A 112,833-nucleotide genomic window follows, 5' to 3' on the forward strand; every position below is an offset into this window, starting at 1 on the left:
ATGACATGAATGCATGGATATTCCAATGCCAATATTTTCAATTAATTGTTCTAAATATGTGTAAGATATATTAGTACTAGTGTCAGTTCTACCGGCCACCTAAGTTTTGCCTAGATTGTCAAATCTTAGCTTGCTTCTCATTACGGTCTTAAATTTAAGAATGTATTTAAGTCCTACTTAAGCATGGTCTTAGACTTAAACACCCTTTATGCTACGATCCCAAGATCTCCAAAAGACTACTATATATAGTATTCATGAGGAACAATAGTTTTCATATTCTTAGAAATTCCGAGTTCTTAGAAGTTCCGAGAAAGTAGTAAGTCACTTTTGTAATCATAACGATAAAAAAGAAAATTTACATAATTATAACTTTTCACATTGACTCACTGAAACTTTTGAATGTTTTTTCTTTTATTATTATTATTTTTTCATTTCTTTTTTGTAAGAATATTTTTGAATAGAAAAGAATTCGAAGAAAAATATTTTTTAAGAAATTCTGAAGAAATCCAAATTCCCAATGCTTGGCTTTCAAAGAATTTTGGTTTGACACATTCTTTGCAAATATAATCAAGGATACTTTAATTTGATATAAAGAAAAATTTAAATCTTGCATAGAAAAAGAAATTAAGAATTGCAATTTTTATATCGATAAACCGAACAAGAAACCATATTTCTTATTCTAAAGGAGTTACTCCTCTTTTGATTATAATTGAGTAAATGTATTTACTTGAAATGACACCCTAGCTAACTTCTTACTCAAGGATTTATAAATTGATTTTTTGTTTTGGATTTCGTTTTTATGATATGCTTCCCCTAGATGTCAGACAATTTTTTTAAAGGTAGAAGGGCAGTTCTCGTGTTTGGAATACCTATACCTGTCTGTATAAAGTTTACAGATCAGAAGGGTAGTTCTCCTGTTTGGAATACCTATACCTGTCTGTATAAAGTTTACAGTTCAGAAGGGTAGTTCTCCTGTTTGGAATACCTATACCTGTCTGTATAAAGTTTACAGATCAGAAGGGTAGTTCTCCTGTTTGGAATACCTATACCTGTCTGTATAAAGTTTACAGGTCAGTATAATCATGTATTTCTGCAAGAGGTTTAAAAATAAGTAGCTAAAGAAAGACAAATACAGCATGGAGAGAACAAATACTGGGTTATTACTACCATTGAATCATCATAAATATCATATGTGTAATAAATATTTTTTTTTTTTTTTTGTGATATGAAGTGAAAGACTTTGATAAGCTCCCAGGAAAGAATAAAAACACTGAAATTTACATTTATGCAATGGATTTATTGTCCAGGTGCTAAATAAATAGTATAAAAGTACAAACAAGTGCGGAAAACATGTTAAATAAAATGTAAAACATGTGCAAAGTTCACTAATGAAAGTACAGAAAAAAAATAATGAATTTTAAACTGCTTCTTATATGCTTTGTGCATCTACCTTCTGCCATATTATTTCATTCAATTTCGTCAACTATTAAAATTATTTTTATAAAGAATTTGGCCAAATAAATTAGCTGCCCGCGTTTTTCAAGTGATCTAGTCTTCTTTTTTAATGTATACATTATGTGTTTGTTTTGACAAAGCTCATATCATTTACAGTGATGAAATATCAAAAAAAAATTCTCAGTAAAATTTTCATATCTCATATGTTTCTTTCTTTTAATGATGCTGCTGCTTTTCGTACTTCAACTTGCAGCTGTGACTTTGTTCGGTGTTTATTGGAAATACCATTACTTTTAGTTCTCTTCATTCAATGTAATGACTCCAAACAACGAATGAATTCATATACAGTCGAAGCCCCATTTAACAGTTTGCTGTGACGGAGGGGTCATCTTGCCAAGCACTGAAGTCTAAATCAGGAATCTCACTACATTCGGCTCTAGGATGGAACTCTCTGTGCATAAATATAACATATTTTAACATTAAAAATTTAACGTTTCATTTGTAGGCGCTTCAGTTGTTTTTCTTTTGTAAATATTCAAAAACAACAATACATGAATATATACAGTAAACCAACTGTTTTTCGCAAAAATTTTTATGTGCGATTCAACGGTTAGAAATATATCCGCAAGAAATTGAAATCTATCTGAAATCATTCTAAATATATGCACAGTCATAATGGCTTATTTATTTGCGAATAAAAGGGGGTTAGGTAAACTCGCATATATTTCTCGTACTTGAATTAAAGTTGGTTTAAATTTATTTAACTTACTCAGATGGAAGAAACATAACTCTTTGTTGAATTCTTTCGATATCCAAATTGTTACACATAATTTTGGCCAAGGACATTCTTCGGATTGCACTCAGTTGCTCTATAAGATAAAAAAAAAATCTTGTATATTTCATATCTTTCAACTTGCATGCATACATATTTGAAAAAGAATTTAAAATGTGGTTAAAGCATTTTAACATAGTTACATCTAGTAAATTAAAACCAGTACAGTAGTCTGCATTATATAACAAGATGTTTACTGAGATTTTACATTTTAAGTATAAATCCAATATAATATTTTAAAAAGCTTAAATTTTGCTTCATTATTATTAGACTTTTTCAATATATTCTCGCTACATTTTAAGTTCAGGATTTCATTCTGTCATTGTTTAAGTTATGTCCAATAAGGTTAATTTCATAGTTTCATTTACCCAAAAGCGAAAACAAATCTGCACAGAAATAAGTTGTGTGCAATTACAGAGGCAATGCCTCAGTATTATTCCAAGTACAACCAGAAAAAGTTTTTTTTTCTATATTTTGAATGATAATATAACATTTTCGTACTGATTGTGAACCCAGTTCGTGGATCTGGATTTTCAAACCAAAACCTGTCGCCCTTTTTCAGTTCGCTAAATTGTAGTCCCACTATGCAGGAAAAGGTTGGGCCGATCTCTGTTCCCATGCGCTTTCTCTCGGTCAATGCCCCTGTCAAAAGGTCTATGTCCATTGGGGATCTGTAAGCATCAAAATTACAACGTCGATACATTGTTTCCTCATGAATGAAATTTGTGAAAGCAATTTAAATGCAAAGTATATGCATTAATGCAAGCATTTGTGAAGTTCAGAATGGGATTCAGGGATGTTCAATATAATTTTGTAACATGATAAATGCTGTGGAAGGGAATAAAATAATTCAATGTTAGGTAAGAGGGACTTAAATAGCACCTTATATTGCAATATATACTTTACATCACCATTTATTCGCGAGAACTTTATTTTCGTGTAATTACGCCAGACAGTGTGCTCGCAAAAATTTCATTCTCGCGTATAATAGTAATCCTTAAGATTATATAGAGCAATAACCACAATTCGTGAAAATTTTGTCTCACTAATAAATAGACATTGACTATCTCGCAAAAATAAGTTGTTGCGAAAATTTAGTGATCTTCACTAGTTAGACTTGATCAATTGAAGCAGTCGAATTATGATTTCACTTTTAGAATTCTATTATCATTTTAAGTGATGGATTAAAAAAGTATAGTACATTGTGCAACATAATGCTTTACTTTCGAAAAACATTGCAAAACATAAAACAATAATTGTTAATTAAATTTCTGATCCTTTATAAAGCAAGGATGACAATCTATTTCTATGGTAGTACTCCATGAAGTATACATTACTTGTATATCTCCTTAAGCTTTTGTATCATTTCAGGTTCGTGGTCGAGGAGGTTTTCAAACTTGTCTGCGATTGGAAGAGAACAGAACCTCCGCCATGAGTTGTAAGCCGGAAGTCCATGGTCCCGCCCCCTTTGTATGTCAATGGCTGCCAGGTCTAAACTACTACCGTTAAACTCAAGGTAGGAATCTGTTAGTGCACGTACGTAGAATCTACGAAAAATATGACAGAATAAAACATTTAAAAACATTATGATATAAAAATAATTTTGGAACTAGTAAGCTTAATGTAGAAACATGGCGAAATAAGGTCTAATGTAGAAACGTGGTGGAATAAGAATAATTAGCATTGGAAGGGTTGATTGAAATAGAGTAAATGGAATATTTTAAGTTGTACATGCACTAATATTTAATGACGATTTGCGCTTCTATTCTCTTAAGGACTCTGATACCTGCACTTTGGATTCCTTTAGAAGGGTTATCAGCTATCATTCTCTTTTTTCAAAAGTTCAGATTCGGTAATTAAAAAAAATATCATGCAATCTCAGGAAGCATTTTGTGTTTGATTATGGGATATAGAAATTCATTTCGACTTAAGGCATACATGTATAAGCTCAAAAACCCTGGCATTTCTTTTTAGAAAATTGTAAGTCTTAATTTCGAATAATCTTAGTATATGGTAAAAAATATTAACTTATGGAACTTTCTCTATACTCAATTGGATCAAAAGGTCGTTAATCAAAACCAACTGCTCCCTCCAGCTGAAAAAGGTAATCGTAAAACCATTTGTGGTGGCATTGTGTAAAATAATTGAAGCTAATGATTTATTATACTTTAACAATGAACAAGGTTGTGGCGGAAACATTAGTAAAATGACGTCGCCTCCGAAATGTACTTTGATTATTTCAGAGGTAACATGACTAACTCGTTAATGTGTTTGGATATACAATCATACGATGTCAGGGAAAAATACTTTGGCTGGGTAGTCTAACAAGCCAGTGATTTACTACGAATGAATCCTGTCAGATTGTAGAATTATTGGTAGTTAGTCCTCCCCCATAGCTATTGTTTCTCGAGAGCATTATGAGTGGTAAACATGGATTTAAGGGATGTTTTTAATGGCAAGATAACAAAGGAAAATGACCTATTGGTTTCCGGTTGAGCATCATTAACCAGCCATTTCATTATCTCTTCCATGCCTCTGCCGCCATCTTGTTGCGCGTACCAGGGTCTGTGAAATGTTTTCTCTAAATCTACGTATTGCGTTTGGTTATCGTAAAAACCAAGCATATCTGGCATTTGGGTGTGGATAAATTTAATAGCTGCAGAAGCAAAACTGTTAGCGATTCCAGCATTCACGTTTGGATTATATGCAGAATAGTCATAACCGTCAATATTGATGGTCAAACCATATTTCCACATGCCCTCCTTTCCTAGAATAACTGGAAGATACTCTGTGTAGGTAATCTGTTGTATCAGGGCTACTATGATCTTCCTCGCCTCCTGGAAGACAAACTCTGGAAGCCAGTGAGGGTTTCTGCATTGTAATTTGTCGACAAGACGGTTGTGCTCCCTAACAAACAATGTATACATTGATGTGAGGGCTGGGCTTAGATTAATTCTATCGTCACCTGCAAAATATGAAATTCATCTATTCTCGCTTTATTTATAAAAACAAATCACACATTTTGGAGTTTTAATCTAATCTACATATCTTGTGATATGGAATGTTGTTTATAGTCCAGTCCATTTTTTATGTGATAAGAAATAAATATATAACATGGGAAGAAAATCCGGATATGAAACATTTTTCAATGGTTTTCGTTTTGATTCCTAGTGAATTAACAGCTAGGCAAGTAGCAACAGTTTCAAAGGTGGGGGGAGGAGGGTTTACCCCAAAAAATCTGACAAGCAAATAAAACAAAAACCAGTACTGATCAAACATACAAAATTAGAAGGGGGGAACAACTTCCCAAATCTATCTGAAGGCAAAAAAAAGAAGCGGATTTACTGTGCAAATCCTGGAATTTGCCAGTGCTCGACCCTACATCAAAATGTTGGGGGGGGGGGGGGGCAACCAGCATCTAAAAGAAAATTTACTATAGCAAAATACTATACTCAGAAAAAAGTTCCATGGGCCAGATTGATTGCAAATCAATGATGTCTTGCATGGAAAAAAAACCTTGGGAAAGAAAATATGTAAACAGGTCATATCTAAAAAAAGAAGTACAACTGATGCATAGTTCTGAATAAAAAAAAATAATATATAGAGTTTATTTTCTGTTTTAAATCACTCAGAGAATATCCATTTTTTAAAATAAAAACCGCATTTCTTGAGGATATAATTTTTTCCCATTTTTTCATTTACTTTCAATACAGGCATGTCGGTATTTTAATGGAAACAGTTGTCAACGGTTTTATGAAATCTCTATCTGATTCTGAAATTAATAAGGAGGGAAAAATATATAAAAAAACTATTTGGATAGTGATTGACAACATGAGACAAACGTGCATGTGTGTTGAATAGTAGAAGCGTTAAGCTTTATCTTTCAAAAAAAATGACGCATTTCAAAAACCATTTGAGATTGTGCAATGGTAGGTCAGGGTTTTTTCTGAACATTTACAGGAATTATCGCTTGATTTATCACATTTGTTCTTTTTCCCTTAAATATTGGTCATGACTCAGAAATAATGAGTCGATCATTATTTTAATTTTTTCTATGATATCAATTTTTTTTTATTTTGGCCATGAAACAAAAAATAACTTGATTCCCGACTTTGACGAAATATCTATGCACCTTGTGAATTAAATCATATACAATGTACTGGTATCACTGTAACAGGGTTGATGAACTCAGATTAAAATCCCTGAAATGAATTCTGAGCGATGCTTCTTCAAATATTTTGCATAAAGTTCTTAAAGTGTAGATATACGTTGAATTTAAAAACTTTATGCAGTTGAAATTCAATTTAATTTTTAAGTTTTTTGGTAATTGCTTTTCTTGTTCCTGTGGATTATATTAATTTATTTTTTGGCATAAGGGGCAAACAAATGGGATCAAATAGTTACATCCCCCCCCCCAAAAAAAAAGGGAAAAAGGAAATATTTCAACATTGACACTGTCACTTACGATTTTACCTAACAAAGCTGTAAACTCTGTTCGGCCATTTGCTCTCAAAATTATGCAAAGAAGTTTGTTTCCAATAAGATAAACATGTTTCTGCATCTGTAAACGATATACATGCATTTCTGCCAGTTTTTTAAACACTTTACCTAATTTCGGACAGTAGTCAAAACTCTTCTCCAGAATACAATTTTCTATGACAGGGTCGGCAGCTGGAATCATATTGTTACCATTTACTTTTAGTTTTCCTGTGGGAAAAAATATTCATTTAAATCACTTTCATCTTCATCATTTTACATCTTCCCCATCAAAAATATACTATAATTAACTATAGTTGACTATAGTTAACTATACTATCAAAGTTTTTACTATAGTAAATCAAACTTTTCACTAAAGTGAATCAAAGCATTTTTTCTATGGATTCTAGGTTTAAATTTTATGTTCTGTAATTCATACATGCATATTTTTTTTTTTATACCGTAAATGGAAATATTACTTGAATATTAGCATATTTTTCACAAATTTATCATTAGTATAGGATATAAGAGATTTTTAACTTTAAAATCTCAAACAAGATCTAAATCAAAGTTTCATAGTAAATCAAAGTTTCAAAGTATTTCCTATAGTTAACTATAGTTGACTATAGTAAATTTTAGTTAATTTTAATAAATTTTTGTCAGGGTTTCTCCAGTACTATGAAGAAAAAGAACGCTCTATAACGGAAATTACAGTAACTAAAAAAGAAATTAAGGAAAATTTATATCAGCAAATAAAGCCATTAGCTGAAAAAAAGTCATTTTAATTTAAAATCAAATCCCTGTATTTTAAATGTATGTAAACACTCCTTTCACGAACCATATTAATGAATATATTCAAAGAGGAAAGTGTGCTCCAACAAAAGAACATCCCTTCTAAAAGTTTATCAAACATTCAAAACAGAACATAACCATTAAGTATAATTATCTACTAAGCCTTTTGCCGAATCCCGTTCTGTTATTAAAATAGCAGTTATGGATTATGGAATTTTTTTTCACTCAGACATTAATTTGATAAAGCCTGATTAGAGTCTGCAATTGATATACGATTCTCATCACGATACCGTCAGAGTTTTGCCTTAATGGACATTTTAATTTCCTCTATCCTAATCCTAGGTTTCAGATACATGTATAACCTCCTACATTTCACATAGTCTTCTTTTCCTTCAATTTGTCTCTTTCGAGGAAAAAAAGGAACTCGAAAAATAAAAGTTTCATTTAACAATATTTCATTAGATTCGGAAATATTTCTCGTTTTACGAAATATTTCTCATACCACGTATTACATACTAGGGATCAATTTTACTTTTTTCCTCAGACGATGTTCATTTTTATACGATGCCCACCCATTTCTTCATGTAATTGTAAAGTAAAGCATTAAAATGAATGCATGTAACGTCTATGCTTTTAGTGTAGAGACAAATTTAAAGTGCAATTTTATCATTTATCATACTTTTTATCTCTAGTTAGAAATGTAATGCAAGGTGGTAAAATCAATCTTTCCATTTCAGAGGTGAGGATTGTAGAAATAATCTCTTACCAGTGTTGGCATCAACTATTTGTCTCAGTGTCTCGGTATTTGTACCATAAATGTGAGAACCGTCGATGAAAGCTGTAGCCAGGTTCAGTTGTTCTCTTTTTGCTGAAATGGTTTTTATTACAAAGTATACCAATAAAGATATAAGATGGTTTAATTCATAAAAAATTAATGATCAATATTTAAAAAAAACAAAAAAACAACTTAATTCAAATATATGAGGGAAATATAATGAAAGGATCCGTTGAAAATAAAGTAATAGTTCTAGAATGACGAGTTGATATTTACCTAATAGGCAACCTTTAGTGCAAGCATCTAATTATAATAGAGATTTTAAAAAAAAACGCATATTTTATAGAGCTAATATTAACGAGCAAATGACGGTGTATATATATATATATATATATATATATATATATATATATATATATATATATATATAGGATAAGAAGGAGCCGGGGAAAATGTCGTCCTTACATTTGAAAGATTGTACTCACTGGTGTAACACATTGGTCCAACTCCTGGTGCCGAACGTACCATCGGAATGCATCGGGTGTTGAAGAATGGGTCGTTTTGGGGAACGTTTATTGAGAAACATTCATGACTGAAATAATATAAATTAGAAATTTTAATTCTTTTATGAATAATGCTGATTTTAAATAAAGATTACAACAGCAATTCTGATAAACAAGATAACAAGACTTCGAACGATTATTCTTACTCGTTCTTATCTCTTCCACAGCAATCCAAAGCTTGGCCATGTTTGTCTAAAAATGTCAACCAAATACATGTAGCCTGCTAATAATACGTACTAAGTCATTCTGAATTTTTAGGAAAAAACTATGAATTTTTACATACATGTTTATCATATCACATTCCGTTAAATAAATAATTTTGGCTATATTTATTTAAGTTTTTTAAGAAAACATTAATTTATTGTCATATTTTAAAGGAATTTATGATCAATTCTTTAAAGCAGCAAATAATTTTCGAAAATAGCTGCTATGAGATATGATTTACCTCTGTAAGCAGGTACAGATAAAATATCATGCTCCAAAAATTGTCCCCACTGCATGACCATAGCAGATAGAACTATGTTCATGTCCATGACGTCACTTTGTCTATGTAATAATTTACTTATTTCCCTTGCACTGGGAAGTGGTTCTCCCGTGATGTCTAAGGATATTTGCATTTCAACCCCTTGATTCAAATACAAAGAAAGACTTCAAAATGTGGTCGAGATTATTAGTGAAAATATGAGTTCTATGACATTAAACATTTTTTGATAATTATGTGAAATTGCATTAATAAGCATTTTAACAAGACTGTGATTTTGTTCCACTTAAAGAGTTTTTGTTTTGTTTATAAACAATACTGAAAAAAAGTCTTTTAATTTGATATTTAGATGAATTTTTTTCATCTTGTTTGATATGTTTGTCATGATCATTGCTATCCAATCAGAAAAGATAACAAGTTTGTCCAATCAGAGAAGAGATACATGTAACACTGACTGACCATCATGATACCCTGGGGAAAGATAGCGTCGCAGAACCTGTCCAGACATGCCCCAAGTGGGGAACACCATATTATTACAGGAACCGTCCAATGATCGGTATTGGTCATCGCTACATTGTCCATGAGATGGACCCAGTTCACAATCCTTCTCTGTAAACTTTAAATGCAACGGTATTAGGAACTCGTCGTTTTCAAGCAAGGCTGATGATGTTGTGTTCACTCTAAAATTGAATAAAAATATAAATCACATTTTTGTTTGAAAATTGTTATCAATATTTATATTTTCTATCGTTGAATTCATAAATGCTATCATTTAAGTTGATATAATGCGATCGGCGTGCCATAAAGCACATATCTAAGAAATGTTTTGTTCGAACCCGAGGTCTGAATAAATTGTGTTATATTCATAATATTGATAAATGTCATATATGTCAAATTTTGTAATGACAGTGAAGGAAAACATTTATATTCAATTAAAAGTTGCTCATGTACTTGTAAATACTTGTTTGAAAAATTAATCTTTGCATAATGTTGAGACGTTTAGTCATCATTCCAATAGATCATGAAAGAATTTAAAGGACAACGAATAAAAAGATCATCTTAAGATGAAATGCATTGGATTGTAAATAAACATTGCACAATAGTCTGCATACATGGTGAGTGAATTTAACTTTAGAAACCATGTTTATCAAGCTCGTGTAATGGAGAACTATCAAGTCATGAATTGTAAAACTATAAAATGATAAATACTCGTAGGCAATCTCCTCAATGACGTCATGAATGAAGTTATACTTCCGGGTCTCGAACAAGGTAGGAAACATACTGCTTGGTAAAGGATTTTCATCATTGAAATCTGTGGATGTCTTCAATTCAAAAACAGCTAAAATTGAAACAATAAAGGAATGAAACTCTTTCTGTATTGATTCAATAATGAGTGGTCTAATTGGAAATCCAAATATGAAAGTATAGCCAAACCTATTAGCAGAGAACTTATATTATGCCCCGAAGATTCAGGGGTATATAGTTTTTGCCCTGGCAGTCCGTCTGTTTGTCCGCAAAAATTTTAACCTTGCCCGTTGATTCGTTGAAGCTATGGCTTTCATATTTCACATGTTTATTTCTTGTTACTAGACCCTTCCTTTGTGTACCAAGATATTTGACCTCTTGACCTTGAACTTAAAGTTTGACCCGTTTTGGAAAAAAAAAATTTAACCTTGGCCATAACTTGTAAAGAATTGGTGCCAGGGCTTTCATATTTCACATGTATATTCATTGTGAAAAGACCTTTCCATGGGAATAATTATTTTTGACCTTGTGACCTTGATCTTAGAGTTTAGAGTTTGACCCATGTTTTAAGAAAACCTTTAACCTTGGCCATAACATTTGAAAAGTTGGTGCTACATGTAGGGCTTTTAAATGTATATTTCGCTTGTGTATTTCTTATGACAAGGGATTCCGCTGCGTACTATTAATTTTGACCTTTTGGCCTTGACCTCGGATTTTGACCTACTTTTGAAAAACTTTAACCTTCGCCATAACTTTTGAACAGTTGGTGCTAGGGCTTTTAAATTTTGCATATGTATTTCTTACGAGGAAGGATTCCCCTGCGTATCATTAATTTTGACCTTGACCTTTCGGTTTGACTCACTTTTAGAAAACTCCAACCTTAACCATAACAAATTGCTTTTGTTTATTAGATAACACAGAGAAGATATTAAGGATCGTATGTCAACCTATGGATAATCTCCTAGGTATTACGTTAAAGACGTGAACTTTCAATATTTCAAGATCATTGCCATTGTGTACTGAGTCTGTTAACTAAATATCATGAAATAAAGATAGACTAGTGGAAAGTAAATTTCAGAATAGATGTAATTCAGTTCAGTCGTCGAACCTGAATTATGACCTCAGAGACATGTGTTATACTCTGGCTAAAGGGCTAACTGCTCATTATATTCATGTACACTGATTGCCTGCTGAATTTCAAAATTAAGACAAAGACTTTTTAATATCTGACCAACAAACCATATTAATGTGAGACCAAGGTGTCAAGACATATATATTTTATAGCATAATTATTCTCTCTAAAATCAATCATATGACTTGCCTGCTGACAATTCAAGGTTAAATGAACAAGATTTCCATTAAAAGAATTTATGCATTGAATAATACTTTTGGTACAAAATTTGTAATCGCTAATGTGATAAATATAGTTTTCCGTTATAAATATTCATTTTGAAATTAAAGTAATTCACTTACTTAAGTTTTCATATTCAGACTGGCTTTTAATGACGTTATATAGATCTTCTATGACGGATATATTAACACATTCCGATATCACAAAAAGCTGGAAACATAATGTAAGGAAAATCATCTTTCTTGGTCTGATGGTAACTCTACAACTGCAAATTGAGATGTTTTTTTAATTGTTGATGGTGATGTAAAGGTTACAGAAAATAAAATGCTAATTAATGTTTCAGCATTTTTTTTTTTTAATTTTTCTTCTATCTCTCTCTTAAAATAGTTTTGTATACACATGATTATGTTTGAAATATATGAAAATGATATTAATTCAGAAAAGTACTTTTTTGAGAAATGCTAGCTATTTGTAGAGCAATTTTTGAGTATAATTATATTATTACGAAATTGCCTTAAAAATTTAGTATAGTCCAACCCCAGAAACTGAAAGAAAGAAGAAATGATAAATTGGATGCAATTTTTGCTGCTTCAAACAAAAAAAATATTCAAAAAAAAGAGGATTGAAGAGGTCCGAAAAAAGAAATACTATTACCTCACGTATATGTGATTCGGATTTTATTTTCTGAAGGAAAAGTTGTTCTATATAAACTATTTAATTTGAATACATTATTTAAATTTGAATGAAACGCATTTATGCACAGAACAGATGCTTTTTACGTCTATTTGGCATTGATGATTAGACAACATAACATTATGGAATTCAATTATTATTCTGGCAAATTAGATGTTTAACATATTATTAGTAACTAGCATTATAGTAAAGAAACGTGACCTGACATAACTCAAACATTTTAAATTTCCGGGAATTGTAAGAAATATACATTTTTACATATTAATAAAAGCTATTTCGATAAAATTCTCGAGGTGAGTCAGAGGGTTTTTTCTGAATGACTAAAACAACAGGGAATAATAAGAAAGCTTATTAAGACTTATATATGATACAAATGTCTCTATAGGCATTATGAAAACTTTTTCCTTGTGAACTCGAAATAAAAGACACCACAAAGTCTGCCACATATGTTTCATATTTGCATGTTTTACTGACAATAGAAGACAAGGGCCAACTGTTAACTAAACTTCAGTTTTTCTACCGTCAACTTTCCCTATCTAAGTAGTACATGTATTTATGTAGTAACATTCCACTATCTCTTGTATATGGGATTTTACGTCTCCCAACTTATTTGATACGTAAGAGCATGCTCTGAATACGATCAATTTTGAAACCGAGGAAGGCTACTGACAGATAAGGTTAAATTACAGGAATTTCAACTTCCTCGTTTAAAGTCAGCATTTAAATTCTATGGTCGTTATAATGACCTTGTAAGCAAATGTAACTTACCATTGGGTCGTGTTTTTGACTGACGTTTTTCATATCAATTGTTAGGTCTTTGCTTTTATACTGAAATTCTGCCTACCTGATCAATACTTAGGGCTCATGGCAGGTATGACCGGGCGACAGGTTTTGCTTACACTCCTCCTGGGCATTTGATCCCACCTTTGGAATATCCGGGCTCCATGTTTTATGCCCTGTTTACATATATGTATGGTTTGTGGATTTTTAAGATCGATTACTGCTTGTTATCTCCACCCTTTTCATCCAGAAAGTCTACGATATATTTTTTGGAAGTCAAAATGTGCATGACCCAGTCCTAGTATAACCACAGTCAGTATATTTTTACAGTTTATCTATTTTTTTTTTTTTAATTCATTCTATACATATATTTAGCAATTGAACTCTGATTAAGAATTAAGAACAGAATGGTAAAAATTGTGAATGGAGTTGCCTTCATAAATTAAAAAAATCGCACTTTGAAATTTGATTGACACAATATCTTAAGTACCTTTCATGAAACTATATCTGAATGTTTGGTAAATACAATCTTATTAATACGAAGAACGCATACAAGTATAATGAACCATTTTTTCACTTGGACGTACATCTCCTATTCAAAATAATTTTAACATCCTTTTATGGTAAAACTGGTATGCCAGGTATTCTATGCATTGCATTAGAACATTACATTAGAAGTTTTTAAAATATATTATACACCCATATAACAAATATAAGCCCATATCAAAATGGTGTGCAAACGATGTATAACATGAAGAAGAACAAAGATTGCACGAGAAAATGAAGAGTTCAGGGTCAAATACTGTTCGTGTACATAAATTGGCGCATTCAAAATTATGCGCAATCACTGGGTATTGAGTTGCTGGCGTATTCATGAATTAGCACTACACACTTCCGAGCCGTATATTATATTTATTTATGATTTCTTAGAGGTATTTTATGAATTAGCGCATTAATTTCCGCGCCAAAACCGCTAAAATATAAAGCCCGCTTTTTTAAGTACACACACAGTAGTCCGTCTCATTTGTCGAAAGGATGATTTAAATTTGATAGACTGATTGAATTTTGTGAAATGTGAAAATAATGAACAGTAGTCCAATTAAACAATACAAATTATGGTCAGAGCAAACACGTACCTCTAAAACCAGAGGTGGGATCAGGTGTCATGGAGGACAGCGCATCCCCTGTCGACCGGTGACGACCACTGTGTGCCTCTTGTAATTGATCGGGTAAACGGAAAAATCTGCGGTGAATTCAGTGTTATGATAATGGCTTAAAAATCTGCATGAAAGACGACAGTCAACATTAGACCTAATGATATACTGTATTTGCAAGCAAGGTAATTAATTATATCAACAACAGAATTTGCGACAGGTTGTCTTTAACGAGATTGTTGATATCTTTGTATCATAAACTTTATTTGTCAGTAGCTGTCCTGATTTATAAATTGTTTAATTGTTTAATTCTTTAAACGAGTCAGATTGTTGATATCCATGTATTATCAACTTTATTTGGCTACAGCCTGTCTCATTTTAGATATTGTTTGTACTTAGAACATGTTCTTGCGTATCGAATCAACTGGAATACATAAACCCCATAGACTGGTGATAATTGTGTATTGCCGCATAAATAAGGGAAGTTCACGATTGAAAAAAAGGTTGAAGTCTTCACGTTTTTCAAAAAAATTAATTGTCAGAGATACTAACAGTATGAACTTGAAAAAAAAAAATAAATCTAAAAAACTTTAAATGTTAATTTGCGATATGTAAATAGTTTATAGGTGTACATGTATATTTTTATCTATCTTTATTGTAAAGTACACTTAAGTAGTACTGACGCCATGTAATATTAGTATGCAATACGTATGGAAATTATTCCAAGCAAGATTTTACATCCCAAAGATATGAACGGCATCCTTACTAAATTAAAATTAATACAATGTATATTAATAAATTATGAATGCACATTACATTAGCACGTTATATTCCAATCATTCTTTTATTATTGATTGCAAACACCTTGTTTTAATAATGGAAGTGTAGATTTCCATGTTGTCCCTTCAGTTTGCGGTCTACCAAACTTAGACAAACACAGATGATTTAATTAAAGAAACCACAATATGTCATATACCTTTGTCCAAATGCGTGGTTTTGTCTATCGTCAATTTCTAGCCTAGTCATCCAATAATTTTTTAAATACGCTTTTAATAGTATGCAAATCTTATTTTCATAACAGTACCCTAAAGCTAATTAAGATTTATTTTGAGTGGCAGTGCTGCAGATTTGTGTTTTTGGGGGGAGTTTTCTATTAAAAGTAGTCATTTGTCATAAGAAGAAAACAGTCATGCTAGATCCTGTAAATTTTCTGTACGTGAAACAATTCATTTAAATTAAAAAAATAATAATAAATTGTAATTTGTAAGCGAATTATATGATCCATGAAAAACAACTGTAGAATGAAATTACGAACTTAATTTTTTTTTAAATATTTCTAGATTGTGTACAAAAGACAGATAACTTTTTTGTGGTCATTTCGGTTGGTAGAAGGAAATAAATAACTACATGATTTAAAACAGTGAGGTACTTGGGCTCTTAATGTGGCATATAAATTAATGATGACACTGAAGTTTACATTATGATGTTTATCATGATAACTGTGTAATTTGTCTGCCTTGATTATTAATACATTGTATACATAATTAAACGCACAGTTTTTATTTGCTTTCCTTTAAGTTTCAGGAACTATCGAATGCAGTTGTTCTGACACTCTTCAAATCTTAGTGAATACATGTATATTTGATTTTTCGTCATGAATTATTTGGTATTCTGACAAAAATCAAACTCCCAAATATTATGAGAATTAAAAAACAAAGGTCGACATTGCATATTTGTATTGAGGGCCCTTTTCTCTTTTTGCTTCTTTGTTTTTATTTAAACAATCTATTAATTAAAAATTCCGAGTCAACCTAGATTGACCTAGATCTATATGTGAAAATAAATGGTATTGAACATACTTTTTGACGAAAAATACAAATTGTCTATAAATTCATCCATTTATTTGATTTTCATTTCAACTGTTTTAATTTTAGGAACAATCAATTTTTGATTAATTGACCTGTCTAGATAATAAACACTTTTAGGGCCAAGAAGAGTAAATTTGGCTCTGACATTCGATCTATTCATGTACAACCTATCAATTATCTGCAGAACACTTTTAGTTTTGATAAGAAATAAACTCTGAAAATTTTCTATTTGGCGTCAATATATTTAAATAAATAATAAGATGTGAATATTTTCAATCAAATTAGAATTGGTAAACACATATCTTGCAAATTTTCAAATGTACTTGCAAATACTATTCATGGAATTGTTCCATGTTGATATATTGCAAATTAATGAATGATTATGCAGGTTCTTTTTAACAATTTTCATTTATAATTATTTTTTAATAATGCTATAATGAAAAAAAAAACATCAAACAGACAAATGACATTCTTACGTCTGATCATAGGTTAAAAATGTCTTCATAGATGTCTACATATGTAAAACTAAAATAAAACATTCACCTTACTATTTTTGCTTTAAAAAAGAAAATATTGTGTTCCAAGAATTGTGCGTATTTTTTCAATGTAGAACATATTTCTCAACATACGAGGACATAAATGGGCATCATATCTACTGCACGGTCAATTTTATCCCTAAAATTACTTTCTATAACATTTAAGTAATTCAGAATGTTTTAGGGGAAAGGAACTTTGAAATAGCCATATATATTTTGTGATTGGCGTCTCCGATGTATGGCAAAAATACTGCAGACTTGCGTTCAAAAAAAAAAATCAATGTGCCATCTATACAAAATTGATGTACACACACTCTTGAAATTTATTTTAAAAAGATGCTTGACTTCCTCATTTATAATATCTATATATATAGTTTTTGGTCTTGTGAGAGCAGGTCTTTCAAGAATATGTTCGAATTCGTATGGGCACTTATTTTGCCCCTTTATTTAGTAGACCTGTTTTTGTATTTTTATGAAGCGAATTTTTATTCAAATCTTTCTATATGAAAAGGAGAAGCTATTGTCAACATCCTTTTTTATCATGCATAATACCATTACCTGCGTATGGTGCTTACGTTTTTCAGTCAATTCGATACCTAAGAGCATATTCTACGTAATTTTTCTTTACAAGGCTTTCTACACTTTGAGAATTTTAGATGGAGCTTACAACACCTACATCCGTACACATGACCATGAGAAATGATTTTACTGCTCCTTATACCATCTTTTCTGCATAATATGTGTAATTGGAATAAGTTGACAACATAAGCCAGTCACTTTTTACGTATTAAGTGTATGTTAACAAAAATAAAACGTGTTACACATAGTTAAGAAAACTTCAATTAAAGTATGCAAAAACAAAGTTACTGTGAAACAAGAAAACATTGACATCAATTGTAGGTACTACAAATCAAATAATACAAAAGATTAACAGGAATTTGAAAACTATAAATCAAATATTACAAAGAATAACAGGCATAGTTTTGTCAAATTTTCCTTTTTGCATGAAAATTAATACATAATTGTAAGCATCTTAACTTACTCAAAATTTGTCACCTCAAAAAGATTTAAATGTCTTCGAATATTAAAAAAAATATTATTCAGTTCTGTATAAATAGGAAATTGGAAACAACAAACGTTGTAACAAGAAATTATGACCAAATTATGAACAAATTTTATTTACTTACACTGAAATGAAAGAAATTCATTCCAATCTAGATCTAATGAAAAGAAGGAAAGGATAATGCAAATTTATGATTTGTACTATTTTTTTTAAATCTAGCTTGCAGTTTGTGAAGTTTACAATTTTAAAAGTTTCTTAAAACTTACATAGACATCCAGCAGATGATAAATCCGGTTACCACTGACGAACTACGTTAATTGTAATTAAACAAAACGGATACAATATACCATGCTAATTAAACAATCTATTTGGAGACAAAGAAACGATGTCAAATTATAAGGTTCGCTGCGCGTTATTTATCCTTTGTGGTAAGAAGTTCAAATGTTAAAAATAATGACATTAATCGGTTTGAGATGTATCAAACCCACGTTGCTTCGTGAAGGATCTAATTATATTAGTTAACACCTAGATGTCTATGTGCCACAGCGCTCACCTGAATAAATTATTCTTTAATTCCTCACAAGTGAATTTGTACATATAAATAGATCGAGCCCCAAATTAAAGCATGTGATTTTAACAGTTTTAATTTTCAGTATACTGAGGCTTTATGCATGTCAACTTTACAAAATTACATATTTTTTTTGGTTTGAGATTTCTGTATAATTCTGTAAAATTCTTTTTAACGAAATAGTTGCCTCAACCCACATACCCTAAGCCTATGCCTTTTTTTAATCCTTTTAATGTGGTCCCGTCCTTGCTCTGGGGGCCATAATTTTATTTTTCATTCAACAAATCTCGAATTGCACCACATGAAAATGCATTAGCTTTACTGTTTGTTCACTTATTATCCTCTTTTACTTTAGATAACCCTTTCAAAAAGATTTTTGCTATTCCAATACACATCTCTGACCGAATTGATTCCCAATCTTAGTCCCTGGGGGCATGGTTTGAGAAAACTTTGTTGTACACATTTGTAGAACCTTATTCGTACATTAATTTGATTATATGATCTTGATGTTCTGCCATATATATGCCTCCACCCTAGTCCGGAATAATGATTTGAATTATCGTTTATGTTACCAAGATTCTTATATATAATGATGAACAACTTAGTCCTGAAGTCCTTGATATGACATTTTAAAAAAAAAAATCACATTTATAAAGCCACAGGTGACATGCTTTGAAGGAAAAGAATTTCTACACTGTATTGAGATACTTGTAAAGTATTCTGACTATATATTTGAATCTTACTATTGCTGGGAAGATTTCTTCTTCAATTTTTTCCTGCTACATTTACTTTAAACCCATACTGTGGGTCCATTCAAGCCCCAGGAGTCATGAGATGAATAAACCTGAACTTACACCACATGAGGAATGCCTGTATTATCATATGATTTTTTTAGTTTCTGCTGTTCCTCAAAATGTTTTGTAAGATTCTATATATTCCTCACCTCAAGACAGGGGGCTATGATTTTTACAAATCTGGACTTACAATTAACAGGAAAATTTCTTTTCTAGGAAAGGGGGGGATTTTTAAGGGACCCAAACCTGTTCTTCCAGATTATGATCCCTTGAAAAAGGACGTAGTCCTCAATATTAACTCACTTTAATCCCTTTTTACCAAATAATACTTTGTGCCATGCAACCTTCAGCTCTGACACAGGTGAGCTAAAACACTAGTCATGGAATGTTTAATTCATTTTATTCAAATTATTTTAATTGCCATCCAAATTATAGATACATTTTTATAGAGGAAGAAAAATAAATATTTAAATTTAAAAAAATTACAAACTCTTTACAGTACCTTGAATTTTTGTTCAATTTTTCTCTAACAGATTCTTGTGCACTAGAGATATGTAGGTTACTGAGTATCAATATTAAGATATACATGTACAACATATTTCAAACTTTTTAAACGTCTTTTAATGAACTCCTTCCATACCTTTTAGGTAGATATCCAGGAACCTAACAGAAGTACATTATCTAAATATTTATCTCCATTATTCCTTTTTTGAATATAACCCTCAATCAATCTCAAGTAATTAACTATAATTTTATAGTATATATTACTAACAGCATACATAGGGTCCAAAATATTATTACATATCATTAAAATTAAAGCTAACTATCACTATATTTCTAATATTTCTATGAAAACTAGTAAACTTCTAGTATACTCAATATTTTTATCTTAAAAAAAAGGGGGTGTTTGTGAAACACTGATGCCCCAGTATGGCAACTTAGTATTATAGCAAAGGTTAAACTTTCTCAAATGCAAATCAAATATGTTGGTACGCAAAGTTAGGTCTTGCCTCAAGGAATAAACCTGTGAAATATGAAAGCCCTAGAAGCAACCATTGAATAGAGATGGAAAAGGTTAAAGTTTTTTTTTCAAAAATATGTCAAACATCAAGGTCAAATGGTCAAAATTAATGGTGCCCAAGGAAAGGCCTTCTCCCAAGAAATGCACAGGTGAAATATGAAAGCCGAAGCACCAATAGTTCAAAAGTTATGACGAAGGTTAAATTTTTCCAAAAGTAGGTCAAACTTAAAGGTCAAGGTCAAAGGTCAAAGGTATTGATATCCAAAGAAAGCTCTTGTCACAAGGATTACACATGTGAAATATAAAAGCCCTAGCATCAACTGTTCAAAAGTTATCGCCAAGGTTAAAGTTTTTCAAAAGTAGGTCAAACTCCTAGGTCAAGGTCAAAAGGTCAAAGATATTGGTATCCAAAGGAAGGTCTTGCCACAAGGATTACACATGTGAAGTATGAAAGCCCTAACACCAATTGTTCAAAAGTTATGGCCAAGGATAAAGTTTGGTAAAATTTTGCAAAACTGGGTCAAACTCCAAGGTCAAGGTCAAATATTGTGGTACCAAAAGAAAGGTCTTGTCACAAGGAATACACATGTGAAATATGAAAGCCATAGCTCCAACCACTTAAAAGTTATGGGCAAGGTTAAAGTTTTTGGGTACAAACAGACAGACAGACAGACAGACGGACGGACAGGGCAAAAACTATATACCCCCGAATCTTCGATACGGGGCATAAAAATATTAAGACCTTGATGGGCTGAAACTTCTCAGTTTATTGAATATTGAAGTATTATTTTTACTTCATTATATACATATCACGACAGGAAAAATATATGTGGTTAAAATAAAGGAAACATAATGATAAGGATGGTCAAATAGAAGTGCAATAATGCTTTTCTTGCTTTAATGTCCCTCTTGTGTATCACTTTGATCGACTGCGTTCGAATTCTGTGGTAATAGTACACAGAAACATCAACCAACATGTGCAAGAAATGGCAATTGTCTAGAGCAAAAAAAAAATTCTCATTTACAGTGTCTTTTTCAACTTTTATTATCTTGCATCTTATATAGGAATTAAATGGCTATTAAAGGCCTATGGTTTTTTTTTTCTTTTTTCAGATAGACAACACAAAGGCGTCACTGAATAAAGACTCCCGTGAGAAATAATAGAGTAAAACACACTTATAACGAAGACCAGGGACGGACAATTTTGCTTCGTTGTAAACGTAATTCGTTTTATCTGTTAAATTCACAATGTATTTTAAAGCCTCGGGGAATGAAAATCAATACGCTGTAAACGTCAATTTATCATAGGCGTATTTGCTATAAGCGTGTTTTACTGTAAGTTGTCAACTACCCCAATATTCTGTGTGTCAGCAGGCTGAATATTTCAGCCTATAAAACAGATTGTTACTTAGTACTTATAAAATATGCGTTACAAAGGTAATCTGAGTGAATGTTATTTCATAAATTCATACCGGTAACCTTAGGCAGAATATTCAATGTCATTCATTTATCATCAGTCGGAAAAACCTCGAACTAATCTAACTGGAAGGATTAGACATATATATTAAAATACAACATATCGATTTCATGAAAAGAAACGATGTACATTTGGTAAGATACATTACCTTATTTAAAAAATGGAAAGAAAGGATTAAAATTGTCATTTAACCATCTGTTATATATTTTTAGAAATGTACAAATACATAATGAAGAATGGCCATTAGAAAAAGAAATCCTGTATTTTATAATCAACATTATTTCTTGTATCTTTATACCTATTTTTCCCCAACGGATTGTCCATATTTCAAAATCACAAGATAGCCATATTATATCGTGGACATTAGAAATGAATATTAGATCTTTTCAACTTACATACGCACTGTTTCATTAATTTTGTAAGTATACAATGTATATAGATATAACAACAGTGTACTTTGAAAAAAAAACAACTTATGTTAAACTCTTTATTTTTGCTAAAAATATTTATACAAATAACTTGATAAAGAAATATGAGGCATTAATCATAAATGAGTCAGTAATATTAAATTTGCTTTATTAAGCCAGCAAATATATCTACCGATATCAGCGATCAAATTTATTTTATTTTGAATTCATTTTTTTTTTTAAATTCATCTAAAAGTTCTTAAATCAATGTTTAATTAGAATGCAAAGAAGAAATTAATCTTGAAAAGATTCTCTGTCAAATAATTGTTCAATATCCAGTTTTAAAAAAAATCAAGTATTTATTGTTGATAGCTTTCAATTTCGTATGCTTCTTCTTAATCCCTCTTGAAAAAAAAATATAAACGTTTGTTTGCTTTTTTCCCCAAAACTGTGTAGAATTTTGAATAATCTGTTGTTGAGTTTGATAAAGTGCATCATCTTAGAATAATATGTGAAAGTCATAAACATTAACAAATTAATATTAAATATATAGAATGAAGTCAAGGATCATGAGCGTCGAATAGTTTGTTTTCATGTTCATTGGTAACTCATCTAGACGAAAAATTTAAAAACTACCTAATTAGTAATATTTTATTTATTTCCAAAAAGAGTTTAAATTTTTTGGACTTAAAACATTTAGCAAAACGAAGGACTTTGATTTATCTTGATACATTGTCTCTTAAATATTTCAAATAACATTTAAATGATCCTAAATGTTATGTTACTATACTTTATGGGTACCTATTATTTCTAGTTTATGATTTTGTTTGAATCTTTAAAAGAAAAATTTCAAAAATTAAAATTGTTAAAGCTTATTACTTTTTTTAAAAAGGATAAAATTGTAAATTTTGAGAGTTAAAAGGAAAAATATTTCTTCATCTACATTGGATTAGGAAAATTCTCATTATTACTGCCTCTAATATATAGTTCAAATAAAATAAAAATATACATTAGGACTTTCCTGTACGGTTATATTATTAAATTAAAGATCATGCTTACTATCAAGTTTTACAGTACATTCTCTTTTTAAAAGATCCAAGAAAGTTAAAGCATGAATAGAACAAGTTTTATGCTATGTGATATTACTTTCCTGTGCACCATATGGAAGTTGATAGCAATGTTTAGATCAGTTTATAGATTTTCTCTTCGAATATGTTTCTTACTAATTAAAAGCATTGTCGAGACAAACAAGATGCTTTTAAGACGACAGGAAACTCGCTACAAATTTAGAACATCACATTATAAGTAAACAATATAGCAAACGATTCCGTATCATATCACAATTCAACTACTTTTTTTTAATTTAAGAAATACCAATTTAAGAGCCTTGTAGAAAATGCAACATTCGTCTTACAGTCGCCAATTTGTGTACTGTAAATTGAAAGATATTTTAGATACAAAAGGCAAGTAAAAGTTCAGATAAATAAATATAGCTGACGATGCAAAACTGCACAATTATTGAATTATACCCTTGCTGAATAAGTTAACTTTTTTCTTTAGTATATACATGTATTACAGGGTTTGAGTATTTTGAATATAGGAATGGTAAGCTGAAAAATCAAAAGTTTATGAGGCATACACTACTCCGTAAAAAGTCTGTTTTTTTCATTATCAAACCCTAACACATTATATGTGGCTAGAATAAGCAATTATCTGTCATATCAATGTTACTACATCTCCAAAAATAATACTGGAAACGTTAGAAATATAAATAATTTTATTTGGAAAAATAATCAAGTTAAAAGGTCAGTGTTCAGCCAGAAATTTTAAATCGGTAAAAGTGGATTGGGATGTCCTAATCTTTAAACATAAATTAATAATTAAGATTGGATTGGATCAGAGGAATATTCATTTATATTGTTTTTGTTTGTTTGTATGTTGTTTAACGTCCCTCTCGAGAATTTTTCACTCATATGGAGACGCCACCATTTGCCGGTGGAGAGCTGCAAATTTTGTCCTATACTCGACACTTACGGCCATTGAGCAGTGAGGGATCTTTTTCGTGCCAGCACCTACTGCGACACGGGACCTCGGTTTATACGGTCTCATCCGAAGGACCGGTCTCCACGTCCCACAGTGGGATTCGAACCCGCGACGTAAAGATCAACTCTTTACCTCGCGACTCTAACGCAGACGCTCTACCACTGCGCCACGCGGGCGACAATATTCATTTATAAGAGAACCAGGTAGAGGAGTATTATTCTATCTTCTTTAAATATTATAAAATTGAATGCATTTATAAATACCAGTTATCCTTCTAGTTTAAATGCATGTATATCGTTACCCAAATTTTACAGATTTTTATACATAGATACTGTACTATATTTTTAAGACTCTATGCTTAAATGATAACATTAGCAGTAAAAATTTATGAGAAAGTGTTGGGGAATACACACTAGGTATTTTGTATATTGTGTGTGAGTTATTTAAAATTGGAAATTGGTGAAGAAATAGAGAACAAAATTGAATTTTTAAATTAACAGAAGTTCTTTGGTCTTCAGTGATTTTGTCACAAAAAATTTCTCATCTGATTGTATCAGATACTGTGTATGAAATTCCAATATTTGTATATCTGTCTTTTCCAGAGCTTCAGAAAAATATGTTTAATACAATTCACTCATTGTGGTACATATCACTAGAAGGTTGAGGAGAAGGAAAATTAGCCGATCAAAAAAAACCCCAAAAAATCGTCTTTAAGTTGCGTAACAAATACACAGTGTCCACTAACGCGCATCAAAAATAATTTAGGAATTACGCTTCCCATTCTGTTTATATGCATGTAAACCGAGCACAATGCCAGGCAGTACACTATATAAAGATAGGCAGATGTAGTGTTAACCTCACATTTCTAAGTCAATTGAGATGGAATGGATGTTCTTGGTTGTTTGCTGCAAACTTATGAATGGGCCATGGCAGAGATTTTTCCCAAATTCAAATTATAACTTACAGTTGTACCATCATTCAGTTGTAGAATAGTGAGATGCAAAAGGAAAAAAAACAATCTGCAGTGTATGGATATTTGCAAATGTGAAATCCTGAACAAAGCAGAGAAAATTCGAATTAAGTGTAGAAACAACTAAGTTTTTCGAATTAAAGTAATAATGTTAGCATTCCTTTATCATTTTTATAGTTGCATTACACTCTGTGAGATATTCACACATTCTTTCTCCTATTTGAACGACATTAAAAGAAAATTAGAAAAATTGCATGTCCGCCATTTTGAATCGCCATTTTGACCTTTTTAACGCCATTTTCATGAAGGCCAGCATATTTTTTCGGATTCAGCATACTCGAAATAGGTTAAAAATCTATGCTGGACCAAATAATAATTATTTGCCGTTAGAAGTATTTTTTTCTATAAATCGGACAAGACTATAGGTAAATTGGAGATCTTCAAGACCACATTTCTCAAAGACGCTGAAAATTCACCTTTTTCATGCCTTAGTGAAATATTACCTGTGTGTGTGGGGGGGGGGGGGCGGGGGGGGGGGGGGTAAATGTTCGTGGGCAAGCAAACATTTACTGGTTCATGGGATGTAAATTCGTAGGTATAGATATTTATACGGTAGATTCAGTGAATCAATACGTTGACAAAATAATCGTGCATTTAGGGGTAAGGGTGACCAAGAACATTGGTCCCCAACGAACAATAATGATTCCACAGTATTGTAAAAGGTGATGATGACGAACAGTGATCAAGCTCATCCATACAGTAAAGAAAATGAATCATGAAAGGGCAAAAAACGGACAGCATTGATCAGGTAAATGCAGAAATCAGTAGTCAAAATGCTTTAAAAAAATGGCCTAACAATTTGGTGAGAAACAATTTGTGAGTCATAATACGGCCCAACGATAGGTTGTATTTGAAAACAAGGTCATTATAAAGACTATAGAATTTGTGAAATGCTGAATTTAAATGACAAAGTTGAAGACTGTAACATCAACTTATTTGTCAACAGCTTCTCTCAGTTTTTAAATTGATTGTACTCACTGCATGCTCTTGCGTACCGAATCAGTTGGCATACACATCATGTACATGTGATAGTGGAATTTTACTTCATAAATAGAGAAAGCTGACGATGGAAAAGCTGAAGTCATTCCTATCTGTGGTATAGTCCAGTTGATAGTTGACCATTTGTGTCTTAAGCCAGTAAAACATCCAAGTATGAAATAGATATGGCATTTTATGCTGTTATCTTTTATTTCGACTTCAATGGGATATATAGAGTTGATATATGAATGAAATAACTATTGTTAATTAAAAAACGTTGCCAACGAATATATCGAAATTTATTCATATATTTTAATAGTACGCCCTAGTACTTTATGTAGAAAAGTTTATAATACAGAGCATCATTTTAAATATTAATCTTGATTGGGATTATTCTCCAACATTGTTATGTTTTTTTTAAGATTTCATACATGTACATCTTGCCAATGGTGTTTAAATATGTATCATTTGAACATAAATTCACTTGAATATGAATCCTACTAACATATGAATCCCACTGAAATATAAATCCCATTGAAAATAAATCATTAAAGTACCAGTACATAGTCCACTAGGAATATGAATCCCACTGAAATAAGAATCTCATTCAAATATATAATTTCGAATAAAAAAAGGAACCCCCACTAAAAATATCACTAAAATATAAATTCTACTAAAATACGAACCCTACTAAAATATAAATCTCACTAAAAATATGAATCTCGCTAAAATATGAAACTCACATAAATATGAACCCCAAATTATACTCTAAAATATCAATCATACTTTAATGGGTACAAATATAGTACTTACTTATCTTTGGTATATATTATTTAAGGCCAATTGAAGTAATATTGAAAAGATCGATGAGAAAAGGGCAGAATAAATAATCAAGGTCACCAAAGCTTGGTAGTCTTCAGTGTTAACCCGTGATAATGGAGGTATCAATAAATTTTATTAAAAATCCCATTGTATTTTTCAGTTTCCTGTTCTGTAGAGCTATTAAGTACAATAGTGTTGTAAACTGTTTGGTCATACTATCTTATCAACATCTCTTCACAAACAGGGAGTATCATAATTGATTTTAACCTTTGCGCATTTCTCTCATTAAAGAAAAATTCGCATGTTTGCATTGATCAATGGGAAGTTTGGCAGAGATACGCTAAATAATAGGTTGTCGATTTCTCACATTTTCATTAATAAAATATCAATGCGTCTCTGTGAATATGATGAATTAAGTAAAAACAAGTGTGATCTGCGTTGGAGGAATTTGAAGTTAATAAGGACATCCACGCACCCTAAATTATCTAACAACTTTCTGAACTAAAAGCTATCATCAGATTTGAGATGCTGGTCAACTATGTAGAAGAAGTCTGTTTTATTTCAGATGTGTCTCTTTAAATTGTACTAATCTGGTGATTGGTTTCAAATTCTGAGAAGAATGTCTGAAGCATATACTCATCACTGTGTCTGTCGTGTTCTATACGTTAGCTAAGTGGCCAGTATTTTTTTAGTTTATCGATTCTGATTTTTTTCCCTACGCCTTTTTTCGTCTGGGAGTTATAAGTACTTGTGTATGTTTTATCGTTCTTTCACTTCAATTCACTTGTCATTCCAAAAAGGGCTTACGATAACTTAAGAGGTATGTAGCTTCTAGGTGCTTAAAGGATTGTGTTATAGTTATTCTTTAATGAATCAAGATTAAATTTTAATGTATTTGTGACTTAAATCTCTTTTATTTATTCCCTTGCAAATTACAAAGTTAAAAAGTGGATTTTGTTCTGTCTTGGACTTTTGTTTTGATTTCTTTTAACTCAAATATTAATAATTCTGAAAAAATAATGTCTTAGAAAAATATATACTTATCTGTGAATGAAGTTGAATTTAAGGATTTTGCAAATAATTCATAATCCAGAGTAAAGAAGTAATGTCCATACATCTTTTTTTTTCCTAATGTATACATATGTGTTAAGAATATTTTCCAATTTTCATCAAAATAAATATCCAAAAAGATTACTTTGATATCTAAAATTATGTTTTAAAATCTAATGACATAAATTTACGCTGGTAGAAAGGTCAAATTAATGAAAAAACATCTGCTTTAGATATATACATGTAGCTGTAATGGCAATATTGGTTGATGGTTCATTCATGATATTCTTTCATTCTTCGAAATTAGAGTTATACATAGAAGCATATATTAAAGACGTCAAAAAAATAATAAAAAAGAAGAAAAGAAATCATCAACCTGTCAATTTTATTGTCTGTTTACTAAATATAGTATTACAAATATATATTTCTTCAAGATTTTAGCAGGCTGTTGACAAACAAGCTAATGATACAAGGATATCAACAATCTCGTTTAAAGTCAACATTTCTATGGTCGATACAATAAACTTAATTGCAAGTACAATCTGTCATTGTAAAATTGTTGACTGACGTTTTTCGTACAAATTGTTAGGCCATTATTTTCACTCTGAATTGTCTACGGATTTTCCCCCTTCACCCAGTAATGACAAGGAGCACACGGAGGGTGTGATCGGTCGACAGGGGTCCTTACTCCCAAATGGCACCTGATCCCACCTCTGTTTTCAGAGGTCTGTGTTGGCTCTGCTTATAACTTGTATTGTTTAAATGGACTTTTGAGAATATCAGGCATCTCATAAAGATAAATTTATTTATGTTTAAAATATTTGAAATAGAAACACTTTCATAATATGCTCATTCTGAATAATTAAAATTAAGTTAAAAATTGTGTGATATTTCATTGTGAATAAGCAAGTTGATTTTGAAAATGCATAAGATCCGAAGCTTAAATTTACAACATATAAATATCGACAGATGCATTCTGCTGTTAATTCCTTTATTTTATGCAAAAACATATACAGCTTGAGATCTAAATAGATAAGTATGGCAATATCTAAATAGTCCTTTTTATTAATTATGTCTAAACTACATTTTATAAACATATCTATAGTACTATTCTTACATTAAGAAAGAGAAAATTGTGCTATTCTATATGGTAACGTTTAAATTCATTAAAGAGTTGATTGCATCACGTTTTATTTAGTACAAGATATAAATAGATAAGTACAATATACCCTAACAAAGCTTAATACACAATTCAAAAAAATTGGTAACCCTCGTCATTTTAATGCGATGTGCTTTTTTTTATTAATATGTCGTAATCCGTTTCAGAAAATAAGTACATGTAAATGATAGAATTACCACGTTTCACGAGCCGCGATGTTCTTTATCTACATTTATATATGGGATTTGCTTTAAATACTTAATGAAAGCGCAAGCCCGTAGAGCGCGAAGAAGAGGGGGGGGGGGGTTCCGGGTATAGTCTTTTGCTGTTGTTTTCATATGAAAATTTTCATTTAGATGCTGTTTGTCTCCCCGTGCTGTATGACTCCCCGGAATTTTTGCTGCTGTGAGGTTGTACACTAGCACATCCCAGCATTTGAAATAAAAATGTGCCAAAGATTTACAGAAAGCCCTAACGCCCCCTCCACCACTCCCCCTACCAAAATAGGATTTTTGATTGGGTAGTTAACTTTTCTTGGCTTGTCAAATTTTTGGGAGGTTCCCCCTACACGACCCTGAAGTGGTTCATTCCTACAACTAGTATTTATTGTACATTAAACTCAACTGATGACAAGAGGACAAGAATTTCATGGACAAATATTTTCATACCATATTCAAGCTTTATTGACTTTAATATCTTTAAAAACGTAACAGTTCCACGAATTTTTTCCAGACAATCCCCGTTACCCCTTTTTTATATGAATTAATTTTCAATCAAAATGTTTGCTTAGTGAGTGGAACAATTAAAATTAAATATCAGAATTTGGGGGGAGGGGTCCATTAAGTCTTAATTAATATTCATGTACTTATAAAGAACTATAAACGTCATAAATTTTGCAGCTGAGCCCACGCAATGTACATGTGACATGTACGGATACTTGTTAAACATTGAGCAATACATTTGGCGTATGGTTTTGTTAGAACTGCAAAATATACAGTATACCTATTTTAAGTTCTAATATTCGCCTATTCTCTTCAATGCACTCTCTAAAGATTTCGAAATTTCAGAGAGTCTGTCTTCCGCATGCTTGTTGATTCTTATGTTAATCCAAAGTATTCCCGATGTTGTGTATTATGTTTGTTTATTTAGCTAGTTTTGTCTGGTCGTACCTCTCTCTTGGACACGCACTTAATAACTTATTTTTATATAATTATTTTCTTAGAAAAAGTGTGCCTTGAAAAGCAAGAGGACTTGAAGTACATTTAGATAAACTTCAAACGCTTCATATATATCTATATTTTCAATTCAATTTACACAAGGCAGTTCGAAGTTCAAAACGTCAATGAAATGATTGCCTTGAAATAAATTTTTATCATTCCTTCCGATGTTATAGTCTGTTTAGATCTATAACATCAGAAAAAATGAGAAAATTCAAAAATCCTCTATTATTTTCATTTCCAAAGACCAAATACAAAAATCGTCCTTTGTATTTCGGGTATAAAGAAACACATTATAGAGACAAACATAAGAATTATTACAAGGGGTGAACAGGTTTTGGGATTTGGCAATATCAATGGAAAGTAAACAAAATAAAATAATTTAATGAAAAAAAAAATATTTTGCTTCATATTTTTTCATACTTTCATTGCCAAAGACCAAACACATTTTTTTTTTTTTTGGCAATCTCAAATACGTCAACATTGATGAAAATATAAAAAAAAATCTTTCTGTCTAAAAAAAAACATCTGTCAATCAACAGTTGACGTAAGAGACTTGAAATCTCTCTGCTCATTTATTGACTCGCGCATTCCGATAGCGACAAAATTTATTGAACAAAGAATATCTATTACTTTTTCATTTTCATGGGAAACGAAGCAAAAAACCTAACCATAAATTTCTTTAACAACAGGCATAACACAACTATCTCGAGCAGTAAGCTAAATTAATCCCCCCTTTCAGGTAAAATAATTGAGTCGTTATTTTAAACCTGTCAGCAGGTAACAATTACAAAAGATATTCTAAGCCTCGTTTACAGGTGTTAATTTTTATTACTCGGATTTACGCAAGGTTGTAGATTGTTAATAATGTTTTTCCAATAATTTATAGCATATCTTTTCACAGTATGACCACAAATACACCCGTTACCTTGAAGTTTAGATACAAGAATTGATTACATGCAAGTTTAATTTTGCTATCATGCAAGGCTTCAAACCTTTTTGGGGTATTTGGGTATTTTTGGGTGTTTGGGTACATTCATGAGTTCACGATTTTTTTTTTTTAAAAATAATGGTTATTTCATTTTATCTGCTCAAAATAAATATGAATGAACGTTTGTAGGAGTTACCCAATAGTCTGCGTGCATTTCAAAATTTCTTTAATATAATATTGCATTTAAGTAATCTTTGTATATCTTTAATGTATCATAAACACCCTCTAATAATAATAATCAGTATTACAAAATTGTATTGTATCATTGATAGTAATAGACATGTTTTGGCTATTTTGGCACGGCCTTTCGTGATTTTATCCACGAACACCGCAAATGGATAATATTTTTAAAGATATTTACGCTTAATCGTGATTTTCCCAATAAATGCAGGACCTATATTTGCACTCAATTTAGAATTCTCTAATTCTTGTATCTAAACATGAATATAGCAGCTATATCCGCGAATATAGTGAGTAAAATATTTGATAAAATTTGTAAGGTCATGAATGTACCCAAACATCCTTAAAGAAAAGGATTTAAATGCCTTAATAACAAAGTAAGGATGCCAGAACGTAACCTTGTATAAAAGATTGAGAAGCAATGTTAATTTCAGTATATGTAAGAAATTTTGAACAACAAAGCATGCAGATTCAAAAATATTCATAGAGTGTGGCGTATGTTTTACTAAATTATCCCAAAAAATTGGTATGGTTTGGGTTTATGATGCCCTTAAAATTCGATGTTTTCAAAATGTTTTAAAATTGGTTTTAAATATGTTGAGATGAATGCATAACTGTGATAAATCAGGAAAGAAAATGGTAAAAAGAAAGACTGTTTTGGAAATATGACGTCATAAGTTCTTACATTTCTACATTTTAAACAGAAAAAGCCTAAAATGACTCATTTTAAGGGTTATTTTCTTTATGAAAATAGTGTCCACAGCCGTCGCCAACTTCAATTTTCGGACATGTTTTGTAAAAAGTTTTGAGAAATCAAATTTCTTAAAATCTTTGTGGGCGGTGCATGTAGTCTAGATTGTCTGAAAGAAAATTATACTGAAAATTGATGTCTTCTGCTACTTTTTAAGAAAATACTTGAAAATGCACAAATTTATGACGTCACTATTGGCATTTAGGAGGTCATATACGCAAAACGATCTTCAGGACCTTATTGCAATGTCTTTGAATAATTTAGAAAGCATGAGTTCTAATTTCCCACAACGATTTCATATTTATATAAAAAAGAAATACAGGTTCAGATCTCTATTGAAACCGTACCTTCTTTACTTTTCATTTTTCATATCATTCGTTAATTTAAGATTCTTTTGACGTTTTAGGACGTTTGTTGAACCAGACCATGCTCTGTAAATTCTGGATTCAGGTATTGGTTGCCGTAAGCCTATTGACAGTTTCATTTGGTCAAGTCAGTTTCTCTACGAGCTGGGGTAGTGGGAAAAGGTCCTCTAATACAGCTCCATTGGTCGACGACATCTGTTTGACTAAGACAGATACGAAATTATTGTACGATTTAATGAGGGTTATACAGGTAAGTGATAATGTGTTTTTCCTCAATTCACTTCAATGTTTGCGAAAGGGAATATAATAGAAAATAAAAGTATTGATCCGATATTGTGCGGTATTGCTGATTAGTTTTACACATTATTATTCTGTCATTTCAAAAATAAAATTCTCTTTAAGTATTTTGTTTACCAATCTTCGTTCAATATATCGTTGCACATGTCTATGAAAACATATCATCAAACTAGTATACAATGGGTTTGGAGATCAAGTCTTCCAACAATCTATATTAGCAGACCTATTTTTGTATTTATTTTGAGGCAGAATTTATTCGGAGACTTCTACAAGAAAAGAAAGTATCTAGCTGTGGCCCTGAGTTCAACATTTATACATATCGACGACGTTTTATCAATTAACAATATTTATTTTCATTCCTACGTTGATTCGATATATCCCTTTGAACCCGAAAGAAAAGATAACAGTCTGACACATCTGTTTCATATAAGGATATTTTACAAGAAAAAGACATTAATGCTAACCTAACAACAAATCTTGACGATAAACGTGATGACTTCAACTTTTCTATCGTCAACTTCCATTATTTATGCAGCAATATACTTTTGTCAACTGCACAGAGGGTTTATGCCTCCCATATGATTCGATACGCAAGAACATGCTCTACGTACGAACAATTTCTAAAATGAGGCAAGCTTCTGACAAATAAGTAGATGAAATAAGAATATTAATAGTCTCGTTTTCAGTCAACATTTGGAAATATCTAAGGTCGATATAATGACCTTGTTAGCGAGTACAATCTATCATAGAGTCGAATGTTGACTTACGTTTTTTCACACAAATTGTTAGACCTTTATTTTCACACTGATTTTTTCGTTTGCACAATCATGACAAGGAGCATACGGAGGGTGTAACCAGTCGACACGGGATGCTTTCTGCTCTATGGCACCTGATCCCACTTCTGATGTTTTTAGAGATCCGTGTTGGCTCTGCTCCAAATTTGTATTGTTTCAATAGACTTTTGAGCTTGATTACTGTTCTTTATCTTCATATCTTCATATTTTCTTCTTACATTCAGAGGCAAGCAGAACGCATAATTGCCTGCAGTCGCAATTACGATGAATTGAAGCGGGTATGGTATGTAGTAAGCAATATCTGCATTTTAACACTCTGAACTATTTTATCTTAATATCTATGTGGTTAGTTTACAATTTTCATTTAACATTAAATAAAAGAAACGCATTATAAATCGAATATCTTTTTGGTTATTTGCAGACTCTCTCACATATCTGGAGGACAAACGTCATATCCTCTACGTCATATCCTCTATGCAATTTTAAACGAGAATACGAGAAAGAAGAGGAACAATCATTAATTTTGCGACAAATACTTCGAATTTTCTATCAAAAATTTTATTTCCAAAAACAAACTTTTTTAGAATATTTGCAAGCAGAGCAATCTGGAAGGTGGTTGTGTTATTTTTGGAAAAGTTCACAACTGTTATCAATATAATGAAGATGAGATATGAATTATCATGCAATTTCAAAATTAATTAATGATAAGACATGTAACATACATGTATGTAAATGATGGAACGTCTGTATATTATTAATTCTTGGAAATCGTATGTTATTTCTTTAGTGCTATATATATTTGTTTTTAATATCTCTCGAAAGAGTCTTTTGAGTGGATCAATTTATCATTTACAATTGATATTACATACCTTATACATCTAGTTTTATATAGTTTTTGTTTAAAAACCATTCATTGCCAAAGATAATTTTACGTCATACTAGTATTTTGTTTTTAATTAGCAGGAAAAAAAATAATGATGCCAATTTTTGTAATTCAACTATCAACTGTATTGAATATTGGCATTCACACTCTAAAATAAAAGAAGCTCAAAACCTTATGTTAAATTTAGAATAAAAATCGTATAATTTTGTATGTTGTTGTTTTATTTGTCTTTGTCAAGGTCACAATCTGAAGAACTAAGCATCAATACTTTGCCCATAGCGTAGCCACATGAACAAAAACTTCTCTTTTTAAAACATGCAATAAAGCTTACAAAAGTGAAAGGTTTGAGAATTGAGATCAACATCACTTCTCATGGTGATATCTGCAAATGCAAAGCCATTTGGAAATTAAGATACTGAAGAATCTGAAAACCCTGATTGGAAAAAAATGAATTTATTCTATAGTATGTTGTTGGCTATGACTCTATATGTGTCATGATTTTGACTCAAATCATTTATGAAAGGTTTGAGTTAATGAACAATCAGATGCAGAAACTGTGTCTGGCCATTAATTTTTAACCCTTGACTGGAATGAATTCAAAATTTAGCATGTTGTTGCTAATGATCATTTTGTGTGTGAAGATTTTGAATCAAGATCATATCTCAAGATGAACCTACACCATTCAGTCAACTGAATGGTGACAAAAGTCTGAAAAGGTCACTGAATGCCAGAGCTCTGTCATTCAGTCATCTTTCAGTATACTTTCAGTCACCCTTCAGTTAACTGAATGGCAGAGTTTCATCCTGTGATATCTCAAAGATTAATGAGGTTCTGAAGTTTAAATGCCTCCCCAATTCCCAAATATACCCAAGACTATTATTATTTTACCTTGACTACATGAACCTGAAACAAAAATGTAAAATCATGACTTATCCAATGATTGAGGACATCTAAGGTATTCAGATTGCATGTATTTTGATTGACGGTTCAAAGTTCGTGACTGAACAAGATTTGCATCATAATCTCAACATCTCATCTTTGAGATTTGACCTGATGTCAAGCTTATCAGCTTAGTTTGAGGCCATTCATATCAAGAGTTGCAGAAATATGGTTGAAAATATTCTATTGATATCTCATTGCTTGAACTTTACCTTTGAAGGATGGAACTGAGTGAAGATAATGACAGATCATGGACAACAACATAATGAAGTTTGAATTCATTCCAGTTAAAGGCTAAAAAGTTCTGACCAAGAAACAGGGGTTGATTTTGCATTCTGTAAATTAATCCAATAATAACATGGTTTAATCATGTGAGATTTACCAGTAAAAAGTTGGGTTTTTTTTTTCATCTTAAAATTACACTTAATACCACAGTGACTGCAATATTCTAACAAAAAAGATCTATAGCAACAGAGATACTGATGAACCCGGTTTTTATTAATATCCCACCTTGTAGTAAAATACACGAATGCATTACTGCACCTTTTATCGTTATCTTCACCTTTTTCATTTAAAGAAAATATAGACAAAATCTGTACGACTGAATGACTTTACCATCGAAAGTATCGGCTTGCACTGCGCCAACAACAATGGACTTAATCACTAAACGCAACCTGGTCCTGCTATATACAGATATAGGGTACATGAGTCACTCAGGTGACCTATTATTATCTGTTATCGTCCGCCGTCGTCCAACGTCCTTCAATCATTGTTTGTCTGTCGTAAATTTTGAATATTTTCAGCTTTTTATTGTATCTATTTCAGCCAAAGTTGGTACAAAGAATCTACTAATGTGTATGAAGGAGGACAAAAATTGTAAATTTCATGGTCTCTGACTCCTTTGGACCTGATGGGTGTGGCCAAACCATTAAAATTAGAGCAATCTCCAAAAGTCGTTTTCTTTACGCAATGAGTCCTTTACCAAAATTGTAAAACTCATAGATCCTGAGTTTAGGGTTCTGGCTGCAGGATATGGGACAAAGCTAGTCATACTGAAAGCTATTAGTTCCATGTGTATCTGTTTAGTATTTCCCATGAAGCAATTTGTATTGTAGGTATTATTTAGCAGCATGCCATAATTCAAAAATCACAAGAGAGTTCCTCAGACGAAATGTGGTTTTTGCAATTCCTGGAACAGTCCTGATTCACAACCAAAGAAAACATTTGGGATCAGATAAAGAAGACCAAATCTTACTCAAAACATGCCAACAACTTATAAATTAAAAGATAAGTGGAAATCACTCTAGCGAGAACGGTGCTTAATTCCAAAATAAGTTCTCTGATAACTTAGCATGTCTTAATGCATTGAGGCTATTATCCATTCAAAAAAGGGGAGCAATTGCAACTTATTACTAAAAGTTATTATCAATTATGAATATAAAAAATAAAATAGCAAAAGTCATTATATTTCTGTTCACAAAGCATGTTAGGTTAAAAAGTTTTTTGAGCTGTAATGATGTGCTTTATCTTCTTTCTCCTGGACATCTAGGAGACAAGCTGCATAAAGACGGTAATGAATATATCTCACCGAACGCTTCCAGGTGGGGCCAAAGTGGTCATAGCCTGAGAAACATAACTATCAGGTGATCGGGGCCTTTTATTTGTACAAACAGACAAACATACCCAAACCAATTTGTGTCCTCATGCTGGAGAAGACATAATTACCAGATGTCCCTTTAGTGTGTTTCAAGGTACTAAAATGTGTAAGTTTCTAATTTTTATCAATCATTTGCATTCATTTCCTTACGACAAACAAATGTTATCAATATTAGTTTCCATCAATTATACTTTTTTATTATACATACAATTTATCGTTTATCACAAAGCCGGTTTACTAGATCGGAATTATTAGGGAGGGGTCATGTAGAACTGAGGTTTCTATAAATTCTTTTAAAGCTATAAACCACATGTAACAACTTATTTGTGTGTATACATGTACTCTTATAATCAAAATAATCATATGAATTTCCTTTTTTTATTGCCCCGTAATCGAAGACTCGGGGCATATTGCTTTGCTCTGTCCGTCCGTCATTCTATCTATCTGTCTGCCTAGCTGTTTTTCTGTCTGCCTGCTCGTCTACAAAACTTTAAGGGTGCTTGGACACATATTTGAAGTTAATATTTTCTCATATTTTCTGTATAATATCACGACTTATATATCGCAATAGCATTTCACACGAAAATATAATAAAAACTGGAAATCTGGAGATTATTGGAACTACGAATTCCGGGACGTGTTTGATTAACACATCTTTGCACTTATCCTGGTACACAAATTTCAACCTTATCCTTAATATTTAAGAAAAGAAGCGATTCTGTCATAACCGAATAGTACATCTATAATCCAGAAAATTCAGAGTAGAAATGTTCGAAAGCAAAACCAAATCATCAGTATTGTCAGTCCGTGTTCTGTGATGTGTACAGAGTTTAACAAATTGGACACACCCGTGAAACGTAAACTGTTTTTGTAAACAGGGCACGAGCTCTGTTATTGTTAATGTTTACGATTCACCGGGTGTGTTCAATTGTTAAACTCTGCACACACCACTGAGCACGGACAAGTTTACAATACTGTGAGTGGGTTTTTGCTTTCGAACATTTCTACTCTGAATTTTCTGGGTCATAGTTTTAATATTTTTCATTAATACACAACAAAATTTCCACTTTTCTTAAATATTAAGAATAAAATTAAAATCTGTGAAAGCGCAAGGATGTATCAATCCAACGCGTCCAGAAATTCGAAGTTTTGATAACTTTGAGATGAAATAAGATTTTTATTATATTTTAGTATGAAATGCTGTAGCAACATATAAGTCATGAAATTATACAGAAAATTTGAGAAAATATTAACTTCAAATCTGTATCCATGCACCTTTAACCTCATAAGCTCATAACTTTTGATTGGTTGGAGCTGGGGCTTTCAAATTGCACATCACGGTGCGCAGCACAGTTGAGGCTGCAGTAAGGAGGCGGGGCCTAATTTATACGGGAAATGCTTACTATGACATCACTCAAAAATATAAGTTCTTCAAATTATGACAAAATGAAATGATTTGCTATTTTAAACTGTTGCATAGCTTTAAACTACATCAATACTAGATATTGCATGCATTTTTGTAGCTGGTTAAATCCCACACATCAATATAAAAACAATTCACTGATCGCAATGCACTTGTCAATGTGACGTCATATCGTAAAATTTGACGCAGTTTGTATGCAGTGAGAGGCGGATCAAGTTATATTTCATACAATGAAAAATGTATTTTGTAATTAAATAAAATATTATTTGCAGATATATAAGAGGTCATTAACTTGGATGCGATGTCTATTTTATGAATTTATTAATATACTTACCGTACATTCACTAGACAAGTGAAACTGCCGTATATTTGTATGCAAATTCATTGAAGGGTAATAGAAGGGTAGTAATAAATCGATATATTGCAGGGGCATACCCTCAATGAATTATGACAAGCTTTTACACATAAACTCAAGGAGTATGAAGATATTTGAAAAGTGCTGCGAACCTGTTGAATTCTTGCAAATGAATTAATTATATCTATATTTAATGTACTTGACCAGCGAAATATTCAATATACGGTCTAACAAATGTAATTTTAACAATCAAATAGTAGAATCTATATAGGTTCGCAGCACTTTTCACAAACTACAAAGAGTGTTGAAAATAATTATAAATTAAACTTAGATTTTTAACTTGGTTATGCCCTTGCAATATTGGAATTTATAGATGACCTCAATGCTTCAGGTATATTTGCTAAAATCACGTGACTGCCAAATCTAATTGTCCTCGACATGTAGTTTTCAACCACATTGCATTTCTCCGATAATAGCAAAGTCCTAAAAAGAATCGCCCATCCTTGGAAAGAATATATTTTCTATCTAAAAAATTCGCCGATATTTCCATTTGGCTCCTTAACTGTACTGCGTGTATTTCTTGTGATCTTTCTCGGGTACCAACATATTTGACCTCTTGACCTTGACCTTGGAGTTTGACCCACTTTTAAAAATGTTACCAAACGTTAACCATGACCAAAACTTTTGAACCATTGGTGCAAGGGTTTTATTCCTCATGTGTATTTATTGTGATAAAACCTTTTCTACGATACAAATATTTTTAACCTTGGCCTTGGAGTTTGACCTACTTTTAAAAAATTCTTATCTTGACCGTATTTTTTGAATGGTTGGGGCTAGGGCTTTCGTATTTCACAGGCGTATTCCTTGTGACAAAACCTTTTCTTAAGGACATCCTCAACGTACATGTAAGCGTATTTTACAATGTATCTTTCCCACTGATAATTTCCCGAGATATTCTAATTCATAGTACCATCAGATGTCCTTCGACAAAAAATCAGCATACATTACCAAAAGCATCGAAAAGATAACAAATGATAAAAATCCTTGTGTTTTCTTAAAAATTTTGAAAAATTAACAAAATATAGTTTAGCTAGTATTTCCTATATATTTCATTCAGAGGAGATGCTCAGCATTATCAGGATAGTAAAACTGCACAAAGTCCATTCAATTATTAGAACTCTTAAATTATACAGGGAATAAGAAATTAAAGTTTAAAACTACATTGCGTATGTCCTTAAATACCAATATTTTTTACCTTGACTTTGGAGTTTTACCTACTTTTGAAAAACTTTAAAATTGGCCCTAACTTTTGAACGGTTGGTATGAGGGCTTTCGTATTTCACAGGTGTATTCCTTGTGACAAGTCCCTTTCTTAAGTACCAGTGTTTTTTGACGTCATGATGTAGAAATTAAAGTTTGACCGACTCTTGAAAAGCTTTTAAAAAAGCTTTAACTTTCTGAATTGTTGTTGCATATATCGTTGTTTTCATATTACACAGGTATATTCCTTGTGACAAGACCTTTCTTTCGGTACCACCAATGTTGATCTTTTGACTTTGACCTTGGATTTTGACTTGCATTAGAGAAATTTTTACTTTCGCCATGAGCTGCCATATGGGGGCATCATATTTTCACAAACGCATTCTTTTAGTGCTCCATTACTTTCAAATCCCTTTAAAAGCTTTTTAACGTAACAACTTTCTACAAATAAAAACAACTTTGGATTGTGTTTAAAAATAAGAAGAAAATATACACTGAAAGTAATTTGATGATCAAGAAAAAAAAATATTTTCCCTTATCTAGGAGAGGAAGATGTGGATGATTTTTAACTTTGCGATCTTTGATGATGTCATAAATCAGCCTTGCACATACCCCATATGTCAAGGATGACCTCATTTTACGAAAAAAATAAGTTTATCAAAAAATATTCACTTCTGCACTAAGTCATACATATGGAAACTCACTAAAGCCTATTGGGCTAATTTATGTAAAACATTAATTTTATGGATCCTTATAAGCGTAACTCCTTAATATATCCTATATTCATAAAACACTTTAATACGTATATTTTAACACTCTTCAAAACTCAGGGAATGAAAATCACTTCGCTATAAGCGAGATTCATTATAAGCGCGTTCGATGTTACCGTGTTTTACTGTGAATTTTAGGTTTGGGGTTATTATTATCTCGCATGTTATTCAAATCTCTTGAACATCATTTTGGTTTACTCATACTAATTTATGCATTCCATCTATAATACTAGTAAGTATTCCGATATGACGCGATAAATTTCGTGTTAATTCGCAAAAGTTTCAGTTTATAATGTTTAAGTTCAATTGGCGGTGATAAATTTGCAATGAAAGTTCATTATAATCACTTTACTTTTGAATACTCACGAAAATTAAGCATATAATGTTCAATTTTAATTTGTTTTCTAAATCCCCAGTGAAAGCTCCTTGAAGTACATATACTAGTACATGTATAAGGAACAAAGAATCTACCGCCTTAATAATTCATGCTATCGGAAAGCAAAGATATTAGATTCATTTCTCATTTCCGAATTAAAAATTTATACCCTGTGATTTATGGTCGTGCAAATGAGTATATTTCTTCTTGAAGCAGGTTGGATACATATCCAATAATATCAGATAGCAACGGCGGTCTGTTACATGCATTCAAATTACTATGTTTATATCTAACTGTGGAAGCTAATTACTTATTTTTCAATTTGTTATAGATGAAAAAAGCAAACTATTTTTGTGCTGCAAAGGTGGAATAACAACACCAAAATGTTTTAGATCTGATATTTATAATGAAACATCATTACAAAGTTCAAACAATGACGAATGCGTTGTCCTTAGTTTCATTCAGAACGTTTTGCAATGACACCTGTAGGAATGAAGGTGGATTATCATTGAAAATCCTAACCGTTTAGAGACAGCTTCTTTGCATTGAGGCGTTATCTACACTAATTAAACAGTTATCTCTGAACAGAGTGCCTTCCTAATTTGGAACAATATTATATTTCGTTCAAAACCAATATTTTTTATTAATACAGATAAAACGCAATGTTTATGAATTATATTATATTTCATACCTTTGTTGCTATAAGAATAAGACAAAATTATATTTCGGGACATATTGCAAAACTAGCAATATTGACATTTTGTCATATGTAGACATTTCATTCGGGTATATGTACGAGGGGTTATCAAAAAATTCGTGGACTAGCACCACAAAATTAAAACCGCTTAAGGTACATCAATGAATTTTCAAACATTTATTAAGTATCATCTTTCTATTTACATAATAAATTATAAATCATAAAATTTATTTTTTAATAAATTGTTAATGTTTTTGTAAGCAATGGTATGTCCAGGCGGAGCAACCTCAAACATGACGTTTTTTTTTCTGAGTGTAACTAAGAAAAACTTTTGATACGAGCATTTGTCATCCAAAAATCTCACTTATGTGGTATGAACAATTATTCCGTAAAATTTGCAATTATTACCTCATGCATTTTGTAAGTTCTATGAAATTTTATTGTAAATTTTATATTATATTATATAAGGGGTTAAAAATGACGACAAAGGGGGAGGGGTTTCTTTTTCCAACATTCTATAATGTTTCACCCCTGCAAAAATGTGTATAGATCTAAGAAAAGTTAAAATGGGCTACAGAGAAATAAATTGAATCCAGAGTACTTTTGAATGCCAAAAAAATTACGAGAGAGGAGAGATGTACAGTTATTCCCGATTGTAGTCAGAATGTCCAAAGTCAGTCACGTCGAAACATGTGGGTAGATATTGAACTCCTACAAGCAAATTATGCTGGCATAATGAAGTAAGGATCTTTCCCTTTATGTAAAGATCCATTTACAATATTATATGCATTGAAATCATCTGTTCGTGACATTGTAAAGTCATATCAACAAGACGGGTTTAAGTCTTTACATAACTCCAGGGAATATCGTCAAATTAAGTGTATGAGATAGAGAAAGCGGACATTAAGAAACAATGACGTCATCGGACATCATGAAACTAAACATCGGGTGATCATACAATGTCTTTTTTATTTAAAGATAATTTAGCAAATTATCAAATTAGCAAATTATCAACGTATTAAACTAAAATTTCTTAAACTTTTGTTTTTTACGTTCGTTCCTTATAAATTTTGTAAACACAGACTACATATTAGTTTTATCGCATCAGTCCACGAACTTTTCGATAACCCCTCGTATGAATTGAAGAACATAAGATATAATAATCTGAAATCAATTGTAAAAATACTTTGATTTACTCTAGTGAAAACTTTAATGATTTTAGTGAACTAGAATGAACCATAGATTTTTTTTGTTGCCCAGGGCGTGCTTCTTTATCAGTCGACCTGTTTTTATATTCCTATGAAGCAGCTTTGATTTAGAAACATCTACATGAGAAAGAGAAAACACTTGTTTTTACCTTCAACCTTGACATATATATATATATATATATATATATATATATATATATATATATATATATATATATATATATATGGACGACATATTATCAAACAACAATAGTTACATATACAAATGTACTCCCATTCATATGCTTAATCGATATATACATGTACAAGTGAACTTGAAATAAAAGACACCACAGAGTCTGCCACATCTGTTTCATATTTGGATGTGTAACTGACTGTGTACGATAAAGGTCAACTAACAACTAAATTGTATGACAAACGAGATGACTTAGCTTTTCCATCAACTTTACTTATTTATCTAGTCATATTCCGCTATCACGAGATATGATTTTACATTCCCAACGTATTCAATACTCAAGAGCATGCTCCGAGTACGATAATTTTTTTAACCGAGGCAGGATACTGACAGATAAGTAGATGTTACAGGAATTTCAATAACATCGTTTAAAGTCAGCATTTCGTAAATTCTATGGTCGTTATAATGACCCTAATTGTTAGTAACCTATCATTGAGTCGCATTTGGACTGACAAGCTTCATACCAATTGTTAAGCATGTGCTTTTATACTGAAATCAACTATTAAGTGTTTCGTCTAGCCGATCAATACATAGGGCTCACAGCGGGTGTTACCGGTCAACAGGGGATGCTTACTCCTCCATGGCTCCTGATTCTCTGGAATTTCCAGGAATCCCTGTTTTATGCTCTGTTGACAGATGTGTATTGTTTATATTTTTTTTTTGAGATCGATCACTGTTCGATCCGTTATTTTACCTTTTGCAGCATAATCAATAGAGCCCTGTCCAACCTCCAAAACCTCTAATATGGGCAGTGAATTTCCAAGTTTTGGAAGAGACATCCTTGCTAAGTTTAGCCATGCAATTAGTTTGTCAAGTAAAAATCAAGGGTATAGAAGAATAATTTTAAAGAATTCTTGCATTTCCTCAATATAATTCATAGACCTCCACCCTAATTCCAGAACCCCTTACCCAGAATTTCACAATATTGGAAGAGGCACCCTTCTTCATCTAAACCATGCATTTAATTTGTTTGCTTAATACCCAGGAACAGAAAAGAAGATTTTCAAGTAAATAATACATTTTCACTATATAATCAATAGATCGCAGTCTAAACCAATCCCTGATCCAGGGAATGATGAATTTTAAAAGAGGTGCTCTTGCTCATCATAACCATGCACTTAAATTGTCCTCTAAAAATACAGCGGGAGGGAAACTTTTTTTAAAGAATGTTTGCATTTGCAGTATAAAATTAATAGGGCCCCGGCCTAATTCCAGAATACCTGACCCAGGGGTCAAGAATGTCACAAAATTTCACAATTTTGGTGGACGGCTCAGTGCTAATTACAATCAAACCAACAGTTTTAAAACTTTCTAATAATTAGGAGTAAGGAAGAATACTTTAAAAGACTGCATTAATCCGGTATAAATCTGACTCAATGGGGGTGGGGACCAGGAAGTTAATATTTTTTGTTTCCCTTTACATGATGGCATGCTAATTTTTTTGGATTAAATTGGCTAAGTGGTTTCCAGAGAAAAAAACTGAAAATATTCAAACATTAACACACGACGGACGACGACGGACGAAAACAGATAGCAATGGATCACTTGGGTGGCTCGAGTGACCTAAAAAGTATTTTCCTTTTAATTTAGTATTGAAAGTTAGTCCAAAAGAAAGGAACCTCTCCCCTCCTTTTCTTTATGGCTATATCCAGCCCCATTGGCTGAAAAACGATGATCCAATGATATGTGCATGTTATACAAAGATCGTAATATCAATGCTAAGAAACCTATAAAATGTAGTATTTAAATTATCTTTAAAAATGCGACAGAACTTAAATAAATGAACTTTTCCACAGAATTAAATTAAGCATAAACTTATTGTGCTCTACAAATACCGATCGTTTTCTTATTATTAAGCGAATATTTATTTTTTTAAGGAAGGTGAACTGAAGATTACGCTTTTGCACTAATAAATATCGGATAATTTTCGCGTGTGTAAACTGCTTTGCATCAACTAAATAGCGGAAATCCCCACCTCGTTAACTCGAATTGGAGTTTCCAGCTTCACTTAATGGCCGTTAACTGTGATGGGCACAGCTAATGTTCGGCGGTTTACTTTGATTCCAATAATTCATGTTTTTCTTTTCGTTTTGATATTATGTTTAAAAAAGCTACACATTTTTCATTTCTCCCGGAAAAAGCTTCTCTTACTTTCAGGTTAAGCTATTTTATCTTTTTCTATGGGGGAGATTTCCCCCATTTACGTTCTTCTGTTTCTTTGAAAAAATAACATTTATTTTGAAAGTGTCTTTGTAAACAATAATTATCATAATTTTTAATTAGGTTCCAAATTAGTCCCAAATCTGATTATGGCTTAATTTGGAAATACAGAAATGCAATTAAAGATGAAAAAATAAGTTTTCGTTGAGTACAAAGTAAATAATAGCTATTCAACAAGTGCACAGAACGTGAGCTATGGGAACTTTCTTGTTAGTTAAAAGATGAGAAAAATAAATAAATATAACCTTCCCCTCACCCCCCCCCCCCCCACAAATAGATATATTTTTCGCGTTAAAAAAATGTGATATTCAGTGCTAATAAGAATTTTTCTGTATTTGTCAGTTTGATTTCCTGTTAGATGAAGAAAATTATCGATTATGTGTAAAAGACATTAAATATTCAAAAAAAAAAAAATCTAATCAAAGTAGTGACGTACACTGACTCAAAGAACATGTTTAATTTCTGTTCAAAATAAATATATATATGGAACTTCTGAAAGATATTTATTTTTAGTTGAAGTGATTTACCTACTATAAGTAGTATTATTCAGGTGTGGGAAATAAAAGTCATTTTAAGTATGCGGGCTTCCTAGATATGCCATGCATTAAAAACATTATGAATGATGTAGGTAGTTTTACGATTTGAAACTTGGTGCAAAAGTATTATTATTTCAGTAATAAATATGATACATTCACAATAAAGGAGGTTCGTAGTCAATTTGTCTACTATTTGAAAACATCGTTGTAACGGGTATACAATAATAAAACAAGTATCCATTTCAAAGGAAATGGTCGTGAAATGTATTTACAGCTTCTTGACCGATTTATTTCAAAAGTACAAAATAACACGATATAAAAAACGTATCGGTACACCATGTGATAAATATACACGTGTAGAAGTAGACTGCACAGTCTTCCTTGCTTTATCAAACACGTAAAATAATATGAAAATTCCAGAAACCTGCACAACAAATGAAGTAGTCTGTCGTATTTATCGCCAACTTCACATAAACTTAATAATTGAATTTGAAGATATCAATTCATGTATGCATGCAACAATTCAATTAAAGATTAGTTGAAGTATTGCCATCTTCATTTGAATTATTACGCACATTAATTAACTGTGCGCAATTGAATTATTACCATTTTCACAATGATCATCTATTATATTTGTTATTATCTATTATATATCTATATATTTTCTCCAATGATTATCTATTATTTACATGTATGGAATCTTATAAAACACACTTCTTGAAGAAATCAAGTCGGACTTTTCGCTATTTCTTTTTGTACGAGTTATCATTCTTAAACTTGTGCAAAAGTTTTGTTTTCCATAAATTTCTTAGGAGAGTATGGTTTAATTCAATTAATACCTTTCTCTAAAAAGTAATTATTGTGTGTTGGTATTCAATTTTTTTTTTCTCTAGATGGGAGAGGGTCTAAAAAGCAGCTGCATTCCAACCCCTCACTGGAAAGCTCCTGTTCTTGAACATCATGGTAGCTTAGTCGGTAGAGCACTCTCTCCCTGATCGGAAGGTAGGTCTTGGATTCGAACCTCGGCCATGACTGTCGATAAAAAATAGGTAGCAACTGTTCCTTCCCGCAAGCGCTTGGCACTTTGAAGTGAAAGTTGCTAGTCATTTGGATGAGACCTTATTAATAAATAAAGAACCCTCACTGCTCAATGGCCCCGAGTGCCAAGTAAAGGGCTAAATTTGAAGCCCTTCACCGGTATATCGGTATGGTGATGTCTGTATATGAGTGAAAAATTCTTGAATTGGATGTAAAATAAAATACAATCAATCCTGTTTCTTGCATAGTGTTCATAAATTATTCATCATTACCTCTTATATTATTGCAAGATAAACACCAGGGGTGTGCAATTAAAAAATTCAAGTACTAGCCCACGGGCTAGTGGCAGCAATAAAGTTACTAGCCCCAAGTAAAAAGTTACTAGCCCAAATATAGAGGCAAAAATTAAAAACTAATATTGAAAAAAAGTTAATTGTTGAAAAAGTCAAGGTACTAACTAAAGGTAATTCTTTTTAAAATTAAAGTTTAATTCTCACTAGTGAAATTTAATCATATATAAATTAATGATTATGATAGAAAATGAAAAAGAATTTAAATCTTCCCTTTTTCTGATCATTGCACTTGCTCATCTAAAACAAAGCAAAAATCATTTTGTTTTCATCTTAACATACTTAAATCATTAGAAATACACTGGAAATATATTTTGTTTTAATTGCATACCACTTATCTTTCAGCTGATTGAGTGATTGTAAATAATTTAATGAGATATCTGCATGTATTTACCATAAACAAAAGAATGGAGGAAATTCGGATTAGGGAAAAAACGATCGTTTTTTGAAGTAAATAAGTCAGGTAATACTGCAAAATGGATAAGATTATGGAGATTTATGGACAATAGGAGCATGCAGCCTGGAAAATTTTCACTGGTTGGGAATTTAAGAGCAAAAAATGAGTGAAATTACCGGTTGTGCTTTTCATGTATTACATGTGTAGTTTTAATTTCTACTAGCCCAAGGGGCTACCTCCGTGCAGAAAACCACTAGCCCGACCCCCGAAAATGGTAGCCCCGGGCGTCGGGCGATGCTAATTGCACACCCCTGAACACTATATAAATGCTATCATAAATTTCATTTCATTACAGTGAAATAAAATACTTGAACGTCCTTCTCTGAATAAATAAATGTACTGTCAAACTATTAATAAAGAAACAACAGGAAATTCTTCTTTTTTTTCCCCTCGTAAAACAAATCTGAAGAAATTATTTAAGACCTTTTTAGTACAGGTTTATTTAAAAGCAATGTCAACAGTCTGCAAAACATATAACAAAAAACCATAATTGTCCAAATGATTCTACTCATGTGGTTGTTATAAATGTAACATATAACTGTATCACATTTTATTTTTTAAAAATCATAATTCTGGGGAGAAAACAATCAAGTATTATGGCAGAAAATGTTTTATCAATTCTCATCCTAGAAAAAACTACTTTAACATAGTTTTGTATTTAGAAGTAATTAACACTATTATGAATTAAAAGGCATTATAATACATTACAATATACTAAACCTCTTCTGTAAAATGGGACACAAAACAAAATTCTAAAGATAAATTAAATACGCAACAGTCAAGCACTAACTGGAAATACATACTGGGGTTATGACCTCTGAACTTATTTTGCTTTTCCTTGATTGGCTACCCTCTCCATGGCAGCCTTGACCTCTGCTTCATCAGCCAGGTAGTAGTCTTTCACATACTTCATGTTTTCATCCATTTCAATCACCAAGGGGATTCCTAAAAACATGGAATTTGTTTAGCTTGAAGAAAAAAAAATCTTACCAAGACATTTAAAAATAGTTTAGTACAGATTATTATACCTCTACTGATTTTTCCCTATATAAGATTAGATGTGATTTATTCCCTAGAAATCATTATGAATGGACTAATCCCCGTGCGTTAGTCAAGCGAGCTAATCCCTGCTTCGAAAGCTAATTCCCGGTTATTCATAATCCTCTAAATATTACTTTTACATTGGTATGATATGTGAATGGACTAATCCCCCTATGTGTTAGTTCAGTGAGCTAATCCCTGCTTTGAAATCACGCTATCTGAATCCTCTAAATTTTATGTTTGCATCGGTATAATAAAACAGTTAAAAGTATATCATTGCAGGAGTTAGCAAGATTCCAGTTCCCCCCGACCAGGGCTATTTCCCTTGGCTTCGCCTCGGGAAATAGTCCTGGCCTTGGGGAACTGGAATCTTGCTAACTCCCTCAATGATATACTTTAACTGTATACTATCAGTGTTTATATCTGAAGGGATACTCAGTTCTGGGTAAGAGAAAAACTAGTACAAGGTATCAGTGTTTACCTGTAGGGATATTGAGTTCTGGGTAAGAGACAAAACAGTTCAATGTGTCAGAGTTTACCTGTAGGGATGTTGAGTTCTGGGATTTCCGCATCAGGAATGTTCTTGAGGTACTTGACCAATGCTCTCAGACTGTTTCCATGAGCTGAGATTAGCACCCTTTGACCAGACTACAATATAAAACAAAAAAAAATTCTACTTATCAGAGTTCAACACTAACTTTTAAAACATACACTATAGTAGCCTGCAGGGCTAGGAATTTTAAATTCCAACTAGCCTGTTTATGAATACTTGTCCAGCAGTCAAAGGCTGATGGCCGAGTTGCAAAGCAATGAGGGGGGTAGGGGGGTAGGTGAAGGAGGGGATTCCCCTGCTGGTGGGGGTATCAGGAGCCTCCCCCAGAAAATTTTGAAAATAAAGAAGCCAAATCCTGCATTCTGGCTGTATTTTAGGGCAAAATTACATCTTTAAATGTAAGTAAAGATATTTTTCCTTATTGATATTTTGTAAACCACACTTTAATTCAGCATCTACATCAGTGGTTTTAGCCATCAGTGCATTAATTGTATTCTAAGTTTTTATATCATTGGTGATAAATATTTTTGATAGGTCATCCCAAAACAATGTCTGGCAATAGAAAAGTTGACAATCTAACTTTTCTGACGACAATTCAAAAGTTATATTCCTTAAACCTTGATAACAAATTTGGAATTTTTTATTTTATGAATGAATTTTTACAATTGCTTTAAGTGAGTGTATGCAGTATCTTACATTTCAGTAACCCTGCAAGACAAGCTTGATGACTTGTTTAGCAGCCTGACCTCACTTTACAGTTGTCCTGGGTTAGCGGGCTACCGTTAGTTGCATCATCCATACTAATTTAGTGCAGGTAGGGCTTTTAGTTATATGTACTTGGGAATGGACCTGCTCCAAAAACTTTAACCTGGTCACTCATCTGGAAAATGTAGATCAGATCCAGAATCCAAAGCAAGTGTGGTAGTGTCAATCCCTTGATGCATCATTCATGCTAGTTTACACCAGGTAGGGCTTATAGTTATTTGGGAATGAACTTGCTCCACATTAACCTGACAATTCACCTGGAAAATCTAGGTCAGATTCAGCATCCAAAGCATTTGTGGAAGTGTTCATCCGTTGATGCATGAACCATGCAAGTTTGGTCCAGGTAGGGCTTAAAGTTACTTGGGAATGGACTTGCTCTAAAAACTTTAACCTGGTCACTGACTCTTCTGGAAAATCTTGGTCAGTTCCAGCATCCAAAGCAAGAGTGGTGGTGTCCATCCGTTGATGCATCATCCATGCAAGTTTGGTCCAGGTAGGTAGGGCTCATAGTTACTTGGGAGGGACTTGCTCCTAACCGGGACTAAACTTTAACCGGGATGCTAAAGCTAACGCGAATGCCTGGGGTATAGCATAAGCTCATCTTGACTTCATCGAGGTGAACTAAAAAGAGTGTGCTAATATTTCAAGCATCTACGAAGAGTAGTTGCTGAGAATACAGCAACAGAAATTAGTTACAAACAGACAGACATGCAAGGGTAAAACAGTATACAGTAAATAGTATACCTAGAAACTACTTTTGTTTGGCTGTCTGAGTTCATTATTATGCTTATTTTGCATTGGTATGCACACTATACAAACGTAATATTACCTTAATGGTTGGAACTATGATATCATGCCAGTATGGCAGTACTCTGGCTACTGTATCTTTTAAGCATTCACAGGCTGGGACAACTGTGGCATCATATTGCTGAAAAAAATGAATATGTAGAAATAGAATAAACAAATATTTCAAGTTATTTTGTCAAAGATAAAACTACAAATGATTAAAAAAAATTGATTTCTTCATAAAGCTATTGTTTTATTGAAAGGTGTGATTAGAATAATCACATGTAGGGCAGGAGTGAGAGACATAAAAAGCTAGAGAAGTGGGTGGGGCTTTGGATCAAGTATGTGCATTTACAGAATCATGTAAATATAAGTAATAACTGTCAGTTTATTTTTGTTTTATGATGATCAAGGAATTGGCTTGTGTGATGATTCTATACATAAACGCTTTTGATGCAAATTATCACGCAAGCCAATTGCTTGATCACATCATAAAAAGATATAATAGTTATGTAATTTAGAGTTGCATTGTATAGATAGGGATAGGTGTACTTAAATGTGCATGTACTTTCTGGATGATAATCAAAACAAAACACACCACAAGCTTATATATATAAAATATCTATTTAGTTACTTACACTGAAATGCCTATCACTGTACTTAAATGTTCATGCACTTTCTGGATGATAACTTAAACAAAACACAAAGCATGCTTGCTGGAAGACAACTCTAGTTCTATGAAATATCTATTATAGTAACTTACACTGTAACGCCTATCATTAGCTGACCATCTTGGATCTGAGGGTTCCAGTGCTGGAGGTGGAGTGTCATAGGACCTACGCCAAATCTGGAAGGCAAAAAAGCTTTTAACTACACTACAAATATAATCTGCACAATCTTTCTGTTCCCAGTTCATCAATATCTTAATGGTCTTATATATCTTGTTTGTTGCATTTTAGGTAAATAGTTCTAAATTTTTTCATTTGTACATACTGCCATCAATATAGTATTTCTCTCATTTGACAATTGTATTTTAACTATGCTGTGAAAAACTTCCATTGAAAATTGTGACAGAATATGTAGCGTTACTTAACATCACACAGAAAAAAGTACATCTACAGCAGTAATTTTTTCTCAGTGCATTCTAATAACATTGTTTCTTCCATTGCTACAATACCTTCACTTGGGCCTCCCCATATTTTTGTGCCGTCTCTGATTTGTTTAATCCCTGCAGTGCTCCGTAGTGGCGCTCATTCAGTCTCCAGTGCCTGTGGACTGGAATCCAATGAAGATCTAATTCCTCCTGAACCATATACAGTGTTTTTACGGCTCTCTTCAGAACACTGGTGAATGCTATATCAAACTGATAACCTTTCTCTTTTAACATCTGAAATAAAGCAAAGATATGGTCAGAAATGTCAAATTTTTCTTTTGAAAAATGTGAAAATAACAAACAGTGATCACACCATCATTCTTAAATGTCCACAAATTAGGTCCGCAGGACAATTATCATTTCAATGTTTAGAACATTCTATCTAACTTCCGAAATATGTGCCAGTATTTAAATTCTAAAACGCCATGTACTGGCACATATTACATTTGAAAATTATATTGAGATATTGAACAGGTCCAGTACAATCAGTACATTTAACTACGTAGCTAGAATTACCTACCATAGCTTTATTTAGCTACCTCAGGTAGCTTTAATTAGCTATTTCAATGCAACTTTTCACAATTTTGCTTTTTTATTTAAAAACGACAAAAAATCGCAAGTATATGAATACTAATATTTATAGCGAACGCAGCAAGCAGCGCGAATCGCTGCTCACACTGCGAGCTCTAACGACAATGCCTGGGCGAAGAGAAAATTCGGACTTGCACATTGATCCAAATGATTTTATTTTCCACAGTAATTTCTGGACCTAGAGACGGGTCTAATTAAATAGCAAATAATACACAAAAAAGGTGTATCTGTGCTTGCTCCAACGATCGCACTGTCAGCATATTACGTCGGTTTTTTAAAAAAGCAATCCAAAGCAGAGATAGTTTAAACATTGCTGCGTTTGATCCCTTTTAAGCAAATTGTTTGAGTAAATGTAAACAACTCTGCATTTGGTGAGGCATGGATAAGTATGATTACTTCACATTCTGCTGAATATTTACCAATCATCATGTTAACCAGAACTGGTTTTCTTTGTTATTTCATTCAAGAAGTAACTGTTTGGTCACAAATTAACTGTTGTATATAGCCCCAAAACTTGGAGAACTTTGACTGCAATTGCGCAGAAAAAACACACTTCCAAGAGTGATTTTTTCATGCATTGTTTTTAGATGAGTTTACAGTTGAAAATTATCACTGCATCAAAGTGCAATTTTCTGCACATCCATGACATCCGAGAAAAATTCTAATTTAAGAAATAAGTTTGAATTGGTAGCTAATTAAAGCTACTTCAGGTAGGTAGGTAAAGCTATGTAGGTAATTCAAGCTACGTAGCTAAATCTAGTGTCTGTACCAGACCTGTTGAATAGAGAAAACTCGAGTTTTTACCTTTCCTGCATTTTGTGCCTCAACAATTCCAGTCTCAGACAAGTCAGCGTCATGCCAACCACAGAAAAGATTTTTCTTATTCCACTCGCTTTCTCCGTGACGCACACAAACTAATGTGTACTTGGCCATTTTTCCTAGCCAATGGAAAATACAATATTCTTCCTTTGCCGGTTGGTTTCAACTTGACCTTGAATGCAAGTGGCCTTGAGATTCTAATATCTAACCAACACGGGGCCCAAATCCGGATTTATGTTAAATGCGAAAAACGTAACGGTCATAGAATCCGTATAGCTAGTCTGAGGTAAAACTTTATGGTCCAGCTTTCAATAAAATAAAATAAAATAAAATAATTTTAAAATGGTCAATAAACGTTAGTAATGTAATATATTTTTTTCCATTGGATAAAAAATCCATGAGGATACAGTATTAAGCTGAAGAATTTTAATTTATATCTCATTTACAGAAGTGCAAATTCATTTTTACAGTGAAGTATACTATATTCTAGCCTGATAAAAAGAAAATAGGAAAAGAAGAGATGAGGTATAGGAAATTCTCTTTTAATTACTAGTCAAGGTTTAGGTAGAAAACCTTGCCTTTGCTAGTCAATTTTATTTAGCTGAATCAATATAGTGTTTTATTACAAATGTTAAAAAGTTTTAACACTATAAATTCACTTGGATATATTAAAATCGGCTAAGCCTGCTACATGTGCCTTCATTGGTTAGACATTTTCCTCTCCCTTCTCAAGGCACACACATATATATTCCCTATTCATGAATTCAATCTAATTAAAATTAGATCTTCGATCTGCTCCAACTAGATCGCTACACAAAGTTGGAGCGGATCAAAGATCTAATTTTAATTAGATTGTCACAAATTTGTATTGTTTGTAGTTTGTTTTTGCTTTTTAAGATTGATTTCTGTTTGTTATCTTCACCTTTTAAATACAATTAATGAAACTCACAATTAATCCCTCGTCTATATAGTGAATTTGAAGTCCTTACCCTGATTAACAAATTCTGGAGTTATCCTGTCAAACAACAAATGTATAAACAGACAAACTGACACACAGCATCTCACACAGACAGTGAAATATGCTGCTGTAAAACATCAATATTCTGAAGAGGAGTCTTAAATAAGGAACAAGACACAACAGTAAGGTATAACAGTTTTTATTCATCACTGGATAAACTACTACTGGACGAGTCACTGGACATGAAACCCACGTCCTCTGTCTCTGTTTTGTGTCCTTTCATGTCTGATAAAATGTGACTCCCACTGGCCCCCAGACCAAGTTCTGTTGATGAATGCCACCCCGAGGATGAAGTAGGAGTACCATCTATTAAAAAAAAATGCATAATCCCTACTAAATGGGTCCTCTTTTGTATTTTTAAGTTTTCCCCATTTTATAGAGGTTAAAGAGAGACAACTCTGTATTTAACAATTGAATATGACAAGCCAATTTAGTGAAAAATTTTCATTGTAAAAAATAAATCAATGTTTGTATTTCATACACATTATTTATACTGACCTGTTTGAGCCCCACTCCTGTTACTAGATATAGGATCCCCATAGGAGCCTTGTGATTGCAAAACAGGGGTATTTAAGGGGAGATCACCAGCTTTTCCTAGAAATCCAAGTCTCATTTCAAAGTCTGTAGGATAGGGCCTTCTGGGATCACCTTTGGAAAAGAATAATCTGTGACTAACAAATTTTTTCCTTAATGTCATGGACTAGTGAAAGAAAGTTTCATTCAATATGCTTTCATAAAATCATTGAAATATTGATAATCTATGTGTGAAAAAGAGAAGAAAAAAATCAAAGGATTACTTTACAATATATGTAAACATATTAATAGAAATAAGTCAACTCATGAACAGTTTACATTTTCATAATTTCATATTTGGTGGGTTATAGCAAGGAAAATATTGTAACCCTATGATATTTCTGAGATTTGAAATTAAAAATTGTACAAGCATATTACAACATATATCTAGAGCACCAAAATGGTCTTACACATGTATAGGTCATGTCTGAGAAACTATTAAAACAAATATACATGTACTGACTACATTTATTATCTAATTTAAGCAAACATATACTAAAATACAGTGGACATGTTTTATGACGAATTAATTGACCTGCATATATTTAAGACTTGGTACTTAACTTTTTAACAAACTTCTATAAGATTTCAGATCCTATCTTGTCATACCCCTACCGAGATGCGACATTTCTGTACCTACCTGGGGCCCATGTTGGCAGTGAAGCTACAGCATTACTAGGACTGATTCCATGGGCATGTACATACCTGGGACCTATGTTGGTGGTAAAGCTACAGCATTACTGGCACTGATTCTGAGGGCATGTATGTACCTAGGGCCCATGTTAGTGGTGAAGCTACAATTGGCACTGATTTTTTCGACATGTACATACCTGGAGCCCATGTTAGTGGTGAAGCTACAGCATTACTGTCACTGATACTGTGGCCATGTACATACCTGGAGCCCATGTTAGTAATGAAGCAGTGAAGCTACAACATTACTGTCACTGATTTTATGAGCATGTACATACCTGGGGCCCATGTTGGTGGTGAAGCTACAGCATTACTGGCACTGATTCTATGGGCAAACTTGATCAGTTCTTCAGATGAGATTTTCTTTTTGTTTGCCTGATTAATAGCTGTCAATTTCTGTTTGGCTTGATATATTGCAGTAGACTGTAAAATATAGATGATATACAATTCTCAACAAATGATAACAACTAAAACTGAAAACAGAATCAAAATTGTTATTAATATTTTGGTACATCATACACAGCATAAATATTCATTAATAGAACTGTATGATTTTAAAATTACTGAAAATGGAAAATATTTGTCACATACCAGAATAGTTTCTGCTTCTTTGAGATTCTTTTGTAAATGTTTGATCTCTGCGTCTCTTTTGTCAACCTCTGTCCTCAGTTCATCTATGGTCTTCTGGATTTCTGCTTGTTCCGCAGCTTTAAAAAATGTAGGTAACGAATACATGAAATACCTATCTTTTCAAATGATCTCTCTCTAACTGTACCTGATAAATTCCCAATTTGGTCAATTCCAAATTTAATTTCAAAGAGACAACAAATACCCAGCTGCTACATTATTAGATTTGATGGAGCATACCATATAAAGCATATTCGAAAATTATGTGATCATTTTTCATGTTTATATGCAATTTACAATGCACCAATATATCAAAAATGTTCAATACTGGTAATAACTGCATAATGCATGAGCTTTTTGATTTACAATAAAATAAGGTGAATAGATATTAGTGTATTTAATAAAATTCTGTGGGTGTAAATACGTACAGCACTTTGAAAACAAAGTGTGCAGAAAACTTTATATATATCAAGTAATTAATTAAAAATGATCTTTGATACCTAATTTTAAAGTTTCTTTAATTTCTTTGTCTTTCATTGTGACCAACTCAACCAAAGTTACAGAATCCATTGCATCTGGCTTTTGTTGACCCTTTGGTGTAGCTGCCACTTCAAACAGTTCCCTGGAAAATAAATAGAACATTAAAAAATGATGAGATAATTCCAATTTCGACTCTAAATTTCACAATTTTTTTTCTTTGTCTAACTAGATACAGAATCATATTTTTGTGTAAATGAACAATTGAGGATTAAATTTCGATATTTCATATGCCCTCCAGACTGAATTTCATAACTTTTACACAAATTAAAAAAATATTTGCACAAATGCACTAAAATAGCTTCAGTCTATCTTGAATACACTAGCTTAATAAGCTGTGTAGCTATTTAAGCTATACATTGTGATGGAAATAATGAAACATGTGAATTCCTTTTGCTGCACTGCAGGTGTAACTTTTATCATATCTAATTCATCAAATTTTGCTTTACATATCATTAAAAAAAATCATAATTAAGATTCAACTCTTTTCAATACTTAGAAATGAGCTCAACATCTTCTATGAGTGAAAGCAACTTCTGTTTTGTACTGATCTCTGCCATGTTTCATCTATTTACAGTCCTGTCCAATGAAATAAATTTTTTCAAAGATTGCATGAGATTGTAACGAATCAAAATTTAGCTTACAACCCTCATGAAAAGTGAAACCGGAAGTACATTAATAAATATAGAAACCATGAACAACAAATTTGATGCGTGAGTATTTCACGTTTTAAAGCTTTGCATGTTGTATTTCTTTTTTTAGGTTACTGCAGAAAGTAATTTAAAATAAGTGCATTCTTTGTGTAAGATCAAGCGACAGGCATTGTGCATTGAAGGAGTGTTAAATCAGGCGAAGCCTTATTGTGCTTGTGACGTCAGATTTCCGAATTGCCTGACTGTTTACACTCGTACAGACACGTGTAATATTGTGTAAAAATGCCACAAAAAATCAAATCTTTTGACGTTTTACGTTCTACGGCTGAGGATAATGAAAATGGGTATGGAATATTTATATCAAATATGTTTCATATTTTACCAATTCAGTCTTTTTAAGGTCTTAGAAAACAAAAATATTTTTCCCGGCTTTGATTTCCATATGTGATTGATTTGATGATCTTTTTGCCTCTAATGTTTATTGGCCAATGTTCATTTTAAGATTCAAATAACATCAAATTAACTAATAAGAATTATTTAGATCACATATATTTATTCCTTATTTTGTTTAATACACTTTGTTTCCGATGAAAGCTTTTGCATAAAGTCATCTGCATTATATTCTTTTCTGCATCTAACATTTTCCATTGTTTATATAGCCAAAAATTCTTATTGCACATTATGTAAATAGCAAGAAGAATTTTGATTTAGAGTGAACTGGATATAAGTTTTTCATAATTGTTAAATTTCACTGCTTTGCTTCAGTCGAAGTTTTATTCATCATAGATAATTTTCTTGAGTTTATCTGTGATTTATTTGTAGATTCACATCTTTATAAAGCACTGATTTTAAAAATACATGTAATAGTGCTTCAGATGCTATGTTTGACAAAACTAAAGAAGAAATTTCAGATGATCCTACTTTATAGTCTTACAATGGAATGTTGGTATTACAGCTGTACATGTAAGTTGTTTTTAATATTAAGATATTTTTACATTATAGTTTAAAAACAGAAGACAGTGGAGAGGAGGACAATGATCAGAGGAATGAAGCAGAGGACCCTCCTAGACCCTCTCCTGTAAGTCTATAGGCAGTTACTGGAGAATTAAAATTATATTACTTATTAATGATAGAATATTATCACTCATGAAAGACCGTTTCCTTCAAGTCTGGAGGAGAGGAAATACAGACAGTTATTTGACAATTAAAATATTAACACATGGTTAATATTGCAATTTTCACTCTTGAAAGTCACCTGTAAGTGAAAAGGAGAGGAAATATAAATGTAATCTGAAAATTAATATGTCAATCTTCACTCATGAATGAAAAGTAAATGTACACTTTTTGACCAAGACTAGAAGCTTGTTAAACAAAATTGAAATGGTGAACCATTCCCATATCGAAAATGAATACAAAAATAATACAAGAAAAAAATACTAAAATAATACAAAAAAAGTATATTTTTAATGACCAAATTTGGAACCCTCTAAATCTTGGTTCCAATTTAGGTCAAAAATAATAGACTTTTTAAAAGCCAATCACAGAAAAATATATTTTTAATATACTTTATTTTTTCGAAATAATACAGAAATGATACACATGACCTGTAAAAATGTATTGTTTTTGTACTTTTGTATTATTTCTCTATTTTCCTCTCCAAAGTATAAAAATAATACAGTCCATAGAAAAGTATAGAAAAAATACAGAATGTATTAATTTTGTATTAGCATATATTATTTTTGTATTTTTTCACCTTTAAGAATTAAAATACAAAAAAAATATAGAATATATTAATTTTGTATCACATATATTATTTTTGTATTTTTTCATCTGGAACAATTAAAAATACAAAAAAGATATAAAATATGAAAATAATACAGTACACGTAAAAGTATGAAAAAAATATAGAATGTATTAATTTTGTATTAATATGTATTGTTTTTGTATTTTTATCAGCATGAAGGATTGTATTTCAAAAATATCAAAAAAGTACAAGAATGATAGACAAAAAATACATTTAAATGCTTAAAATAATACAAAACAGAGTTTTAAAAACTACTAAAATGATCATGGGCAAAAATTGTTATTTGAAGAAAAGGGGTTGGAGATTAAGGTTCTTAATAGCATCTATTGATTGTTATTCAAAAATCTTTTATTTATTTGAAAAATTTGTTAAATAACAATTTTAGTAACTCAGATTACCTTAAATGTACAAATAGCTAATTAAAAAGTAATTAATGTGGCTAGGCTACTGATTCAGCTACCAACTGTAGTCTTGATCTTTCTTTTTACATGTAATCTGCTCTTCAATAGTCTTGATATTTTTCACAAATTTAACTAATCCTGTTTTCTTTGTACTTTTACCAAATGTTTCGATCTCTCTGCTTTGCTGTTTCTTTTGTATGGAAAAGGTAGAGGAGTGTTTACTTTGTTGCAGAAGTCCATCTTCAAATCACACAACCTGTCATCTCATCTGACTTCATCACTGTGAAATATAGAACAGAATGATATAATAATAAAATTTAATGAACCATTATCTCAACAAAACACACATTTTAACATTCAAAATAATTCTATATAGATTTTGTTTAGCTCACACACCTGCAATACTTTCTTGAGAGGGATTTTCTTCCTCCATGACTTGTCAGCTTTTCTTCAATGTTCGGCTGACTGAAATTAACAATAATTATAAATTGAAATTCCAAAAGATCCAGCGGAGTTCACCAAATTCCATACAATTGTACCATTGAAATTACTTTTCTTTAATCTGGGGTTTCTTAGGGGACAACCATTTGATTTGACAATCTGGAGAAGAAAAGGGGGGGCTGATTTATAAAATATTTTTAAAAAAATATTTGTAATAAACAATCTGTCCTTGAAAATGTTGAAAGAGTAAACAAAATGTGTGCCCCAATGTTATTTAAATAAACTGCCCCCCCCCTCCCGAACCCAACCTACCCCCCCCCCCCCCGAAAAAATTTGAGTTTATACAAATTACAGAATTGTTTTTGAAGGGAAAATAAATAATTCGTCTCTGGTAAACTTGAAAAAATTGGAATGAATTAGAACTAGGAAGCCAAAGGCTTGAAAATTACCCCCATCTTCCACCCCTCCCTCCCCAATCAGAATTTATCACAAAAACCCTTGTTCCCCACATGGCCAATAACCGTACTATTTTATCTTTCAACAATACTACAAAATGGGTAAAAAGGCAGTCTTTGTTCCTCTATCTTTGTACTAAGTTATTATTTAAAAAACTGAAACTTTAATGTGCTAAAATATATATAATCTTACCGCAACTGTCGTTGTTTACACCAGAAAAGTCCGGATATGATGCCTAAAAAACGTCAGTCTCCTTATGTATTTGCTCTTCTTGGTTCATATATATGATCCTGTGTACCATGATTATGCTGAACTTCTGTTTTTCGATCCATTTTACTCGCGAGCAAATGAGAGTTTATTCAAAATCACCTCCAGCTTTCTCTACACGTCCCGGGAAGAATTTTCAAAATGGCGTGGGTGAAATATTGTTGACCAATCAGAGAACAGCACGGTAGAGTTTTAAAATCTGACCAATCATATTGTGTCATATATACGAAAATTACCGATGTTGAGATCGGAACAGTTAGAGAAAACATATTTACATGGTTTTAAATATCTTGAATCAATTGAATAAACCTAAAATTATGTTAGAAAAAACGATGTTCAATTTAATCATCAGAATCATTTTTTTTATTCCTTACGGAATTTACCGATTACGAAACATCGTTATTTCCGGTCATCATTTCCGCTGAGAGCAGCCATTTTTATATTCAAGTTGACCTGTGAAGTAGACCATAAAGTTCAAATATAATGATCAAAACGAGCGGGAGATACATAATATATAGCCTTTTTGACGGACAACTTAACTCATACATACGGTACCAGAGATTGAAATAATGTTTAACAACTATCCTTTACACCAATTTCACAACATTTTCTATATTATTTTATGAAATTCTTTCGTAATAATTTCTTCTTTTTTTTTAAAAGTGGATAATTAAATAGTTCTATTCCATGTAATTGTAATACGTAATGAATTAAATATAATGTATACTAAATTGAGTTGTATAGTCAAGAAAACATCGTAGGTACTGTAATTAGTGGAACTCTCCATGTTGTTTGTTTTTGTTTTGGTTGGGATGTGTTTTCACGGGTAAATCATGTTATTTCTTTGAGTAGTATAACATGTACTCGTCTATTGTTAGCCTGCAGGTGGCCACCTGTGCTGTTGGCGATAGTTGTAAACACTCGGTTGTAAACACGCTGTAAAATTTTCAACACAAAAAGAAAGTCTGAAGCTCTGAAACTTCAAAATTTACCGCGTGTTTACAAGTATCATGTACAGCACAGGTGTCCCCTCAGACGTATCTATCTCTTTCCAAATGACAATTTCACACCTAGTAAAGACATGTTTTAAAAATGAAATTGTTTAGTTAACAAATTTAAACTACTGAAGTTTTCTGTTCTAAATAGCAATTAAATGTAAATAGTATAAAAGCAACCTTTATAGCAGTGGTCTTAATTAATAAAATCTGAGAAAAAATATTAATTCCAACAGACTTATTGCAAGGACATTCTGTAAATTTTCCTAAGTTCAAAGAAATACAAATTTCAGTAAAAGAAAACACTAAGTCCAAAATAAATATAAAAAAAATACATACTGACTGTAAAGTATTTTTTGAAAAATTATTAAGTCCAAATTTAATACAAAAATAATACAAACTAACTGTATGTAATTTTCTGTAAAATTACTAAGTTCAATTTTAATACAAAAATAATACAGATTAACTGTATGTAATTTTCTGTAAAATTACTAAGTTCAATTTTAATACAGAAAAAATACACTTGAAAAAAACTAAGTCCACAAAAATACAAAAATGATATACTGAAAATAATCTAAGTCCCAAAAAATACAAAAATAATACCCTGTAAAAAATCAAAGTCAGATTTTAATACAAAAATAATCTACCTATTTGTTGGTGATACAAAAATAATATATTTTTTCTGTATTAATTTTAAACAATACGAAAATGATTGTATTAAAAATATATTAAAAATATACTTTTATGTATTATTTTTTGATATGGGTTTCCTAATATTTTTATTTCCTTGCATACATGTTTTTTTCTTGTACAAGTATATTCATTTTATGAACTTTTTTGTGCTTTAAAAAAGGTGATAACATTAGCTTTTTATTGGATTTCTGTTTTACACAACAACACACCAGTACAGTGTAACTATATAATATAATATTCAGATATACATGTCACACTAAATATCAACATCACAGTAATTATTTACAAAGTTTTGTATACATGTTCAATGAAATTTTTCTTTCCTCTGCAGAAGCCTGGCCCTGGGGAGCACCCTCTACAGTTTAACTACTCCCTGTGGTTTTCCAGGAAAGCCCCAGGAAAACACTCTACAGCAACTAGTTATGACCAAAATCTCAAACTTGTGGGAACATTTGCATCGGTAAGTATTTTATTAAATATAGAAGCTGTATACAGTAATGTCATGGCCCCGGCCAGTGGAGAAGGTTCCCTATTTTCTTAGGATGAAGAACCATCAGGAGAGGTGTTGAATACATGTACATTGGACAGTTTGGATAATTAAGATAAATTTGTTGTTGATACACTCTTATACATTGAAATTCTTTGCACATACATGTACTTATATGATATATAGCCTACAGTTGTATTAGTATGTGGTTAGGAACATCTTCCACCATCCTCCAATTTTTTTTATCGTTCATCACAGTTTCTTTTTTTCCCCCTTAAATAATATTAAAAGAGTGTAATAAAATTTTTTTAAATTAACAATTTTAATGCAACATTTGTTATTTTATCACATTAATTGTACACATAAATTTAACTATTGTTGTATTTCAGGTGGAGCAGTTCTGGAAGTATTATGCTCACATAGTGCGGCCTAGTGATTTAACAGGGCATAGTGATTATCATTTGTTTAAGGAAGGAATTCGTCCAATGTGGGAGGTAAATTCATAAACAAAAATAAAATGTGTAATCAGCTAGGTACAGATTAAGGAGGTTGAGTGGTCAAAAAATCAGTCCACTTAAATAAGAAATGTGATTTTTCTAGCGTAAAAAATTAGTTTGTAAAAGGGAAAAAAAAACATTTCCAGCTATAATATTTAATGTTTCAATAGTCTGGACTCTCCTAATTTTAATACACAACTCTTCTTTTCCAAGCATTTTAGGCCAAGACCCCACAGCCCTCTTTATACAGTTATACACATCTATGATAATGTGTAGAATTTTTTCCCCTTTTTAGATATGTTTAATGCCCTAAGTTTGATAATGTGTAGAATTTTTTCCCCTTTTTAGATATGTTTAATGCCCTAAGTTTGATATAAATGTACAGTGTACCTTAAAATGTCAAAAAGTATTCAGAGCATATTGGCTGTTACACTGTAAACAACAACTGACATTTTAGTAACCTTTTGTAATTTTGTTATTCATACTTGGAAGGATTCAGCAAATAACAAAGGAGGTAAATGGATTGTTCGACTTAAGAAAGGCCTGGCCTCACGGTGTTGGGAGAATTTAATACTAGCCATGCTGGGAGAACAGTTTATGGTAGGAGAGGAAATATGTGGAGCGGTCATCTCAATACGATATCAGGTATGTTAATGGTGCTCTCATAATCTCAATACGATATCAGGTATGTTAATGGTGCTATCATTATCTCAATACGATACCAGGTATGTTAATTGTGGTGTTGTCATCTCAATATGATATCAGGTACATTAATGGTGAGGTCGTCATCTCTATACAGTACCAAGTCATTTTGTCCAAGTATCCTTCTGTGAAGCAATGGTGAATGCCATCATATGGTTTCTTTTAATGATTTTCATTACTGACAACAATTAAAAGTTTCCATGGTTTCAGACACACCAGTTTTGGGTGAGATTATCATCTAGTAGTATTAGATGTGAGCATTTTACCTACATGTACACATATCCGAAAAGAATGAATAACCTTTTAGAAATTCCCCTTTGGAAATGATGTGTTATATGCAGGGATGGGGTCAATTACTTTAAAAAGTAATTAATTAAATTACAATTACTTTGACTTTTTCTTCAATTAAAGTACAATTAAATTACATGCTTTCTAAGACATGTAATTAATTAAATTACAATTACTTTGCAAAAGTAATTAATTAAATTACAAATTACATTTTTAATTTTTTTGAAAATTTTTATAATCCTTGTCAATGAATATACAGAACATCATTTATTTGTATATAAGCTCAGCCTCTGCACAAACAGTACAAGAAATAATATGCTATAGGCATTGTGTATCATTCTGGTTTAATTTGCAACATTTATTTACAAAACAATAAGAATCTCTTAAAGAACTATCTGAGATCAGTTTGATGCAGTTTCCACCACACAAAACCTACGTGTACACAAATTGCATGGCTTATGATATTTGATTAAAAGTGAGTATTTTAATAGAGTGAAATGAGTCGCAACTGTAACCCCTACAAATTAAATATTTCCTTTGAAGGTAACCCGAACATCCTAAATTGCTATTTATGTTGAACAATTTTACTTCATAAATCAGAATTGTACAGATAGAAATTTAATTCATTCATTAAAATCTGTTTAGATGTTAAAATAATTATAAAATTGAAAGTTTTTCTTTTCTAAAGCTAGCGAAGCATTTTAAATTGAAATGATTATCTCCATTGGCTTTGTCTTCTAAATCATGGAGTGAATATATCTTTAGAGGAGTTGATTTGTTTTGATTGCAATTTACATCTGTGATCTGGAGGGCAATTATCTCTTCCCAACAAGAGAGAACTTAATTAATGACACACCTTCTTCTTCTTTATTATTAATCAAACAACAAAGATTGAAATATAATAAATGTGTGTTTCATAGCTGAATAGACCTAAGAAGGGTTGTTCAAAATTCATATTTATAAACATAGATCCAAAAATTCAAAATTTACATAATGATTAGAAAGAAACTATTATTATCAAGCCAATCATTTAATTATTTTTTGGTAATCATTAACCTAGTAAGATTTTGTATAATTGAAGGATTGAGGATATGTTTAACATAAAATAAAAACCAATAAAATGGGGAGGTAGTGGTGACGATATATCATGAATATATCATGAATGTGTATTATATAAAGTAATTGAATGTAATTGAAAAAGTAATTGAAATTACATGGCATTTTTTCAGTGTAATTAATTAAATTACAATTACAAGTAATTGAAAAAATGTTCAATTACAAATTACTTCCAATTACTTCAAAAAAATAATTAATTACAGTCAATTACAATTACTTTTTTCAATTACCCCATCCCTGGTTATATGTAACTCCTGATTTTTGACAATTAAGGTTTACCTTTGTAACTACTAAATATTCCAGAAATTACACAGAGTCTTCCCTAATATTTAGGACATTACAGTAACTTGCCATTGTATTTATAGCATCAATTTCTTAAAAAGGGCTATCCCACCCTGTTTTACTGTTATCTAAATCTTCACTTAATATAATTTTACTTGCCAGGAGGACATTTTGTCCCTGTGGAACAGAACAGCCAGCGATCAACAGACCACGTCCAGAATTAGGGACACACTAAAACGTGTTCTCAACCTTCCACCCAATACAATCATGGAGTACAAGACGCACAATGATAGCATCAAGTAAGTTACATTACAGTTGATCCCTGCCAAACTCAGTGTTATACATGATGGAATTAAAAGTAATTCAAAAAGATTGTGTGAAATAGAAAAACTGAACTTAAATAATTTAAGAAGCAATAACATTAAAAAAAAAGATTTTTTATTGCTTCTATGGTTTGAAAAGAGACCATGAATATTCATATCCTCCATGAAATGACTTTACAATTCTTCAGTCGTGAAATTAAAACTCCACAAAATTTTTTTTCCCACGATCCACAAAAACTTGACATCACAAATACATAGAATTTCACAGTACACGGAAACATTGCTCTTTCTATAATGATTGTTAAGAACATCAAATATGCAAATCCACATGAGTTCAAACTTAATACAAAACCTTTTTTTTTTTTTTGCTTTTTTAAAAACATGACACCAGTTAGATAAAATATAGATGTAAAACCATCAGTTTTTATACAAGTCATGTTATAATTACACGTAAATTATGACTGCTTTATTATTTTATTACAGGGACAATTCAAGCTTCAGAAACACAGATATTTTTATGAGGTGACAATAGAACAAGCTATTATACCAGTAGAAACTGTTACAGAGAGACAAGGTTCACAAAATGTTACTGTGCTCTGTGTTTGGAAAAAAGTCAACATTTTTCTGTTATCATGTTTATAGTACAGAGGCACAAGGGCAAGAAAATTATAAAACGTTTCAGTCCCCACTTTTACATGGCAAAATGGGCAAGAAAGTTAAAATGGATTAAGTTCCTACCAAGTGTTTTCGTACATCAAACAAGTATTTGTGAGAAGCACTGTGGTACATGTGGCTCATGATGTTCAGGATTGAAATTGTTTTTCAGTTTGCTATTAAAAGAAATAGGAACAAGTCAGATTAGAATTAAATTGATAAAAAAATGTTCTTTTAATGTCATGTATATACAGAAGGTACAAAGTTTGTATAAAGACCTTGTTAAGCATTTTAACAAAAAGTTTTGATGCAATGTGTTTGTGTAAACAAATGTTGTTTTAAATAAAAAATATCAAAATCCATTTATGGTGCATTTGTTCATACATTTTATTTGGTTTGTGCAGAATATGAAAGATGTTCAAGCACTATTATTACCTCACCTGAGCAGCTTTTCTGATCACTTGTTGTCCGTCCTTATAGATCTGTAAACTTTTCACATTTTCAACTTCTTCTCAAGAATTAAAGCTAATTTTAACCCAAGTTGGTACAAAGCATCCCTGGGTGAAGGGGAGTTTAAATTGTTAAAATGAAGAGCCAATCCCCTTTACAAGGGGAGATAATCAAGAAAAAGACAAAATTAAAATAAACAATAGGGTGGGGTCATTAAAAAATCTCAATCACTCGGCCAGAAAAGGTGAAACTTATGTGGAAGCATCCTGGGGTAGTTAATTAGATTCTAAATTATTCAAATCATGATCCCTGGGTAGGATGGGGCCACAATAGGGAATCAAAGTTTAACACTGAAATATACAAGAAAAATCTTTAAACATCTTCTCAATAACCACTGGGTCAGGAAAGTTGAAACTTATGTGGAGGCCTCCTGAGATAGTGTAAATTCTAAATTGTTCAAATCATGACCCCAAGAGTAGGGTGGGGCCACAATAGGGAATCCAACTTTTACAATGAAATATAATGAACAAATCTTCTCAAGAAGCACTGGGCCAGAAAAACTGACACTTACATGTATGTGGAAGCATGCTGGGGTAGTGTAGATTCTAAATTGTTCAAATCATAGCCCCTGAGGGTAGGATGGGGCCACAATAGGGAATCAAAGTTTTGCATTGAAATCACAGGGAAAAAAACTTTAAAAATCTTCTTCTCAAGAACCACTGGACCAGAAAAGCTGAAATTTATGTGGAAGCTTCCTGAGGTAGCGTAGATTCTAAATTGTTCAAATCTATGGCAACTCGGAGTTAGGGTGGGGCCATAATAAGAAATCCAAGTTTTACATTGAAATATAATGGAAAAATCTTTTTCCTAAAAACCACTGGGCCAGAAAAGCTGAAACATGTGGAAGCTTCCTGAGGTTTTGTAGATTCTAAATTGTTTAAACCATAGGCCCCAGGGGTAGGGTGGGACCACAACAAGGAATCAAAAGTTTTATGTTGAAATATATAGGAAAAATCTTCTCAAGAACTACTTCACCAGAAAAGCTGAAACTTATGTGGAAACTTTCTGAGGAAGAGTAGATTTTAAATAGTGCAAATCACTTTTTATAGATAGGTCAAATTTTTGTGGTGTAAGGAAAATTACCAATTCTATGGGAATTTGAATTCGAGATTAAAGGAGAACTGTTCTACTGATTAGTGCAAAATTTTCATATTACATGGGGGATATGAATTCATGGTTTTTTATACCACAAAACAATGAAAATTAAACCCCCACAAAAATTAGTGATTTTACAGTATAAAAAAAAATGCTAAAACTAAATTTGTTTACAATATTTATTCTCAGAAAAGTATTCTTTTATTGAGAACTATGTACAACATCTGAATGTAAAAGAAGATAGGAATGTACATTGGAAGACAGAGTAACACAGTATATTTAAATTTTGAAGACAAAAATACAGTTGTATTACAAATTACATTTTCATTATCTCCCTTTCTGAGTATTTACCTTTATTTTTTTTATGGAATCTCATAAAATAAAAGCCAAGGTAAAAAATAATGAGTAAAAAAAAATTTAGTAATACATCAATTCACAGGGAATTAATCTGACTAGATAAAATGTTTTCCTGTGACAATAGTGAACTGTTTAACTCCAAGCACTTCACTGTCAAAACTGAGTTCATCCACCATCTTCTCAAACATACACAGACATACACCATCAACACTAAGACAAACTTTTTGACAAGCAAATTAAATCCAAAAAATAAGAAGAAGAATAATTGAACTGAACTAGTTTGTAAAGCATGGTGCATGAAATTAACATAAAAATATAAAGCTTCACATAATACAAAAATCACCCTCATTTCTCAATGCCACTAGATGGTTAATTGGAAAAATAGTAATCATTCATGTTAATTTATTTGTCAATATCACAATTTTGGCACTTATGTATTTTAAAGCACTGTTTTAATAATTTGTGACAATACTTAATTTGATTCCCAAGTCAAGTAAAATGCACTTAAAATATGTTCACATATCATGAAAATCCATTTTGAAATAAGACCCATGGGCCACAATGCTCACCAGAGTCACTTTGGCCCTGCTGTTCTTCATCATCCGATTTTTTAAAGATTTTTTCCCTCTTTATTTACATTCAAAATATTGTCCCCATATTGTAGCCAAACACTTAGGTCCCAAGTTGAATCCACACATTATGGGATACATAGCCTTGCTTTTCCACAAGAGTTTTTTTTTTTTTTAATCTGTTTTCCTGTAAACATGCATCAACTTTTAGGCCCCAACTTAACCCCAGAGTCTATGATTTCAAAAAACTTGATTACACTAAACTTGATAATGCTTGCATATTGATTCAATTAAGAGTAGCTCTGCTACATATGAAAAATTTCCTTTATACACTCATATAAAACTTTTATTGCCTACTGTGGTCCCATCCTACATTCTGGAAGGCATGATTTGAACAAATAAAAATCTACATTATAAAAGCTTTAATTCACATCAGTTTCTTTTCTGGCTAGTGATTTGAGAGAGTATTTTTTTTCAAATGATCCCCTAAATTGTCCTATTTCTTTATAACATTGAACTAGAGGCCCATGGGCCACATCGCTCACCTGAGTAACTCTGGCCATGCTGTTCTTTACCAGATTTCCCCCCCCTTGTAATACCTATTGTGGCCCCGCCCTACCCCGGGGGGTTCTGTTTGAAAAATTTAGAATCTACACTACCCAAGGATGCTTCCACATAAGTTCCAGTTTTTCTGGCCCAGTGGTTCTTGAGAAGAAGATTTTTAAAAATTTTTCCTATATATTTCAATGTAAAACTTGGATTCCCTATTGTGGCCCCGCCCTACCCCCGGGGGTCATGATTTTAACAATTTAGAATCTACACTACCCAAGGATGCTTTTACATAAGTTTCAGCTTTTCTGGCCAGTGGTTCTTGAGAAAAAGATTTTAAAAGATTTTTTCCTATATTTTTCAATGTAAAACTTGGATTCCCTATTGTAGCCCCGCCCTACCCCTGGGGGTCATGATTTTAACAATTTAGAATCTACACTACCAAAGGATGCTTCCACGTAAGTTTCAGCTTTTCTGGCCAAGTGGTTCTTGAGAAGAAGATTTTTAAAGATTTTTCCTATATATTTCAATGAAAAACTTGGATTCCCTATTGTGGCCCTCCCTACCCCCTGGGGTCATGATTTTAACAATTTAGAATCTACACTACCAAAGGATGCTTTCACGTAAGTTTCAGCTTTTCTGGCCAAGTGGTTCTTGAGAAGAAGATTTTTAAAGATTTTTCCTATATATTTCAATGTAAAACTTGGATTCCTTATTGTGGCCCCTCCCTACCCCCGGGGGTCATGATTTTAACAATTTAGAATCTACACTACCCAAGGATGCTTCCACGTAAGTTTCAGCTTTTCTGGCCAAGTGATTCTTGAGAAGAAGATTTTTAAAGATTTTTCCTATATATTTCAATGTAAAACTTGGATTCCCTATTGTGGCCCCGCCCTACCCCCGGGGGTCATGATTTTAACAATTGAGAATCTACACTACCCCAGGATGCTTCCACATAAGTTTCAGCTTTTCTGGCCCGGTGGTTCTTGAGAAGAAGATTTTTTAATGACCCCACCCTATTTTTGTCTTTTCTTGATTATCTCCCCTTGTAAGGGGACTTGGCCCTTTATTTTAATAATTTAAACTCCCATTCATCCAGGGATACTTTGTACCAAGTTTGGTTAAAATTGGCCCAGTGGTTCTTGAGAAGAAGTCGAAAATGTGAAAAGTTTACAGACGGATGGACGGACAGACGGACGGACGACGGACAACGGGTGATCAGAAAAGCTCACTTGAGCTTTCAGCTCAGGTGAGCTAAAAAGGGAGTGGCTCTTCATCTGAGCAAACTTGAATCCCTTTTATCAAAAAATATTCTGGACCAAGTTTGATTAAAATTGACCTAGTAATTCTGAAGAAGAAAATCTGAAAAGTTTAAAACAATGACAATGCAAACAAATGAATTCTGATCAGAAAAGCCTTTGGCTCAGGTGAGCTGATAATGAAGGCACCATAAAATGGGAGTACATGCTGTCACAATTTACAGTTGTACACATGGGGCATCAAAGGAACAGTTCACATAATGAAAGTTGTAAAGGAAATTGATTTAAAATTTAATGCTGGTCTTTAGCATAAAATAGTATATATATACTGGTATGACTATATATTCAAGTGTCATGGTAATATAACTCTGACCTTTCAACTGTATCTATGAATATATGGATATCATAGACTTAATTTGTTCTTTCAATAACCTCAGAAATCTTATATGGCACATGCTAGTCAACAGTAAACACTTTAAAACACAATAAGGTTGTTAAGCTCTTAAAAAGGTTGTTGATAAAATATTTTTTTTTAAATAAATGACACTTTGGGTTGTAGTAATTAAATATTTTAACATAAGGTTGCTATCAACTTCATTGATGTCGGGGGGGGGGGGGGGGGGGGGGGGGAGGGGGGATAGGTAAATAAACTATACCAGCAAACAAGTAGTTATCATATAGCAAAATAAATATATCTTTTAAAATATAAGTAAAAAATATCACTTTTCTTGAGAATTTTTAAAATACACCTATCATAAAATTATTGTTTTTTTTACTATCATTAATATAATATTCCCATTTATAGTCAAGAACTGCATAGATTTTCAATATATTTGTAAGGGATTTACAATGTGTTCAGCAGTAGGTCTTCTTTTGTTAACTGTACCACTCCCGTGAACGATGGACTGCCTTCTCCCACTGTACAAATCTGTCCTTGTATGCTGGCCAGGCATCTTTTTCTGCTGTAAACACAGTCTCTGATTCACGGATTTCTCTCAATTCCGACTTATTCTTCCATATCCCTAAATCACGCAGAGGGGAAAAATTTTCAAAATATATGATGATGTACACTGAAAGGCATTTAAGGATCAATGTGCGTGTTTCTAGTATTTTTTACTAATATCAGCATCCAGACAAAAAAAAATTATTTATAAAACTTTCTGTGTCATAAATAAAGATTTTCAATACTGTGAACTTCAACAAGTTTTTTTGCAGTTACAGGATAAATGTTCAAGAAATCTGCAAGGAGAGGGAAAATTTTGCTGTAAACTACTACATGTATTCATTTCTGTACATTGACAGCAAAGCCATCTTAAGTCCAAACAAAAAAAATGGAAAAGAAAATTGGTATATTCTTTAATGGAAAAAAAAAGCAAAAAGCAGCTGCAAAGAAAAAAATCATTGACTTTTAATTTTTTTTTACCAAATGACAAGGTATTCCAAGAGATGAAATATTACATTGGTTTAATTTCACATTGGTAATTTTTTATCCAAAGTAACATTATTATATATATGACTGCATAGTAAAACTTGGTTATAAAAACGTCACTGGAACCTTGAATTTTAATTCCTCATTAGTGAATTTCTTTTTATCCATATAAAGAACATAGTGAATGTAAAATGTTTCCTTTAACTGAAATTTCCTTATAAGCAAGTTCTTCATAACCAAATTTCACTGTACATGTAAGCATGAGCTTTTTATTCTTCCTGTTAGTCAAATAAAACTTAACACCATGAGAAGTGAAATTTTCAAATATGAAAAATAAAAGTGGAACAAAATTATTCCAGTTAATAAATATACAGATAAATACCTTTCGCTAGCCCAGCTAGGAATGCTGCCCCTAGACTTGTCATGTTGGCCCTCTGTTTGGCTCTATCTATTGTCTGATTGGTGAAGTCTGCAATCATCTGCATTAGGAAATCATTATTGCACACACCCCCATCTGCCCTGAAAGAAACATCTCAGATGTATTTTTCATTAAAAAGCATGTTTTTGAGCAATATATCCTTGATGTAATTACACAGTAGTCTTTTAAAGCCATAATTGAAGATATCCTCAGACGGTGTGTAGTACTCGTAGAGTAGTTTTTGTTTGACATGCAATGTAGTTGTACAGTAGTAAATATATTGTTATAAATAGGTTTTTTTTATATAAATATGTAATATCTTAATGTTTTTCATAAATATCTATAGAATGGTAATCATTAGTGTAGTTATTACAAATAAAATATAAACAGCTTAAATTGATTCTAGTTTTACACTCTGTGTAATTCAATTTGTTAAATATGTATATTTCTGCATGCAACTTTTTCAGAATGATGCAATTAAATAGAAACCCCATCAAAACTATTTTAAAACTAGTGGGTATTGTTTTTTTTTTTACAAAAAAACACATGTCTCCCCTTCTTTACCAACATTAACGAGTGCAAATATATGATCAGGGTCAAAAATAATAATGCAGTGCATCTCAACTCAAATTCTGTGTACAAAATTTCAAGTCTTCATGTCAAACGGATCTCAAGTAATGGTCTGGTCGTGTTTTTCTTAATTTGACCTTGAAGAAAGTGGTCAAGGTCAAATATTTTGATGCAGTGCATTTAGTCTTAATGTTGTCTTTCCTTGTCCCAAGTTTGAAATCCTAATGTCAAAAAGTTCTCAAGTTATGACCTAGACTATATTTTCATGTAAACGACTGACCTTGACTTTATTAATAGGTTAAGGTGAAAAAATGTTGCCATTCACCCTTCCTCTATACCACCTCTCCATGTTCCAAGTTTGAAGTCTTAATGTCAGGGTTCTCTAGTTATGGTCTAGTCATGTTTTCTCTATTTGACCTTGAAGAAAGGGGTCAAGGTCAAAATTTTGAAACGTTGCATCTTGTAACAATGTCTTCTTTCTATGTTACAAGTTTGAAGTCCTAATATCAAAGGGTACTCAAGCTAAGGCCTGGACTCTATTTTGATGTAAAAGATTGACCTTGACATTATAATAATTGGATCAAGGTCAAAAATTTTGGTGGCATGCATCCCTCCTTCATACCACTTCTGCATGTTCCATGTCTGAAGTCTTTATAACAAAGGATTCTTAAGTAATGGTCTAATCAAGTTTTTACCCTATTTGACCTTGAAGAAGAAAAGAGGTCAAGGTAAAAAATTTTGGTGTGTTGCATCTTGTATCAATGTCTTCTTTCTCTGTTACAAGTTTGAAGTCCTAATATCAAAGGGTACTCAAGCTATGGTTTGGACTCTATTTTGATGTAAAAGATTGACCTTGACCTTATAATAATTGAATCAAGGTCAAAAATTTTGGTGGCATGCATTCCTCCTTTATACCACCTCTGCATGTTCCAAGTTTGAAGTCTTAATGTCAAAAGGTTCTCAAGTTATGGTCAAATCGTGTTTTTTCCCTATTTGACCTTGAAGGCAGAAATGGGTCAAGGTCAAAATTCTAATGCAGTGCATTTTGTCTCAAGGTCTTCTTCCTATGTTACAAGTTTGAAGTCCTAATATCAAAGGAATCTCAAGTTATGGGCTGAACTCTATTTTGAATTAAAAGATTGACCTTGACCTTATAAATAGGTCAAGGTCAAAATGTTGGTGGCGTGCACTCCTTCTCAATGTCATCTATCTATGTTCCAAGTTTGAAGTCTTAATGTCAAAGGGTATTAAAGTTACGGCCTGGACAAAATTTGGATGAAGAAGAAGAAGAAGAAAATCAATAAAAACAATATGTCTCCCCTGGAAGGGGAGACATAATACGAGACTGACAGACTCCTCTGAACAAGGAAAGTAACTTTAATAAATATAAAAACTGAAAAAATACCTGTACATGTACCATTTCTGGGCAAAAAAAAACAACATAGACTTAATTAAATCTATGATTTCCACATAATATACAAGAACATGTAATGTAACACACTTAAGGGGCTGAGTGGGGTTTTCATTGCACAATACTTCACACAGCATAGTAAAATAAAGCGTATTTACTCTTTTAAAGCAACTATTTTTACATAATTTATGAAATGTAACAATTTTAGGAAATCTCAGGTTAAAAAATCTAATTACATTTTTAAATAACTGATTTTTTAAATGATTTTTCAAAGGATGGGTAGATAGACGTCGTACATGTAATAGTTGTGTTTTTGACGTTACGAATAACCGAAGTTCTTTAAGCGGGGTCAATAATTATGTCATAAAATTAAAAGTATGAAATAGATGTTCTTGAAATTTCAAGCATAGGAAATTGAGAATCTCACAATCATTTTCATTATTTTTTATTTAAATCTGTATACAAAGTATCTGTCAAGTTTTGTTGTACTCCATAAAAACAGGAAAATATCATGAATTTCGACATTTTGAGATGCCTCCTCTGGAAACCAGATGGTATAATTTTGTGTTTCTTACATAAAATGTACAATATAGTATTACCCTTCAAATAATATAATTTGAGCAAAATATCTATAGTAGCATTTGTATAATTTGCTCTGAAGTACAAAAAAATGGTAATTTCCTATGTAATTCTATTAGTAAATGAACCTGTATTTTGAGATGGTCCCCAAAAAATAAGCAGACGGTAGATTTTCACTAAATTTGGCATGTATTCTGAAGTCAATGTAAGGTACATATGGTGTAAAATTAAAGAGTTTCTCTATAGTAGTTTTCACACAATAAAACCCCAGTCGGCTCCCTTGAATTTAAAATGTGGAGTTTCTACCTGATATGGGACAGAGGAATTTTGGTCTCTGATAAGATGGTTTCATAGAGTAATTTAACCCTGAATGCCAAGTTTTCTAGGAGTGCTCGGACTATGTGAGCTTTGGTTGTGGTGGGTTTCAACCCAATCAGAGTAGTCACTGCTTTATCATCATTAATAGGGGCCTGAAAAAAAATTTACAGAAAATATCATAAACTTAAGTAATTATATATGTACAGTGACATGGATTCAAATATAGAACATGTACAGTGTATATAATTTCTGCCAATGCATGAGCTCATATTACCGGTATTTATGTGTCGTGCTCCCAACAGTGTAAACTTCAAGCAAGATAAAGCAAATTTTTTTTTTACCCTCGACTTGTAGCAGTGCAGGCATGGTCATTCCTACCTGTAATCCACTGAAGGCTCCAACAAAATAGACCCCGTCACTATCTACAAACAGGGCATGAAAACAAAGTTACATCACAACAAAGTACTGGTACACCTTACAACAAACATACAGTACTGACAATACAAGTTTTTGTTTCAATTCTTCTCTGCACTACAGCCTACATTAGGGACAACTTGGTCTTCACTAAATTCTACATCAGGGAGACAGGGACACAACAATCAAAATATTGTTTCATCAAACTGTTAGTACAGATGCTTCCACAATCTAAGCCATTTCACTTTAATCAATTTCTTTGAAACTATAATGCTATAGGTACTAATTCCTTTTGCTTTACACTGTTGATGTATACAAAACAAGTTAACAGGAATACAGAAATACAGTAAAACACGCTTATAATGAAGTGTCAGGGATGGACAATTTTGCTTCGTTATAAGCCTAATTCATTAAAGCTGTTCATGTTAAAATATAATTTAAAGTTGCACAAAATGAAAATTACTTCACTGTAAGCATCAATTCATTATAAGCGTGTTCATTCTATAAGCGTGTTTTAGCTGTAACATGTTCTGAACTTACCTGGGACACTTTCCGCTATTTTAGCTGTGTCTCCTACATCATCCACAAAACCTATGAAATTGTAAATACAAATAAAGTGAGTTTTACTCTTAAAGTACTGTATAAAACAAAAGTTTCACTTCAAGTCTGGGTAGATACTCATCATAAGTAAGCATTAAATTTTATTTTCCTAACTTATTTCACTTTACCTAATGATTTTGCCCATTCTATGATGGAGCCAGTGTCTGTTATGCTCCCCTCTGCTACAAATGTTGTCTCATTTCCTATTTTCCAACCCACTATAGGATAAAGCCCTAAAAGATAAATAAAGTCCATCTAAAATTTATATAGAATAAAGTCCTAAAAAAGTAAATAAAGTCCATCTAAAGTTTATATAGAATAAAGTCCTAAAAAAGTAAATAAAGTCCATCTAAAGTTTATATAGAATAAAGTCCTAAAAAAGTAAATAAAGTCCATCTAAAGTTTATATAGGATAAAGTCCTAAGAAAGTAAATAAAGTACATCTTAAGTTTATATAGGATAAAGTCCTAAAAAAGTAAATAAAGTCCATCTAAAGTTTATATAGGATAAAGTCCTAAGAAAGTAAATAAAGTACATCTAAAGTTTATATAGGATAAAGTCCTAAAAAAGTAAATAAAGTCCATCTAAAGTTTATATAGGATAAAGTCCTAAAAAAGTAAATAAAGTCCATCTAAAGTTTACATCAGACTTCTCTGTATTTCTAAAACAATTTCAAGAAATGTTCCACAGAATGCCAGTTCAGGACTTTGATCTTCTAGAAAGAACATTGTTTAGATTCTTCTTTTACCTCCAATAGAGGCATGAGGTGTGTCTCCACAATTCAAATCAAGAAAAGTCCCTGTTCCCATGGTGCATTTGATGTCTCCAACTTCAAAACAGCACTCCCCAAACAATGCCCCAGTTTGATCAGAAACCTACATGATAAGAAGGATCACTGTTAACCCCTATGCATACATGAAGTAATGTAGATTCCTTATTTTTCGCGAGTACTTATTTTCGCGAAATGGCTCTTTGACGTCAAATCGTGAGAACAATAATTCGCAAGTGGACGGTTGATCAAGAGATTTTACACTGATTTCAGCACCATAAAAATAAAAGCAAGGAATTTTATTTCGTGAGGCGTGCTTTACGTGATAATTAATTTCTCGCGTACATTTAGGAATGTACAGTATTGTTCCTCTCAGAAATTAGAATGTGTTTCTGAATTTGAAAACACTATTGACCACTAGCTGACAAAGTCAAAAAGGGCCTGCAGTTTGTTTTTTTTATCAATAATTTTGACCTTGCAGAGCAAGTGGCTTCAAAATTTATAGGGATCCTTTTCAATTGTGAAATGAATATTAATTAAGCTAGGCTTCATATGTATTTAAAATTTTGTATCAAGCATTTTAAAATGGGCTTTTTTGAAAATATTCCATTTAGAATTGATCTTGACCTTTGAAATCAAAAGATTCTCCTCCATTCTTGATTATATATAAAGTAACCTGAGGCACATGGGCCACAATGCTCACCAGAGTTACTTTAGCCCCGCTGTTCAGAAGATTGTTAAAAGATTTTTTATATTCTTTTGAAAAATAAATACTTACTACTGCAGTAATGGGAATGGCTGCCCCAAATATTGCTGGATCTGTGGTTCCAAAATCTCCACTACAGCAATAAAAAAAATGAGCAACAGTTCATACCATGATAAACTAACCTATTATGCAAGTAATTACATAAGCAGCCCACACATACAAAGTACCATGTATTTACTATTTAAAAACTATTATATAATCAACCTGCACATAAAAAGTACAATGTATTTACTATTTAAAAACTATTATATAATCAACCTGCACATAAAAAGTACAATGTATTTACTATTTAAAACTGTGAGTGGGTTAAACCAGAAGTATCTGAGGAGACTCTAACTCTACTGGCGTGTACTTATAATAAAGATTTCAAAGATATATCTTAGTATAGGCTTCTTGAATGTGTACCATGTCTAATTGAAATCCGACCAAAACTGTAGGGGGAGTAATGTTTTGTAAGAACTTCACACTCAGGAATTTCTTTTTGTAGTATAACATGGCAACATGAATTGCCAAAATCAAAATATCTAAATATAGAATTATTTATTTAGTCTACATGTGTACCAAGTCTTATTCAAATCAAATTTAACTGTAGGAGGAATAACATTTTGAAAGAATTACATACTAGATATTTCTGTTTTTAATAACCAGGGCAACACCATTTGTCATAATCAAGCCAGAACTGTTGGAGGAGTAGCATTTTAAAAAGAATTTCCAAGAATTTTCTATTTTCAGTATTATGGCAACATAATTTGCCAAAATCAAAAACTGATGTATAGAATGTATATGCATCTTAGTATAATCTACTTATATTATGCACCAAGTCTTACTGAAGTCAGACTAAAACTGTGGAAGGAATAGCATTTTGAAAGAATTTCCTTTTTAGTAACCATGGTGACATCATTTATCAAAATCAAAACCCATAAATAGAATGATGTATCTTAGTGTAGTCTACTTGTGTACCAAGTTTTAATGAAATTGGACCAAAACTGTATGGGGAGTAGTGTTTTGAGAAAAAAAACTGCTTACAGACAGACGGACAGACAGACACCTACGGTTGTCCCTAAGACCCAGGGGCCAGGGAAATTCCCCGCCTATAATGATGTAATCCCCCAGTTATTCTGGTATTCCCCCTCAACTCCCTGTTGGGGGAGGAACCCCAAACCCCTTTCTACCTCTTTAATGTTTCTTGCTATTTCAATTCTTAGGGAAAACCCTGGACACCTTACAATTGCATAAGCTCCAGTAGAGCTAACAAAAAAATCATTAGTCCTGCAAAAATTACAATAAATTTAATTTTGAAATATTTCAAAACTGGATTTTTTACAGGACATATACACAGACTTCTCTTCTTACAATGTAAACACTGAGCCCCTTTCTTACTGTTAATACCTGGTGTCTCGGATCTCAGGTAAAATTTCCATAGGAATGTTCAACAAGTTACATACAATGGTGCTCCATTCAAACTGAAAACAAAACATATGCATACATATTATGAACACTGTCAGATGTATGTACAAATCAGTGCAGCTATAGTTAGATAACATGGTTATATTGAAAGGATGAAAGTTTGACAATTTCAATATTTTAGAAACATGACGAGTGAAAACTTTAACAGTGCTCTTTAACAAGAATGTCAAGGTTGATGAATGGAAACTTTGACGTTTTTTCACTCATTCTGCAATTTCGTCAACATTTCCATGTCATCAAAGTTTCCGCTTTTCCAGTAGCATAAAAGGCTTTCAAGAACAAACTACGTGCAAGTCTTTTTTACAGTGCATTATTGTTAACACTGAAAATAATTTCAGAACATTATATAGTTTTAGTCAGGTATATCTAACTGTCAATCTTGAATACAACAGTTTTATCAAATTATTAACAAGGCTGCAAATATTAAATCTAATTTGCTGACATTGTGTGACAATACAAAGAGTAGGTTTTTTATTATAGAATTTAACGTCTCTCTTTTTGACATAATATACAGATTGAACTTTGGTATCTCAAACACTGATATCTCAAATACTATGGATATGTAGAAGTGATCTGGGAGTACAACCCCTTATTCTTTAAGTATTTTACCCTGGTTATCTTGAATCCTTGGATATCTCGAAGTTTTTCTTAGTCCCATTGAGTTTGAGATAACGAGGTTTGACTGTACTTAAGGTAAAAGAACAAATGACATACCTGGTAGGGATCAAACAGCCCTGTTCCACTTGCACAGGAGTAGTCAGTCACTATAAGCTTTTCTTTTGTCAATTTATATAACAACCATGTTTCTATACAACCTAGGCACACCTCATTTACAGCTAACTTGGCTCTCAGCTACATGGAAAATAGAATTTTTCAAATACATGTGTATTCATTTTTGTATGAGTGAAAAAAAGCATTAACTGTTACCTACAAATTGTTTCTTAATCAGTTCAGTGTACTAAAGATACATGTATTTTGCTAACAATCCAATAAAATTCAATATGCACGTACATGTGTATATTAAATATGCATGTATATGTATATTAAATTTCAGAACATGTAAAACTACTAGTACCTGAAAAATTATGAATCAGCATGATCAGGTATCAATTTTTATTTCTTCATATTTTAGTACAGTAAATTCAGTTTACACAGAGATAAAAAACTATGAGATATCATTGACAAATTTCACAAACATACCTTGTTTGAAATTACAATTTTTAAAGTAAAAACACAGATAAGACTATATATTTTTTCCTGATTCCTTGATTCTCTTTTTTTGTGACCTAAGTTTATTTGCTTAAGCTTAGACACAAAATTTTGATTTTGCATCCCAACATAAGTGTAAAACTCTGGAAGGGATATAAAACAAATAAACAAACAATTTTAGCATCTGGTATTACACTATTACAAGTACATGTACAGTTAACTTCATTATCTCGAACACCAGGACATTGGCAGTCCCAACAACTTTTTTTGTCTGTATTTCACCCTCATTATCTCAATTCCTTGGATATCTCGAAGTTTAATCTTGGTCCCATCAAGTTCGAGATAACAAGGTTCCACTGTACTTCACAGATTAGGGAATTATATTTTTTTTATGCAGTTTATGACCTTACCTCTTCCACATTTTCTAAAACCCAGATCAACCTCATTGTAACCTAAAAGAGAGAGAAATGACAGAATCATTTTTTACTGTCCATTCAATGCATCACGTACCTTTCAACTTTCTGTTTAATTCAAACTTACAGTATGTAAATCTAAAATACATGTATATTAAAAATTCTTTCTACATTATAAAATTCTGAGAGGATTGTAAACTAATGCACAATCATAAAAACATGTACAAAAGTTGATCAGTAAATTCAATTTTTTTCTTCTACAAGTAAAAAGAAAGCCACAAATTATGAGGGATTTAGGTATGCTAAGAATGGCCAATGGAAATCACTACAAACTACTGTACAAAGTACTGGACTTCAATGAAACACTTTTAAACTGAAAATGACAGAGTTTAAATTGAATATATGCATACAGATTTCCTTCAGATGTTTATCAAAAAGGGGAAAAAATGATTAAATGGCAGCGTCTCACCTGCTGTGACATGAATTTCAGTACACTTGCTGACAAGAACCTTTTCTGTCTGGTGAACATGTGTAGAATTGAGGAACCATTATTTAAAGCCTGAAAATTTAAAAATTCACATGTAGTACAGTAAAACATAGTTATAGCAAAAATTCAAAATACTTATAATTCATTATAATATTCAAGGCTAATTCATAATTAACACTTAAGAAACTGAATTGTACACTTAATGGATATAGTGAGTTAAGTTTATAACGATTAACAAAATTTTTCATCACTGGCCCTTTACTATAAGCATATTTTACTGTAGACGGTCGACAGTAACATAAATCTAAAAATAAACAGCAAATTATTAACTCCAGAAAAAGGAATTTCCAAGGAAATATGCATATTAAATACATAGAAAGTTCATGAACTTGCCTTCATTCTTAATGAATTATTCCAGCTTTTGACAATGTTCCTAGATCTCAAGTCTTGCCAAGTTATGAAGTTGTGAAATGGTTTTCCAGTTGTTCTACGAAAAATTGTCAAGGAATTAATTATTAATTAACCTTTCTATGAGATAGAAATAATTTTCCCCAAAAAATGGATTCATAGAATATCAAACAAAATCTGTTGTAAAAAGTGTGTTAGCATAATTTTAAATGCAATAAAAAAAAAACTGCAGGAAAAGAATGAAACTTTCACACATTAAAAATAATTTATGATATGCTTATAACATAATTCATCATTGTACATGTATCAATTTTGAAAATGTACAATAATCTTTTTTTAAAGCAAAGTTTGAGTCAAAACTCTTATATTTTCTTATTTCTATCAAATAGGAAATTATTCTGATTTATGACATTTAATGTAACTTTGTCAAAATCAAAATACATACCTCATCTTATCATAAATTTTTATCTGCATTACATTATCAGAAAATTTAACGTAAATCAAGCAATATGCCACTTCTCTTGTCCTGGACACGTATATATGATCAAAAAAAAAATTTTTAACCTAAAAACGATCAGCTTTTATTAAAGGGGCCTAGACACAGATTTGAAGTTAATATTTTCTCAAATGCTCTGTACAATATCATGACTTATAGCATTTCACACAGAAATATAATAAAAGCATGTTCAGAAACTTATTTTATCTGGAAATTATTGAAACTACAAATTCTGGTACGCATTTGATTGACACATATCCTTGCACTTTCACAAAGTGAACTTTATCCTTAATACTGAAGAAAAGTAGAAATCTTGTTGTGTATGAATGAAAAATATTAAAACTATAATCCTTAAAATTCAGAGTATAGAAATGTGAGAAAGCAAAACCAACTCACCAGTATTGTCAGTCCGTACTCAGTGATGTGTGCAGAGTTTAACAAGTTGAACACACCCAGTGAAACCTAAACATTAACAATAACAGAGTTTGTGCCCTATTTACAAAAACATTTATGTTTCACCGGGTTATAAAGGACAAAGTTTACGTTGTGAAAGTATTTCCGTGTGAAATGCTATAAAACATTATATTATACAGAAAATTTGAGAAAATATTAACTTCCTTAACTCCTTTAAGGAGCATACATGTAAATGGGCCTTACTTCCTCTTTCTTATTTCAAGCTCTGACACCAGTGTATACCTTCAGTTTTATAGAAACCAAATTGTACTAAACTTGAATTAAAACCAACCTGTCCCAGGTTAGGAATGTGTTTCTCTGTGTTGTTATACCCATACAAGCCACATCATGGACAGATATTCCTGCGGCTAGAGGAAGAGAAGACATAACGCATGTAATATATTGATAACATTAAAACTGTACAATATGTACATTTCATAATACAGTTGAATTTCATTATCTAGATTACTGATATCTTGAATACCATGGATATGCGATTTGGAAGTCCTAACTACTTTATCTATATTGTATTTCAAACTTGATATCTTGAATCATTCGATTATCTAAATTTTTTTTTGGGGGGGGGGGGGGGGAGGGGAGGAGGGGGGTTACTAAGTTCCAGATAATAAGGGTTGCCAGTGTTGAAAGAATCTGATGTATTCAAAAATTAAATTTGTTTAAATTACAATGGATAATATAACTAGATATCGTTCAAATGGTGACCATCTCAAAGGGCCCTGCTTTTAGCAAAGGACATTAGGATGAAAGGCTGTATTTTGAGTTTGACCTTTGACCTTTGACTTAAATCTTCACCCATAGGCACTATTTGAATGATGTATGAGCAAGATGGGGCAAAGGTTCATATACAGGTTACATATTCCCATGTTTGATCCCGTATGTATGGTTCCACCCTACCTTCTACACTATTTCAGGAAGCTGCCTCACAAGTTTCATTTTTTCTGACCCAGTGGTTCTCAAGAAGCACACACAAGCTCTCTATGGGTGAATTGTTGGCCAGTTGGGCCAAGGTGAGAGAAAATATGCTAAGGACAAGGATTTTACATAAAGAAATCTGCTATGACCTTGAACTTTAATGTAGAAAATTAGTTCCAGGTCATTGCACACCCCTATTCCACAAGAACTTTAGGGGTAAAATTTGAGCAAGACTGAAACAAAGGGATAGAAAATATGCTCTAGGCAATGATTTTACACAGATGTGTTTTTTGACCTTGACCCTTGAATATGAAAATTGGTTCAAGTTCATGACACAACCTCTACCCCAGGTACTCCATGGGTTAAGTATGATCCAAATTGGGGCATGGGGAGAGAAAATATTCTCAAATGATTTTGGATGGACAGATGGACAGACATGGATCGACTGATCACTAGAGGGCACTAGCAGAGCGGGGTCCTAATAATATACATTAACACTACACATTATGTTGGGAAAAAAAAATTAACCTCTAATGGACTCTTTGATACTGTCTATGACTTGTTTAACCAGGAGATCGGGGTCCATCTCAAACCATCCAGGCTGAGGATGAAGAAGTTGTATCTAAAAATAATTTTTTGAAATAAAACACTTGAATGAAAAAAGTTCAGATAATGAAAATCTGAAACATTTTCCACATATAGTTGCACATAAGCTTCTTCATCTACAATGATAATTAAAATTATTAATTGTGTATCTTTCATGGGCTTAGAAGATTCAGAAATTTTCAAAATATTTTCCTAACATCAAAGTATACACAATTACTCTGTCTTATATACATGTAAGGATGGTAAGAAATCTAGATCATAATTTTCAGTGAACTTGCAGGAGAAAAAAGTATGTCGCATGCATTATCCTTATTCCAAAACTCCCAGTTTATTAAACTGGATGCATAAATAGATATGCAAGATTGTAATTAAATGACCTTTTGGTCATTCTAAATCATATCCCATTATTTTCAAGATTTGATGTATTTAATCTCAGAGACTGTCTGTGAATGGCAGGGTACATAAGGGGTGTGGAAAATTGCTAATGACCAGAATCAGGATTTTTTCATGGGAGGAGAAATCTTTATTCAATGAAAAGCCAAAAAAAAATTCAAAGAAAAAAAGAAAATTCTATGGTTTAGGTCCACGCAACTCCTCCCTTCCCCTCTGTTTTCAAAAATGACGTGTCTCACCCTTTTACTGCTGGCCCCTTTTATGTTTCCTTGTTTGTTGTAAATATGACTTCGTAAACTGGTGGTACCAATATCCACTGCCAACACAAATTTCTCCACCCCTTCAGATCCACCACTACTGCCATTCTCATTGTCTGCTGTTGGAGAGTCCATACGAAGTACTTTCTGTAGGGAAAGACATAAAAATATACAGATTGAAAATAAGGAAAACCTTTGTTTGTTTAATAATATTATATGCATCCATTTTCCATTGTTATTTTACTTAGGTTTAAAATTCAGAAAACATCTTAATTTCTCATTGCCTTTTTGCCTGTTGTCAAAAACTCCAAACGAAGTACTTTCTGCAGGAATAGACTCGAAGATAAAGACTAAAAAAAGTTTCACAGTAAAATATGCACCCAATATTTATTGTTCTATACATTTATCTTTAAATCTCCTCATTTCTAAGCTAAATTAATTATTACAGATGTTCTAGATCAAGAATACCTGGGTTAAAAGACTAAACGTGAAAAAAAAATCCCAAATTCAAGAAAATGAGATACATTAACTAATTCAGTAAGAAGAAAGATGTACCATATTCTGTAGCTACCTGTAAAAGTGATTTTCATTTTTGTCTGCTTAGGGTTCATTTTTGTTCTTGTGTTCTTTATTTGTAAACAATCCAGGCATGATGTCCAAATTAGCCAAGAGAAAATGCATGCAACCCATCAGAGTGATCAGTTTAAAACCCGAGTTATTACATGTACCGGTATATCCCTCATACAACTACTTCTGCTCCCCTGACATAAGGCATAAGTATAGTTTTAATGATATGATGTGTTTGGGTTTTTCCCACTTTCATTTTTATTTATCAAAAAGTCAAAGTGAAGAATATGTTGCTGTTGGTAAAGAATAGAAACTTTTTTATGATGATATAGCATAGAAATTTAAGCTTGTGTATCTATTATGTAACCAGTATTAATAATTAAGGATGCAATGAATGATGCATCAATTAAGCAAGTGTTAAGTGATAGATTATCCCATGCAGTCTTACTAGAACAGATTTTAGTTTTTCGATCATTATTAACATATAAAATACAGCTGACTTTTGATCTTAATGGGTCATCTCTCCAGTTTCTCTGTTTTTATGGAAACAAAAGCTGGATGTATTCATCATTTCTGGGGTCCAATATGAAGCAAAAATTATGTGATCTATATAGGGCACGTTCAGTCAAGACATCATGTACACGTTTTTGAAGTTAAAAGGTATTTTTCTTTTCTCTGGTCCTTATTATTTTGCAAATTTTGTTTTGGATCAGATCTATCTAAGAACCTTTTCAATAATAGCAAGTTGGACTAGTAAATTTAAATGTTATCATGGCAAGTAGTTCATTTATTTAATTCTTACTTCTTTATGATTAATGTCAGAAAAACAGAAATGGTGGATCATAACTGCAACATTATTTAGTGAAATGTGCCCCTGATAAGTAAAACCTATAAACCCTAGAGCCTTGATCAGCTGTAGATCACTAGACAGAAGATTCCTCGCCATGCTTTGTGCAATCTTAATAATTGCACATGTTCATTTATGTGTGATTAATGACATATAATATAAATGATGCTTACATGAATAAAACTTTCTCGGTGTTTATCTTCCATCTATATCTTCATCCTGTGAAACACTCTTTATCAAACGAAAAGAAATATAATCTTATCACCGTAATCACGTTTGAACAATGAATCATTGTTGGACATTTTGATTGTCACATGACCTCGAACACTGCCATCTACGATGCGACGTTTTGGCGCGAAAATTTGGTAGGGTTCTCTTCTATCCACCTCTTTATAAGAAAAAAATATTATGACAAGACTGAAAGTCACTCATGTCACTCTTAGGTTTTAATCAAAAATGATCTTTAAACTCCAAAATTTTTATTTTATTATATAATTTATATTATAGTACGCATTTATTAATCGCAGCTCAGGTGCAATAAGTGTGCAAAGGCTATCATGATAAAGGACACAATCTTTAAAAATATTCTTATTTGCGCTTAAGGTCAAGAAAAATGATGCATAGACCTTTTGTAAAGCATTTCGGATTTTAAAAAAAATATATTATCTAATGAGCTAGAAAAGCACGGAAATTTTTGATTTATTCGAATCCGTTTTATGGTTTACTTTGTATCTACTTACTTCCTGGTTGATCAACGATCCGGGATCTCTCTGTCACGTCTGTGTCAGCTGTGCGGACTGTGCCTGCGAAGCCTAATGTTATCTTCATGATATCAAGACCAAAGCAGGCGTCACAGTATGGACTATCGAATTGTTCAAGGATACTTTGTATGAAGAAATTAAGAATGAAGTCCATATTAATTTTATGTGGTGGTGTCATTGGTGTTTTAGGTGCGTAAACATTACTTATCATTTGATCTATCCGGCCCGCACTTCTAATACCTCTGAGATTCATATGTGCATTAGAACATTACATATGCAAATGTTTTATATCTAAATAGTATATAGTAGAGTGTATTGGGTTACTGAATACACTGACGCATCTAATCATTTGATTGACCACAGCTCACATCCTCAGGTAATACACCTGGAATTCATTTTGATGTGTGTATTAGTGCATAACATATGCAAATGTTTCGTGTTTTTTTTAAAATACATTTATGACTAGGGAAAGTTGTTTGTCAAGTTAATTTCCATTGATTCTGAAATCATTCAAATGAAAAAAAATTAAAACGAATAAATTAGCCTGTCATGCCCTGTGAACATGTATCATGTATGATTAAAGGGTTCTTTTGACAATAAAATTCACAAATCAGATGATTGGAAATATGCAGTATTAAATTTTGTAGTGTATCTACCTGCATTTTTCTCATATATAACTATTCTAATTAAAACCCAACACTCTGACTCTTAAAATAAGGTCCAGATGTCCTTTCACATCTGGTCTCTTGACCACTGTTGACTGTCCTCCTTTGTCAGTTTTTGGCCAATGGACTGGTGTTAAGGTCAAACACTGACCATAACTGGTATGCTCAAGACCTGCTTTTAAAAATATCCATATTCCTTTTTTTAAACCCATGTTAAGATTTTGGACATTAATTTGAAATTTAAATTTGAATTTTAAACTATTAAAGCTTATGAAATATCTTGACCTTTTAACTTCACATTTGACAGCATTTAAAAAAAAATGATATATTTTGATAATTACTATCAATATACTCATATATTTTAAGCTAAATTTTTCATATATATTTTTTTTCAGTATGGTTCATCAGGTTTTCCAACTCTACAAAAACAGAGTAAGAATTCATAAATTTCAAAATTACATTGTCTGTTCCATGTATAAGTATTGAAATGTCTTGACTTGTCATGTCATAAATAGTGCCCATTCATTGACAAAAAATAGTTATTTACTATTCCTTCTCACTATAATTTTTTTTTTTAAAAATTGCAGCTTTACGAGGCTCCTCAATGGAACAGGACATAGTGAAATCTATGAAGAAATCACTGCCCTGAAGGAACGTATCAGTCAGCTGGAAAAACAGTATGTATTACACACAACAGAGCAGATTTAATTCATTTATTGAGATATTCAAGTAGTCTAACCCTAACCCAGAGTAAAAAATTCCATGTATACTTTAATTTTTGCTTATAAGGATATTTTCAAAAATATTTCAGTTCAATATTGATCAAAGGATAAAAAATTTGTTTAGAGGTATACATCGATATCTATAAATATCTTACTACAAGGATATTATCAAAGATGATCAAGTAACAGCTGGAGTAGATAAAAAAAAAGATGAAGTTTTTATTGATCACACAGCAAAGACAGACACAGAATAGATCAATAAATGTGTATGCTGTGTATGCTTTTATGCCTTGCATTCAGAAAATTAGAATTTAAAAGCCTAAAAACATTGAAACCATTAGCAATGTTATTTATTCATATGCATGCACATATTATACATGCATGCACATGTATATGAATACATTTCTGGAAATGGTAAACTTTAAATGTTGCAATTTTTTTATATTGAATGAAATTAGCTTTGCAGATATGTAAAGACTGATTCCAGAGAGATATGATCCAGAAAGGCAATAGCTTTATACACTCAGATGTTCACTCTTTCTAAACCATTTACCATAAGTGGTAACAAGAAAATGTATAAATTACAGTTAAGTCTCTCCAAAACAAGGAAATTTTCCTACAATTCTAATTAATTACAAGTTTTTTTTTTCAAAATTTTTTTTTAGCTGGCTTCAAAAGTGAAAAGGTTTTTTTGTCGGTGAACAGATGCCAATCTAATTAAAATTAGATCCTTTATGCTCCTGTATTTTGTTATGTCGCTGTAAGGCAACATAACAAAATACAGGAATGTAAAATTAAATTGAACAGAATGCAGGTTTATTTATAGTTTTGTATAGCCACTAACCAAAGTGTTAGGGGTCTTACATAATTTATATTTTCTATATTTAAATATTACAGTATTTACATTTCTATTTTACAGTACAGGCAACGCGGATCCCGTATTAGACCGCGTCCCCTCGGCGGTGTGTTAATCCTTTCCGCGTTACACCGTCGCGGGTTTTGATCGCGGTACTACCTGCGACCGTGTTTACACCGCGGCGGGGCCAGCTACCGTTTTTCTTCAGCTTAGAGTTATTACCTGTAAAGTGTTGTCGATTTAATCGCGACGGAAAAGGGGGGGGGGGGGGTAATTTATTAAAAATCATGGCCTACATTATATGGTGAATATCATTAAATGAATTTTTTATTTAAATTTTCAGTATTGTATAATAGTTATTTATTTTTTTTTTTATATCAATAGTCACTCAAAATTTATTATTTCTCAAATTAAAAAAAGGCATATAATTGCCAGTACTTGCAGTAAAATTGGATGAAATATGATCATCAGCTCATTAACCGTGTATTATTTATTTAAAATCAATAATTCAAACATAAATTATCTTGGAATTGCTAAATAATCCACCTTATTACAGTAGCATTAGATTTTTTTTAAATGCCATCGTTTCTTAATTGTCCACGATTAGCCCGCGCAGTTGCGTTACCAGTTACATGTAGCTAATGCGTTTATTTTTTCTGCGAGATTCGATCACAGTCTTTGGTTTCTTAAACAAAAAATATGCCTTTTTGTTATATATATATATATATATATATATATATATATATATATATATATATATATATATATATATATATATATATATATATATATATATATATATATCTGATATAAATATTAGAATGAAAAACGATGATAGATAGAGATGGGAACAGTATTAAACACGTGTACGTTTAGGAAGATTTAGGAACCAATTAACTGCTAATACTATGCGCTAAACATGTAAGACTGTAGAAGTTATATCAACATGAACGTTTTTTCGTTATATTGTTAATAAAATCATTACATCCTATATATTCAGGATAATTTCATAGCAAGTTTTTCCATTTTCTTTCTTTCTGAAATTTAAATGATCATGCTCATCAGTATTTTCATTTACACGCATCGTCAAATCGGAAAAACCCTCTTTTATTGGCTGATTTTGTGCCCTAAAATAATTTGATCATTCAACACAAAAATAAACTTATTATATTCAGAGACAAATGTGTTAGAGCGATAGGCTGAGTTTTCAGGTATCTGTGTAACTAGCTGATACCCTAACTGTTAGATTGCATAATCTTACATCGTGAAGCAATATGGCGATCTTATAAATATATGTCTTGGAAGCAGTAAGTTGGTTTAGTAAAATAGTGTCTGTGGCTGTTGCTGTTTCCGTGTTTTTTCAGAAAGTAAACTCGATCGTAGAATTAGACAAGGTCCACAACTGGTCAATAAACTGATAAATCGGCTACAGTATATTACATGTATCTGTTCACAGAAACGACTTATATTGAAACTGAAACAAAATTAATCCAGAAGCAATTCATTTCATTGAAATTTTATCATGAATATTTTGTTTTAATCGATGGACTCGACAAATCAATAAAAAAGCAGGAAAAAAAGATGCACGTGCCGTAACATTCTGTACTTTTATTTCCTTTCTTTTTTAAATTCTACTTACATAATACATGCACATGTACATGTACATATACAAACAGAAACAAATATCAAGCCCCGTCGGCATTTACAGAAAATATTAATAAAATATTATCTGATTTGATTTATTTTATTTCATTCAAACTCTATTAATTTGTTTTAAATGTATGATTGATCCTTTTCCTTTTAATATACACTCAGGGTTAAAAAAAAAAAAAAAAGCAAGTATATAGTTGACTCGCGTAGATTTCATGGTTGTAATTTCATTTGAAAATGAAGAAATAATAAAACATCGAAGGAACTGGTGTGTTGTATGGCTAGACAACGCCTTGCAAATGCAGAGAAATTTACCCCAGGTACATGTACTCTACGACAGGTGTGAAACCCTCAGGGCATGTCGTTTCCTGCTCGGTCTGCTAATCCCTATACACAGGAAATGATCGGGACTAATACTTAATACACAAAGAAAAGAATATGTTCAAGTAAACTTGGCATTTGATTTTTTTTTCTTGAGTATTATTGAGAATAATAAGTTTTAGTGATATATACCCCCCCCCCCGCCGTTTTAATTGTTTTGTTGAGTTCATCACCATGCATGCACATCCTATCTTCTGTAAATGGAGAAATAATTAAATTAAAAACAAAACAATGTTTACCAAAGAAGTAAATATCGAAGAAAAGAAAAATTATATTGATATCTTGTAAAACGTTCACGCGCCCACTCACTGCAAACTCTCACGATTGAATATTACAGCTTTCCGGTCATTCGACAATTTCAGAGAAATGCTTGCACATTTATACAATAAAGTGAAATAAATTAAATGAATTATACTGTTCTAAATTTGGTAAAAATAACATAAACAGTATTAAGATGTACTTTTTCCTCATAGAAACACTGAAAACTGTTAATATAATAGGAGCTCGCACTGACTATTGTTTAGCACGTGTATGTAACATTATTGTAGTTCGCATATAATTTGAAAAGAAGTTTTTAGAACTTATATTTGCGACATTAAAATTTGTCATGTTAAACCTCTCAAATGAAACGGCTTACATTATACATAGTTTTCTTGACACTATTTAAAACAAAAGATTTCGCTTTAGTTTTGATCTATAATTTAAAAAAAAAAATAATTATAATAAAAACGTTTAAAATATCTTCTGCTTTACAAATTCTTTTTTGGAGTATGTTTATTATTTTCACCTCACTGTTGCAAAATAAAAGAAACTAATTTCATAAATATACATACACTGAAGATCTTTTAATTTTTTTAAGAGGAAATTTTGCTGCTGTTCATATATTTATTGACGAAACATGCAGATTCTCTAGTTGATATGTTATTTAATTGCTTTTTCACTTGTACTAACTGTATTATTTTTCTTTTTATTTGCATGACATATTGTAAAATAAAGGATAGGAACCTAGTTAGTTGTATAGAACTTGTTCCCAATCCTTTTAACTCAATAAAATATGTTCAAAACGGAATTTCGCAAAATTTCTGTTCGGGGAGATAACTCCCGTTTGTTTACGATACTAATTGATCGATGATTTAACCGCGGCGGGGACAGGTAGGTAATGAATTTCCCGCGGAGGGAACGCGGTTTACCTGTCTCACCTGGCTAAAAACCGCGTTGTGTATATACTGCGACGGGGCGCGGAAAATACGGGATCCGCGTTGCCTGTACTGTATGCTACAGTTTTCTATTTCATTCATGCTAACATTTAATTAATACAAATATGCCATACAGTTTCAAAGTTAAGCAGATGGCTTGTGTGTATGTCTAGTACATTGTTATCTATTCCCTTTAATTAAGTTAATCCCCTACACAATTATCTTTTGTTACACTGAAGACAGTATAGGTGTCACAGCTGACCTGCTTTTCTGCGATTTTATTTTTGCAACCTTTCTGTTTTTCCACGACTACTTCATGCTGCTTTTCCATGATTGGTATTTACAATATGTTATGTGTTATCTCCTTTTTTTATACATCCTTTCCACAATTTTTAAATAGTTACGGCTAGCCAATATTTAGCAGTATTTACCTGTATTTCCTCCATAGCATTCTACAATATGGGTACTAACTCACATTGTGATTAAAATTATTGAATGAATCTCGCATTTTACACTTAAATTTGGAGCTCGCACCAAGATGTGAAAGCATGCAAATTCCTTCTGTCGACTTTTTAAAATCTAGACCAGTGCTTGTTTTTTTATCTTTGTTTTATCCAGTGCCAAAGGTTTTAAATCAATGTTCTTATTAAGTGTTCTGGAAGACTTATTTTCTTAAAATCCAACTTCATCTCCATGTGGTAAGCAGAATGCAATGGGTTTTAAATGGCTAACGGAAGAGGTACAGAAAAAAGTCATGGAAAAGCAATAAAAATATTATTGCAGAAAAGCAGTATAAAACTTGTCTCAGAAAAACAGGATTTTTTATGCAGAAAAGCTATCTCGAATTGCGAAAAAATTAAACTGTGTGTTACACTAATGAACACTTAACCTGTCCATATCACTCTATTGCAAAGATGTCAAATAATCTTGAGTAAATCAAATAATCACTCAATTCACCTTAAGGCAAAGATTATATTTCTATAAAGAACAAAGAGATAACCTCAGTAGCTGTTTTACTTTTAGCCTTGGAGTTGAGAGAGTTAGTAGTAAAAGAGTTAGGGTTAGGAGTTAGGGCTATAGAGTAGGCAGCTAGCAGACCCAGTCTTGGATGTAAATAATGTACAAATTACTCCTCTAATAAAGACTTAAAAGACATTTCTTCTTATGTCTTAATCCTTGACAGTTTCATGTCAAGGACAGTAACCATGTCAAGATGTTGATGCCAGGTGTGCACATGTGTGCAGTATAGGGTGCACTACTTATTCCAGGTGGACCCATACCCTCCCCAGCGGTTACATTAGTAACAAAAAAATCAGTGTTGGTTTAAAAATATGTACAGTCATGCAATATAATATTTTACTGTTTCCAGCTGGTAGTATATGTATATAATCTTGTTAAGCACTTGGCCTAAGTGCATTACCAGGTAGTTAAAGCTGTGCCACAGCATTTTCTTATATCTGATGCTGGAATAATATTTCTTTTTACAGATAATTTTTTCCCGTTTAATTTGCTAACTTAGAGATATATTTACAAAAAATATATAGATATTAAAAGTCTTTTTATACACCAGTTAAGTTAAAAAAAATTAACCTGAAGAAATTAATCAAATTCATGTTAATTTTTTAAAAAATTGATAATGCAGTCATGAACGCCATAGGTGAGTCCACATCAGCAATCGATCAAATGGCTTTGAAGCAACTTACTTTTTTTTCTTTTTGCATTTATAAGTCAATGGCTTAACTGTTCAATCTCTGCTTTAATATATTAAAATTACTTGTAGTTAACTCTGTAGCCAGTAATGACCTTTATTGAAAAATATATTAACTGCACATGATTTAATATATAATTGGACCACAGTTGATCAACACAAAATAAAAAAATAAGTAGTATATTTCAATTTTATGACATGATCATGTTATAACAATGTATTCATGTATTCAAGGAAAGGTTAAAAGTCATCAATTTCATGTGCCCAGAAAAGTTTTTTCAAAAAAATTCCCTTTAAGTTAACCTGATTTTTTTTTTAAATTATGAATAGATTTTGAACTCTATTTAATACCTGTACCAAAGGCACTAAAATTGTCAATTGCTGGAATATGTCAGCTGGTTTTGTTTTGGCAATTTGATTCTGTTTTATTGTTTGGGGTTTGTTTGTTTGTTTGTTTTTAATTTTCGAAGTTTCCTTTAAGGTGTGCATTCTTAAACCCAGACAAACCACTCTAACATACCTTAAGAAAAAAATTGTGTGAAAAAGTAAAAAAAAAAAAAAAAAAAAGTGGGGGTTGTTTGCACTGATCTGAGTATGTGCCTTATTATATGAATGATGACTTCCTATTGTAAACTGGAATTAATAATAGTACATGTAATTGATAATTAAAATATATTGAAAATACTGTCAACTCTACTTAAAATAAAAATTGTAATGAACAGGTCCCTGTTCAATGCATGTATGCCATACAATTACTTCGATAATTTTCCATTTTTAATATGCAGATGATCTGCTGTCTTTAGCTATATGTTGGTTACTGAATGAACACATCTTAATTGTATAAGGCAACTTACAATATTATTTCTGCAAATGTTTTGAAAAGATAAATTGTTGGTATTACTCATCTTTAATACATGTACAAGTACATGTATAATTTATTTTGCAGAAATAAGATTTACCCAGATGTGAAGTTCCTGAATTATAAAGACAGGAAAAGGATCTTGGTATGTATACAGTTACACCTCCATATCACAAACTCAAAAAACCTGACCAAAAAATTCTCTATACTTATATATGTCTATATATATTGTAAACCAACTTTTATTCGTGTGCAAGAAATATTTGCGAGTTTCGCGACCTACTTTAAATCACTAATATTAATCGCCCCGAACCATTAATTTTTCTTTGTATTTGTAGAAAATGTTTCCTCAGTCGCAAAAATCAATCGTCGCAGATTGATTCAAACTGACGAATCACGAATAAAAGTTGACATGAATAATAGTTGGTTTACAGAATATAAGATTTGAATTTCTGAAGTTGACACTCAAATTCCTATATAGGTTAGCCTAGTAGATTTACTTTCAGCTTGGCCCTGGTATTCTATTGAACTTCAAATATGTGGTATGCAAATTTCATAGCAATGAAATGATTCAGTTAACACTATATAATGGTACTCCAAATTTCAGTATAAAAATTGGAATGTTGAATAGATTTCTTAAAAATTCTTTCTAAAATACTGTAAAATCACACAGTTTTTAATTTTCATGATTTGAGGAAAAAATTTTGGTTCAAAGGGATTTAAATTTTTGGTTAAAGAAATACTGCATTGTTAGAGATTAAAATTTTTACATTTCATGGAGGACATGAATTCATGGGTCTCTTCATACCAGGAAACAACAAAAATTAACCTTCACCCCCCACCCCCCCTCGATAATTAGTGATTTCACAGTAGACAGCGGTCATAGATTTCAATGCAGTTTTTTTCTTCAGTATTATTTTATCGTGATCTTTATTTTGTCAAAAAATGAAATGCTACTGCAGGTAATCTTTAATTTCTTTTCTAAATTAGTTTATAACAAACTATTGTGATTGATACCAGTGTTCTATATTTAGATCTCAGGAGGTGCTGGTTTTGTGGGATCTCACCTTGTGGACAGGTTAATGTTAGAAGGTCATGAGGTCACCGTGGTCGACAACTTCTTCACTGGAAGGAAACGAAATGTGGAACACTGGATCGGGCATGAAAACTTCGAGTTAATCAACCATGACATTGTACAAACACTCTTTATAGAAGGTGAGTAAATGTAATCAGAGTTAATCAACCATGACATTGTACAAACACTCTTTATAGAAGATAAGTAAATGTAATCAGAGTTAATCAACCATGACATTGTACAAACACTCTTTATAGAAGGTGAGTAAATGTAATCAGAGTTAATCAACCATGACATTGGACAAACACTCTTTATAGAAGATAAGTAAATGTAATCATTGATGACATTTTACAACAGTTGTTTACAGAAGATAGACAAAGGACTATATATAATAAGAGTCATTTTTGGCCCCCATGAATCAAAATTTTTAAATGTGAATCAGGTGATTTAAATTGTTTTTTATTAAGTAGAAGAGTTTATATCAAACATATTTTCAATACATTTGTCTCATTTATATACCCTTGCTGGCTGTAAATGACATCAGATATGATTCTATTTTTTTTCAATCCAATCAAAATAAGACAAAAATGTGCCTTTTCTTGACATTTTTCCTATGGGAAACAATGAAAACAGTTTTGAACAAGCAAAATTTTTCTGTAAGTAAGTAGTTTTGGATAGATACATCTTTGGTGAAAATATAGGATTTGTCCAAGTGTGTGCTTAGTATTTTCTGGAAGACAAAAAATGAGCAATTTTATACAAAATATGCTAGAGGCAAGAAATGGTGAATTTCATGACGTTATATTTCAAAATTAATGGCATTTTGATCAAATTGAAAATCACGAATAATCGTCACACGTATATCTGAACAAAGTAAACCTATATATTAAGTATGATTAAAATATTAATTTTAAGGGGCCGTTTGGGACACTTATCATTTATAGTTCTTTACATGTAATAAACTGACATGTAACAATTGTTTACAGAAGGTAAGCAAATTTACATGTTATAACTTCTGACATGTAACTACAGGTAGTTATAGAAGGTGATGAAATACAATTTGATATTCTATACCAGGTACATGTACTTATATAAGGTAAGTACATTTAATAAACCATGTCATCTTTATAAATTATTTATTCCCTAAATTGGGTTAACATAACATTGGTTCTATCAGATATATCTTCTTTACCTGCCTTCAGGATTTTAAAGGTGTTCACCTCACTATAAATTAATTATTTTTTGATGAATAAAAAAAGGTGTGTGCAAGGTTTGAGTAACTGAGAATCAAGTTTTTATGTGATGGATCAAAAGGTGGTGGACCAAAGAGGCCACTACTAAGAGAACAATTTTTTTCTTGTCTATGGAATGGGGTTTTATTCCATTTTTCCAATGGAAGATCATTTTGATTTAAAATTTCTGTATTCCTTTATTTTTCATTCATTTTGCATCATACAAATAATATCAAATGTTATCTTTGCCAAGAGCTCATTATACGGTAATGTTTTGTCACAGATATTATCCCTATCCCCTTGAGGGTCCCCTTAGTGATTTTTCTTTATATGTTTAGATTTAGATGCATTTTTTCTGTGCAGTTTTCTTTCACAGTAATCCTTGAACATTAAAAAAACTGAAAAAATCATTGCATTACCAAGTACCCTTTAAGCTGATCTTTCAAAAATCTTTAAAGTTATGGTGCAATGAAGGAATGATTATAAGACTTACGGTAGTATATTTCTCAGTATTTAAGAATTATTTTGTCCATGCTTTTTCCTTCATAACCTGGAGATAGAAACCTGAAACATTCAGAGGTAATAATATATTCTTAACATTTGCATCTTGAATTTCATTTTTATCAGCAGTATACTTATGGTGTCTCACTGGAAGTGGTACAAAAAATTGCTGATTTTTTTTTCACCTGCAAAACCTTTTTCTTAAAACACCTCCTGTTGCTTAATATGAGGTCCTACTTTTATGGCCTTTAAATTTTCACTGGACATGCAATCTGTTTGAAAGTAGAATTAGCCCATGAAATGAAATTCAATCATTTTTGCAGGAAAAATTTCTTATCTTCACTCATATTTTATTAATTTTTGAAATTCATTGCATACCAGCCAATTTTATGAAAGGCTGACATCTTGTGTGAGCCACAAGCAATGCATTTAGTTATCCTTGTATTTAATATTTCTTTCAGTGGACCAGATTTATCATCTTGCTTCCCCAGCCTCTCCTCCTAACTACATGTACAACCCAGTAAAGACTATCAAAACAAATACCATAGGAACCAACAACATGTTGGGTAGGTACTCAATAGCTAACTGTACAACCCAGTTAAGACTATCAAAACAAGCACCATAGGAACCAACAACATGCTGGGTAGGTACTCAACATAAACAACTAACTGTACAACCCAGTAAAGACTATCAAAACAAATACATGTACCATAGGAACCAACAACATGCTGGGTAGGTACTCAATATAAACAACTAACTGTACAACCCAGTAAAGATTATCAAAACAAACACCAAAGGAACCAACAACATGCTGGGTAGGTACTCAATATTAACAACTAACTGTACAACCCAGTAAAGACTATCAAAACAAACACCAAAGGAACCAACAACATGCTGGGTAGGTACTCATTATAAACAACTAACTGTACAACCCAGTAAAGATTATCAAAACAAACACCAAAGGAACCAACAACATGCTGGGTAGGTACTCAATACAAACAACTAACTGTACAACCCAGTAAAGATTATCAAAACAAACACCAAAGGAACCAACAACATGCTGGGTAGGTACTCAATATAAACAACTAACTGTACAACCCAGTAAAGATTATCAAAACAAACACCAAAGGAACCAACAAGATGTTGGGTAGGTACTCAATATAAACAACTAACTGTACAACCCAGTAAAGACTATCAAAACAAACACCAAAGGAACCAACAAGATGTTGGGTAGGTACTCAAAAGCTAACTGTACAACCCAGTAAAGATAGGTACTCAAAAGCTAACTGTACAACCCTGTAAAGATAGGTACTCAAAAGCTAACTCTACAACCCTGTAAAGATAGGTACTCAAAAGCTAACTCTACAACCCTGTAAAGACTATCAAAACAAACACCAAAGGAACCAACAACATGCTGGGTAGGTACTCAATAGCTAACTGTACAACCCAGTTAAGACTATCAAAACAAGCACCATAGGAACCAACAACATGCTGGGTAGGTACTCAACATAAACAACTAACTGTACAACCCAGTAAAGACTATCAAAACAAATACATGTACCATAGGAACCAACAACATGCTGGGTAGGTACTCAATATAAACAACTAACTGTACAACCCAGTAAAGATTATCAAAACAAACACCAAAGGAACCAACAACATGCTGGGTAGGTACTCAATATTAACAACTAACTGTACAACCCAGTAAAGACTATCAAAACAAACACCAAAGGAACCAACAACATGCTGGGTAGGTACTCAATATAAACAACTAACTGTACAACCCAGTAAAGATTATCAAAACAAACACCAAAGGAACCAACAACATGCTGGGTAGGTACTCAATACAAACAACTAACTGTACAACCCAGTAAAGATTATCAAAACAAACACCAAAGGAACCAACAACATGCTGGGTAGGTACTCAATATAAACAACTAACTGTACAACCCAGTAAAGATTATCAAAACAAACACCAAAGGAACCAACAAGATGTTGGGTAGGTACTCAATATAAACAACTAACTGTACAACCCAGTAAAGACTATCAAAACAAACACCAAAGGAACCAACAAGATGTTGGGTAGGTACTCAAAAGCTAACTGTACAACCCAGTAAAGATAGGTACTCAAAAGCTAACTGTACAACCCTGTAAAGATAGGTACTCAAAAGCTAACTGTACAACCCTGTAAAGATAGGTACTCAAAAGCTAACTGTACAACCCTGTAAAGACTATCAAAACAAACACCAAAGGAACCAACAACATGCTGGGTAGGTACTCAATATAAACAACTAACTGTACAACCCAGTAAAGACTATCAAAACAAACACCAAAGGAACCAACAACATGCTGGGTAGGTACGCAATATAAACAACTAACTGTACAACCCAGTAAAGACTATCAAATCAAACACCATAGGAACCAACAACATCCTGGGTAGGTACTCAATATAAACAACTAACTGTACAACCCAGTAAAGACTATCAAAACAAACACCTTAGGAACCAACAACATGCTGGGTAGGTACTCAATGTAAATAACTACATGTATAAAAAATTAAGATCATGAATTTCATAAGCAATCAAAACTGTAGAAAGAAATACATTTAGTAATATGGACTCTGACAGCAAATTGTATTAACTTTGCTTTATATTAACTAAAAGCTTAGAATATCTTAAGTTACATTAAGTGGAGTGTTGCAAAAACAGACTAGAAATCAGGGTCATTAAAGTGGAAATTGGTTACAAAACAGCCCCAAGCAAGGTGTAATGCCTGTTTCTTTATTGAATATAAACATAAATTTACCTATACATATATTAAAAGAATATGTTTGTATATTAGATATGTATTATGATGTATTGTAGGCTTAACTAAGAGGGTGAGAGGAAGGCTCCTATTGGCCTCAACATCTGAAGTATACGGTGGTATGTACATCATTGGACACAATTTGGATGCATTATTTATATACAGCATACACCAGAGGCCTGTTCAACAGAGCAACCATTTTCGAGTGGTCTCCAAAATTCCTTATCCCTCCAACAGAAATGTTCATGAGCACTTGCGAAAGTTCCCTCCGTTGAACAGGCCTCTGAATTTGGTATATGTAGCAGATGAATTGCTTACAGGTACAGTAAAACTTGTCTAATCCTGACACTACTGGTTCCATAGAAACTGATCACAGACTGCCAACCCCTTTTGGTAGAAAAGCATAATAAGCCAGTGTCCTGGGTCTGCAAGTGCCCCAAACTGCTGAGAAGACCTCAGTCAATGAAGATGAAAGATACTCACTTTAAAGTTGGTTTACTTAGTAAAGTTTCAAGATCCTATAACTTTATATTTACCAACTAGATGCACATTAGTCTCAAATATTCATCAGTGGTGTTAATCAAATGATGAAAACCATTCTGTATAAAGAGGAATACTGGTACCTCAAACTAAACTTCTGACCAAAAAAAGTAAAACAAATCCTGATTTCACACAACGTCTTTACTTGAGTATTGAAAAAGTAATCATATGGTGCACTTTTAAGGTGACAAATCATAAAACTACGATAAAATTGTAATAGTTGGCAACTCAGTGACTGGATTAGATAACATTCCAGATTAGGCAACATTTTAAACTACTGAATTTACTGAAAGGAGGTTAAAGTTCACATTGTAATATGCAAGATTTCGGAATACACAACATCCAGATTAGACAAGTTTTACTGTACCAGTTACTGCACATCCCATTTCTACACAGTACCCCTTTTCCATTTTTCTGTCATCTTCCAAGATTTTAAACATACATGTAGATGCAAAGTGGATTTTGTACTTGTACAAGGTAGTTTATTGCTTTGTGAATTCAATATTTTACATATAAATTACATCATTTCACTTGATATTTGAATATAAGTAGAGTTTTATAATGTTCACTTTTACCATCTAGTGAGCTGATGCAGTCATCCATCACAAAAATAAACAATTTGTACAGTAACAAATATTGATGATATGGCAATTCTATGCTCAAGTTACTGGAGAAAGTACACCCTGTCAATTTGAACCTTTCTGCAAAACTGATGCCAGAGAGCTTTATTTAAATACTTCTTTAGCTCTCAACGTGTCTGTTAAAATACATAAACTGTAAAACTCAGTCATAAGGACTGGTACTTCAAATTTCACTTCCTTTTAACCAATATATCTTTATAGGAGATATATAGCAAAAGGTCACCAAGGGAATTCATGAAATATTCCATATAACCAAGATTTCCTTATAACTGAGTTCCTTATTTTCTGTAGACCCTGAAGTTCACCCACAACCTGAGGAATACTGGGGACATGTGAACCCAATTGGTCCTAGAGCCTGCTATGACGAGGGAAAGAGAGTGGCTGAAACCATGTGTTATGCCTATGCTAAACAGGTATTATGTTAACTGAAGTGTTATGATTCTTAATAAAAAATATAGGAAACTATATCTTCATAAAAAAAATGTTATGTTGGGAATGGAAAAGAGAAATATCCATGACTTGCACTTCTTTCATATCCCTCCATACACACTGCCTAGAATACTTTAACATTCTAATCTTTAATTTTATTAAAGACATTAAGATCATTTCAACTACATGTACACTGGAACAATGTATTATTGAGTTCAAAATTTAGAAAAGAATGTAGCAGCTTTAGAGAGCACTTTATTGTTAAAAAAAGCAGGTTGACTTTCAGCTCAGTATCTATTAAGTGTTTCCATCTCACTGTTATTAATGCTTCATTAGCAAGTGAATGAAAATAATAATTTTCAATTCTGTGTTTTAGGATGGAGTACAAGTAAGGGTGGCCAGAATTTTTAATACTTTTGGTCCCAGAATGCACATGAATGATGGCCGAGTGGTCAGTAACTTCATTCTGCAGGCTTTACAGGGACAGAATATTACTGTAAGTACTGGCTGAAAGGATGTGTTCCTCATTTGCAGCAGAACACAGCTATAGAGAATACACATACTCAAAATAAACTATTATTCTTCACAATTTTTATTCACAATTTGCCAGTTTGAAATCCATACATAACTATTAAGGTTCATTGATACTCTGATAAGAGAGATAACTCTAAATGACTTAAATGTCTATAATTCCTTTATAGATTTGTCAAGTTAAAAGTGTCTTTTTGGTTTAATTTTTATTGGTTTAATAATTGTTTGTATTTTACTTATAAAATACATTTCTTTCGGAAAATCATAAAAGTTAAAGCAATATTTTATATGAGTGATCAGAGGATCTATGAACCTTAATTTCTGCAACCCAGGAAACATTTATCATAGGTATGGAATTAAGGTTAATTGATCCTGTGATAAAAAAGATAACTCTTAAATGACTATTATTGTCAATTTAAAAGGTCATTTCTATCAAATTTTCCCCATCAAGGTATGATGAAATTATGTGTATTTTAATCATGAATTTGATAGAATATCATTAGCCTTAAAGCAGAGTTTTATGTGAGGGACCAGAGGGGTGAACAACCTTAAATGAATGGTTTCAGCTAAATACAGTCAAACCTCGTTATCTCGAACTCAATGGGACCAAGAAAAAACTTCGAGATATCCAAGGATTCGAGATATCCAGTGTAAAATACTAAAAGAATATGGCGTTGGGACTTCCAAATCACTTCAACATATCCATGGTATTCGAGATATCCGTGTTCAAGATACTGAAGTTCAACTGTATTGCATGAGCAAAAAATAAGAATGCAAATCTCACAAATATATTTTGCTTATGAAGTTACTATAATAGGCAAGGTTGGCCGATATTGTATTGCCATATCCTAATTTCTTCCAGTTAATCTTTCATTAACTTTCTAGTACCGAGTGAAAAAAATATTTACATGCAGTTTATTCTAGGCTGAATTTATAATACCTGTGTTTGCTTTAAAACATGTTTTGTTGTACTATAGTGATAATTCTTTATATTTTAAAATTGTGATTTTATTCATTTTAATTGAATGAAATTAATGTATGTACATTGTACATGAGTGTTCCTTAGGTTGTTTCTTGGCCTGTTTCATATAATTATGCTAAAAGGGATTATTAGGAAACTTGCTTTTATTCAGCTTCCTGTCTCTGCAGCTATTATTGCAAAAACTGAAATTGACCACTCATTTATGAATAGGTGTATGGATCAGGAAAACAGACTCGATCTTTCCAGTATGTTTCTGACCTGGTCGATGGTCTTATTAAGCTGATGAATTCTAATTACTCCCAACCAATCAACTTAGGAAATCCTGAGGAACACACCATCGTGGATTTTGCTACAATTATCAAAGATTTAGTTGGTACGTAAAAACATTCTTCAGTTAAAGTAAAAGAATCTCCTTCAAATGAGTTGGTACATGTAAAGAGAATTACTTCAAATGTCCCAAATATATTTATTATAATTTCATGTTAAATACTAAAATCTGATTGGTTTAGATGCATTTAACAATCCGTAATGTTACCTTCACCGTTAGCAACACACTTGACAACGGGTAACTTTACGAAAATGTCACATGCGTTCAAATCATGCGCGTACAGTTCACCGTAGAATTCTCAAAACGTCGGTTGTGCGTTTTAAAGAAGCCGAATAAACGACGTCAATAAAAGCTTGCGTCCGATGTAGCTTACTTGAAAACAACAAACGACAGATGAAACATCCTTGCGAGTGCAAACTTTAGATGATAAAGGACTTTTTGAGTAGTAAACAAACAATAAAGAGGTTAATTGGTAAATCTTTTCCGAAGCTTTCTTATTGAGAAAAATAGAAGCAGGGAGGTTGAAAGCTTTCTAAGCGTGAACTTAACTTAATCTCCGAATTTTTTTTATGACATCCGAAATCAATAAGACATTCAGTATAATAAAATAAATAGTGCACGTCTTTGAGTGTAACTGTTGAAATTGACACCCCAAGGAAAACCATTGTCAACCTCTGCTCGGTTGACAATGGTTTTCCTTGGGGTGTCAATTTCAACTGTTACCCTCAAGAACATGCACTATTTATATAACATTTTCCCAAAATGGTTTGAAAAATATATTACATGAAGGTTGTCCCATAAAATTTCACACAATTGGGATATTTTTCTTAATTTTACAAAGTAAGGAAAACTCAGAGACAGTGAATGTTATATTCAGTCATATGTTCAAATTCTTGTAAAATTTAAAATTTTGTTATTTTCTTTTTAAATTTTGACCAATATACATGTACTAACCCATGATACAGCAGTAAAATAATTTATTCATTTTACTAGGCAAAGCAAAGAATGACATTTTCTTTTATTATTTAATCCTGTTAACCTAAAATAAAATGATTATTTTCTATAGTTGTTTGTTGGCACCTTTTTATACACACATGCTTGCTCTTTTAAATAATGTGACCCTTCAAGTTATTTCCCTTTCCCAATATTGGTTACTTTTCCTAATCTCTTTTGTAGAAGAGTTCTGATCAAAGAAGTTATTCAAAACTGATGTACTAGCACATAAAGTAACTACAGATTAACTAATCTACCTGAAGTCATGCTTCTATATCATTCTGACTAATCATGGCTTTGCTGCTTTTAAGAAGAATTTTTTTAAAGACTTTTTCCTGTATATTCCTTTTTAAAACTTAAGTTGCCCATTGTGGCCTCAGCCTGCAGAGGAACATAGTTTTCTGTCTTTCCTTTGAAGGTGGATCCAGCCAGATTGTATATAAACCTGCTATGCAAGATGACCCGAGGAAAAGAAAACCTGACATAACCAAAGCAAAGAAGTATCTGAAATGGTCACCCCAGGTAATGAGAAACCAGAAATTACTTAAATTACTGAATGCAGTACATGGCTTAAACTCATTATAAAGAAAATAGTTGATTCAGTTTCAGGGGCACAGTGGCAAAATGATTGCTCTTCTTCAATGTTATTTTGTTACTTACACAAGCATTTAATTCTTTATTATTTCCATTGATCTAATAGTGCTTGATAATGAAACTAGCTCTTTATATATTATCTTACAGATACAAGTGCATGGATACTCGATTTTGTTTTGTACTTGAAACCTTCTTCTTTTTTTTTACAGGTGCCAATGATTGAAGGAATAAAGAAAACAATAGAATATTTTAGAAATGAATTAAAGAGAACACGCCACAGTGAAAGAAATTTACATTTTCCGAATTAAAATACATGTATAGTACTGTATCAATAAGGCAGAAATATTTTAGAGAGCACATCTTAGAAAGAAGAACCGGTTATTTATGTTTCTGTATATCATATGCTAAGACATTAAATTCTTTTCAGCTCTGCTCAACTGAAAATTATATGAAATTGTGTTAATATATTTAATTGTGATGCATCTTTGTTATACATTCCATCTTTTATGTATTTTATCATGTTCAATTGATTAAGAACATTTTTTTTTCATATTGTATATGTATTTTTATCAGTTTACTACTCTGCTAATTAATAATGGACTGGATGTGCATGTATCTAATGTCTCAAAGTTCAGCCCTGTGGAGTTTTATTAGCCTTTTTCTTTAAATACAAAAAAGTTCTTACGGTACATGTACTTGGATTAAAATGTACAAAATATTGAATATTTGCATACATAATGTGGTATATTTTCCGTTTATTAAAGTTTACACGTTATATAATTTGCTGTTGCTTTTTTGACACTGTCTTTGCGTATACATGTACATATCTTTTTAGCTTATTGGCATTCGCAAATATTTTATTTTAGAGGATGTATAATAATATGAAATGCATAAATATTGTCCATTCTGTTTTGTAGCTTTTTGAATCCATTCAATAGTATTTATTATTTCAAATCCTTAAGTGCTGTATATTTATTTTGTTTTAAATAATATTTTTTATCATACTTTTTGTCTAAAACAAATGGATATGAAATCCTGTAATTCATGTACATCAGTGGAACTTATTGAATATAACTTTTTTTGATTTGTTTGTTCAAATGTATCATTCTCAGCTGTACGTATGACTCAAGTTAAATTTTAAAATTGGAATATCCAGGTGTATGGAAAATGAATTGTGCCATAATACAATTAACCAGGCCGCAATGATTAATTGCGCTTTGTTTTTTTTTTTCCTTGGTGTATTGGAAAAGAATACTCAAATCATGATACACATTATCAATTTTTTTTTCTTGTGCCATAATTTATTGAGTTTAGAGGACTAGGACATAGAAACACCCTCTCCACTCCTCTCCATAATGTTCAGTCAATTTCTAAGGAAAAAATCATATTGAAAATAAATTGGAGATTTATTTATGACTGGCTGAAACTGCTTAAAAGTTTTGTCTCTGATGCCACAGATGTGGTGGATTTCTCCTTATACCTGAAATCATCAATAAAAAATGTCAAATTTCTTGTACTTTAGGTTAAATATTATTATTCTCCATGTTGTTTCAAAAAAAGGAGTCTGGGAAGACCCAGGCTAAGTGTTTTTAGAAAAGAAAAGTGGACATAAATATGTGGACTGTACTCTAAGGATCCATCGTCGGACACCCATGGGTGATCTTGCCTTAAAAGACCAGATCACTCATGGAAACCTGATGATGCTAAGGATCATCAAAATTTGCAATTAAGGTTAATTTTCCCAGAGTTACTGTAATTTTAGCACATACTAATTCGAGGTTATTTTTGTGATGTAGAGATAGTAATTACTATTGTTCCAATAAGGTCTTTGTTTCTGTTTTTCTTTGAAATTATAATTTTCAAGAAATGCTATCATTTTCATTCATGTAGTTGTACCCGTGAAACATATTAAATCTGATCTTTACATTTTATTGAAGAGTTTGTGAGCTTACTCAGTGTAGTTTCCTTGTATATTGTTTTATTGGGAAAACGTCATTATCTATTTACAAAGATGTTGGGCACTGTTTCTATTTTAACAACCACAGGACCATAAAGTTCAAATAGATACGAATAAAAAAACCAAAAATTTCTTCTTTCTTTGGTTACAAGGAATGTAGCGATAGCAGTCAATGGAAGAAAAAAATTGTGCATGTTTCTGCAGTGTTGGAATTGTTCATACATTTGAAAAAAATTCAAAGGAAACGTTTTAATGCTTAAATGTTTTCAAATATTTATATGTAACAGTGAGGTTTACAATCCAAAAAGGACAAGTAGGATATGTAAAGAAAAAATATAAAATTATAAAAACTGTGGCCTAACAATTGGGGCACCAAAATTAGAGATTTATCAGCTTGTAGGGAATAGAGGAGAAAGGGAGATTGAGGTAAACAGTATTTATCTCCATTCACCTATAAATTATTACTAATCATATTTATTTAAAATTGCAACTGACTTTTTGAGGAAAAATTGAATAGTTTAAGCATAAGGCAGTACCCCACTGACACGACAAGTAACGTCCGATAAAACCAAAAAAGCAAAAGGTCACTGAATCAACAAATTTAATGTGCAGTGCCTTAAAATGATTTGCATGAAAACAATAGAAAAAAGAAGCTCCTGAAAAATCCCACAGTTGATGTTCAAGACAGGAAAAAAGGAACAGAAAACTTCAGCTTTTCGAACTCGTGCAGGTCTTTCAGAGCAACAACGAAGATAACAGGGTTAGAGGGAAGTGATGTATTTACCAATGCCTATTAAAACAAAAAAAAATGTGATCAATAGCCTTGAAAATTTTAAGGAAAAGGTGGGGGGGGGGGGGGGGGGAGGGGGCAAAGAATCGATGTGTTGGATTTGATTAAAGAAAGGACGCAAAGGAAAGAATATAGAATCTAGAAATATCTATAAGCTTTACAGATAAAGCATAAATCTTTCCTAAACCAGCAGGTATATTAGAATTAATGCTTTCTACCACGAACAATATAAATGTAGAACTGTGCAAGTTTGTTTGTTTGTTGTTTAACGTCCCTCTCGAGAATTTTTCACTCATATGGAGACGCCACCACTTGCCGGTGGAGAGCTACAAATTTTGTCCTATACTCGGCACTTACGGCCATTGAGCAGTGAGGGGTCTTTTTCGTGCCAGCACCTACTGCGACACGGGACCTCGGTTTATACGGTCTAATCCGAAGGACCGGTGTCCACGTCCCACAGTGGGATTCGAACCCGCGACGTAAGGATCAACTCCTTACTCCGCGACTCTAGAGCAGACGCTCTAACCACTGCGCCACGCGGGCGACCACTGTGCAAGATAACAACTTCGAATGTAATAGACGATTTCAACTAATAAAGGGATAGACTGTGTAACTGGTATTTCCAAATGCATAAATAGAAAAGATTGAAAATTAATCCAAAGCAATGTATTTTGTAAGGAACGATTTTAAACCCATTGCACATGAAAACACATAGGGGCGAATTAAAAAAAAATGACCACCAAATTGAAATTTTTTGACAAAGTTCAACTACCCATAACATATTTTTCACTTATATTATCATATTGTAAATGCATTCTAGTTCAAATTTCCGAAGTTGCAATAGAATAGACAATTGGATAAGAAAAGGTTTCTTAAGTTTTTATTAGTAAAACTTTATTTGAAAAAAGAAAATATCACTATATCCTAAAAGACTCTCTAAAATACATAATCAAAAGAAATTATAGTGTTTTGTGCTTCCAAATGGTATCAGGGATAGATCTAAACCTTGATTGAGTTTCTGCTCTTGTATACCAGTATGTGGGGGGAAAAATTGGCTTTTTGATTGTTATTTTACATTATTTTTTCAATTCTGGTTTGAAAAGTTTTAATATGAAAGAAATATGAAAAAGTAAAATTCCTCCCACATCATTTTTTTTGTCCATTTAAGTCAATTCTTTAAATTTAAGCCAAAAGAGAATTTTGACATACAAGTTTTCTTACGAAAAAAAACTAGATTTTTAAATGACCCTTTGTTACGTTACTGTGTTGCACTCCTGACATCTGATATCTGATTTTATTTAACATTGTTTTAAAAATTATAATACACCATAACCCATTCTTAGTTTGTAAATCAGTTTGTCGTTATATATATAATTACTGTATTTGCAATGTGTAATATATATATACATTGACTGTAAAATGTCTGTAATTAGTTGAGAGCCATAATGTTTTGGACATCAAATAGTATTAAAAAAAATTTTAATTTATGTTTTGTAAAGATAGATGAAGATCATTGATAATTATAAAACAGTTTTGTTGCACTCCTGACTGCAGTAAAAGTTAAAATTCAAACCACAGAACACAAAAATTCATAAAGTGCTGGCAACATCAAGTGGTAACAAAATTGTTCAATATTTATAGTTCAATAACTCATGATTGAAACACATAAAAGAATTTAAACTTCACTTTTTATCTTGAATTATTCCTTATTTATGCCAAAAAACTAGCTAAAATATATATTTAGAGGATAAAATATATTTTATAGTATATTTTCCTTCACAGGACAAACACTGTAAGCAACTGAGGTCAACCAGAAACATTCTACTCATCAATTTATCTTTATAATTATTCATATTTGATCAGAAATAATTCTATCATATTTGTTGCACTCCTGACCGAGAGCATGGAAGTCTTTAAAGTAGAATTGTGAAGCGAAAATTATATCAGAACTTGTTCTGTTGTTTCAGTGAAGTTGAGGTGGAATTACTTGAACTTTATAACAATTTTTCATTGTGTTTTTTTTTTCCACATACTTAGAAAAATCAAAGAAAAGATAAAAACACATCTGAATTGATAAAATTGCAAAAGGGAAGGATTTTAATAATAAAACTGTCAATAATTTAGTAATAAATTATTCAAAGAGATCATTATTAATTGAAGAATATTTCTTAGCATGAGTAGAAGTCTTTTCGTCATATAACTTGAATCTTTAAAAAATGTGTTGCACTCCTGACCATAGAAACATAGATCTGAAACACAGGCATACCCTGCAATTGACAACACTTCATTTTTTTCTGTTGCACTCCTGACATAGTATAACATTTTTTTCAACATCAGCCATGACCATAACTTGGTCAAACAAAAGTTGCAACAGTCTACATTTAAAGCTCAATACTTTGAATATATTATCATGAAAGTATTTATTTCTACCAATTCACAGACCTTTAAAAAAATATAAAAAATGGTGTTGCACTCCTGGCATTTTTAGCATGATTTTTGGGCATAACTTTTTTGTGAATCGAGATATCAATGAGATATTTGGCAGGTATTTAGGCACTATCTAAAGACATATGCTGAGACATAGAAATTTATTCCCTTTGCCTGTACTTTTAGTGCAGGTTAAAAAATATATATGTGATTGGTCTTTTTTTTTTTAAATTCACTCATATGCCAATCCAAGCATTCAACACAAATTTAATCTGCTGAGCTCACAAAGTTTAATTAGCCATGAATTATCAGGTCCCTGACATCCTTAAGATCATCATAGTCATGGAAAATTATGATTTTTACCAGTCTTAAACCCTTCAATATCAAAAAACAATCCAAAACACAATGTTAATGATTTAATGATCGGGTACTGTTAA

General features: G+C 31.9%; 7 protein-coding genes across 8 annotated transcripts; 3 read left to right on the top strand and 4 right to left on the bottom strand.

The window, feature by feature from the left end:
- Positions 1–1,282: 1,282 nt before the first annotated feature.
- On the bottom strand, positions 1,283–12,226 carry LOC133176528 (peroxidasin-like). Its single transcript, XM_061311646.1, has 13 exons — positions 12,093–12,226; positions 10,584–10,713; positions 9,834–10,054; positions 9,339–9,518; positions 9,040–9,085; positions 8,816–8,922; positions 8,322–8,423; positions 6,896–6,994; positions 4,766–5,252; positions 3,625–3,834; positions 2,789–2,958; positions 2,225–2,324; positions 1,283–1,906 (listed from the first exon to the last, which is right to left on the bottom strand). The coding sequence occupies exons 1-13, from the start codon at positions 12,205–12,207 to the stop codon at positions 1,816–1,818; spliced, it is 2,058 nt and encodes a 685-aa protein (XP_061167630.1). The 5' UTR covers positions 12,208–12,226; the 3' UTR covers positions 1,283–1,815.
- A 20,736-nt stretch (positions 12,227–32,962) lies between these two features.
- LOC133176527 (uncharacterized) lies at positions 32,963–34,820 on the top strand. Its single transcript, XM_061311645.1, has 3 exons — positions 32,963–33,167; positions 34,233–34,286; positions 34,430–34,820. Exons 1-3 carry the CDS (start codon positions 32,979–32,981, stop codon positions 34,664–34,666), a joined length of 480 nt encoding a protein of 159 aa, XP_061167629.1. The 5' UTR covers positions 32,963–32,978; the 3' UTR covers positions 34,667–34,820.
- Positions 34,821–48,824: 14,004 nt separating this feature from the next.
- Positions 48,825–54,295, bottom strand: LOC133176515 (probable phosphoglycerate mutase). The gene is made up of 6 exons (XM_061311633.1): positions 54,106–54,295; positions 52,735–52,944; positions 52,321–52,404; positions 51,601–51,699; positions 49,993–50,101; positions 48,825–49,357 (listed from the first exon to the last, which is right to left on the bottom strand). Exons 1-6 carry the CDS (start codon positions 54,232–54,234, stop codon positions 49,236–49,238), a joined length of 753 nt encoding a protein of 250 aa, XP_061167617.1. The 5' UTR covers positions 54,235–54,295; the 3' UTR covers positions 48,825–49,235.
- Positions 54,296–55,261: 966 nt separating this feature from the next.
- Positions 55,262–58,209, bottom strand: LOC133176507 (mediator of RNA polymerase II transcription subunit 4-like). Its single transcript, XM_061311622.1, has 6 exons — positions 58,061–58,209; positions 57,529–57,650; positions 56,993–57,108; positions 56,680–56,824; positions 55,637–55,786; positions 55,262–55,444 (listed from the first exon to the last, which is right to left on the bottom strand). Exons 1-6 carry the CDS (start codon positions 58,123–58,125, stop codon positions 55,278–55,280), a joined length of 765 nt encoding a protein of 254 aa, XP_061167606.1. The 5' UTR covers positions 58,126–58,209; the 3' UTR covers positions 55,262–55,277.
- On the top strand, positions 58,200–67,986 carry LOC133176508 (eukaryotic translation initiation factor 4E type 2-like). Of its 2 annotated transcripts, none has more exons than XM_061311624.1 (7): positions 58,200–58,278; positions 59,221–59,296; positions 63,607–63,735; positions 64,152–64,256; positions 64,752–64,904; positions 66,810–66,946; positions 67,454–67,986. In XM_061311624.1, the coding sequence occupies exons 1-7, from the start codon at positions 58,217–58,219 to the stop codon at positions 67,494–67,496; spliced, it is 705 nt and encodes a 234-aa protein (XP_061167608.1). In that variant the 5' UTR covers positions 58,200–58,216; the 3' UTR covers positions 67,497–67,986. The 2 variants fall into 2 exon arrangements, with proteins under 2 accessions (XP_061167608.1, XP_061167609.1); XM_061311625.1 differs by lacking the exon at positions 58,200–58,278 and adding an exon at positions 58,415–58,562.
- A 4,635-nt stretch (positions 67,987–72,621) lies between these two features.
- LOC133176501 (putative glycerol kinase 5) lies at positions 72,622–88,035 on the bottom strand. Its single transcript, XM_061311618.1, has 17 exons — positions 87,947–88,035; positions 86,342–86,506; positions 85,632–85,725; positions 84,463–84,538; positions 83,207–83,300; positions 82,796–82,885; positions 82,324–82,365; positions 81,419–81,556; positions 80,627–80,700; positions 79,250–79,310; positions 78,451–78,577; positions 77,831–77,935; positions 77,643–77,693; positions 77,067–77,110; positions 76,677–76,840; positions 73,775–73,911; positions 72,622–72,985 (listed from the first exon to the last, which is right to left on the bottom strand). The coding sequence occupies exons 1-17, from the start codon at positions 87,977–87,979 to the stop codon at positions 72,840–72,842; spliced, it is 1,641 nt and encodes a 546-aa protein (XP_061167602.1). The 5' UTR covers positions 87,980–88,035; the 3' UTR covers positions 72,622–72,839.
- A 528-nt stretch (positions 88,036–88,563) lies between these two features.
- On the top strand, positions 88,564–108,026 carry LOC133176571 (UDP-glucuronic acid decarboxylase 1-like). Its single transcript, XM_061311683.1, has 12 exons — positions 88,564–88,723; positions 89,595–89,631; positions 89,787–89,876; positions 96,659–96,716; positions 97,606–97,786; positions 99,841–99,945; positions 102,244–102,303; positions 103,657–103,778; positions 104,171–104,290; positions 105,518–105,680; positions 107,047–107,150; positions 107,432–108,026. Exons 1-12 carry the CDS (start codon positions 88,600–88,602, stop codon positions 107,528–107,530), a joined length of 1,263 nt encoding a protein of 420 aa, XP_061167667.1. The 5' UTR covers positions 88,564–88,599; the 3' UTR covers positions 107,531–108,026.
- Positions 108,027–112,833: the final 4,807 nt, after the last annotated feature.

Source organism: Saccostrea echinata, unplaced genomic scaffold (assembly GCF_033153115.1).
Source record: "Saccostrea echinata isolate AGI-Se365-2 ecotype Australia unplaced genomic scaffold, CSIRO_AGI_Sech_v1 ptg000076l, whole genome shotgun sequence".
In the NCBI taxonomy this organism is placed as follows: domain Eukaryota; kingdom Metazoa; phylum Mollusca; class Bivalvia; order Ostreida; family Ostreidae; genus Saccostrea; species Saccostrea echinata.

Bases quoted from the DNA above. Each gene is read 5' to 3' on its own strand.
- LOC133176508 (XM_061311624.1), top strand. From the start codon at position 58,217: ATGAAAAGTGAAACCGGAAGTACATTAATAAATATAGAAACCATGAAC. The intron at 59,297-63,606 runs GTAAGTCTATAG...TTTCCTCTGCAG, and splicing joins ACCCTCCTAGACCCTCTCCT to AAGCCTGGCCCTGGGGAGCA. The intron at 64,257-64,751 runs GTAAATTCATAA...CATACTTGGAAG, and splicing joins GAATTCGTCCAATGTGGGAG to GATTCAGCAAATAACAAAGG.
- LOC133176507 (XM_061311622.1), bottom strand. From the start codon at position 58,125: ATGGCAGAGATCAGTACAAAACAGAAGTTGCTTTCACTCATAGAAGAT. The intron at 57,109-57,528 runs GTATCAAAGATC...CATTTTTTAAAG, and splicing joins TAAAGAAACTTTAAAATTAG to CTGCGGAACAAGCAGAAATC. The intron at 55,787-56,679 runs GTATGTACATGC...TCTTTTCCAAAG, and splicing joins ACCACCAACATGGGCCCCAG to GTGATCCCAGAAGGCCCTAT.
- LOC133176515 (XM_061311633.1), bottom strand. From the start codon at position 54,234: ATGGCCAAGTACACATTAGTTTGTGTGCGTCACGGAGAAAGCGAGTGG. The intron at 52,945-54,105 runs GTAAAAACTCGA...GCTTTATTTCAG, and splicing joins AGGCACAAAATGCAGGAAAG to ATGTTAAAAGAGAAAGGTTA. The intron at 52,405-52,734 runs GTATTGTAGCAA...TTTGCCTTCCAG, and splicing joins ATGGGGAGGCCCAAGTGAAG to ATTTGGCGTAGGTCCTATGA.
- LOC133176528 (XM_061311646.1), bottom strand. From the start codon at position 12,207: ATGATTTTCCTTACATTATGTTTCCAGCTTTTTGTGATATCGGAATGT. The intron at 9,086-9,338 runs GTAAATCATATC...TGACATTTTTAG, and splicing joins ATCTGTACCTGCTTACAGAG to ACAAACATGGCCAAGCTTTG. The intron at 1,907-2,224 runs GTAAGTTAAATA...ATTTATGCACAG, and splicing joins GTTATGTTTCTTCCATCTGA to AGAGTTCCATCCTAGAGCCG.
- LOC133176527 (XM_061311645.1), top strand. From the start codon at position 32,979: ATGCTCTGTAAATTCTGGATTCAGGTATTGGTTGCCGTAAGCCTATTG. The intron at 33,168-34,232 runs GTAAGTGATAAT...TCTTACATTCAG, and splicing joins ATTTAATGAGGGTTATACAG to AGGCAAGCAGAACGCATAAT. The intron at 34,287-34,429 runs GTATGGTATGTA...GGTTATTTGCAG, and splicing joins ATTACGATGAATTGAAGCGG to ACTCTCTCACATATCTGGAG.
- LOC133176501 (XM_061311618.1), bottom strand. From the start codon at position 87,979: ATGGAAGATAAACACCGAGAAAGTTTTATTCAT. The intron at 86,507-87,946 runs GTAAGCATCATT...CTTTCCCTACAG, and splicing joins ACCGAGAAAGTTTTATTCAT to AAAGTACTTCGTATGGACTC. The intron at 84,539-85,631 runs GTTAATTTTTTT...CTCTTCCTCTAG, and splicing joins TATCAAAGAGTCCATTAGAG to CCGCAGGAATATCTGTCCAT.
- LOC133176571 (XM_061311683.1), top strand. From the start codon at position 88,600: ATGATATCAAGACCAAAGCAGGCGTCACAGTATGGACTATCGAATTGT. The intron at 89,632-89,786 runs GTAAGAATTCAT...TAAAAATTGCAG, and splicing joins TCCAACTCTACAAAAACAGA to CTTTACGAGGCTCCTCAATG. The intron at 89,877-96,658 runs GTATGTATTACA...TTTATTTTGCAG, and splicing joins ATCAGTCAGCTGGAAAAACA to AAATAAGATTTACCCAGATG.